General features: G+C 55.5%; 1 long non-coding RNA gene across 1 annotated transcript; it reads left to right on the forward strand.

Annotated features, from left to right (window-relative positions):
* Nucleotides 1-93997: 93997 nt before the first annotated feature.
* Nucleotides 93998-95077, forward strand: LOC147576243 (uncharacterized). Its single transcript, XR_015242034.1, has 3 exons — nucleotides 93998-94140; nucleotides 94461-94683; nucleotides 94997-95077. It is a non-coding gene; the product is annotated as an uncharacterized LOC147576243 (long non-coding RNA).
* The last annotated feature ends 48010 nt before the right edge of the window (nucleotides 95078-143087 follow it).

Consider the following 143087-nt stretch of genomic DNA (forward strand, 5'->3'; position numbering starts at 1 on the left):
GCTCCTTACGAGCATGTGGCTGTGGTGTGTTCTTGGCGCCCAGGGGAGCGAGTTCCCTCTGAAGAGCTGTCCTGATCACCAGACGTCCGCGTGGTGTTGTCCTTTTTATGTAGACAACAGAATCTTTTGCAGGAAACATCATTTCTCCAAAACATAATATTGCTACTTTCCAGTTCCAAATAAAATCAAGATTACAATAAAATATCTCAGAAAAAATACATATGATACCAGTCTTCTGTTGCTGGGTAGGCAAGTGCCACAGTTTTAGTGAATTAAAACACCACCGACCAGGACTCCCAGGACCACGGAGCAGACGTAATTTCCCTGCTCCTCTCCCAAAGCACAACTAAAACCCTGCACACCGTGCGAGAACCTGCCTGAGCAGATCCTGAAAGGTGGAGAGGACCAGCTGTGGGCCTCAGGACCCAGGGGGACACAACGGCGAGCCACTTGGGTTTTCCTTCTGCCTCGCACGTCACAGACCAGGGGCTGAGGGACCTGGCAAGCGGAAACACCAGTGGACACACACACGCAAAAGCTCCAGGAAAGCCTGGTCTCTCTTGACAAGGACCAGAAAAGCATCAACCCAGCAAGAAACAAATTTCAAACAATAACCCGTCCCTCTGCTCCAGTCAGACATCACAGAAAAATGGTGGACTCGCATCCAACCACACCAGCAGAGGCCAGTGCGGAGCCCAGACTCCTGCCCCCATGACGCTGTGCCCACCCTCCCGGGTGGTCGCAGAGAGAGACTTTGTCACCTGGGCAAACATACACTCAAAAGCACTATGAATAACTCAAAATGGAATCTGGAGGGGGGAAGAAAAAAGGTCAAGTAACCCAGAGGAAGGGAGGGAATAGAGAACACAATGAAAAACTGAAATAACAAACAGAAAGCAAATAACAAAAGGGCAGATGTAAGATACACGTAGTTACATTAACAGGAAATGGTCTAAATGCACCAATTAAAAAGCAAAGATTGGCAGAGTGGATTGAAAAAGAGGATCCAAGTAGACACTTGAATTTTTTATGAGAAACCCACACAAAATATAGAAGCGTATGCAGGTTTAAGAAAAGGGAACGAGAAAAGATATATTTGGTAAATATTAATCAAAGGGAAGGCCGTAAGAGGCAGCCTTCACAGTACCAGGTAAGGTAGACTTTGGTACCAAGAAAACCTCCGGAGGGAGACAGAGACGTTATGTAACGATGAAAGGGGAAGTCCGCCAGGAAGGCACAGCACTCCTAAACATATATGCCCCAAATTACAAGCTGCATTCCGGTAGAAGAAACACCAGGGAGACAGAAAGGAGAAACAGAAAAACCCACAAATACAGATGGAGACTTCAACACTCCTGTCTCAACAACGGAGACAACCACTGACAGAAAGTCAAGAACACAGAAAAACTCAATGGTACAATTAACCAGCAGGACTTAATGACCTTCCGGACCAGCCCAAGTGAGAACCACAGAACGTGTTCCTTCCAAGCGCCACGGAGCACACACCGAGACAGCCACGTCCTGGGCCATGAAACTGACCTCAGCACGTTCAGAAGAACTGAAATCACATAAAGTGTGTTCTCTGACCACATGGAAGAAACTAGAAATCAGCCAAAAGATAGCAGGAAAATCTCCAAACAATTAAAAAACAAACACACTTCTTGATAATCTGTGAATCCAAGAGGAAGTCTCATGGGAAATCAGAAAATATATTTAACTGAACAGAATAAAGACACACACAATGAAATTTCTGACACGTCATAGAGTAGCTGTGAGAGGAAAATTTATGGTACTGAAGGTACAGATTTAAAAAAAAAAAAAAAAAAGAGTCTCACAACGACGAGGGAAGCTCCCAGCTCAAGAACCCCAAAGATGATCACAATAAACCAAAAGCAAAGAGAAAGAATGAAAGAGTCAAGGTAGGAGCAGAAATTAATGAAATCAAAAACAGTAACAGAAAATGAAGGGAACACAGGGCAGGTTCACTGAAAAGACTGGTGAAATTGTCCAACCGTTAACCAAACTAACAAAGAAGAAACAAAATGGAAAGACCCCGATGGCCAACATCAGGAACGAAGCAGGGATCACCGCAGACCCTGGAGGCACCAAAGAGGCACTACTAATAACTTCACGGGGAAAAGCTGGACAAATTCTAGGACGTGGACCAACCCCTCAAAAACACAAACTACCACAATTCACCCGAGAAAATAATCGGTCATTTGAAGAGCCCTATGACTATTAAGGAAACGGAAATTATAACTCGGCAAACTTCTAAAGGTAAAACAAAAAACCTCCAATGTCAGACGGTGTCACTGGAGAATTCTGCCAAATGTTTAAAAAAGAATTAACACAAAGTCTACCTAATCTCTTCCAGGAAAGAGTACAGGATGGGACACTTTCCAGTCCATTCTGTGACGCTGCTACCCTGATACGAAAACCAGGTAAAGGTAATACCAAAAACACACATAAAACACAAACCAGCATCTCATCGACTTACATGTAAAAATTGTCAGGGGTGCCTGGGTGGCTCAGTCGGTTAAGCGTCCGACTTCAGCCAGGTCACGATCTCGCGGTCCGTGGGTTCGAGCCCTGTGTCAGGCTCTGTGCTGACAGCTCAGAGCCTGGAGCCTGTTTCAGATTCTGTGTCTCCCTCTCTCTCTGACCCTCCCCTGTTCATGCTCTGTGTCTCTCTGTCTCAAAAATAAATAAACGTTAAAAAAAAATTTTTTTAAAAATTGTCAAAATACGTATGAAACAAATCAATAATGTGTAAAAGGAATCACACATCATGACTAAGTGAGGTTGGTTTCCAGCCTGGAGGGCTGAGTCCACAGCAGAAATCAGTCAGCGCAAGCACCCGATCGGTAAGTCAAAGTGTCCCCGGGGGGGGGGGGCAGTGGTGTTGGAAGGGGCACGATGCATCGGCCAACGGCTCCGAATGGGAAACCCACAAACACTGCCACAAAAACCGTTCCACTGACCTTTGGCAAAAGCGCAGAAGCAACTCAACAGAGGAAAGATGGTCTTTTCCACCGATGCTGCTGGAATAATTGGACATCCATAGTCAAAAAAAAAAAAAAAAAAATGAGCTTTGACTGAAGCGGCACGCCTTATACAAAATTTAACTAAAACCGATCATGGGCTTCAATCTAAAATATAAAACCATAAAACTTTTAGAGTAAATGCAGGGGAAATCTCCAGGAACTCAGTCTAGCCAAAGAGTTCTTAGACTCAACATCAAAGGCATGGACCATGAGGGAAAAAAATGGGTAAGTCTGCATCAAAATTAGAAGTGTTTGCTCTGAGAAAGAGTCAAGATGATGAGACAAGCCCGAGACGAGGGGAAAATACTTGCAAACAGCACCCCCAATACATGAGGAGTATCTGAATGCACCGAGCTCGCAAAACTCAACCGCGGAAAAGCAGATCATCTGAGCACAGGCTGGACAATGGACACGGAGAGTTAGCTTCCGATGGGGGCGCAGCCCAGGGGACCAGGGGATCACATGAGGGACGTCCAGTGTCAGTGCGCCCCACGGGTCCGGTGCGCCGGCACCGTCGATGTGTCTAACACCATATGTCTAACACCATGTGTCAAACACGTGGAGACACCACCGCATGCTGGCAGGGGTGCAGAGAGACTGGAGCCGCGCGCGTGATGGGCAGGGGTGAGAACGGAACAGCAGTTTCTTATTCAGCTAACCTTCAACTGCAATCCTGGACATTTACCCTGGAGAAATGAAAAATGACGTTCGCGCAAAAACATGCTCAGGCTTCCAAAGTCAACATCGTTAGCATTAAGCTCACAAGACGGAAGGTGTTACAGAAGATCATCATTCTGAGCTCCAAATGCAGAGAAACTAAAAGGTCTTCGATGACTCCTCAGAATGGTTTCAACCGGGGGGCAGAGCAGGGAGTCCACCCTTGGCCCCCACGCCGTCCACACTGCCTGCTGCCGCTTCATCCTTGGGGCCGGCGTTTGTGCATCAGCAGCAACACCCACGAGCACTGCTTCCTTGGGGCGGCCGACATCACCAAGGCAGGACCCTGGAGGCGGTCTCAGGGCGGCCGATGTCAGAGAGGCAGGACCCCAGAATGGTCTACAGAGGTTCCAGAAAAGGCTGCAACAAACTGGCTGCTGACGTGCCCCTGAAGCCTTGGTGCTTCCCAGAGGGCGTGAGGCTTTGTCCCGCACAGCAGGTGCAGCCTCCCCACTGAGCGCCCTGTCCTACCCTGGGCAGTTCCAGGAGGGAGGAGTGGCATCCCCTCTCTCACCAAACCTGGCTTTCCTCTTGGCTACAATGACATATGGTACCAAGCGAGCTCTGTGGTCCCTTCCAGCCCCTGGTCCAGATCTGCTGAGTGGATCTCACGCTCTTGGCCAGAGATCTTCTCACGGTGCCAAGGAACTCGGGGGGATGGTCGCTGTTAATCACAGTGCCAAGGAACTTGGGGGGATGGTCACTGTTAGCGGCAGAGTCTCCTCGATCAAAGAGGCGTCAGAACCCAGCCCCCCTTGTTCTCATGTAGAAACCACTCCTCTATGAAGGTATTAATCAAGAAAGCGTTCATTGCATCTGAAGACGGCTACAAGTCACATGGGAGCCAAAACGAAGCCCAGGGACCTTCACAACAAGACAGGGCCACAAACACTGGGGCCGCTGAGTGCCGTGCTTTTACGTCAGCAAATTACTTTCAAGAACGCTTGCTAACGAGATAAAAGCTTGGCTTTGTCTCTTTGATGCTTTTTGAAATCTGATTTAAAACTGAGATGCATAGTCATCCTTGTCAACAAAGGCTGGCCAACCGCTATTTTTTGCTCTAGGAAATGGAAATCCTTCACGTTCTGTCCCGTTTGCTGATGGTGGTCGTCTTAGTTGACCTCGGGCTACCGCAACTAAATACCGTGGACCGCGGACTGGTGGCTTTAAACCACAGAAGTTCATGTTCTCACAGCTGCCCAGGCCGGAAGGCGTCAGCGTGGCCAGCTCCTGGTGAGGGCCCTCCCCCCGGCTTCCAGAGGCCACCCTGGCATAGTGTCCTCACACAGCACACGGAGACCACCCTTCTTGTGTCTCTCCTTCAAAGAGCACTCACCCCATGGAGAGAACCCACCCTCATGACCTCACCCAACCGTATTCACCTCCCAAGGGCCCCACCACCAACACCATCTGGCTGCAGGGTCGGGCTTCAACCCACAAATTTCAGGGGGACACGTTCAGCCCATGACGGTGGTCATGGCTGTGGTCGCCATTTTGTCTGTTTTTCCTAGAATAAGGTCAGATTCACTGGAGGCTTAGGAGAGAGAGCACGAGCCTTGTCTGCCTTACGTGTTCTCTGTTGGACACACGCCTGGTTCTGAGCAGCTCCTGGGATGCGGCAGGTGTCTAGAGGGTGATGACAGGGTAGGTGGTGGATGGATGGATGGGAGCATTCAGCCCCATTTTAATGCACAGTATGAGTCCTTTGCCCATTGGCCAGGCTGCCCTACATTCTTGCCTTTTCCTTCCCCAAAGAGCCCCGAGAGGCACTATGGATTTGATGTTTCCTAAAGGCTGTGGGCCTTGGGCGAACCGTGCTCCCTCTGTGGGCCTCAGGCTCTCTCCGCTTCCCACGGTGAGGGAGCTGGTCCCTCGGAGCCCCGTTTTCTGTGCGCCTGTCCAGGTGAGCTCTGGTAGGCTTCTCAGACCACATCAGAACACGGGGCGCAGACCCCGATCCCGCTAAGGTGTGCCCCACAACAGTGCTCCTTCATTGGCATGCTAGGGCCTGCTCCGCTCTGCCAAAAGCAGGAGGCCGCTTCTGACCCAGCATTAAGGATGCAGCCTGGAAAATGCCCTTTCCGTGGCACTGGGGATTGGCATTGGCCACCGGAGCCCCCAGCGGCCCCAGCCCTGAGCTCACACCTTGAATCAGTGAGCTCCTGCCAGCACACGACAGGGTCAGGAGCTCACCACGCACGGCGTAAGGGCCACCGAAGCCCCACGCACTGCACTGTGGTCCAAGGACACGACCAGAGGGCAAGCTCACACCCCTAATCTGCCGCCGTCAACCCAGCGTGGAGCCCTATGTAGACCACAGCGCTACCCAGTAACCTTAATTCAAAGTCTTCCTTACCAGCCCAGCCACCTCTTCCAATGAGATCCTCGTATTCCTGGGGTTGAGGTCGTCTCTCCAAGGCCTTGTCTGCAGAGAAGCGACCAAGGGGCCCAGAGCCGTCCCACGCGTGTTCAGCACACAGAGGAAGCTGGAGCAGGGCTGGCTCCCCGGGGCGAGAAGGGGCTTTGCACGGACGTGGGAGCACCTGCTCTGGTTCAGCCCCTGCCTCAGGCTGGGTGTGCTCCAACGAGCCCCCCCTTCCTCGCGGACTGCCCCTCGCACACACCTGCCGGGTACCTTGTCAGCGGACGTGGTCCAAAGACGGAGAAGTCCTGGCCCCCGTCCTCCCCCAGCTTCACCATCTGACAGAGGCAACAGAGAGGTGACTGCCAGGTGTGGTGCGGTCAGGGCTGCGAATTCAACCCAGAGCTGGTTTACTGCAGGAGGAGCGGCCCCCGTGGGACCACAGTCTCTGTTTTTTCCAGAAGAGAGAACGGACCAATAAGGCAGGCTGGCAGAAATGTTGTTTTTAAAGGTAAACGGAATAAAAACACTTCATACCCAGCAGGCTTCTTCTCACCCACAAAGCATTAACTGCCTTGAGAATTGACCTCCTTGCAAAAACAAACAGAAAACCCAACAAAATATATGAAATTCTGTTTTCAAACACTGGGCAGTAGGTAGCAGATGACTGATCCTGTGGAGAGGAGAAACCCCAGGTGAGTCCTGAAATTTTCCCAGATTGCAGCCTACAGGCAGGGACCAGGACCAGGCACCGGGAGAGGTCCTCTCTCCAGACAGCAGGCAGCAGGGGACCCTTGAGCACCGGCTGGTCAAAAAGCCACCCAAAGGCAGGAAGGGGCCACCAGAAAGCGGTGGCTCAAAGGGCTCCCAGTGGTCACGTGGGGAAGGGAAGTCTCGTGCTCCCCTCACAGAGAATGGAGACAGCTTGAGGTACACAGGACGTGGGCCCGAGTCCTAAGAAAGGCTCCTCCTTGGTGGGGCTTAGCCCCCCTGCTTAGTCCTAGTGTAAGACCCTGGTGTCCAGGGCAAAGCCTGACACTCTTTAAAAGAACGCAGCAGGGGCGCCTGGGTGGCGCAGTCGGTTAAGCGTCCGACTTCAGCCAGGTCACGATCTCGCGTTCCGTGAGTTCAAGCCCCGCGTCAGGCTCTGGGCTGCTGGCTCAGAGCCTGGAGCCTGTTTCCGATTCTGTGTCTCCCTCTCTCTCTGCCCCTCCCCCATTCATGCTCTGTCTCTCTCTGTCCCAAAAATAAATAAAAACGTTGAAAAAAAAAAAATTTTAAAAGAACACAGCAGAATCCAGCACTGAAAATGCACGTCACAGCGGTTGACTTCCAATCAAACTGACCAAGCATGTGAAATACCAAGAAAACAGGATCACAATCAGGAGAAAAACCAAGCAATAGAAACAGACCCCAAAATGACAAGAGTGATTAAAAACAGCCAGTGACCAGTGAGGACGTAAAGATGCTTATTATAAATATTACAAACACGTCTGAGGATGTAAAGAAAACCTGAGCACGATCAGGACACAAATGAAAGCTGTTAAGTGGAAACTTCAAGAAAACAAACAACACATGAAATAAAACCTACCTGGGGTGGGATTGGTAACAGATGAGATCAGTAACCGTGGAGACAGAGAGAGGAAGCCATCTGGGATTCTAGAACAAGGCACTGCCACCTGAGGCTGAGAGTCAAACACTCAGAGCTGCCCCCGATGGGGACAGGACGTCCGGCCACCGTGGGCTGGGTCTCAGACCCACCGAGCCGCAAGCTCAAACGGGCAGCAGGAATCCATCCTGAAACGGAGGCTGACCGTGCGTGTCAGCGTGGGCGGGGCCGGAGAGCATAAGCGTCAGGGCAGGAGGGGGGGCCTGACAGCAAGAAGGAAAGGCCAGTAACAGCTGCGGGGAGGGAGGCACGTTCCAGTGGCTGGTTACTCCGCGTTATGTGCTGAATGCAACTGCACTATGCCCTGGGGAGCCCTCTGGTGGCGACCGGACCAGCTCCTCCACCGCCAGCCGAGCTTTCCAGACCAGGCCTGCCTCCTACAGAGTGTAAAACAAGGTGTGAGAGAGGGGGAGGCGGAGACGGGAGACGGACAGAGCCACGGCGGTGCCAGGCGCAGCCCCTGGGCGGGCAGCAAAGGCCCAGGAGAGCCCCCCGCCCTGGGGGCCGAAACCCGCCCCCGTCCTCTCCCTCTGCAGATTTTCTACTTAAAGATGCACAGGCGGGCTCCCTCTGCCCCTCCGCATTTCATGTTTTCCCTCTTTAAAATACGTTGCAAGAGGGTCCCAACATCTATAAATACTCCAGGCTGTCCTTGTTCCTTGACATTTCAAAATGGACTGCCAAGTGAGTCTTTCACACAATGAATTCAGGTGATAGGACCGTGTCAGGAAGGACTGGCCGTCTTGTCCCTGTCCAGGCGGGTGGGACTGAGGACGGGGCACAGGCGTGGCGGGAAGACCAGGCCCCCGTGGGGCGCCTGGCGGTGGGACAAGACAGGCACGGGACTCCCCCTGTTCAGGCTTGGAAGGGGGGTGGCGAAAATAGAAACGAAACCTGTTCTCTCGTGTGCAAGGGCTTTCTTAGATACACACGTATCAGATCACACAGTCCACAAAATTTCCATGATTTCTGATGAAAGTGACTGTAGTTATTGCAGTTTTTTTTAGGTTTATTTATTTTGAGAGAGAGAGAGAGAGAGAGAGAGAGAGAGAGGGAGAAAGAATCCCAAGCAGGCTCCACGCTCAGGGCAGAGCCCGACATGGGGCTCGATCCCAGGACCATGAGATCATGACCTGGGCCAAACTCTGGAGTTGGACGCTCAGCTGACCCAGCCACCCGGGAGCCCCTGGTTATTGCAGAGTTTTCTCGTAATCCGTGGCCCGAGAAACACAGTTTCTATTACCTTTCTTCGGTTTTCCTTACAGGGAAGGAAGACAATGCCTGTGGCTACCCGTACGGACAGCGTGCCGCGACAAGGATCAGGACGCCGGGTTTTCCGAGTCCTGACGGCCGGCGCTGTGCTCCGGGAGGCCGGGCTAACCTCCCGCGAGGCGCAGGGCGCTGTCACACGGCTACAGCGGAAAAGGGATCGTGGCGCCTGAAAACTACACCAGGAAATTAAACACGGACACCTCAGCCCGTGTGTCCATTCCTCCGAGCAAGTGCTGGTTGGTGCGGGACCCACTGAGGATCTTTCAGGCAGCGGTGGCTCTGGGCTAACGGGTGGCTCCCATCCTCCGCATCAGCTGCGTCATTCTGGAGGTGAGAACGCTAAACGAGCACTTGCCTTCAAGACGGCAGGCAGGAGGCGGCTCATCTGTTGCCTATTCAGTTGGGTGACGTTTTATTCCAGTGAGAATCCGTGATTTCAGCACGTTCCCAGTGTTTTCATGTGGCAAGAAATAGACTGTCCTCGTTCACCGGCTTGGCCTCTGGCTCACCTGGGACAACTGTCACAGGCGCCCCGAAATCTGTGTGAAGACGCCCCCCCCGGGGACGACTGTCTACTCTCACCTGGAATCCGCCCAGCTCTGCCGAGGCTCCATCCCTCAGCCAGCCCAGCTCTGCACAACTCTGCCGCAAAACGAAGAAATTAATTCCGGACAATGCAGCAGCCAATTTTCAGGAATCTTTTAGCTCTTAATTCTGGGATGCACGGGCTCTCGGGTGGCAACCACCATGAGTGAGCGTGGGCCCCCTGGGGGCCACCAGGCCCCGGGGCCGCGGCCCCTCCACGCTGTGCCCACGCCGTGTCGGCTCCCCGCTGAGTCCGCTCCACGCACGGCCGGCGCACGAGCACAAGCGGAGAGGAGCAACGTGAATTACGGCGCGTGCAAATCAACGCGCCCGTTGGTGACGCAGACAGGTTTGGCAGATAGACTAGCTCCAAAGCACAAACAGCTTTGAAAGGGCAAAGCAATTAGCTGCACACATTCCTTAATTTTCTAGCGACTGTTCTGAGTGTCAGAAAGAAAGCGTCGGGGCCGTACCACGCTGACGCGGGACTATGGGCAGCAGCGGGTTCCCCCAGGGAGGTGCCTGTTTCCAAGTGTCCCCCCCATGGGAAGCCCTGCGTGGCCTGCTCATCTGAAATGTAAACGCAAAATACTTATGACTTCCCAGACACCGGCTTCGGCTTCTGGAAGGGGTCCCGTGCACAGGCCTGAGGGCTCTGCCCCAGGCGTCCGTTTGTTGATTAACCAAAGACTGGGCCTGTCCTTCCTCTGCTCTCTTCATGGAAAGGGGCTCTGGGGAGGCCGTGCAGGGGCTTTCACTGTGTTTCCACTGTCAGAAGCTATGGCCAAGTTCACTTTTCCAAGTCAGAATGTGGAAGGAGGGACCGTGTGTCCTGCACCTCTGGGCCCCAGGTCCCCTCCGTGCTCACACCAGGTTTGTCACCCTAGAGCATATGTGCGGATTCTCTGCAGGGGAGGGTCTGAGTCCAGACCTGAGCACCGAGACCGTGAAAAAGCAGAAGGAAAACACCGTGTTCTTCCAAAGCTCGCAGCACTGGAGGCAGCCCGTACCTCCCACCTGGAGTGGTTCTGGTCTCAACGTACATCCCGTCTGTGGGACCGGCTCTGTTTCGTTTTGTCTCAGAAAACCCGAGAGCCCGGAGGTGTGGCAGGTGGGGTCATCCCAGAGGCCCACCACGAGAGGAGGGAGGCGTGCCACGCAGCGTGGAAAAGCTCTGCTGGTGGACAGTCCCACCGAGTCCCCAGCCACCTCCCTCGGCGTGTCCCTCTACACGTGCTAATTGGCTGTTGCTGTTCTAGGGAAATGCTCTTTATCACAAATAATCTGAAGTTGGGGGTCCCTGGATGGCTCCGTCCACGGAGCGTCTGTCCTCAGCTCAGGTCATGATCTCACGGTTCGGTTTGTGAGTTCGAGCCCCACATCTGTCTCTCTGCTGTCAGTGCAGAGCCTGCTTGGGATTCTCTGTCCCTCTCTCTCCGCCCCTCCCCACCCAAGCTCTCCCTCTCAAAAACAAATAAAACATCTAATGAAATCATCTGAAATTAAAAACCAATGTGCTCAGCTTTGTGCGTGCATGGCCTTAATGAGTTTCACTAATTCCTCGTGAGTGTTTCTAGGAACCAATCCCACGCCTGCAAATACTTAGCTTATTTCCTGTTCAGTAGGCCTCACTTCCTATTTCCTGCCTTATCACGGCCAGAACGCGCAGCCTTAAGGCAAGTTAGTTTGATGGTTTCTGAGCCTCTCTGGACGCATGGATGGGACAGGAGAGAAGCTGCGGGGCGACTTAGCGGCCAAGAAGCGCTGCAGCGGCTTGGGAGGGTCGGGGCCCCGACAGAAGTGGCTCACCTGTGCCAGGATTCGGACGACGCGCTGGCCTGGGACAGGCAGCAAGCCGTCCCCGCGGACTGCCGGCCGGAAGCACAGAGTCTGACCGACGTTGACCGGGAGGTGGTACCATCTTCCCACTGCCGTTAGACTGTCCCCGGTCGCCCCGTGGGGACAATGTGAGAGATGAGATTAACTAGAATTCCCAATTTACAATCAGCTCCCTAAGAATATGGACTCAAATTAACAGCTGTTTTAATTTTCTCCTATACCTCCACGGTCTGACCGGTAATCAAGCTACAAGAAAACACTTAGGACGCTCGAAGGGGGTTGCTGTTGACGTGGTAACTCTTTGAACGTCGTCTCAGACTTCTCACCGAAGCCCCACGATCTGCACGGCACCCTCCAAGAGAACGTTCTCTGTGACGGAGATACCCCTGCACCGTCCGGAACGGTGACTCAAGTCAGGGATGGCTCGCAGCCAGGGCACGGAGGAACCACGTTTTTAATCTACTTAGATTTAAGTGGCTTCGGGTAGGTGGTGGCTTCCTTAGTGGACAGCACAGAGGTGGGGGCTGCCGTGAAGCTGTGGCCCGTGGGTCAGCAGCACGGGTATGACTGGTGGTTATCGCTCGGAATGCAGAATATCGAGCTCCCCCCCAGACCTAGCGAGTCAGAATCTGCATCTCAGCAAGATTCCAGGTGTGCACGTTGTTGTCTGGGAAACTCCGTTCGAGGCAACTACGGGCCCCTTGTCACAGGCCACACTTCCACCTGTCATCTGGTGTCCCACTCAGACCCTCGGTCCCAGACACCCTATGAGGGGCTGTGCACCTGCTCTGGTGTACCTCGTGTCTTCAAGTCCATGGTTCTCCCCTGCCTCACCCGCCTAGAGGACTCGTGCATGTTTCCCCTGCCTGGTGCCAGTGTAGACAGCCGGGGCTCCCCCCGGAGGTGACGGCTCAGCCAAGCGAGACCTGACAGATGCTGGGGCCCCGAGGGGCCGGCGAGTCCGGATAAACCGGGTTTGCAGCAGCTTTGGGTCTCTGGGAACCACTTAGCTGGGCTCAGAGACAAAGAAAGACCTGTACCCACAGCCCAGACGGTTCCTCCTGTGGACGCTGGGCGAGCCCACCTCCCTGACGCAGGGGGCGGGGAGCCCTCTGCACGGCCGGGGCGGGGGGTGGATGGTGGGAACGGCGTGGGGAAGCCCTGCGCTGGGCCCCTTCATCCGAGGGGAAACGGCTGCCCAGATCGGGCTGCTAAGTGGGTCCTCAAGGACCTTCCCGTAATCAGGGCTAATTCCTGGCGTGAGCCCCGAGGAGGACGCGGGATGAACTGCGTCCTGTCCGGCCCTCCGTGACTACACGGATTTCATGGGAAATATTCTGTGGAACTCGCCGTGTGTGAAAATGTCCCCCTGAAGCCAGCGTCTCATCAAAAGGCAAACTCAGATCATGAATTCACAGTTCTGGCAGAATGAGGGTTTTTATCTCCAGCCTCGGAACACTGGATTTAAGTAAGTCTTCCCGTGTTGTGATACGTCGGGGGAGGAGGCGTCTGACTCCAGGCAGGCCCCCTGCCCGCAGACTTCCACGCCTCTGCACACTCTCGCCGGGGAAGGGGGCACAGCCTTGCGCTCGGCCCGTGTTCTTTGTCTCCGGCCGGAGGGGCGCGAACAGTGCTGGGGCGGCCGTGCTCTGTGACCATGCCAGAAACACGCAGACGCGGCCAGGGCGTAGGGGGCTGGTGGTGTCACAAGGGGCACAGCTCAGGGGTCAGCGGGCCCAGGCCCCCGGCACGCCCTGCCCGGCTCCCCGGCGCACGCCCCTGGGGACCGTCCCCTGGACCCGTGGCAGCGTCAGCCCCACTGAGGACCCCCCACAGCGGCTCGCACACCCCCCCCGCCCCGTGCCGCCTTCGACAGGGCCGACTGTGACCACTAGGACTGGGGCCAGGTCACACGACGGGCTCCCCCAGCCTCCCTCAGCAGAGGCAGCAGCCCCCAGGTCACTGTACCCACACATCCCGTGGATGCACCCGGCCCACCCAGCCAGAGAGGACCCCTCGCTCACACTTTCCCCTCCCTTGGGGGACAAACTGCCCCTTTTGTTAAGCAACAGCTGCTTTAGGATAGTCAGAGCGAGCTAGGACAAGGCCCCAACAAATGGCCCCCAAGTCTCCGGGGCAGAGGCCTCACTCCCCATTGTCACCGTCTGGCTCCAGCACCAGGCACACAGGACAGCGGGCAGCCGGTCATGGGGCAGAGGAAAGAGGGGCCCAAAAGCCTGCCCCGCAAAGTTGACCCATCACGTGTGCTCACACCTAATGGCCAAAGCAGGACACAAGGCCAAGCCGGGCCTCCAGTTGGGGGGGACAGGCCTTGCTTCTGCCACAATCCCCGTCCCCAGGGTCACAAGACCCAGAAGACGTTGCTGACACAGCATAGCTAGGCAGCACGATTTTAGGAAGACGCTTTTATTATTTTTTTAAATGTTTACTTATTTTTGAAAGAGACAGCACATGAGCAGGGGAGGGGCAGAGACAGGGGGAGACATAGAATCCGAAGCAGGCTCCAGGCTCCAAGCTGTCAGCACGGAGCCTGATGCGGAGCTCGAACCCACGAACTGTGAGATCACAGTTCTGAGCCAAAGTCGGACGCCTAACCGACTGAGCCACCCAGGCGCCCCTAGGAAGAGGCTTTTAAACCCACCGTTTTTCTCTGGTTCGTCCTGGAAAAGCCCTTTGAATTCGCACTTGTCGTAGCTGACGGGCTGGCCCGAGCGCTGCCACGAGGTTCCTCCACCCAGAGGTGCTCGGGCCCTTCGGGGTGTCCACCTCGAGTGCGTCACGCCCGGCCCGGTCGGACTTTCCGGCCTGGGAAATCACATCTAGAAGGAGTGCGTGAGCCCCCGACACGCTGGCGGCAGTGGGGCCTGCTGAGGGCGCAGCACCGCTCACTGCCCCCCCCCCCCCAGGTACGACGGTCTGCAGGTGCGAGCGGGCCGTGCACAGCGGGGACGTCACCCAACAAGGACGGCACCTCCCTCTCTTGGCCTTTCAGAGACTGTCCAGCCAGGGTCCGAGGACAGAGACAGTGTGCGTGTGCCTGATGACCCCCCGGCGGTCCTGGTAGGACGTGCGTGACTCCGTCGGGCCGCAGTTTGATGGGAACCGTGCCCACTGTCAGGAAGCTAGGGATGCAAAGCTGTTCTCCCTTCCAGAATGTTTTCATGGTTTTTACGAACCCGAGCTCTTTGTCTTTCCCCATGGAGCGGAGAGGCCCCTAGCTCCATAAGCCTGCGGATCCGGCGCCCGGCCACAGCTCTCCTTCCTCCCGTAACAACCAGTCCTGCTTTCGGTGGCGCTGACCCTCCAGGTTCTGGCTCGGTCACCTCCGCGTGTTAACAACCCGAGGGCACAGCCGCTGCTACCGGGAGGTCGCCTCCTTGGGAGCAGTCCTGACACAAGGAAGGAGGAGACTCCATGTGTGGCCCCAACTCGCTCTCGCCCAGAGCAGGTTAACTCCTGGCACGCGGTCTGCTCTGTCTCCCAAAGGCCCGGGACGACGGGGTCTCAGCCAACAGGCAATTCCCTCCCGTGGTGGGTGACCCCAAGCGCTCACGGCCTCATCTCCCACCCTGTGCAGGGAAGGCCGTCCTACCACAAAGCTTGGAAGGACCTGTCCTTTGCAAGGAGCTGGGGGAAGAGAATGGGTCAGCCCGGAGACCTGTTAATGAAACGGAGACGGGAGATGCATACGTACGATTTTACACTAATGTTACACGGAAAAATTTTTTGTTAACTTGAACAAGAATCAGACAAATGAAACGTATGTACGTTATTTCAAAGCGTTGTGCTTTCTTTCTCCTGGAAGTCAAGGGTACAGATTTTTGAAAATTATTTCATAAGCATAGAAAAAAGTGAGAAAACAATGGCCCAGAAAACGCACATGCTGAAGAATGTTGGGACCCCCGCGGAAGCTCAGCAGTCCTTGTAAGTGGCCATCGTGTGGGTTCCTTCTAGAAATAAGGTGCAAAACAGATGGGAAAAAGAGTTTGGCCAGGGATCCACCTGCCTCAGCCAGACTGCAGTTCTAGAAATAATTCACTCACACGGCCGGGCTACCGGCGGTGTGCATGAGGGCCAGCCAAGACGATGCACTCACACCACAGATTCGGTACATTAGGTAAGGTAGAGGCTGCTGTTTTCTCCGTGCAGACCGAGCGCATGGGGCATCGGCACACCAGCGCCATGGACACGCGCCCTTGTGGTGCCACAGAGGAGAGCGGCCCACGGGCAGAGCTGGCCAGCAGTGCCGGGCAGGGAGTGAGCACCGGCGGGAGAGCAGTGAGCCGGGGCCGCCCTAAGGAGAGGCCCTCGGGGGCTCCAGAGACCCGATGTTAGGAAGCGCTTCCCGGAAGAGAGCACGCCCTGCAGGGGCTGCGTTAGGGGAGATCCCGTCGGCGGGTGGGGCGCATTCACGGGGGCTTCTCCGTGAGCCCGGGTCAGCACGGGTCAGGGTGGTGTGATGGCTTCTACTGGGGGCAGTGGCCTGATCGGGAGTGACCGGAGGGCGGTAGGTTAGTCCTGTGGGTGACGATTAATGGCGTCTTCCGTAGGGATTTCGGGGTTTGGATGGATGCGGACCTCGGATGTCTGCCACGCCGCTCAACAGGCACAGAGACCCCCCGCCCGCGGGCACGGGGCCCTGCAACCCCATCAGCTTTTACGAAGGTCTCCACATGACTCTCATTATTCCAAATCCACCCCAAATCCTGCTACATAACTGAATCTCACTGGAGACTGAAATTGTTCTCCGACGATTTAGAGAGATCTGCCATTAGAAACCACCCAGCCATTATCCCCACAAAAATCAGAATGACGTGAACGGGGACACGGCCGAGGACCACACTCCACAGACGGGAGCGCTTTGTGTGATCCGGGCAGGAGAGCCGTGGGGCAGCGCCTGGCCGTGGAAGGGCCCTTCACCTGTCCGAGGTGGGGGAGGGTCTTAAAACCCACGGCAGGTACAGGTGCTGCTGTCCCTATCCCGCGACTCGTTAGCTAAAGTGGCCTTGAGAAGGGACCCTCCCGGGACCTCACGAGTGCAGACGCTGCCCACAGGTTTTCTCTGCAGCTGGACATCCTGTGACCTGACCTGTCATCATCTTTCAGGCGAAACGTCTGTCCTTAGGTATGAATTTGAGGGCAAGGGATGACACTCAGAAGACAGGGATCCTCACGGGGACACGGCTCTTAGAAGGATCCCCGAGGCTGAAAATGATGGGGTACCAAATGGGGGCTGGGGGGGCAGGACACGCCCCACACGCTCCCTGTGTCGCCTCCTGGGCCAGCCCGGCATGCCCTCCCGCCCAAGGCTTGCCGACACCCGTGTGGACGGTTGACCGCCTTGCCTAGCAACAAAGGCCTCACTCCCGGGACCCCTCCCCAGGTGCCTGGGTGCCCGCGGCCTGGGCAGGGGGCCTCTGGAACGCCACCTCCAACGCCCTGGGGACGGCTGCCGTGTCCCCTCCTTCTCTTGTGCCCTGATACCCCCCGTGCATGTTCTCTGGCTGCATCGAGACCCCCAGACCTGTACCCCCGCTTTCTCCGATTTGCCAGTCCTTCCTCCTCACCTGCTAGGTAGCCGCACCGAGAAACGGGGGGCGTGAGAGGAGCCGGGTGGCTTCTCGTTAGCAAAACGCGGTCACGGTGTCGCCTGCTCTGTGGCGACCTCAAGATCGGTGAGGCCGCCTGGCAGCCGGCGCAGCACGGTGGCCGGTGCCACCCCGCCTGCGTTGCCCGGCTCGCCCGCCTCACCCTCCTCGCCCATACACGCTCAGCTGCACCACCGTCATGCCCACAAATCGGGTCCGTTTGGAAAAAAGAAAAAGAGTAGAAAAAAATCAATTTGCTTAATGAGCAATTATCTAAACTAACCCAAGCACATGCGCACACACTTCCTGTCAATATACGCTTCTCGTCGGAGCTTGAAGACACGCGGCGCTTACCGAAAACCGGCTCTCGCCGAGAGGCTTAGCCTCCGTGGACACACTCACCACCACGCTCACGAGGCACACGCGCTGGAATGTGAGGCACAGGACGAAAAAGCCGCGTGCTCCACACGACGTGCGCGGAGTCAGGGAGGTGTCCTTCAAACGGTCCTTAAACTCGAGTTTTGGTGAATTTGTAACAGTGAGCAAGCTGTTTGTGCTGCAGACTGTTTTCAGGAGCCCGTCTTCTCGGGAGCCGCTCTGCGCCCCACTGACCCTCTCGTCCCTCCCTGAGCCCGTCCGGCAGATCCAGCGTGGGGTCGGCGCCCGTCCTCCGGGCCTCACGGGGCTGCTGCCGCGGCTGGACGTCACTGCCTCTGCAGCCTCATGGGACTCAGGCTGCTGGGCCCCAGTCCCCTCATGCTCCACTCAGAGCACAGGGGCCATGGCCGGTTCTCACCTCCATCCACCACTGCCCGGCTCCAGGCACTCGCCTCTCCTCCCTCCCTGCAGACAACTCCTTGGGGCCAACCCCAACCCTCGGGCCCTCACACTCCACAGCGTCCCTGATTCCATAAACTCGGCAGCACTGGGAAAGAGGACGCTCTGTAGGCTTCAGCCCATAGGCAGTCGCCTCTTCCTGGGTGGTTTTTATCCTTCAGAAATAAAAGCAGAATCAAGGTCAAGCTTGATAACTAATGAGCATGTTTTTAAAAGATTTCGAGCTGATGATCAGGTCTCCCTCAGGACTGCTCTGATTGCTGGACGTAGTTGAAGCAGCGACATTCAGGCTGATTGTTCAGACCTCGCCTGAGGGAGGAAGCCAGGGAATGGAACCCCTGCACCCTGGCGCGCGCACACACACACACACACACACACACACGTGCACACACAGCCCGCACACTCACACCCCTCTGACACACACACGAGCAAACACACAACCAGGGCAGGGCCTCCCTGAAGACACCCGTGGGCTCCGACGCTCCAGGAGCCATCTGCCCTGTGGTTCCGACCCTCACCATCCAGCCAGACTCCCCTTGACCACCGAGGCCCCCGCCTGCCTGAGGGACGCCTGCACCTGGACAGCCCCAGGCTCGGGGCCTCCAGAGAGCCCTGAAAACCTGGAGTCACCCCTCCTGCAGCTGGCGTTCATAGACCTGCTACTTTGGAGCCTGCCCGGAGGCCTAGGTCTCTGTGACCACCCGCAAATTCAGAAGCGCCGGGAGCCGCCCGGGGAGGTCTCTCGCCGTGGGTCTCTCAGGCCACGTGACCTGCCACGTGCACCGGCGGGTCTGTGCGTGGCCGCCACGGCGTTGTGCGCATGGTCGGGCCTCTGATGCCCGATAACGGTCGCCCTGCCAGGCCCTAAAGGGATCGTCCTTTGTGATGACCTGCCTTCCCGCGAAACCGCAATGCCCCTTTCTAATCACAGCACACAGCTGGATTTATTTCCCCTGCAAAGGCGGAACAGTGTGATTACGGCCAGCCCCGCAAGCTGCTGATGGGGACGCCGGAGGAGGAGGGAGGGCCGGCTCGTTCCCACCACATCCCGCCCGCGCCGCGTCCCCAGAGCCCAGCTTTCTGGCCTCTGACCCCTTCAGCTCCTTCCCAGGAGGGCAGAAGAGATCTCAGCAGATTGGTCGGAGGGGGACTTAGACGGCACATTCGCTGCAGGTTCGCGGGCGCACGCTGAAGGGCAGGAAACTCACCAGCAGGGTGTCCGGGCCCATCAGTGACGAGGCCACGGGCGCGGGCAGGCAGCCAGCGCCCCACTCCTCCTCAGCCCCGTGTAAAGCCCTGCTCGGTCCCCACCGCCGAGCCACGTCACAGACCTCCCTTTCCTGCCAAATGCCGACCCCCCTCAGGAGGAGGCCGAGGCCTCCTCCATCCCGTCCCACCCTCCTCCGCGTGGACAACAGCATGTGACACGCTAGCCGGTGGGGCCTCTCAGTCGGGTCCCTGGAACGGCAGCGCCGGTGTCACCTGGGGACAGGGGACACAAGCAGGTGCTCGGGCCCGTCCTCGAGGCCCAAGCCACATCGGGGGGGCCTGGCTGCCTGTTGCCCAACCCCCCATCCTCAGTGCTCACCTGAGCCCACTGGAGCCCACCAGCCCCCTGGGCGGGGCTCTCAAGCCATGGCAAGCACACCGGGGAGCTCCGACAGGACCACAGGGTTCCGACGCGCCGGTCTGGAGTGGGGCCCGTGCACAACCTGTGCGGCTGTGGGTGCTGCCCGGGGGCTCGGCAGCTGCTACGGGGGGCATGGCTGGCATCCCCAGCGCTGCCCTCCTGTACCACCACACCACGATTCGACCTCCTGACCCCTCCCCACACCCTCCTCCGTCCTGCGGTGCCCAGACCCCCCTGACCCCGGCCATCCTGGGACCGCACCTGCCTGCACCAGCCCCGCATCAGTGGGGCCTGCCCCCTGGCTTCCGGGCTCTGGTGGAGAGAACCGTGCCTCCCGGCTGGAGCCACTGCAGTGGCCTGTCTGCAGACCCAGCCTGGCCCCACGCACCCCACGGAGTCCGGGGCTCCACCGGAATCGCCCCTTGTCTGCCTTCCCCCCTTTCTGGCTCCAGGAGCACTTCCCTAGGAAGTACCAGGTACCAGGATCCTGGCCTCAGGCAGCCCACCGAGAATAACCCCTTGCCCGCATCTCCACAAGTAGCTGTCACAGTTGGGCCCTCTGGGAGCAAACGTGGGGATGGGGCTCCCATGCGGGGTGTTTATCAGCGACAGACAGCTGTGGGTGGGGGGAGGGGGAACGCAGGCAAAGTCGACCCGGCACCAGAGCTCGGGTGGGTCCTCTGTGTGCCTGAGGGGCCAGGCCCGACAGCTGCCCTGTAAAAAGCCACAAGCCCTCGCCCAGAAGGAGGGCCCTGCAGCACCGGGGCGGGGACCCACGGTAAGAATCCCCGGTTCCTCCCACAACTGTGCGCCTGGGAGAGGAGAGGCCTGGACGTTTCAGGGACTCTCGGCCATGGCGTCTGAGATGCTGCCGATGCCCAAGGACGGGAAGAGTCATGGCGGCCCCCAGACGGGAGGAGGGCAGGTGGGAGTCAGGTAGTAAAGGAGGTCTAGGCCCAGGCCCGGATGACAGTATGTCCTCCGGGCCCACGGTCCTACCCCGTGGTCATGCCCCAGTTCCCAAATGAACGATGGAGACCGACTTGCAACACCCCACCCCCGCCACTGGGTCCTTGGCACAAGGGTTAAGGGTTATCACATTGAGGAAGGGCCAAGTGGGAACCTAACCTCCCCTCTGCCCCGGACAAAGCAGTAGATTCAAATCTGTATCTCACCACAGGGGACGGCGTAGACTTTACTTACTCCCCCAAAGTAAGGGGGCTTTGGTAGCCTTACTCATCTAAAGTATACACGGTGACAGTCTGAGCAAGGGACAGGTCAGCACCAATGTCGGGGAGGGTGTCCCCGGCGGGAAGATGGCATGAATAATGGCGTGGGGGTGAGGGTGCTCAGGGGGATCCGCTCAGTGAGGCCCCTGCCAGCCCTACAGTGTAACTCGCCCTCCCTCCCACTTCCCCCAGACGCCACGAGACCATGAGGCCAGTCTTGTCCTCACACCCCGGTCCCCTCAAGGGCATCCCCAGAAGACTTCCTATGCCTTCAGCTTGTCCAGAAAGGGAAGGGGGGAAGCCTGAGTGGCTGGCCAGAGCCCTGTGCTCCCCAAGACCTGTGAGAGAGGCCCCAGGGGGTCCCACCCTTGGCCCTTCTCGTCCAACCATGCGACACTACGTCCTTCTGAAGACCAGACACAGACGATGCTCCCGGGGCTCCGGCAGTGGGTCCTTCCCGCGTGGGGCGAGCTCTGTCACGGCTAGTGGGGCTGCAATCTCCCAGGGCCTTGGGGAAGGCCCTCCTCCCTCCCGTCGGAGAGTAAAGGGGCCTTGGGACACTCAGAGATCACTGTTCTGGCCACACGTTCTCCTTATGAATACGGATTAAAAATTAATGAAGACAATGGCTTTTTTTTTTTTTTTAATTTTTTTTTTTTCAACGTTTATTTATTTTTGGGACAGAGAGAGACAGAGCATGAACGGGGGAGGGGCAGAGAGAGAGAGAGACACAGAATCGGAAACAGGCTCCAGGCTCTGAGCCATCAGCCCAGAGCCTGACGCGGGGCTCGAACTCACGGACCGCGAGATCGTGACCTGGCTGAAGTCGGACGCTTAACCGACTGCGCCACCCAGGCACCCCGACAATGGCTTTTTAAAGTAAACTCATGTGTTTGAAACTCACCGCTTGCTTTGGGGATTTCTGTAAGTTTCACATCTCTTTCTCACCTCTACTGGTATTGGCTTTCTCATCAGATTCTTATTTGAACAAAACAGCAGAGACTTTTGATTAAAAGATGGGCACTGAGATACTTGTAAACGGTTATCCTAAGTCAGTCCGAAGACTCCCCTGCAGGGGTCCCAGCAGAAACTTCTTGGGGTTGAGGTTTTACGTGACGAGATGGGTCTCTCCAACATCAGCTGTGTCCTACGTCCCCGCTGGAGATGGGACCACTGGGCAGCCAGGTCTGTGTCACCCCTCTGCCTCTGTCTCTCACCCGCCCTTACCCCACCCCCTTCCTCTCTGACCTCTGTGTCCGCTATCATCACGAATTCCCTTGTGAGAACCCTCATGATTACACTGGAGCCATCTGGGTAATCAAGGATAATCTCCCACTTTTCAGATTGTGGGGGAGGGGGATCTGGTGCTTTTCCTGAGGGAATTCTTTGACGGTATTTTCCATTTCTCTCCGGTCTATTTTACGTTTTCTACTTCTCAAGCCAGTGTTGTTAATGTTTGTTTTAAAAATCATCTGTTTGGGGCGCCTGGGTGGCTCAGTCGGTTGAGCGTCCGACTTCAGCTCAGGTCACGATCTCGCTGTGTGTGAGTTCGAGCCCCGCGTCGGGCTCTGGGCTGATGGCTCAGAGCCTGGAGCCTGCTTCCGATTCTGTGTCTCCCTCTCTCTCTGCCCCTCCCCCGTTCACGCTCTGTCTCTCTCTGTCTCAAAAATAAATAAACGTTAAAAAAAATTTTTTTTAATAAAAAAAATAAATAAAAATCATCTGTTTCCTTGATAACGTTACACCTTTCACCACAACACGACGAGCAGTATTTTCCCAGCTGTACTGAGATGACGTAGAACATTGCGAAGTGTAAGGTGTGTGGTGTGATGACGCGCACACGCTGGGACGTGATCCCCACGATAAGGTTAGTTCACGCACCCGTCACCTCACGTGTGTGACACAAACGCTTAGGATCCGCCGTCTCAGCAACTGTCACCTACACTGTGGTCGCCACGCTGTACATCACGGCCCGAATCTTCCAGGCACGCCTAGAAGCTCGTGCCTCCCGACCAGCATCTCCCCACCCCCACACCCCCAGCGGAAACACCGCTCTGCTCTGTTTCTTTGTTCCTGTGAGTGCAGCCTTTTGACGGTCCCCATCTAAGTGAGACCATGCGGGACCGGCCTTCCTCTGTCTGACTTACCGCACGTAGCGAAATGCTCTAAGGTTCATCCATGTGGTCACAAATGGCAAGGTTTTCTTCTTTATGGCTGACAAATACCCATTGTGTATTTATTCTACATTTGCTTCATCCATCCACCCCTTGACTGACATAGAGGCTGTTTCCATTTCCTGGCTATTATGAGTAACGCTGTGGTGACCATGGGAGGGCAGATTCTCTCTTCAAGATTGGGACCTCGTTATCGGCTGTACACCCAGAAGCAGAATTTCTAAGAGAGTAGTTCTGTTTTTCACGTTTTGAGGAACCTTCACACTGTTCTCCAGAGCGGCTGCGCCAGTTTGCATTCCCACCAACCGTGCACGAGGGGCTCCCTTTTCTCAGCATCCTCACCGAAACTGTCGTTCCTTGTCTCTCCGATAACAGCCACTCTGACGGGTGCGAGGTGGCATCTCACTGTGGCTTTGATTTGCATTTCCCTGATGAAGAGGGATGTTGAGCCTCTTTCCATGTACCTGCTGGCCATTTATGTCTTCTTTACAAAAATATCTGTGTAAGTCATTTGCCCATTTTTTAATCAGATAGTGGGGGGAGGGTTCTATTGAGTATGAGTATGTGTAAGTCCCTCATATATTTTGATATTAAGCCTTATCAGGTGTGTGGTTTGCACATATTTTCTCCCATTCCATACTTTGCTTATTCGTTTTATTATTTCTTTTGTTGCACGGAAGCTTTTCAGTTTGACTTGGTCCTGCTTGTAGATTTTTGCTTCTGTTGCTTGTGCTTTTGTCATACCTAAAACAGTCACTGCCAAGGGTGCCTGCGGGGCTCAGCTGATTAAGCATCCGGCTCTTGATTTCACTTCAAGTCACGATCTCCTGGTTCATGACATCAAGCCCCATGTAGAATTCCACGCTGACAGCACAGAGCCTGCTTGGAATTCTCTCTCTCCCTCTCTCTCTTCCCCTCTTCTATTCTCTCTCGATCTCTCTCAAAATAAATAAACATTTTTAAAAAGTTTTTAATAAATTAAAAATCAGTGCCATGACCCATGTCAAGTAGCTTTCACCCTATATTTTCTTCCAGAAGTTTTATTGTTTGAGGTCTTACATTTAAGTCTTTAATCCATTTTGAGACCATTTGTGTGAACAGTATTCTAAAAAAGGCCCAATTTCATTCTTTTGCATGTGAATATCCAGTTTTCCCAACACCATCTATTGAAGAGATTATCTTTGTTTACCCTCGTGTGTTCTTGGTGGACTTGCCGAATCTTCATTGACCATATATGTGTGGGTTTATTTCTGGGCTCCCCCAGTCCGTGTGTCCATTAGTCTGTGTCTGTTTTTACTCTAGTGCTTTGTTGATTACTATAGCTTGGTAATACCATTTGAAATCAAGAAATGTGATGCACCCAACTTCATTCTTCTTGCTCAAGACCGTGTTGGCTATTCAGAAATTCTCGTGGCTCCATACACATTTTAGCATTGCTTTTTCCACTTCTGTGAAAAACCGACTTCGGAATTGCGATTGCATTGAATCTGTTGATTGTTTTGGGAAGTATGGGCATTTTAACAATATTAATTCTTCCAGTCCGTGGGTACAAGATACCTTTCCATTGTGTCTTGTTCAATTTCTTTCAAAGATTTACAGTTTTCAAAGTATAAATCCTTCGCCTCCTTGGTTAGATTTGTTCCTCAGCATTTTACTGTTTTTTGATATTAGAAATGAGATTGGTTTCTTTTTTTTTTTTTTTCCCAGATGTTTTGTTGCATATAGAAGTACAACTGATCTTTGTATGGCTGATTTTGTATCTTGCAATACTTTACTGAACTCATTAGTTTTAGCTTTTTTTTTTTTTTTTTTTTTTTTTTTTCTGGAGTCTTCTTTGTTTTCTATCCATAAGGTCGTGTCATCTGCAGGGAGTTCTACTTCTTCCTTTCCAGTTTAGATGCTTTTGATTTCTTTTTCTTGCCTGAATGCTCTGGCTAGAAATTCCAGTCCCACATTAAATAGCGGTGGTAAGAGTGGACACACCTGTCTTGCTCATGATGCTAGAGGGAAAGTTCCCAACCTTTCACCGTGAGTATGATGTTAGTGATGGCCTTGTCATAAATGGGTTTCTTATGTTTCGATATTTCTTCTATACTCTCTATCTGCTGAGAGCTTTTATCACGAAAAGATGCTGAATTTTCTCAAATGCTTTTTCTGCATCTATTGGGATGATCGTTTGGTTTTTGTCCTTCATTTCGTTAATGTGGTGTCTCACATTGTTTGATTTGCAGATGTTGAACCATCCTTGCATTCCGGGGTTGAATCCTGCTTGATTGTGGTGTATAATCCTTATCATGTGCCATTGAATTCAGTTTGCTAGTGTTTTGCTGCAAATTTTTTCATCTATATTCATCAGGGATATTGCCCTATAGTTTTCTTTTCTTTTAGAGTCCTTATCAGATTTGGTATCAAGATAATACTGGCCTTAGAAAATGAGTTTGGAAGTGTGCCCTCCTCTTTAATTTTGTGGAAGAGTTTGTGAACTCTCACTGTTAATTCTTCTCTAAATGTTCGGTAGAATTCGGTGATAACATCTTTTTCTGGGCTTTTCTTTATTGGACATTGTTTGATTACTGATTCAATCTCCTTAGTAATTATTGATCTGTTCAAATTTTCTATTTATTCATGATTCAGTCTTGGTATGTTATATGTTTCTAGGAATTTATTCATTTCCTCCAGGATATCCAGTTTTAGCATGTAATCACTCATAGAGTTTATAAACCTCTGTATTTCTGTGATACCAGTTTTAATGGCTCCTTTTTCATTTATAATTTTATTTATTTGCATTCTATGCCTTTTTTCTTGGGTTAGTCTGGCTAAACGTTTATTGAATTTATCTTTTTTTTTTACTCCGGACTCCTAGTTTCATTGATCTTGTCTATTGTTTTCCCATTGTCTTCTTCATTTGTTTCTGCCCTAATCACTATTATCTCCTTCCTCCTGCCAACTTTGGGTTCCATTTGTTCTTTTACTAGTTCTTTGAGGCGTAGTGTTAGGTTGTCTACTTGAGATCTTTATTTTTTTTAATGTAGGCACTTATCACTACAAACTTCCCTCCTAAAACTGCCTTTGCTGCAAGCCACAAGTTTTGGTATACGGCATTTCCATTTTCACCTGTCCCAAGATATGTTTTGTTTCTCTTTTGACTTCATTGTTGACCCACCGGTGGTTCAGGTGTACATTGTTTAATCTCCACATATTTGTGACTTTTCCAGTTTTCTTCTTATAATTGATTTCTAGTTTCCATACCGTTGCAGTTGGAAAAGACACGTGGCATGATTTCAGGCCTCTTACACTGTAGACTTGTTTTGTGGTCTAACATATGATCTAGGCCAGTGAATGTTTCACATGTGCTTGGGAAGAACTGGGTTCTGTTCTGCTGCTGTTGGATGCAATGTTCTGTACGTGTCAGGTAGGTCCATTTGGTCTATAATGTTGTTCTAATCTGCTGTTTCTTTATTGATTTTCTGTCGAGATGATTTATCCACCTTTGAGAGTGGGGCATTAAGGTCCCCTACTATTATCGTATTGCTGATTATGCCTTCTTTCAGTTCTGTTAGTATTTGCTGTGTGTATGTAGCACTACATGTTGGATGCATAACTATCCGCAATTGCGTATCTTCTTGATGAATCGATCCCTTTATCATTATGTAATGACCTTCTTTGTCTCTTGTAGGTCAGCAACATGGCTGAAAGTCTATGTGACTTAAAGTCTATAGTCTCTAAAGTATAGGGCGCTCTTCTCTCTTTGGAAACCATTTACTCGAAGTATCTTTTCCCAACCCTTCACTTTCATCCAGCGTGTGTCCTGCAAGCTAATGGGAGTCTCCTGCAGGCGGGAGATTGTTGGATCTAGAGTTTTAGCCATTCAGCCATTCTGTGTCTTTTGATTCGAGAATTTAATCCACTCACATTTAAAATAATTACTGATAGGTAAGAATTTGCCCTTGCCATTTTATTCATGGTTTTCTGACTGTTTTGAACTTCGTTTGTTCCTTCCTTCTCTCTCTCTGTCCTTGGTGATTCCTCGGTGATTCGGTGATTTTTCGTGATGATATGTTTTAATCTTTTGAGTATCCACTAAAGATTTTTCTTCATGGTTACCATGGGATTTGCATGTAATATTTTATAGTTATAAAATTGTATTTTAAACCATTAACAACTTAACTTTGATAGCATACAGACCCCTATCCATTTACTTCTCCCCCCTCACATTTTAGGTTGTCTCTGACAGAGACAGAGCATAAGTGGAGGGAGGGGCAGAGAGCGAGAGAGACACAGAATCCAAAGCAGGCTCCAGGCTCTGAGCTGTCAGCACAGAGCCTGACGCGGGGCTCGAACTCACACACAGCGAGATCATGACCTGAGCTGAAGTCGGATGCTAAACTGACTGAGCCCCCAGGTGCCCCGATGTTATAATTTATATCTTTTTTATATTGTGCACGCAATAACAAATTGTTGAGGTTATAGTTATTTTTAATACATCTGTTTTTAAATTTAAACTGGAGTTGAACGTGATTTACACAGCAGCATGAAAACATTAGAGAACCTTGACCTTGAGTGTATATTTACCTTCATCGGTGAAATTTATATATTTGTAATGCTTTATGTTGCTAATCAGCACCCTTTCCTCTCAGCTCTTTTTCTCCCAGTAGAAACTGAAGCAGCAGGAGGACCCTCTGCCAGCCTGGGGGCGGGGTGATCAGAGTCAGGGGCCTCTCTTGCCCTGCTTGTGCATTTTCTCTGTTCTTCTGGGTCAGCGGGGTTCTGTGGCCTCATCCTCAGGTTGCAGGATTTTCACGAAGGCTTCATGGATCATTGCTGGCAATTTTCTCGTGAGGGGGACTAAAGTCAGGAACAGCATTTTCTGCCCTACGGCTGCCCCTGTCTTAAGATCCTAATCACATCTACAAAGTCCCTTCTGCCACGTGAGGTGACTTATGCACACGTTCCAGAGGTTAGGATGTGGACGTCTTTGGGGAACCGTTTCCCAGCTGACCACAGGCCCCACTTCCCCTCTCCAGCTCTTCCCATCAGGCCCCACAGAGTCTACTCTCAAAATGGTCCCCAGAACCCACTACAGATCCTCTTTTTAAAGACTATTGCAACTTTACTTTTCTATATAAAACATTTCAGACACACAGTAAATTCGCCGAATAGTGTTATTAATCAGCTTTAGCAAATTTTACACTATCTTGTCAGCCTCAGACATTCCAGAGAAATCAGACATCACGGGCACCACGGACACCCCAGGTAAGCCTCTCCACGAACTCCCCTCCCCAGTGGTATGTCTCCAACGGATTTTGTGGTCAGAAGCCAAGAGCCACTGGTCGTCTTTCCCTGTCACCATCCACCTGCATGCCCACAGCTCTCATTCACTTGCCTTACTTCCTATAGCACAGCTCACGTACGAATGTCCCAGAAAGTTCTCATCCATTCTCCTCATACTGATGGCCACTGGGGTTTCCAGTTCTTCCCTGTCAGGAGCAGTGTTCCACGAAACAGCCCTGCTCGTGCCTCTGTATTCTCATGCGTAAGAGCTTCCGCGGGGTAAGCTTGCAGGGGGAGTGAGATTACAGCACGCGCACGACTCTCCATCCAGCTCTGAAATGAGAGGATCAGCGTAAGTCCTGCCTTTTGCTACTGACAGACCTTCACTCCTGCCAGTCACGTGGGCGTGAAGCGGCGTCCTGCTGCTGCTTTACTCTGCAACCCTCTGTTTCTGGGAGCGCCCTCCTCCTACCTGCAAATCAGCAACCTCGATTCCACCCGCAGCCTTCACTCCCCCTTGCCATGGAAACGAACATGTTCAGAGGCTCCGGACGGCAGGACACGGGCACCTTTGGGGGCTGGGTTAGTTCACGCCGGAAGGACATCAGAGGGACGCTCCGCTCAAGGGGACCCGGAGGCGCCGCGTGGAAAGCCACAGAACAAAGGGGGAGGCGCCACCTTCTCGAGGACCCCGGCTGGGCCGCTCACTCCTGTGCACACAGGCGATGTAGGGAGAGGTAAGCCCGCAGGTCCCAGGGGTGTGGGGTCAGGGAGGTCCTTCCCCCTCCCAGAGTCCTCAGCCTCCCCAGCAGCCCTCACACACACACCTGCTGCCGTGCAGCTGACCTTCCCTGTTCCCACACCCCCGAGGGTGTCCCCAAAGACACACATATTCCACACAGCGCCGCCCTAAACGCCACCGACGGCACTGGCCCTTGTGAATGGTGCTAGTAAATCTTCCCATCGTTTGTCCCTTTTCATGGATTCCTTCCCGCACGTTAAGTGTTCGCAGCATCTGAATACGAAACTGTCCTTGGCCGTCAGGTTGCTGAGCGTGAGGAGGAAGCTGCTAGGAGTTGGGACCTTGCCTGTCCCCACGTGGCTGTCTTCCCCAACCACCCAGGTGGCTCTGCTGAGACCTCGGGGCAAGATGGAGTCAGGCTCCTGCAGAACACAGGTCACGTTTTGCCCCCCGTCACAAAACTGAAAGCTGAAAAAGCACCATGAGCAAGTTTTTAGAACTGCTATGAACTGTCCCCACGAGGAGTCATGAGCACGCTTCACCACAGCCATTTCGGGCTCCGTGAAGCGGTCAGTGGACTGAGAGCCCCCTGGTCATAGGATTAAAGGGCAATCTCTGTGGTCCAATCGTATGGGCAGGGGTGCAGGTCGACCGTATCCTCGGACCTAAATCAGTCCAGTTAGGAAACAGGAGAGTGACATGCAAGACGGGCCTGTGGCCACCAGGGTGAGCTGCTCGTCTCCCGCCAGAGCTGAGGCTGGCGCAATCCCCGCCACTCCAACAGAAGGGACAGGTGAGGTGCGGCGGTTAGGGGACAGTTGTGGCAGTTCAGGGACAGCCGCGCCTGACGCCTGAGTCGGTGCTGCTCCAGAGCCGGTGGTCCCGCTGCCGGGCCAGGGTGGCGGCTCTGGAGTGTTTCACTCTGGCCCGGTGCGTAGACGGCCACCCACATGCTCCCCCGGGACCGTGAGGACCCTCGTGAATCTGGGCACCTGCTTCTCCATCTGCAAAACTGTGCCTTCGTGGAACTCACCGGGGCTGAGTAGCGTCCAATGAGCTGATGTCTGTAACAAGCTGAGGACAGAAGTGCTCAATAACGTAAGCAATGGCTGACATCGTCCTGTCCGGGACCTACGATCCTGGAGCTTCCACCAGCAGCCAACCCAGGCGTCGGGCCAGCTACACGCACAGGGGAGGCTGCGCAGTTGGGACGTGTTCCTTCTGCCAGGATAGAACCGTTCAGAGATCTCCAGACAACACTTCCAACCCACAACCCAAACACTTGCTTAGATGTCTCTGTGTGGTGGAGCTCACTGTCGCTGGCCTGTGTGTGTGCGTGAGGGTATGTGTGGGTGGGTGGGCGTGCATATGTGTGTGCGCGGGTGTGTACATGGTTTGGTCGAGCCACGTCGGGATCTGCCTGCAGACATGGCGACGCTCGGTCCGTAAACACTTCAGCTTGTCTCCGTGAGAACAAGAGCCTCGCGACGGTCACGGCTGCACCTGTTTAACCTTCTGCTGCACTGTCCCCACTTAAATTTCCCAAATCATTCCAGGCACGTCCTACTTGGTGCTTGAGAGCCGGCTGGCCCAGGACCGACGGCCGCATTAGTCACCACGCCGCGTTTCCAAGGAAGTTTGGCCACACGGACCTCTGCGTTCTGCGACCGTCTGCCAGGTGCCCTCTGTGAGCATCAGCCCAGAACCGACTCCAGGGCTCGGCCTCGGTGCCCAGGACAGAGCCGGCAAGAGCGGTAGACACAGGGAGAGCAGCTGGGCACCCAAGCGCACGGCAGAGGTCAGCCGGGACAGCGGACCGGGGCGAGGGGTGAGGGCAGGGCCCGACGCGGGAGGTGAGCCAGAGGCCGGATCCAGGTCGGAGCAGGGGCGAAGCCTGGACACGTGCAGCCGGTGGGAAGGCCCCCCACAGCCTCCGGCCTGTTCCCCAGATGAGTGCTGGGGTGGGTCCCTGCGGGTGACTCCGCACTAGGAGCACCTCCGGGTGCAGGGAGGGTCAGCGGAAGGTGAGAGAAGGAAGCAGATAGAAGAGGGAGTCCAGGGACTCCAGAGCAGGGGGCCTGCGGCGGGCCTGGACAGGGAGGCATCCCCCTTGCAGCCAGTTGGCTGTGTGCCTGAGACGAGGGGTCCTGCTGCCCCCCACAGCCCATCGGGGGACCTGGGTCTCTGCGGGCAGCACGGCTTACTCGGAGCTCACCGTGCCCGCCAGGCGAGAAGGTGCTCCTCCCGCATCACGAGCCTCCCGCGCAGAAGGGATGGGAGCCACGGCTATATATAGCGGTGTGGATGCAACACCAAATGCCTCCAAATCACAGCCCAAAAAATATGCAAACGAGAGTTACAAAGGCATCTTCAGGCTTTGACTTCCAAAGGCGTTTGGCAAGCGGCTCATAATTTTACCCAGCTGCTGTAATAACACGGTTAGTTGACTCTTACTGGAAGCCGGTAGGAAATCTTTCAGAGCTGCTGCTCCCCTTCTATTTCCAAACTCAATGGCACACGTGACAGGCAGCCGCCCTGTGACACAGCCCGTGATTAGAGCGTGACACCCCCACATTATCCCAGGAGCCTCATTCCGTGCGATTAGACTGCGGGGACCACACTTTACTGGAAAAGTGTGCCTGGGATTTGGCCTGTAAGGTAAGAGAATACAAATACGCCCTTAAGACACTTTGCCGCTGTTCACACGGGTCAAAATCATGGATGATAATCGTAGATAAGTGAAGTGTCAAACCGAAAGTTATTACGGGAAAAAATCTGATACCCAGCGCGAGGTGCTAAAGTGCCCCTGCCTTCCAGGCTCACGCCGCCAATTCTGGAAACATGACAGTTACACTTTTCCGAAAAGCATAATGCGTAGGAGAGGCAAACGGGCACTGCCCACAGCCACCCCGGCCCTCCCAGCCATGAAACCACACCGCGTTCCGGAGCCTTCTTCCCTGAGCAGGGGACGGGGCTGCTCCTCGCCCACGACGATGCTGCATCCCGGGGCACGCAGCTGCGGGGACCGTGTCCGCCCGCACCTCACTCGCCAGGAGCCTGCTGTCTGTCACACTCACCCCACCTGGGTAGGAGTCCATCCCAGTGCAGGCAGGTGCTCCCCCAAGCAGCGCTATCCACCCGGGGCGCGGGAGTGCACGCGCACAGCCCAGACGCACCCACGCACACGCGCGTCACTGCCTCTGCGGTCACCTCTGCATCAGCAGCTAGAGCAGATGAGCTGGACTTACCAGAGGAACTTAATTCAAACCGAAGTTCGCGTGCGCTCAAGATCCGGGCAGGCGGGCAGTGCGGCTCTGCAGGAGCTTTCTCCGGAGGCGCAGGCACGCCCGCTGGGCCGGCCAGAGACCCCGAGCGTCCCGAGAGGCTGTCAAGGTCGCCCTCGGCACCCGGCTGTGTGCCACCCGCGGATTTCGTGATGGGGTTTTGTTTCTATTCATGTCTGCTCTTCTTTGTAGTTTCCTTTGAAACGTCTTCTTTGACCTATGAATTATTTACAAGCGTGTTAATTTCCACGTGTTCAGAGGCTTTCCTGAGGTCTCTGTGCGGCTGATTTCTACTTCAGTGGTGTCAAGGCCAGAACCCCTCTTTACTGAGGCTCACGACAGACCCCGTGTGAAGGGCCAAGACTCCACCCTGCACCTGAGCACCTGGGTCCTTTGTCCTCAGAGCAGGTGCAGGGGAGGCCAAGAGTCTGGGTTTCAGCCACATGCTCAAGAGAGGCAGGAGGGCGCGGGACCACTAGCCCGCACACGCGTTGCGCCACGGCAGCCCTACCTGGCCCTTCCTCTCCGGGAACAGCCCTCCAGGGCCTGACACGGGAGGATGGCCAGACGCGTCTGCAGAGCCAAGGTCTGGGCCTCTCCCTCATTGCCCCTCGGCTTCTGTACCTGCCAGGAGCCCTAATCCAGTCCAAATCATGCGAAGCACCTACTGTGTGCAGGAAAACAGGCCAGAGCATGGGGGTCAAGACGTCATGAGGTACAGATTCTGTGAGTCCCTGAATCATGCAGATTCTGCCCCCCACCACACACACACACACACACAGAGAACGGGGACAATGGCTGCTCCCAGGACCGTTGTGGGAAGCCCTGGGGTAAACTGTTACAGACGGACATCGTGCATTTCCACACCGCCCGGTGACCGGCCCGGAGAGGGACAACGCTCCCAGGGCCGGGGGGTGAGGGGGATGCTGGGGCAGCCGCCTCGGAGAGCCTGGCGGGGCGGGGAGATCTCTGGGGCAGCGCGGCACCTGGCCCAGCAGACACGGCCAGAGCCACCCAGAGTCCAGGGCAAGGAGCAGGGAGGTGGGCAGGGGTCAGGACGGGGGCACGGGCCGATCGGCCAAGGACTCAGGCAGGGGACAGGAAAGCACACGGGCCGACGTCCCTCCCCTCCCTCCCGCCTCCCCCCGAGGCCCCCAGCCGCGGACCCAGCAGAGGCCCAGAAGCCCAGGAAGCCCGCCTGGGGGCCTACCTGCGTGGGCCCCGTGCCCCGCGGGGGCAGGAGGGCGGGAGTGGTCCCGCAGGCAAGCACCTCCTCCAGCCAGACCCCACTCTGCCACTCTTTGGAGCCTGGAGATTGCTCGTGTCCACAAATGGCATCTTTTAGCCACCAGTGGGCCGTGGGTTTGGTCGGTACCGGTGTCACGGATGTCCTCTGCGTGCTCCACCACAGGACCCGAGGCTGCGGACAGGCGGGCACGCCCCGTGTGACCTACCTGCTTGAGGGACGTTAGGACAAAGGACAGGGCTGCACACACACTTGCCCTGAACGGCGGCCCTCAGGGCCCCGAGGGTGCAGGGAGGAGGGAGCTGGAAGGACACATGCCCACACCTGCCCATGGCCGCTGGCAGCAGCTCAGGGCTGACGTGACGGCACAGAGTCGCGCGCGCGAAGTCCGGGAGGAAACGCCGGGCCGTCTGACCTCAGCTGCACGGGCACCGCCCCCCGGCCTTGCTCCCAGAGCCCCAAACCAACATGCCCCCCAACAGCCAGGCTGGCAGCCGGTGCAGAACCCAGTCTGCCCCTCACACGTCCAGGCAGGACACACACACGCATATGTGCACGCACACACACCATATACTGCACACGCTCACTCACATATCCACACACTCACGTATGCACACAGACCCATAACACACGCACACACACATGCACACACACGCGCGCACACACAGACTCACGCACGGGGACCCACAGTGACTCAGTCATTGTGCCCGTTCCAGACAAACGTGACGTGAAGCCGTGTTTCCCGCAGAAACAGAAGGGGAGCGTGTGTTGCCCCCGGGAATGCAGGTCTGTCGGGGGTCCTGCCTCAGCTACCGTGGGCACCACCGGTGGGTCCGGCACCACAAATCCGTCCTCACGGCCACAACGGGTTGTCAGGGATTCGCAAAGAGACTAGCGGATTGCCCTAATTTAATTACCCGCCATGAGATGTTTACGAGCGTCACCAGCCGTGCTGATTCTAAAATGAAATGTGCCGTTCTCTAATTGTTCACAGCTCGAAAGAAACAGCCAGAGAACATTTTCAACCATTAAGGAAATGATATTTTAAATGATGAACATACTGTATATGTTTATACTTTAAGAAAACAGACTCTGGTAATGTTTGGGGAAATTAGCGAGAATTTACTGATTCCCAGAAGAAAACAGTTGTGTCTAACGGTGCCAGGCAGTCTATGGGCACCATCCTGGTGAGACGCAGCCGAGGCTCCGCGCCGCTCCGGGCGGCCTGCTGAGGGCAAACACGGCCAGACCCGCTCCCCACCACGGACGGAGCTGGGGCACCCACCGCCTTCTGTGCCCCCGATCCCTCCGATTTTGCTAGCTCAGTCCTGAGAGCTACGTCATGGGGCTAGGGTGGCACGGCTGGTGCTCAAAAGACGACGACTGAGGGTGCCCCTCCCCACTGTCATGCCCCGCAGTGGGTCATGTGTGTGTGTGTGTGTGTGTGTGTGTGTGTGTGTGTGTGGCTTTCTGGAGCCTTCAGGAGCCTACTGACCTCCAGAAAAGGTGGGGACCTCTGTGCTGGCCTGAGAAAGAGCCAGCCCTGCCAGCCAGACCCAGCAGTGACTCCAGGCCTGCCCTGCACTGGTGGGGCCCTGGGGAGCCGCCATCCTTGCACCTGGCGTCCCTGTGTGCACACAGGGCCAGGGCGGGGGAGGGAGGGACAGCTGGTGAAGAATGTATTGCCAAAAGATACTCAGACATGATGCCCTGGCACCTCCCGGAGCCAGGCTCTGTGCTTCCCAGGGGGAAACAGGGCTGGTCAAGAACAGCGTGAAGGCCACGGAGCTGAGCCCCATCCCTGGCTGGGGTCTGCACAAGACGTCATGCAGAAGCCCCATAAAGCAGGGCCTCGGGGTCCCCGGGGCAGGGGTGGTCACCCCCTTCCCAGTGGGACTCGGGGACAGAGGCGCCAGGCGCCAGGGACAGCTGTGAAGGGAAATGAGTGGTTCTGGGGACCGTGCGGATGAGCGGGTGACAGGCAGAGCTGGGGAGGAAATTTGGGGACACTAAGCAATACTGTGATGTGACCCAGCCGGCTGTGACCCTTCTCTGGACGAGACGGGTGACCTGGCTGGGACACGATGTTGGGGAAAACCAGGCAAAGTTCATTCATCTGTTCACCCATCAGGCAAGAGGTCCTGGAGCTCTGACCTGTGACCTGCTCCTGGGCGCGTCCCCTTGTCCTGTCCTGTGGCTCAGAAGCTTGGGGACACTTAGCCCGCGCTGGCCGACTATGGTGGTGTATTTCTCTCCACACAGCGTCTTCCTCCTCACGGGTCTGAGGTCAGAGCTGAGGCTTCGGGGGCAAAAGGACGCTGTCCTCCGTTCCCACCAGGAGCTCAGACCCCTCCCGTGGTGTAAGTAGTCTCCTGGCCATGAATTTCAATGCCTGAAGGACTTCCTGGATTTTCCTTTCCCTCGTCCTGCTGGCAGGACAAGGCTGTGTCTCCCCTCCCAGGCATGGCCATCATGGGCTCTCGGTCACCTGTCAGTGACTGGACCCCACCTCGTCCTCTGGGACACGCCGTCCCCTGGCCCCCCGCGGCCGGCCGCGAGCATCACCTTGGGCCCCTGAGCTACCCCTGCCTCCCCCGCTCCATCCACTCACCCTCTGGGCTTCCCCCTCGCCCAGAGCACGTCCCTCGCAGCCTCAGCAGGAAGGCTCCAGAGAGAGATGCATTTTCCGAGGACCCATGGTGGGCTGGAGAACACCGTCACTCTAAGTGCGTGTGTGGCCCCTAACTCCAGGGCTGTTGGAGTCCGAGGTTAACCCAGTGTGGCTGAGACCTACCAAGACCCTTCCTCTGTCGTCGGGACAACCCTGACGCCAGCTCCCTCGTGGGGAGTCTCTTGGTTTCTCTGTCCCTCCCTGTCTCCGTCTGCCTGTCTCTCTCTCTCTCTCTCTCTCTCTCTCTCTGTCTCTGTCTCTCTCCCTCTCTGTCTCCATCTCTCCCTCTACAATCTGCCCGTCGGGCGTGAGTTCCTTCCCGTCAGTTCTCTGGAGCTGCACAGACCTTCCAAGCTGAGCAGCGTGTCCCCTCAGCTCTGACGGCCTCCCGTCCACGACCCCGTCCCTGCCTTGTCCGCCTTTACTCTGTGCCCCTCCCGTAACGTCCCCAGCACCTGTCTCTTCCTGAGCCCCAGACACACCTCGCTACCTTCCCGCCTGCTTGCCGAGCGGCTGAGGTGGCCACGGGGGACGAGGGGGAAGGGGGGGACGAAGGGGTCGAGGGGGGTCGAGGGAGCTGAGAGGCAGCAGGATGAGCAGGCGGGACCAGGGCAGCAAGAGGCACCTCCAGCAGCAGGCGAGGGGGGTCAGGTAGCCGTGGCAACAGAGCGGTGAGCACAGGGACACCCTCACGGAGCCGGCAGGACAGGAGGACCGGCCGGGGCATTTCTCGTGAGGAGAGAAGGTAAGAAAGAATCAAACCCCTGCCAGCTGTGGTCTCCAGACGGACAGCGCAGCCACTCCTGGCCAAGAAAGACCGGGCAGAGGGGGTTTGCGGTTCGGGGCGGGTCTGGGATGGGGACGGTGGGGACGGGAATCCAGGGGTCTGCGGGCATCCTGCTGAGTCCACGTGAGGACATCGGGTCGGCATTTGGGACACGGATGTGGTGAGGCCGGGGTCAGGATCCGGCCTGACGTGCCATGTGGGGGAAACCAGGAGGGCCTTGAACGGCCTCCCCACGGCCCTCCCACCCCCGGACACAGGCAGGTAAGGTCACCGCCCCAACAGCCTCCTTATCCATGGACGGGGCCCTCCAGTCCCCACCACCCTGTGCAATTACTCAGACAAGCTGGTCACTGCGTCCGTGGGGACCAGGTGCGCATCACAGCAAAGTCTGCGTGGCCAGGCTCCTGGCTGCCCCCTTTGCTCCTGAGCACGCCCCGTGGACCCCGCACGGTGCGGCGTCTGCCCTCGCCAGGACCTGGTCGCATGTCCCCAGTGTGCAGGTGCCCCTGTGTCCCCGGGGCCGGTGTCCTCCTGCACCAGGGGACGGTGGAGGTGCTGGGCGGGAGCCACCCCCCGGGCAGCGAGAAGGCCTGGCCCCACCCCGCTTCTCCCAAAGCTCACGGGGGTGGGGGGGGGCAGGGCCGGTGGAGGTGGGGGGGGGGCCTCTGCCTGTCCAGCCCCAGCATCACGGCCCGAGCCACAGAGAGAAGAGAGCAAGGCTCTGCTCAGACACAGGCGGCCCGGAGGGTCACCGGGGGGAGGAGAGGCGAGCAGAGGGCGTGGCTCCTGGGAGGAGGTGCAGTCAGTGGCCGCAGGGGACAGGCGGTGACACGCAGCTGGCCACGCGTCTGTCTGTCCCCGGGGCTGCGCTCACCACTCACCGAGTCTGACCCATCTCTGCCCTGCACACCCTGGAGCATGGGGGTGCGCTACGGGTGGAAAACGAGGTCCCACCTCAGCGCCCCTCCCCCCTGCCCCGGGGCTGTGCCCACCACCCAGGCTGTGAGGATGGAGGTGGCGCCTGGGCCTCACCGGCTCCCGCGCTGGGACGGAGGTCGGAGAGGCCAAGGTGGGGGTCAGCTGCTCCCGGGGCCCCGGGGCGGAGGGGCCTGTGGCCACACCGCTTCCTCTGACGGCTCCCCGGCTCCAGGCCTCCCGGCGGCCGGCCAGGCTACCCTCGGAGCAAAAACGAAGAAAGAAGAGGCTTGTGTGCACCTGCGTCCCCCGCACCACACGCCTCTCTTCTAGATCTTTCTTCCAGGTCAGGTAATGACAAACTCAGCCTCATTCACCTGCACCAAGTCGCCCTGGGGACCAGTGTCCAGAAACCACACTCCCAGCAGCACACAGAGGCCTGAAAGCCATCGAGGGTGCCGTGGGCACGTGTGAAATCACCGAATTTTCTGTGTCCTCTCACCGCTGAGTAGACGCCCACGGCTCGGCCCGGCCCCGCACTGCCAGCCGGCACCCCTGCCCTCTTATGTTTCCAGGAGGCTAGGGGCTCCGGCCGCTGCTCACCCCCAGCCCTGACCACTGCTGGACACGTCGCGCCCCCGGGGGTACAGGGGAGGGCGGCCTTACCAGTCTGTCCCTTCTTGTCCCAGAAGACGTTGCCCCCCCCCCCGCCACTACGTGTCCCCCTCAGCTCTCCCTACGCAGGTGTTCTGCCACCACAAGCCACCGGCACCTCCTGGGAAGAAGGCACCCAGCGTGTGCGGCTGGCTCGTCTCCAGAGTGGAGCCTCAGAAGCTGGGGCATAGTTTTTAAGACCAGTTCCTCTCGGGGAAATGAAGCCATATAGGACGTTTCTCCACTTCACCCCCGGGGGTCAGAATGACCTGTAAGCCACTGACACGCTGCGGGCCAGCGGTCTCTCTCCTTGTGAGCACACAGGCTCACGTGTCCGGATATAAAACGTCCCCAAGAGCCTGGTCAACCCAGCATGTGACGCAAGCCGTGACCCGGGGCCGTGTTCTCACACCCTCTGGCCTCCGCGGAGCTGGTGCGGGACAGAGCCGTCCCGCAAAGTCCGCCCGAGAAGCAGAAGGCGGCCAGGGCCCCCGTACTCCCCAGCGTCCGTGGCGAGGCCGGCCGTGCTGCACCCGGCAGGCAGAACTGCCATTTTTAAGGATGAGAGTGAACGTGGCCGAAGCCTTCCCAGCGGAGTCGGGGCACCTGTGCCCGAGATCTGGGCCCACGCAGGCGCTCGGGCCTGTGGCTCTGGGACGAGGCCAAGAAGCAGCCGAAAAGCACAACTGCCTGCTCACCAGGTGCCCGTCAGCCCGGGCGGGGTTGACTTGCTTGTTTCCCTTAAACAGAACTTTCTTCAGACCAGATTATCTCTTTTTGCACAGGACGAACGTCACCCCCCACTTGGGGAAGAGGCTGGTCGGACCACACAGCAGGGTTGCTGAGCCAGAGCCCCTTCCTTCCTGCTGGGCCCTGAGCCCCCTCCCTTCCTGCTGGCCTCACCCCTCCTCAGGCCGTTGCTCCCCGTGGAAACCTCTTTTTATCAAGTGACCGACGGCCACACCGAAATCCAGTCACTGGTTCTTCTCCCAGAGATGCCCTCCCATCCCACGGCTGACATAAATGACGCTGCCCCAGAGGCAGTCACATCGTGTCTGTGTCCCGGCACACCCGTGCTGGGAGGAAGCCGGGCAGTCCTTCTCCTGACCCTCAGCATCCTTCCTGTGGGCTTTGTCCTGCTTCCCACTCTCCCTTCCCGCCACCCCTTCTCTGCATCCCCCTCGCCCTGGGCTTACCTACCCCTGCGGCGGCGGCTCCAGGGCCCGACTCTGCGTGCGGGGTCAGCCTGCGTGCAGTGTCCGTGAGTGGCCAGGGTGGTCCCCTGACAGGCCCGGCCAGGCCCCTCTGCCCCTGCTTTGTTGCCCAGGGACAACCTCCTTCATTCTATTAAATAAATATGTTCTGCTTTCCTGGAATCCGGTGTTGTTCTCTGTACAAGCAGAGCAAAGAAATCATTTCGCTTCGTTGCCAGGTGTCTTGGCAATGTCTGATTGAACTGCCAGTTAAATTGGAGAAGTTGTTTCTTTTTATTTTTTTAAATGTTTTTGTTTATTTTTGACAGAGAGAGACAGAGAGAGCACTAGCAGGGGAGGGGCAGAGAGAGAGGGAGACACAGAATCCGAAGCAGGCTCCAGGATCTGAGCTGTTAGCACAGAGCCCAAAATGGGGCTCGAACCCACGAACTGTGAGATCGTGACCTGAGCCGAAGTCAGAGGCTCAACCGACAGAGTCACCCAGGCGCCCCCAGAGAAAATGTTTTAAACCCATCTCCCCATGGCTTGGGAAGTGGTCAATTACATAAATACGTCACGGGAATAAAATGATGAATCTGTAATTTAAACAAATCACACGACAGGCATCCCAGCCTCTCCGACAGGTAGAGTGGACCCACGGGGGGCAGAGCGGCCTCTGAGCACGGGCCGGAATCGAGGTCTAGCCTGGGCCCCAGCCTGGGTGTCACCACCAGGTCCCCTGGAGGGACCAGAGCCACAATGGAACCACCTGGGACCTTGTAGAGAAGTCAGTGCTGTGGGCCACCCGCTGATCCTGAGTCAGAATCGGGGCTCGGAAACCAGCCTCGTATTTTCATTTTTTGAATTTCACCTGTTGCTCGTGATGTCCAGCAGCTTGAGAGAAGCAGCTGGAAGGCAGGGCTCAGCAAACCCTCTAAGGGGCAGATACTAAGTACGTCAGGCTTTGCAGACGGTCCGTGCCGCTGCGGGAACCCCAAGCCGCCGCAGACAACATGCAAAGGAACGGCAGTGGCTGCATCCCGGTAAAACTCTACTGGCAGAATGGGCGGTGGCCCCACGGGCTTGGTCTGCTGACCCCGAGCCGGAGGCCCTGTCACCTGAAGGGCGGTAAAATGCAGGTGACCGCAGAGTGGAGGGAAGACAACAGAAATGGGCTCTTGATCCCCACTTTTAAACTAAAATAGTTTTGTAGAATCTTATGTTAATACATACAAACGTCCAACTAGGTATAAACCCCTCTTCCTTTTGTTCCTATATGACTTTAAAAAGAAAACACATTTATAAATTAAACACAAAATACAATAGCAACAGAATTCAAATTAAAAATATAAATTCAACATAGCAGATGATGCTGTTCTGCTGACGCTAAATCGCCCTGCAGTGACTCAGTCCGACTGTCTCCTCCACTGCCAACCGTCCCCCCGTGTGGGCGCCACACAGCTCCCCTCGGACAAGCACGTCCCCGACACATGGAGCATGTGCTGTGTTATGGGCCCTCGGGCTCACGGTCACAGGAGAACAGAGCTCACGGGCACCAAGCCCGCCTAGAGGGCGGCTCCTGAGTGATCAGAGCACATGCGCGTGTGATGTGTGTCGGTGGGGGTGCACTGTGTGCATGGGTGCACATGTGTTATGTGTGTGCACGTGTGGTGTGTGTGCACATGGTGTGTGTGTTCACATGGTGTGTGTGCATGTGGTGCGTGCGCACATGGTGCGTGTGCACACGTGTTACATGTGTGCATGTGTCATGTGGGTGTACACCTCTGTTGTGAGCACGTCATTGTATATGTATGTGTTGTGTATTGTCTGTGAACATGTGTGTGCATGTTATAATGTGTGTGGTGTGAGTATGCAGTGTGTGCACATGTGTCGTGTGTGCATGTTATAAGGTGTGTGTTACGTGTGATGTGTGCATTGTGTGGTGTATTGTGGTGTGGGTTGCAGTATATGCACATGTGTGTACATGTGCAACGTAGGTGGACACGTGGTGTGCATGTGCATGCGTGGTGTGGGTGCATGTGTGGTGTGAGTATGCAGTGTGTGCACGTGTTGTGTGTGTACATGTGTTGTGTGTGCACCTGTATTATGTGCATGTCATGGTACATGTATGTGTTCTGTGTGCATGTGAGTTGCATGCACATTGTATTGTGCACGTGTTGTGTGTACACATGTGTGTGCATGTTATGTGTGCGGTGTGAGTGTGCATGTGTGTACACGTGTGTTGTGTGTGCATATGTGGTGTGTGCATGTTATAATACGTGCACCGTGTGTGTGTAGATGTGTGGTGTGAGTGTGCAGTGTGTGCACGTGTGTGGTGTGAATATCATGGTGTGGGTTGTATACGCACACGTGTTGTGTGTGCATGTGCAGTGTGGGTGGACACGTGTGGCGTGCGTGTGCAGGTGTGCTCACATTGGCATCAGCTGGGAAGCGATAATGCCTTAATCTGCCCACACTCAGGGACGCCCCTGCCCGCGTGTCACCGGAGCCAGCATGGGGCAGACACGTGACAAACCCTGGAGAGAGGAGGAGGTGCACCCGAGAATTGTCCTTCCCCTCCTGCTTCCCCGTCCCCTTTCCTCTGGTATACCTGGGGGGGAGGGGGTAGAGCTGTGCTGGAAACAGGGGCCCACGGGGAGGGGTCTCCAACCAGACAGAAACCCTGACAGCCACCAGGGCATCGTGGGGACACAGCACTCACAGAGGGAGGGAACACAACACAAAAACCTCCTGATGGCACCGGGGGCTGAGCTGTGTCTGCTGCTCTGCTCAAGCTCGGGACACGCTCACTCACAGAGTTGTCCCCGTGCCTCGTGGAGTAGACACACACACACACGCAGACACGGACACACGCATGCACTCACACAGATGCACACGCAAACGCATGCACACACACATGCATTCACACACACAGACACACAGGCACACACACATCCACACAGAAACATGTACGTGCAGACACACACGTACACTTATACACACATGCACACACAGACACACATGCACTAACATACAGACATACATGTACATACCAACACACACCTGTACACACACAGGCACACACGGACACACATGCATGCACATGCACACGCACATGCAAACACAGACACATGCATGCGCATAGAAACATGTACATACCGACACACACATGCACTTATACACACCTGCACACACAGACACACATGCACTAACATACAGGCACACGTGTACACACCAACACATGTAAGCACTCACACACATGCTCATGCAGGCACACACATACACTCACACAGATGCAGAGAGATGCATGCTTGCACACAGACGCATATACACACAGACACATGCATGAACTCATACACACGCATACACAAACGAACTCATCCATACACATGCAGACACGTGTACACATGCATGCACTTATACACACCTGCACACAGATGCACGCGCACATGCATTAACATACACACGTGAACACACCAACACACGCATGCACCCACACACATGCACACGCAGGCACATATATACACACACGTGCCCTTTTCCCAACACCCCTCCAATGAAGTCGTGCTGCACGTCGGTACTTCTCGTGTCCCTACAACAGAGGCCACGGTCTGCCCACGTGGCCGCCAGCCGTGATGCAGCCCAACCCCCAGGGTGCCACAGGCCAGTGCGGCCGTCACAGAAGGGCCAGCGCACTCCGGAGCTGAGCGTCCCCCTGCCTGGCTCATTAGGGCTACGAGTCTTACCGAGCTCATTAGGGCAGCAGGTCTCACCGAGCTCGTGGGATGCGGGGACAGAGCCGTCCCCACAAAGAACAACTGTCACCAATCACTTTCCCTGCTCCCGCCCCCTGGGAAGGGGGCCCTCTCATAAATAAAAGAGCTGGCACTAGTCTCCAGACTGTTTTTATTATTGGCTTAATTTGTCTTCCCTGATACAGATATAAATATTTTATGTCCCGTCGCCTAGAGATTTGGTTATGACAATCGCTCCTGCTCCCTGCGCACCCACAGAAACACCTGAGCGGGGAAATCTGCCCCCCACCTAGCATGCCAGACCGCTGGCCACCTCTGCAGGACGAGGGTCTGGGTGAGGGACAGAGCCATCAGGGGGCAGCTGTGAGAAGGTGACACAACACGGGGACCCTTACTCAACAACCTGTGCCACCCCTGAGGAGCCCTAACAATCCCATCCAATACCCTGCAAGTGTGGGCTCTAATTCTCGCTCAGGAGTTAAAATCGTCCTGACCTGTCAGGGCAGTGCCTTGGCGCTGGGAAGTCTCAAGGACATATGACGAGAGCCTACGGGCATTCATAAAAGACTTCCGGGAAGGCGCTGGAAATATGACTGTGTAAATAACTCTATAGCTTTTCTGTAGAGTAGCAATAATCAGTGAGGGGAAAATCCCAATACCTTCCATTCCAGCAGCAGAAGGTATACGTTTTTACAGGACTGAGAGACTTATTTGTAAGAAAGCTGTAAAACTTTACTGAGGCACACGAGGAAAAGGAGAGATATGCACGTGTACAAAACCATGTCCTACAGCGGTGCCCAGCCTGGTCCTCAGACCCTGTGAATGTGTCCCCTTACACGGCAAAAGTGAATGATGGTGACCTGGGGGCATGGGCCTGGACTGTCTGTGGCTGACGTCATGACCAGGGTCCTCAGGACAGGGACGCAGGAGGGCCAGAGAGCAGGAGGGAGCTGGGCCCCGCCGGCTTGGCAGGGAGCGAGGGGCCACGACCCGGGGTGGGGGGTGTGGAAGGCAAGGGACCCGCTCCCTGGGGCCCCAGCAGGAACCAGCCCTGCCCACCGCTCAGGTCGACCTCCCGAACCCTAAGTTACTTCAAACCCCTACGTTTGTAGTAATTTGTTATAGCAGCGACAGGGAAAAATATACGTTTTAAAGGAAAAGAAGGAAAAAGAAAAACACGTATAACTGAGTTTGTTCCAAAGTTATGTGTAAGTTTAGCCTATTTCAGTCAAAAATCCAAGCTAGTTTTCATGGAATATGACAGCGTAACTATACCTCGTCCTAAATAAACGGGACGGTTGCGAAAACTGACCCGTGAGAAGGGCCAGAAGGTGCTGGCACCCGTGTCACCAGCTGTGTGCACAGCGTGGCCGCCGCAGGACCTGGTGGCCGCCCCGCCAAGACAAGCTTATCCGAGTGTCACGGTTGCATGAGTCACATGCTATTTGGCATAAGACAGATGCCATTTTTCCTGTGAAATCAGTGAAAATGTGAAAACACAAAACTGTGCATTTGCTGGTGCACCGAGTCCTGAGGAAGTGGGGTCTGCGGCGCCTGGGACGGGGGCACTGCTGGCTTCCTCAGGAGGCCTCTGGCCGGTGAGCAGGGGTCAGGAGGCTGGGCTCCAGGACAGGGTCAGCAGCCCTGGAAGGCCCCCGAAGGCCCCACAACCTTGGGGCGGCCGAACTGGGGTCTGACGTGAGTGGGGCAGCGAGAGGGAGCGAGAAGGTCACGGTGACACCGGCATCCTTGTTTGCAGGTCTGGGTAGACAGAACCCAGTGCAGGGGTGGCCCAGGGCAAGCAGCGGCCCCCAGGGGACACGTGTGGGAGGTGGGCTGTGTGGCAGGTGGGCCTGGGAACTCTGTGCACCTGCCCAGAGGGGCTGCGGGGGAGGGGGGTGTGCAGGGAGCGTGGGGCCAGACGAGGCCGGGCCGGCCTGTCACAGTGTCACCCTCACCCTCGGGGGGGCACAGGCCCGCCCGCCGCCTGCACCCACAGGACGTTTGAGCCTTTTCTGGGAGAAGACGGTGACCCTGCTCTTCAGCCTCAAGGCTTTAAGCAGAAATAAAAGCAGCCTAATTACTTTTTAAAAATTCCGTTGATGCTTTTGTATTCAAATGTTACCCAGAGAGAGTGAGCTGGACCACGGCTATGCAAATGAGGCTGTGCCCCGGAAGGGAGGGCGCCGTCCTGGGCACCGACACCCTCCTCCCTGCTCACCCGCCTCTGCAGTCTCCAGTGGACACTTGAGAGCAGTGGAGGCCCCGGGGCTAGTTTGGTGGCACCGTCCCCGTGGGGGTTCACGGCTTGCACGACACCGCGGTCCCCGGAGCCCGTGCAGGGCTGTGCAGGCCCTGCTCTGAGGGCTCAGTGGCCGGTGTCCCGTCACCCCCAGGCCACCGAGTCACGAACACCCGAGTGTCGGCCGCAGGTCGACCACCGCCCGCACCCGAGTGGCGGCCAGGCCAGAGCCTGGGATCTTGGCCACTATTCCACACACAAAGGACCCAACAGGGCCCTGCCCACATGAGCCTCCTGCTGGAGGCCCCGTGGCACACACACACCCCTACCTTGCTGCACCTGACAGGTGAGGGGACGGCCATTCCACAAGTACCCCGTGCAGCCTCTCAGCTGTCAGGGGTGTGGGACATCTGGCGGGACGCGTGGTGGCCTGCGGCGCTACGGGCTGGGGGTGGCGCTCCCATCTCCTGCAGTCGGGCCGGGTGCGCGGAAGCCTTTGTCTGTGTCCAGTAAGGAGCAGACACCCGGGCAACCGTACAGGCAGGGACGACACCAGAAGACATCTTGACTCACATGTGAGGTGCAGGTGCCGAGGCAGAGGGAAGACACAGGAGCCGAATGGCCCTGGGGGACGGGGGAAGTGGGGTGTGGCCACGGGAGCCGAGGAGCAAACACCCTTGGGACAAACAGAGGCAACAAAAGCTGTATCGTTCACTCTAAAAGCAGGACAGGCTCCAACCAAAATGGGCGGGGCAGGGCCAGTCTCCCCACCCCAGGCCCGGTTGGCGCAACCCCGGGTCGAGGCTGGGACGAGGCGGCCTGGGCGTCCTTGTCCAGCACACAGGGCATGTGTCCTGCCTTCGTGCTGTGAACGCGTAGCACGCCCCAACCAAGTACGAGGTTAGCTGTGGGCCTGTCACAAACGTTGTCATAAACGGCCCTTACCAGGCGAGGCACTTCCCTACCACTCCTACTTCGTGGAATAGTTTCATCATTAAAGGGTGTTGGATTTTGTCAAGTGATTTTTCTCTTCAACTGAGAGGATCGTGTGGTTTTCTCCTTTACTCCATCCCTAGATGCACTGCAGGGACTGATTCTCCGATGTTAGCCAAGCCTTGTGCCTCTGAGACAAATCTCACTCGGTCGTGGTGAACAGTCCTTTTTCTCTCTCTACTCCATTTGCTGCTGTTTTGCGGATGAGTTTCGTGTTTACGTTCGTGGTAGGCATCGGTCTGTGGTTCTCCTGTAAGGCTCTGGCTTGGCCGCGGAGGTAAGACTGACGTCAGAGTCGGGCTAAGCTCCCTCTTCGATAGCTTTGGGAGAGTTTGTGAAGGATTTGCGTTAACACTTCTCTAAGTGTTTTTGTAGAATTCACCAGCGAATCCAGCTCCCATTTGGGGACGTATGTTAACTGCCCTCCTGCTGTCTTCCCTTGTCATAGGTCTATTTTCACTTTCATTATCTTTTTGAGTCAGTTTTGGTCTAGCTCTTCCCAGGAATTTGTCCATTTCCTCTAAGTTGCGTAACTCATTGGCACACAACTGCTCAAAATATTCCCTTTTAATCCTTTTTATTTCTGTAAGGTTGGTAGCATCGCCCCCTCTTTCATTCCTGATCTTAGTAATCTCAGTCTTCAGTCTCTGTTTGGTCAGCTTTGCTGGTCTTTACAAAGAACCGATTTGGGGTTTTGTCTATTTTCCTCTACCATTTTTTCTATTCTACGTTGTATTTACTTCCGCTCTTATCAGAATTATCTCTTCCCTTCTGCTTGCTCTACACTGAGTTTGCTCTCCTTACTTTCTGAAGGTGGAAGCTGAGGTTATTAACTGGAAATCTTTTCTAACGTTTGCGTTCATGGCCACAGACTTCCCTCTGAGCACTACATAAGTTGCACCCAGTAGGTTTACGTACATTAATGTTTTCATTTCTACTCACCTCAAAGTATTTCCTAACCTCCTTGCAGTGTCTTCTTTGGCCCAGTGGCTACTTAAGACTGTGTTGTGGAATGTGCGTGTACTTGTGGCTTCCCAAATTTCCTTCCCCTGCTGATTTCTAGTTCTGTCCCAATATCATCAGAGAAGATACTCTGTATGATTGCAGATTCTTCAGCACATGCTGACTTACCCTGGCCCAAACATACGGGCCACCCAGGACAACGTCCCATGTGTCCTGCTGCCAGCTGGAGCGTCCCGAGGTGGCCTCTTGGGTCCAGCTCACAGATGGCATTGTTTGCCCCTTCTCTTTCCTTCTGTACCTTCTGTCTAGTTTTCTGTCCACTACTGGAAGTGTGGCACTCGAGTCCCCACCTGTTGTTTATTGATTGTCTCTCTCCCTTCATTTCTAAGTTCAGGATGAGCTCGTCTCAAGATCCTTAACTACGTCCGCAAATAAGGTCCTTATTCCAAATAAGGTCACATTCACAGATTCCCGGGTACCCGGTGGGCATACCTCTGCGGCGGGTAGTATTCCACCCATTCCGCAGGGACAACGAGCTAACTGCGCAAAAAGCCAGGATCTCGCCTGTCGTGCAGCTCTGGGAGACGACAGGAGCCCCTCGCGGCTCTCCTGACTGCATGTCTCGGCTCCACCCACCAGAGCCCTGGCAACAGGAGGCCCGCAAGGGATGCTTCCTTCTGTGTTTGTGTGCTGCTACACGCTCTCACCTGAGCTGTTGGTCAGGTACAAGGCCGGGCCGGGGGACATATCTGCGGCCTCAGGGCCGCCACCTTCAACACTGGAGCGATGACAGTCCCCCCTATTAGGCAACACTGACCCCCGCCCTTGCCCACCAGGTGAGAACCAGCTTTTCCAGCGGGCCAGGGGACCCGCTGGGCCCTGGCAGGCATTTCTGTGAGCACTGGGGGATCACATCCAGGGAACTTTGGGGAAGAAAGCTTCTTTGGAAGTTTCCCCTTTCCTGGTCTCACCCTCCAAAGGCTTAGCCATCAGCACTAAGGGTGGAGGAGTCCCAGAGATCGGGGGCTTGCCCCAGAGCCCCTGCCCCCATCACAGTGCAGCCGTTATCTCCCTGAGAGCACAATGGGGGTGCGGCCGCCCAGCTCACGCCGGCAATACCGGGCCGGAACCACCAGACCCTCCCGCCACGCGGCCGCCTGCCCTCCCCGTGCTCCCGCTGGCAGACATGACAGCCAGCCATGGGAAATGGCCAGATTTGACTTCCTCTATCACCGCGGTTTCCATTCCAGTTTCCATGGAAACCGCCATCTGAATGTGGGCCAGGAAGGGGGAGTGAGAAGCTTTAAAATGATGATAGTTGAAAAACTTTCATGGGCCTGTGTTTCCTGCTACTGGGGTTTCCATGGAAACCCAGACCAAAGACGGAGCCGGATGGAGAAGGCGCTGGGTGTCTTCCACCATGGTGACTGGCGGCTCCCGGGGGCAACCGTCCGCCCCTCCCAAGGGTGCGGGAGCACGCTCCCAGATCCCGACGGGCCACGTTCCTCCAGGGGGTGGGGACACCACAAGGGAGCAAGGGAAAGGGGGCGGCCGCCTGCCATCCTGAAACAGGACCCGAGACACCATTCTCCTCCACCCAGGACCATGGCCCGCACCCCGATCTACACACACCCCTGAGGGGCAAGCAAGGTGGGGGGGCAGTGGGCCTGGGAGCCCCCCCTCCCCTGATCTGCCTCTCACATGCAGCACGTACACACCCTCTCACACACAGCACATACGTGCACACACGTGTGCACACACACCTCAGCATCCACGTGCTTGCACACTTGCTCACTGCTGGGCTTGGCGTCGACCTCCTAACGGTCGTCTGTGCCCGCACCCCGTCCCCTTTGCAGTCACCGAGGGGCCGCAGGCTGGAGGCTGAGGGCCGGGGCAGGGGCAGGCCCGCCAGGCTGGGGAGGACACCGTGTCAGCAGCGCCCGACCTGTGCGTCTCACCCTGACAGGGACTCTCACTGCCCCCGAGCCCTTGTCCAGAACCATCCCCTGGGGGCCGCGGACTCGGTATCTGGGCAGCCGCAGAACACGGCCCACGACTGCAGCCCCCGGGGACACCGTGGCCTCTGCAGCCTGGGTTCCTCTGGTCGGTGGCCAGCATGTCGGCCCTGGGGCGAGACCCAAAGAGGCAGAAGGGCCCGGCGGCCCTGCCCTGGCCTGAGGGAAGCGCTCTGAGCTCTGTCCCCCAGCAGCCTGCTGAGCCCTCCTTCCTCTTCCGTTAAACAGGACTCAGGGTGCCCTCTGACTCGTCTTCCCCTTTACCAAGGTCCCCATCCTGGAGGCTCCTTCCCTTCAAAGCCCTGGGGCCCTTTGCTGCTCTCAGTGCCCCCGCCCCCGCCCAACGACCGTCCCTCGCGGAGGACGGGCTGCATTCAAGAGGCCGTGGACACACCTCACCGGCTCACGCTGGGTGGGCCTCGCCAGGTCTCAGACAACCCACAGACCCCGCGTGAGGAGACACGGGGGGGGGGTGGACCGAGGTCAGGCCCCCCGCCCGGCCACCATGCGGGACACACACCGGCCTCCATGGCCCCTGCCCCGAGAATTTTGTGTAAGGAGACGGCCGGAACCCGCCAGACACAAGTTGGGCCCGGAAAAGGCCAGTGAGAGCCAAGTTCGAGGGGCCACAGCCGGGGCTGCGACGCCTCCCCGCACCATTCCAGCTCCCCAAAGTCAGAAAGAAGACACGGAGACCACGGCTCCCAGGCACGAGGCATCAACGTGAGCCTAGGAGGAGCCCAAAAGACACACAGACGTCAGCCAGCCTGCGTGGCGGCGCCCCCGGCTCTGACCGCTCGTGTCCCATGGATGAATCACCCACACCTCGCCTGCCGCCCACACAGCTGGAGCAGGTGCCGGGCGCAGGGTGTTCACCTAGGGTGCCAGGCAGACGGCAGAGGCGGGGTCCCCGCGCCCACAATCGCAGATTGAGGGGCGGTGTGACCGCGTCCGGCGAGCGCTCAGTGGTCACTCTGCGGCCAACGATCGATGAAGCTTGGGGTTCCAAGGAGGCTTGAGGGACGGACACCTCCACAGGCCCACGTCAGAGGAGACGCCCTGGGAGAAGTTACAGCCACGGCGAGACCCGACCCACAAAAACGCTCATCCCAGACGGCCGTGGTGTCGGCCCCAGACCACCGCCTGGGCAGAGGCCTGGAGGCGGACACAGCGGTGAGGGGACAGTGAGTGCGGACGCAGCAGGCAGGTGCCCCTCAGTGTCACGAGGACAGAGGGAGAGCCTTTGGCCGGGGTGGGGACACTGCGGGATACGTGCTCTCAGATCACTGTGGCTGCAGTGCAAAGGGTCCCGGAGGACATGTGGTCGTGTGGCTGGGCCTCGAGGGGCTTTTCTCCCCCCTGCACCGGGTCTTGAACCCCGGGTACCCCCCTCAGCCATCGTGTCCCCCCGCCCAGAGCCGCAGGGGACAGCTTGGAAGTTAAGGCCCCTTTACTGCAGAGAGGTGAGGAGGGGAGGACAGAAGAGGGGGCAGCCCGGAGAGGGCACCGTGTGTGGGGGTGTCCCTGCAGCCCCACCTGTCTGACCCCAGAGCTCACGCTCTTAACCTCTGAACTTGGGCCTGGTGATATGGGGAGAGAGAAGCAAAGGAAGATACCAAACAACCGTCACTGATTTGGAAATTCTGCCAAGAGCTGGCCCTGCCCCGCACGGCCCGGCCTGGAGCTGTCCTCCGGGAAGAAGAGGCAGGCGCCTCCTACCCCTCGCTCCGAGGCTCCCCCAGCTCAGAGGGAAGGAGGGCAGCAAACATCTGTGTGGGGGGGGGGGGGGTCCACCATGGGGTGAGGAGAGAGGGACCGTGGGCCGGCATTCCACAAAAAGTAGGTCCCTGTGTCCCCTCGGCCCCCCGAGGTGGTCTGGGTGGACGTCTTACAGCTAAGGAAACAGACAGCGTCCTCAGCGTGCCCTGCACTCTGAGTGGGACGCAGCCTCGTCCTACGTCCACCTCCCTTTTGCGGGCAAGCCGCTGCTTCTGAGCGTGGGCCTTGCTCACCAGCCCCTGGCACCACCAAAGCAGGTGAACAGACCCCCCCAGAAGGCTGCCCTGGCTGAAGGAGCTCATCAGAAGAGGGGGTGTGTTTTATAGCTGGAGAACAGGGCCAAAGAAAATCGCTTCTCACCAAACATAGTTGAAACGTTCTCACGGCCAGGCTGCTAACGAGGTTTAGTCCCTCAGGGATCCAAATTGCAGACTCGGTGCCTATCGTTTCCGAGAAGCATGGCTCGGCACGTGTCTTCCTTCTGACTATGCGGGTGGCCCACAGGGCGGCCCCTTGGAAGCAAAGCACTGATGTCAGAGAGGAGGCCAGCGGAGCAGGAGCCCTGGGAGCGCTGGGGGACCCAGGGGCCGGGACCAGGGGCCCTGGAGCTGCGGTCCATCCGGAGGCCCGGCCCCCCTGGGCTGCGGAAAGCCGGGGAAGCCAACGGGGCAGGAGCTTGGGGCTCGTCCAGGCTGAGTCTGGGAGAAGGCAGGGACTGAGCCAGCCGCGATTTAGCACAAGCTGGCCGCTAGAGCCTTCCCCCCGCCCCCCCGATTTCCAGGGCTGCACAGTAAGCTCTGGGTCCACCCGGCCGCCCACCCTGTCCGTCGGGGCAGAGCTGTGATTAGCGCACTCACAGCGCCATGGGACAGAAAGTGCCCCAGAGTAGGGAGTGTCCTGAGGGCAGGTGTGGGGGCAGATTTCCTCTTTCAGGGACCTAGATATTAATGAAACCTCTCAGGAGACGGTCACAAGGACAGACTCCAGAGGACTTGTGGGGCGGGGCTGAGCGCACCTGCCCCCGAAGCCTGGCCCCCGCAGGTGCAGCCACCGCCCTCCCCCAGCACTTCCCGGGGCCCGACCCACCCCCAGCGTACATGACGCACAAACACAATGCACAAACACAGTGCATGATGCAGCAGTCAGAGCACTTAGTGAGGACTAACTCAGCCCCACGCACACGCGGGGGACGAGTCTAACCCAAACATCACTCACAGTGCGTCAGCGCCATCCACGTGCTATGACTGCCCTGTGCCCGACCGTCCTGGCCAGGGCCTGGGGATGGCCGTGGGCAGGCCCGGGGCACTTGGGAGTGTCCGCTGACCCTCTCCAGGCCGTGCAGGTGATAAGCAGGTGGTCAGTGGACGTCACACCCAGACAGCTGGGCCCCAGAGCAGGTACATGCTCACACAGACACACACATAGTCACACACACGACTCAGACACTGTCCCCCCGCTGGCTCCTAGCCCAGGGCAGCCACCCGGTGGGCAGAGTCCCCGCAGCAGGCACGGCTTCCATCAGACGCTTGGCCCCCTCCCCAGAAACCAGGGTACAGGCACCCACACGGCTCCCTGGGGTGGCAGATTTGGAGCAAGGCCCCCGGGAAGGGGCCTCCGCAGGGCCAGGCCACCTGACACCCGGAACCAGCCGCAGCACTGTGCCTCGCTGGGACTCAGGGGTGCTGACCAGCCGAGCCGGGGTCAGCAGGCTGGCGGGGAAGGAGCCGGCCCAGGCCTCAGGGTGTGTGCGTCCCGGGGATGGGGTCCAAGCAGGCCGGGGGGCCGTGAGCCGCTCACCAGCACTGCAACAGGTCTAAGGGCCAAGGACTCGGCCGGGAGGCCAGCAACGCTTCTGTGTCCCCATCAGCAGTTCCTGCCCACCAGCCTCGGGGTGGCCGGGACCTCTCACCGGCCCGCCTGGCGCTCCAGGACAGGCAGGACAGCCCCGTGATGGTCTCAGCAGGCCCCGACGGCGACCCCAAGCCGTCGCTGGGCCTCGGCCCCGGGAGAGGGAGGGGAGCAGGTGGAGACCCCCGGAGGCCGGTGCGGGGGACGGGGAGGGGCGGGGCGGGGCCCCCGGCTCTGGGAGGACGGACGGGAGGAGGACGCCCCAAAAGTTGGCGCCGCCTCCTCGGAACTCACCACGCGTGACCAGCAGGCCTGCCCCCGCCGGAAGCCAGCGTCCCAGAAGCCGCCTTCCCGGAAGCGACGTGCCAGCCGCTCTCCCTGCGCCGTCGGGGGGGCCGAGCCCCACAGCCCCTGAACCCCTGTCCCTCAGATCAGATTCCCTTCCACCCAGCACGCGGGGCCAGGGGCCAGGGAAGAAGGACGCGGCCGTTGGGGCCCCCCGGGGGCAGCAGAGGCGAACCGCTGTGCGCCGTGACCGCCAGGCCCCGGGGGTCGGGGGGGGGGGGGGGTCGGCGGGGAAGCCCGGCTCAGCTGCGAGGGAGCAGGACTCGGGCCTCTGCTCGGGCAGGCCATCTCGCTGCTCTTCCTCCTGGACAGTGACAGCAGCTCACGAGCCCGCGGGTGGGGGAGGCATCTGTCCCTGCGGAGGGCGGAGGAGCCGGCGCGGGGGCCCCTGCCGCCACCCTGACGGCTGAGCGTCCGCCGCTGAGGGCCGGCCCCTCGCCCCGTGGGACCCAGGCCGCCAGAACCAGCCCGTGCGCCCCAGCCTTGCCAGCAAGACTGTCGGTTCCAGAGCACTGGCCTGTCCGCAGCCCAGGTCACCAGCGTTCACTGAGGATGCCAGGACGGCTGGGTTCCGGGGGGGCCTTGGTATTATAACCACGCTCCATGATGGCACAAGCTTGGTCCTTTATCTCCAGAGCCCTCTGTGTCTGTGTGTCTGTCTGTTTCTGAGCCTGTCGCCAGGAAGCCTGGGCCACTCTGGCTCTGACCCCGGTGACTGCAGGAACAACACCCGGCAGGCCCCCGCTGAGGCGCCAGAGCGAGGCGGATGGGTGACAAGGCGCAGCGGGAACGTTCAGGTCCCCCGCCTACTAGTTTGGAGGCCTCCTTCATTCCTACCCCAAGCCCCGCGAGACGCCCTTCGAGTAAATGGCGTGTCCTTTCTACAAGTCCCTACCTTTGCCGTAGTTCCTTCACAGTCCTCACCGGTGTAACCGAAGAGGCCGACCAGCCCACGCCGCCAGGAGGCCACGGTGCCCGGTGCCCAGAGAGCACAGCGCCTCCCCAGACGGGCGCCCGGCCTCCTCCCCAGACACGCTGTGTGTCTGTCCGCACCGCGGAAACAATCCAGAGAAGAGGTGTGGACAGCCTGAATGTCTTTCCAGATACTTACTCCTTAAGTTATACAAAATGGGGAAAACAGCGTCTTCCAGTATTTAACAGTTTTCTGAAATAATTACCCAGTTCTGTGGAAATACCAGGGTTTCTGGCCGCCTGGGCCGCTGCGGCTGGGAGGTGGGACAAGAGGCAGATCGGCTGCCTCCATCCTCTGGCCCTGACCTCTGACCTCACACTCAAAGGCCTGGGGGTGTGGGGCCCGGGACAGGGTGACACTGGAGGTGGCAAGGTCCCCTCCCCCATGCCGTGTCTTTTCCTGCCGCATTCAACTCCACCTGGGGCCCTGAGCTGCTTAGACTCGGGAGGATGGCCCCAAACAAGCCTAAACAGGGATCAAGGCCATACAAAGGTGTCTGTCAATAGCAGATGGCTGAGCCGTGGTCACTCCCACCCTGCTCGTGGGGCTGTGGTTCCTGGCAGCAAAGCCTCCTGAACGAGCTACCAGGGATGCGCCCCCCCAAGGGACCTATGGACTTGGGTGGGGCCAGAGGCTCCACCCTGTCACTGGGAAGCACGAGAAGCAGGTGACAGAATCCGTGCTGGGGTGGAGCCGTGTCACCTGCTCCTAGGCCGCATGGCCAAGGTCTGGGTGGTAGGGGGCTCAGAACACAGGTGATGGGGACATGCTGGCCGATGGGTCCCCAGCATTCAGGGCCAGGGGACCTTCAGCACAGGGATGGGGGGCAGGACTCAGGGGGCAGGGCTGGCAGCAGAAGGGGCACGCGTGGGTGTCCTTAGATGCTCTCCTGGGCAGATTCTCTCTGATCATGGCTGACTGAGAAGGACATGAGAACCTGGTGAGGAGTTCGAAGTTTATCTTAAGGACAGGGGTCAGCAGACCATGGCCTTGGGGTCAGATCCAGAGGTCAACAGATCACAGCCTTCGGGTCAGATCCAAAGGCTAGCAGATCACGGCCTCTTTCTGGATGGCTACCAAGCTAAGAATAGTTTTTATACTTTAAGTAGTTGAAACACAACGAGGAATAATATTTCCTGATACATGAAAATTATACAGAACCCAAATTTCAGCGTGATAGATAAAGCCTCATCGGTTCAGGCCGCGCTTCTCTGGTTCCGCACTGACCGGGCTGTGTCCACGTCAGAATCAAGCAGTCGACAGCATAGATTACAGGGCCCTTGCAGCTAAACTATTTATCCTCTGGAACTTTAAAGAAAAGGCTTATCGACCTCTGCTGAAAGTGATCAGAAGCCATTAAAGATTTCTCACCTAGGGGCGCCTGGGTGGCTCAGTGGGTTGGGCGTCCGACTTCAGCTCAGGTCATGATCTCACGGTTTCTGGGTCCAAGTCCTGCGTCGGGCTCTGTGCTGACAGCTCACAGCCTGGAGCCTGCTTCAGATTCTGTGTCTCCCTCCCTCTCTGCCCCTGCCCCTGCTCATGCTCTGTCTCTCTCTGTCTCTCAAAAATAAATAAATGTTAAAAAAGACAAATTGAAAAAAAAAAAAAAGATTTGTCACCTAAGAAAGGCCCAGAATAAAACAGTGATACGGCCCGCGGGTCCACAGGCAAAGACTGTCCATCTGCCACCTCTTGAGGGGAATGATTTGTGCAAGGGCAGGACGGCACAGGGAAGCAAGTGGAACCAAACCCAGCTGAGTGTGCAAACCTTTATTTCCACGCACGCAATCACGTCTCCTGTCGTGGCTCACGGGCGGGCGACCTCACTGTCTGCAAGCACGTTGCCCCAGAATCTCACCGGGACGTAGATGCGTTGACCCCTTGCACAGGCGTCACATGAGCCCTCGGGCCAAGACTCCGCGCCCTGCCTGGAGTGAGTGGGCAGGACCAACGGACCTAGACCCCGACGGAGGCGCTGAAGGGCTCGCCCTGCTGGACTCGCTGACCTCAAGCTGCATCAGGGCTGGCAGGGTCTGAACAATCCTTAGAACCATCTGGTGATCTTGAACTCCATTCAGTTCACCAATGAAAAATAATTTCTAACATCCAATTAGACCCTCTGGTGTCGATTTTGATAATAATATCTGAAGTACTAAGTAACCACCCGCAGAATATTGCAAACGCCCACAGTCCCTAGGGGTAGAGTCAGCCTACACGTGTCACAATTTTCATGCCTCACACTGTTAAAGCAGGTCGGCACGCGGAGAGCGATGCCTCCTCATTCTCGGCGCTGGGAAGGGCTCCACGCACAGACGTACACTGGGACCCCGAGATCCTGCCACGAGCCCAGAGCACCAGCGGCAGCGGCTACATCTGGGTCCCTTTCCCTAGAGGCTGGAAGGGACTTCCTCCTCCAAAGACACTGTGACAGCAAGGACAAGACAAGCATTTGATGTATCTGATGCAAGAAAGAAAGGCAAGACGCACGAGGCGGGTGTCCCGTGAACAGGGGCTGAGCCTTCGCATGACATCACCACCGGCACCACCAGCACCTACGCTTGAGCTGGAGGAGTGATCAGCCCGTCGTTCCTCTCTCCTGCCTGTCGTGTGATCAACGCCTCCCCCCAGCCGGTGCCTCCAGAGAAGCAGGAGGACAGGATGTACAGAGATACAAAAGAGAAGGTTCCTTCTAGGAACTGGCTCACACGGTTATAGAGGCCAAGCAGCCCCAGGGTCTGCCGTCCACCAGCAGGACCCCCAGGAAAGCTGGTAGTGGGATTCCGTCCGAGTCCAAAGTCCTGAGAAGCAGAGACTCCGACGTCCAAAGGCAGGAGAAGCCGGACGTCCCAGGCGAAGAAGAGAGAGTAAAGCAGCCCTTCCTCAGCCTTTTTGTTCTATTTGGGCCTTCACCAGATTAGATGAGGCCCGCCCATTAGATGAGGCAGACCACCAACCTCCTTTATAGTTACTGAATCACGTGCGAATCTCCTCAAGAAACACCCTCACAGATACACCCGGGAGTAACATTTGATCGGCTCTCTGGGCGTCCCTGAGCCCAGTCAAGTTGACACATAAAACTCACCATCAGAATGGCAATGCTAAGTGAGGCAGTACAGGCTCTAATTACAAGCACTTGTTGAACTATTTGGATGACATTTATTTGAGGCGTGTGACAAATTACACCCCCCCACACACACACACAACATTCTCATCCAAATATGTTTAGAAGATAAAATTTTTGTATAAAGGGAAAATTATTACTGTCGTAAAATTATAAAAAAAACACATCAGAGATTTTGTTAAACTAATTAGCTACTGAAGAAACCAGGAAGACACTACAGTTGGTAAGAGGATTAACACACATACACGCTGCAATCAGGAATTCTGAAATGAGTTTGTAAGTAAGTAAACACTGGTCCGTATCCGGCCAGTTGTATTCCCCCAGACACAATTTATTTGCAATTCTATGGGCATTACTCTAAGTCTGCACAACTCAGGGTTGTAAAATAGCCCACAGACAAGGAAGGACGTCGGCCCCCGTGCAGTCAGGCCAGACAGGCGCCCCACACAGTCTTCCAATTTTCCCCCACAGTATATTAGTGTCAAAAAACAAAACGCGGCCAAGCAAATGTAAGATCTAATTGGCTTTGGGAAGCGATTCATGAGTGGGGCAGCAGCCCATCCGGGAGGCAGAGGGGTGCTCCGCTGATCTGCCCGAGAGGAAGGTTGGCAAAGGCAGAGAGAGGATGTAAACACAAGAAGAAAGGGGTTTATCAGCAGGGTTACTCTCCCAGGGGACCGGAAGGGCTCTATCAGAAAGTTTCCTGGGATTGATCTGGAAATCCCACGTCTGCTGGTGAAAGCTCACTCCCCTGCGGGGGTGGGGGGTGGAACTGCAGGCAGGTTACCTGTTGAGTCTTTCGGTTTGCTGACTTGGGGCCTTAGCCTGAGTGACACCATGTTGGGCCCATGGTTTTCCTTTTAACACTGGAAAGTTCAAAGTTCTGTGGCCTGTGAGGACTGCCTGTCCCCCCCCAACCCCACCTCTTATCCCTTCTTCAGGAAAAGGTGTTCAGCTGGTCCCCGCCCAAGCCCCTGATTCCCCAGGGCATCAAGGCCGTGGTCCATCCGGTGCTTTCAAGCGCTCAAGGTGGCGAGGACAGATCTCCTAGACCCCACGGGATATCAGGGACCAGCACAAAGACGGGCAGCGTGTCAACCCCAGAGGTCATTGGGCCCCTGGAGCAAGGGAAGAATGTGTCAGAACATCCCTCTGTAGTCACCAGAGAACAGAGACACCACGGCTGTGATTGTCAGAATCTCGAGTAAAATAATTTAGATTGCTTCCTGTTCTCTGTTTCGAAGGAAGGAAGGAAGGAAGGAAGGAAGGAAGGAAGGAAGGAAAGGAGGGAGGGAGGGAGGGAGGGAGGGAGGAAGACAGATGAAGGGAGGGAGGGAGGGAGGGAAATCACGAAGAAGAACCTCACTTCCTATCACGCTCGGCCTCTCACCTGCTGTGTGACCTTGGACAAGGTACTAATCTCTCTGCATCGCAGTGTCCTTATCTATCAAACGAGAATCTAGCCGCCGGTGACCAAAGGCCTGCGGGAGGATGAGGGCAACTAACCTACATAAAGTCCTTGCCTGGTGCCTGGGTCACACGAGAAGCGTGTTTTCCATTTGTGTGGTTTCTCTTTTCTGCGGGACCACGGAGCACTTTCCCACAACCCGTAGGCCTAGACGCGGAGCTCCCCCGCTCTTGCGCACACCCTGTCCCACCTGACCAGGCTCCCAGTGCTCTCCAGCTGACGGTTCCTGGAGTCCCAAGTACATGGGAGAATGGAGACCGCTTCCCTTCCGGCGTCCGTGTGCGCACCCTCGGCCTGGGCACCACCCGGCCTTCGCCCGGCGCTTGGCCGCTGCGTGGGGCCACACTGGCTGCCAGCCGCTCCCCATGTCACCCGAGTGCCCGCCCGGCTTGGCTCCACCGGGCCCCATCGGACCTGCTCCCCGATAACCTGTCGTCTTTCTACAAGTGCGCGCCCCAACACGGTGAAGGGCCATCTGACAACTACGCACTTGCGTCGTCCGATTCAAGTCGCCAAGTCGCGCTCACATCTTAGTCCGCAGGCTGGCCGCGGGCTCCCAGCGCTCCTGACGCAAAAAGCAGGGTCCCTCCGTAAACGTCAGACCTTCCCGAGCAGGTGTCCACCTGCCCTGCCGACCGCTTCCCCTACTCGGCCCGGGGCCGCGGCCGACGGAAAACACAGCGCAATGTGTGTTGGAGCCCCTTGACTTGCCCGGTGCTAGACGGTCTTCCACGGCCACAGAAGGGTGCCCCACAAGGGTGGGGAGGTGCTGAACTTGAGCTATGTCTATTCTAACACTAGTGCCCTTTCTGACTTTCTGGAAAATACAAGGAGCAGAGAGAAGGGTGCACTGGGTGGAAGAAGGCGATGTGTGACACTGAAACCATCCTTCTCTTGGCTCTAAACGCCTCTCTGTTCTTTAAGAAACGCTCTGCAAGGAGCCAGTGCTGCATCCCTGCTGGGGAGAAGCCCCTTCCGTCCCAGCACCGCTCTCCTCGGTCACCAGCCCGCCGCTGACCACGCACACCGCCGCGGGGTGCCCGAGGCCAGGCTGGCTCCTCCCTCCGTGGGCACCAGCGGGCCCCTCCCTGCTACCTGGCCGGGACCCCAGTCCCGTCACGGAACACACATCCTAGTCCAGTCCTGGATAAAGCTGATTTCATCTTATTCCATTTAACATACACTTATTGAGTGATTACTGAGTACCCTCCCGCACGAATCCTGTTCCAAAGGGCAGGGTCTGGTCCACCATCCTCGTTTGAGAGGGGGGCACACGGGAGCCCATGATCCAGAACGGCTTGCACAAGAATGTGCCCCTGCTGCTGAGCTCCCCATGGGGGCTGTGAGAGCCTGATGAGCTGTGCATATGTAATGACATTGCATATGTAATGGGATTGCATATGTAATGGGATGTGCATATGTAACGAGTGGTGCATATATAAACAGCCCTATGCTGCATATGTAAATGAGCCCAGTCCCCTCATCGGCACATCCACACTAGAGACCAGTATCACAGCCTCACCTGACAGCCTATTTGCATAAAAACTTATTCTGGTGATACTATTGGATTCTAGAGGTGAGCTCCGTGTTGAAAATGTGAAGCGTTTTGAAGACTGGTTTATAATGTGCTTCAAGTTGTTTGTTGCCTCCTAATACGGGGGCTTGTGAGACGCATTCCTTTCTCTAAGCTGAGTGGGTTTGGGCAGCTTCATCTCACGCCAGTAAAGATGGCCCTGCGCGCATGCAAGGCTCTCCCCCGGCTCCCACGAAGCTCTGGGCGACGCCGCATGCTCCTTTAGGCAGACCAGAGACCCCGGACATGTTCCAGAACTTGTGCAAACTGGCTCGCTGTCATGCCACAAAAGGTGTTTTAATATGAATGCACCTGTTGCCGTAACACCCGCTGTGTGCTGGGTGAGCATCAGAATCGAAAACTGACTACAGCCTAGAGCTCGCTGAAAGCCTCACTTAGTTTTTACGGGCATGTTGACCACGGCGCCCCAGGCAAGGTCTCCAAGTGAGGGTTTCTGCAGGTGGGGGGGCTGGATGAGGGGGTCTCTGCAGGTGGGGGGCAGGATGTGGGGGGGTCTCTGCAGGTGGGGGGCTGGATGTGGGGTCTCTGCAGGTGGGGGGCAGGGGGGGTCTCTGCAGGTGAGGGGCAGGCCTCCGGGGCTGTTACTGTGGACTATGTGTTCATCGTTCTACTGTTAGGTACTTTGATATACAACCTGGGCCATTGCCTTTCTGTACAGTCAGCACCTCGGGCCGTGGTCAGGAGTTCCGCTCGCCTGGGGGTGGCCGGCAAGGGTGCTGAACTCAGAATACGGCCCAGGACTCAGGTGACCCAGCGAGGGAGCAGGTCTCAGTGGGAGCACAAAACAGATCCAACGTCTGCACCACCAAGGCCCTTCCAGAGTCCAGAGACACACAAGTGGACAACAGGGCCCCCGAGCAGGCCGGACACACGGACGCCTCAGGAGAGCGTCTCTGATGTAGATCGCCCACGGAAGGCTGGTGGAGAACAAAGTCAGGTAGGGTCACAGCCAGTAGGAGGGGCGCCGGGGCCACGGCGAGGGGTCCCGGGGGGACCATGCCTGTCTCGGCCTCCGCTGTCCGCGGCCTGACCTCCAGGCCCTGCCCCTCCCCCCCGGTGGGCCGCGAACATGACCCCCTCGTCCCAGCTGGCCAGCTCCCTGACACGGGGATGTGGCAGTGGCCCGTGCAAGGGGACAGTGAGATCTTCTGGGAAGAAAGCACCCTCTGGGGCTCGCACAGCACGGCAGGGCCGGCCAGCACCTGACAGCCTCCGAAGACGCTCCAGTTCAGGCAGGAGTGGCCGCAGCCTGGTGCGTGTCCTCCGAGTCCAGGGTGAGTGCGTTCCGGATGTGGACACGTGACTGCAGGAGACACGGGAAGGGCCACCATGCAACGTGGAACAAAGATAGACAATGATGAAGGGACGTGCAGCCCCCACCCTTGTCCGGGGGACAGCGTCGTTCTCTGAGACTAGACGAACACGTGACGGAGCACGCTCTCGGTGCGGCGGGTGGATGCTGCTGCCGGGTCACCGAGAGGTGATTGTTAAAATGAGTGCAGGAAAGCGGGGTGAGCGCCATACCCCCCGGGCTGACCCCACGGAGCGGCCCTCGGTGACCGGCAACCCCCCAGCCCTGCCTGCCCCGCTCACGGCCCACAGCGCAGGTGGCCACTCGGCTTTTCTGCAGGGACCGCTAATCGCCCTGTCTGCCCTCCCTTCTCACCCCTGCCGTCGCCTCCTCCCCAAGTTCGGCAAAGGTTGGCTCCCTTCCCTTTTCCCCAAAGCTCTTGCGTCTAGAGATAAATCCTGAGCAAGAGGTGCTCCAATCACAGGGGCCTGTGGCTCGGCCGCAGCCTGAACGACAGGCCCTTCCAGTGTAATTAGGAACTGCCCGCCCCAGAGAGCTCTGTGGCCAGAAGTCGGGCCCCCTCTCCAGACCCAGGACTCCGGGTTTGTTTCGAGCACTTATTCATAAAACCTGCGCACATCGTCCGGGCAGGAACAGCAGAAGAGGGAGTGTGCTTGGCCGGGAAAGTGGGTCGGCGAGTGGCCATAAATGTGCCCTCTAAAGGCCAACGTTTAACTCCGTAAGGACAGTGCTGAAAGCACTTTTCAAAAGAATGGGATTTTTTTCAACAGACACGAGTACATCTGAGAGTCTCGGATTCTGACCCCAGTGGAACCGGCTGCCCGCAGGTGGGTTTACACCCGCCGCACACGGAGCGTGGAGGCCCACTCTGCCCGAGGTCTTGGTGGCTCTGAGATTAAGCCCTCCTCTGCTGGGAACTTTGGTCACACGGGTGCCACAGCCTCGGCACCAGGCTCTGCCTGTTCCTGGCCGTGCCCAGCTGCTCTGGGAGGTCAGTGAAACCACGGGAGCCCAGCCGGCCTGTCTCCGACCCCCGAAGGGATGTTTCTGGAGGCCTTCCGTGTGCTGGCGTTTACACACCCCCTCCTTTTCTCCAAATGTATCCATTGTTCAAAAGTCCAAATCTGCGATTAAAACGTGCTGCCACCAGGGGTCGCATGTTCCAAAAAGTAAAGTTGGCCGTGTCCTGGGGACGGACGTTGCCCTGAACACACGGTCCTCGCTTGTTTAGAGCGAAATGTGTGAATTTACTGAACATCAACTCTTCATGTAGCAGGTACGATCTAAACACAAGCCTCAAGGCAGCATTTCTTAACTTCATGTGGGTCATGGGTGGTTTCCCAAACCTGATAAAACGTGGGAGGTTCTCCCTCAGGGAAATTACCTCCGGGCACCTTCAAAAAACGTTCACATGCAGCCTGGAAGTCACATGGCACCACACGAAACCGCTATTTTAACAACAATACCTAGGAATTGCTCTCACCAGATGATTGCAAATGAAACATGAAAATGGTTGCCTGATCGCAACACAAGAACCATTACCTTCTGGGCTTCTCCAAGAAGTCACACCGACGCATCCGTGTTCCATCTGGTTGTTTAATAGGCGAAGGTGTGCACACTGCCGAGACAGGTGGATGCACCATGCGGATGAGAAGGTAGGTAGGTGGAAAGACGGATGGACAAACAGGACACAGAAACACACAGATACTTATATATCGTGCGTACTTATTCACGTAAAACCACGTGTTTCTCTATTCTGATTGAACACGGCAATTAATTTAATTCTGCACAATAGTTATTTATCACACAGCTGGTCTGGTCACTGGGCCAGGTGCTGGACGCTCAGAGAATGAAATCCAGTTTCCGCCCATGATAAACCCACCGCCTGGCAAAGAAAACACACATATGTAATAACTGTAATCTAACGTGATGAGCGTTTGTGTAAAAAAAAAAAAATATGCTATGGGAACAGAGGACAGACGGTGTTGTTTCTATCTGGCTCGGGGAGCAGAAATCAGGAAACAGTAGAGAGGAATGGGGACCGAGGATTCGGTACCCCGTCTGGGGCCATTATTCTAAGCTCGGGACCCTGCATGCCCGTCAGCCAGCACTCTGCGGTGGGGTGACCAACGGCAGGTTTTCCCCCGAGCAAAGCTCCTCCCCAGTCCCCTTCCGCAGGACCCCCTCTCAGGCTCTCCTGCTGCCCACGTCTGGGTTTGGGGTCAGGTCCGGGTGGCGCTGGACCAGGCCCCTCCTCTGGCCTGAAGCTGGACCTCTTCCTTCCCAATTTACATGCCTGCAAAGAGGACCTGGGGCAATGAATTGGAAGTCAGACCCCTCCTGCCACCCGCACTGGCATTCGGGGGCCTGGGTCTCACCCAGCCTGGCAGACGAGCCCTGCAAACCGGAGCTGAGTCCCCACCTCAGTCGAAACAGGCCGGCTCAGCCTAAGCGTCAGATGCCCTGCGACCGGGCCGCCTTTCGACCACACAGGTGTCCGTTTGACATGTGCCCCCTCCCAGTTCTTCTGCTAGAGATTGTTTTTCCGAAACCAAGGTCATGTTAATATAAACAATTTTGACTTCTGCATTTTTCACTCCAAGTTGTAGCTACACCTGTTTTAAGAACTCAGAAGACGCCACCGTAGAGCCTGAGACCACGTTGAACGTGTCATGTGGACACAGCCAGCTATCTGACCACAATCACCAGACACTTAGGACCTTTCCACGTTTTCACTGTGGAATTAATGCCATGATTAATATCGTTTTCTAAAATATTCCCAAAAAGTCTCCGTGAGAAGATTATTCCTGAGGTCTGAGCACACAAACCCTCCTTAAGAGATCCCTTGTTCTGAACCATTTATCCGACGGGCACGGCACACTGACTGGCCGCGACGTGCACAGTCCGGGTTAAAGCCCCAACGAAGAAACCCCCAGCTGCTCCGCACGACAGAAAAGACCCTGCAACTGGGCTCAAAAGCATTCAGATCAGAACGATTTTCACAATTAAATAAAATTTAATCTTGGGCTCACATGGTAAAATATTGTATCAGATTTCTCATTCCTTGGAAAATCAGAGAGAACTTAATAACAAATACCATAGTTTTCTGCAAAGACCAGACCATGATTAAATTATCAGGAGGCCTTTCCTCCCAAAACGATTTCTTTAGTTAGCTAAAGCTGGCAGTATATGTTAATATTTCCAGAGATATTTGCGTACACTCACCACAGGCTAACCAGGTATTAGCTGAAATACAATTTTTCTAGTATTATATTAGAAATACTTTTAAGAATACGTCATATTATCGTGCTTTTCTATGATTATTAGAGTAGGCACTCCTGATTTATTACCATAAAGTCCCAAATTGAGAAAGTGAAAATGCTTCTCTTTTTCCTTGATGAGATTTTCCAGTTCCACCTACAAGCCAAGGACCCGCTGGGGAGAACGGCTCCAAATAATCCACCCGCCCAAACTGCTCGGGGACAAACGGAAGGAAGCCCACCCTGACGTCCAGCTGCCGCGCTGTTTGTCACCCAGACCCGTGTGACCAGCTCCGGGAAGGCCTCCGGCAGAGAGCCTGGCAAGGGGGCGAGGGAACTTCGGGCACTGGGGTCCCACCGCCAAGGTCAAGGAGCACAGGGCCTGGCCAGGATCCCAGTCACAACTCCCAAGACTTCCCAGCACACCTGGCGGTCCCTGCATAGCAAACCGGGACAGTCCGAAGGTTCCAGGAAGGGGTCCGCTCCAGAGGTGTGGGGAGGCCAAGACCATCCCGGCAGGACTGTCGTCACCCCTGCTGGGCACAGCTGACGGTGAGACCCCGCGGGAGAGCGCTTCAGAGCCAGAAGGGGGTCAGGAGCAGGGTCAGGAAGGGCGGAGCCAGAAGGGGGATCAGGAGCAGGGCCAAGAGCAGGGCCAGGAGGGGGGCCAGAAGTGGGGCCTAAAGGGGGTCAGGAGCAGGGCCAGGAGGGGGGCCAACTCCGGAAGGCCCCAGGGAGGGGTCAGAGAATAGACTCTGCCCACTGCCCTCCTCCCCACCCTCCTGCCTGGGCCCAGCAGAAGCCAGAGGGCAAAAGGGCTGGTGGGCGTCCAGGCCTGGGAGGAGAGGCGACTGGGCATAGACGTCCGCATCCAGCGAGCTCATGTGAGGCAGCATGTGCCCGTTCTCCACTATGGTGCTTTCTTCACCACGGCCGTGACTTTAAACAACAATTATCAGCAAGAACAGCACCTACTTTGAGAACCAAACAGAAGTTTCCGAGGAGCGAGGAGCCAGGGGCCAGGAGCTGCGGCCCTGCACCCCTCCTGGAGCAGCAGAGGCGGTGCTGGGGTTGGACACTGAGCAAGGACGGGGCCCCTGTCCCAGAGGCTCCTGGCTGGCGGGGCCGAGGGCCCCATCCCACAGCTCACTTGCTTGGAGAGTGAGACACACGTGGGGATGTGAGCAAGCAGGGCGGCGTGGACAAGGACACAACTTGGTCCACTGGATGGGAGGGGCCTCCGGAGGTGACAGCAGGGAGGTGTCCTGAGAGCCACCCCCCATCCTCGGTGGCCATCACTGGGCAAGGCTGCCATCTCGAGGCCAGTCCAGCAGGACCCTGGTCTCGCTTCTGTGGGTGCAAATGGGGGAGGAACGCAGGGGAGGACAGTCATCTTGTCCCCGACGCGGAAGCGGGAACCTGTGGGCAGGCAGTCCTGACTCGGGCCCCCGCTGCCCCTGCCCCGAGCACCAGAGAGGGACGGGGACACCAGACTCTGCAGGTGTTTCCCACACAGGACGATGAGGGCTGGTCTCCAAACCTGGTCTCCTGAGGACCCTTTCTTCCCTCCTGCTCCCACCTCCTCTTCCACACAAGCTCACTGACATGCCGTGGCCTCCAGCCACGTTCCATGGTGCTCGTTGAAACGTCACAGAGCATTTGCACATCCTCGGACGCCCAGAAGCCTGGCTTGAAACTCAGGTCTGTGTCCAGGCTGAAGCTGACCACCCTGCCACATCGTTTCCACATCGTGGGAGGATGTGGCTGAGTCAGTGACCCGCAAAGAGAAGGCGCAACAGCCGGCCGGCATAGGAGCCACGGGCATGCGGGACCAGCTCCGCGTCCCCCCGTCCACACCCATCCCTGGAGTCTCTTCAAGACAGACACATCCATGGCAGAAAGTCTACTGGCTCCCAACAAGAATGTATCCCTGAAAAGATGCGTTTCCCCTCCCCAAAGATTGAAACAGTATTTTAGGAATTAAAATGCAGTAAATTCAAATTACAGTCTATCCAAATCATGATTCTAAAAAGGAAATGCAATATTCATGCTCAACTTGTCATCTTAATTAATTTGTCTAAGTTATTTCAGGAGTTCTAAAAAAACAGGGCAGTCATCAAGTGAAAACGACAGTATAAATAAAGCAATTCAATTAATTCACTATCCATCCAAGAAGATTTAGGGAGGAAAACCTTCCCACTGGGAAGAAAAGTGGGCTAGACAAAATACTCCCCAAAAAAAGATCTTTGAGAACAATCGCTTTAAAATGTGCGACTTTGTAAAGTTATTATACAACATTATCCACACTGAAATTTCAGCGCCTTTTTTTCTGGCATTTTTGACTTACTGCAAACTTTATCTCTTAAAGCGATTTTCACAGCAACGTGGAGCAGACGGTACACAGAGTTGCCAGTCACCCCGCCCCCCAACGCACAACCCCCGGACTGTCCACATCCCCACCACATGGTGCCTTTGTTATAACCGATGAACCACCCGGGCTCATCATTACCACCCAAAGTCTATAGTTATCGCAGCGCTTGTTCTCGGCGCTGTACTCTCTATGGGTTGGGACAAACGTATAATGACGTGTATCTATCATTATAGTATCCTACAGAGTAGTCTCACTGCCCTAAAAATCCTCTGGGCTCTCATTCATCCCTCCCTCCTTCAGTCCCCGGAAATCAGTGATCTTTCTACCATCTCCATAGTTTTGCCTTTTCCGTAACATCGTAAGGTTGGAATCGTATCTACGCGACCTTTTCAGACTGGCTTCTGTCACTTAGCAATACGAATTTAAGATTCTTCTGTCTTTTCGTGGCTTGACCCTCATTCTTTCAAAAAAAAATTTTTCGGGGGGTGCCTGGGTGGTTCAGTCAGTTAAGCGTCTGACTTCGGCTCAGGTCATGTTCTCACGGCTTGCGGGTTCGAGCCCTGCATCGGGCTCTGTGCTGACAGCTCGGAGCCTAGAGCCTGCTTTGGACTCTGTGTCTCCCTCTCTCTGCTCCTCCCCCACTCATGCTCTCTTTCTCTGTTGCTCTCTCAAAACTAAATAAAGCTTAAAAAATTTTTATAATTTATTATAATTTATTTATTCTTGAGAGAGACAGAGAGAGACAGAGCATGAGCAGGGGAGGGGCAGAGAAGGAGGGATTCACAGAATCTGAAGCAGCTGCCGGCTCCAAGCTGTCAGCACAGAGCCCAACGTGGGGCTCAAACCCATCCATGAATGGTAAGATCACGACCTGAGCTGAAGTCGGACACTTAACTGACGGAGCCACCCAGGCACTCCAATCCTCATTCTTTTTACTAACGAATGATATTGCACTGTCTGGACAGACCAGTCTCTTTATTCACCTACTGAAGGACATCTTGATCACTTCCAAGTTGTGACAATTATGAATAAAGTTGCTATGAACACCAGGTTTTTAAATGACGCACATTTTTAATTCATTGGGGCAAAAACCAAGGAGTGTGATTGCTGGGTCATAGTTTTATAAGAAACTGCCAAGGTCTTCCAAAGTGGCTCTACCATTTTGAATTCCCATCAGTGATGAGTTAAGAGTTCCTGTTGCCTCACACCCTCATCAGCATTTGTTGTTATCAGTGTTCTGGATTTTGCCATTCTAATTGGTGCAGTATTATCTCATCGTTGTTTTAATTTAGAATTCCTTAATCACACAGGATATGGAACATCTTTTCATATGCTTACTTGCCATCCACAGGTCTCCTTTGGTGAGGTGTCTGAGCACGTCTTTTGGCCATTGTTAAATCAGGTTGTTGGTTTTTTTATTGGTGAATTTTAAGTGTTCTTCGTATATTTTGGGTAACAGCCCTTTACTAGATGTGTATTTTGCAAATGTTTTCACCCAGTCCGTGGCTTATCTTCTCATTGTCCTGACACTGTATTTCATAGAGCAGAAGTGTCAACTTCAGTGAAGTCCAGCTTATTAATTACTTCTTTCATAGATTGTACCTTTGATGTTATATCTAAAAAGTCATCTGCATACCCAAGGTCACCCACATTTTGTATGTCATTTTCAACAAGTTTCATAGTTTCACATTTTACGTTAGTTCTGTGGCCCACTTTCCGTTAACCTTTGTGAAGGCGTAAGGTCTGGGTCTAGATTCCTTATTCTGCACATGGACAACCAGCTGTTCCAGTGCCATCTGTTGAAGACACCATCTTCGCTCCAATGTAGTGCCTTTACTCCTTTTTCAAGCATCAGTTGACCATATTTATGTGGGTCTATTTTTCTGACCCACATCGACCCATTTGTCTACTTTTCCACCAACCGTACACAATTTTGATTACCAAAGCTTTACTGTGCGTCTTCAGGTTGGGCAGTGTCAGTCCTACAATCTTGTTCTTCCCCTTCAAGGTTGTGTGGGCAATTCGGGGCCTTTGTCTCCTCTCCATATAAATGATACCATCATGTTACTGATATCCACAAAATAATTTGCTTGGATTTTGATTGGGATTGTGCTGATTCTCTAGACCATTTGGAAAGAACCACCATCTTGACAATATTGAGCCTTCCCATCCATGAACATGGGATTCCTCTCCATCCATTTAGTTCTTCTTTGATTTCACTCATCAGAATTTTGAGGTTTTTCTCATATGGATCTTGACATATTTTAAGTCTCTACCTAAGAATTTCATTTTGTAAGTTGTTAATATAAATGATAATGTGTTTTTTATTTCAGATTCCATTTGTTCATTGATAGCAGGCAGGAAAGTGATTGACTTTTGTATATTAATCTCGTATCCTGAAACTTTGCTATAATTTCCGATTAGTTCCAGGAGTTGCGTTTTGTTTTGTTTTCAGTTCTTTCAGATTTTTCATGTAAATGATCATGTCATCTATGAAGAAAGACAGTTTTATTTCTTCCTTACCAATCTGTATACTTTTATGTCCTTTTTTCTTCATACTGAATTAGCTCGGACTTCCAGCACAATGTTGAAAAGGAGTGGTGAAAGGGGCCCTGCCTTGTTGCTGAGCAAGAGTTTTTTTAATTAACTTGTTGTAATTAGTTCTTTTGAGTGATAGCACAATTTCAGAAATGGCTCTACTTATACATCACAAAATGAACAGTCAAAGATGCTTCTGTTTTGAAGAGATGGGAATATTTTGTTTCAAAGAATTTGGAGCCTCCCATAGGCTACACACCAGGCCTTGCCCAGGAGAATCTGCATAAAGTGTGGACTTGTATTAACAATCACTAATTGCTATCAGTTCGTGAATGTGACAGATGTTTGTTACTAACGTTAAGATGTCAACAGTAGAGGAAAGTGGGTGTGGAGTACACAGTCTCTCCCTGAACCATCTCTGCAATAGTTCCCCAAGGCTAAAACAAAACCATTTATTTAAAAAATACACTGGATGGGAACAACAGCAGATTCAACTCTGAAAGGAAATTTTAGTGAACTTGAACAACAGAAATACGAACTTCCCAAATGAAGTACCTAAAGGAAAAACAGAACACAAAGTGGCCATCCGGCAAGTGGTTCCAGAACAGTCGGATGTCCAACTATATCTCACCATCCCACAAAAACTAACCTAGGATAGGTCCTGGACCCAACAAAGAGAGAGAACCATCACACTACTGTGAGAAGTCTTGCAGCTCGGGCTGGGAAGAGGTCTTAGATGGGATGCAGAGAGCAGAACCATAAGAAACAACTGAATAATTGGACTCCTTCAAATTGAAAGCTTTTACTTTTTGAAAGCTGTTAAGAAAAATAAAAGACAAGCGACTAGGAGAGACCATTACGTAATATATGTCGATAAAGAACTTGTAACCAGAAAATAGAAACTCGTTGGCAACTCAGTTATAAGAAGACACCAAAAAACGAGTTTATTGTAAAACAGGCAAAACCACGGGCGCCTGGATGGCTCAGTCAGTTAAGCGTCTGACTTCAGCTCAGGTCATAATCTCGCGGTTCGTGGGTTTGAGCCCCGCGTCGGGCTCTGTGCTGACAGCGCGGAGCCTGGAGCCTGCTTCGGATTCGGTGTCTCCCCCTCTCTCCCTGCACTCTGCCCTACTTGGACATGTGTGTTCTCTTTCTCTCTCAAAAATAAAGAAACATAAAAAAATTTTTTAAATGGGCAAAACCAAAGAGTAGAACAGATCTTCACAAACATATACAAACGGCCAGCAAGCATAAGAAAAGAGGAGCCACATATTTGTCTCGAGGGAAATGCAGATTAAAACCACAGTGAAATACCGCTGCACATCCACTAAGATGGTTCACTACGGGTAACACTGCAAAATGATACAGCTACTTTGGAATATAATTTTCCAGTTCTTCACGATGCTAAATATATCCTCACCATGTAACTTGGCGATATCATTCCTAGTATTTACCCAAAAGAAATGAAACATACAAGCCTAGGAAGACATGCTTGCAAATGTTCATATCGGCTTTATTTATAATAGCCAAAGCCTGGAACCGTTACAAATTCACATCAACTGGCGAAGAGCTTAAGAAATCGTGGTCTAGCTGTGAAATGGAATAGCAGTCAACAATAAAAAAAGAATAAACTACGATGCAGGCAATAACACGGATAAATCTCAAAACCATGACACTGAGTGAAAGAACCAGACACAAAGGACTCCAAAGGCAGAATTCCCAGGACTTTCGGGGGGACCGAGGACTGACTGCCAAGAGCACAGAAACTTGGCGAAGCGCTAGAACGGGTCTACGGCTTGGCTGTCGCCGTGAACGGAAGATGGTACACGGTTGTTGAAACCCAGCGAACTGCATATTCCAACGTGGCCGATTTTATTCACGTAAATTTTACTGTAACAAGGCTGATTTAAAGATACTTATCTTGCCATCCCCAACTGAAAACTCCATCCATAACACTGTCTCTCTGGCCTCACCCCTGGATGCCATCTCCTCTCTCCTCCCCGTGAATCCCACACCCTTTACTGCGGCTGCACGGAACACGGACAAACCCTCATTCCCCACGTCTGGGTCCTCTGCACCGGTTCCTCTGCCTGGTGGGCCCGTCTCTTCATTCTCCCTCCGTACACTGGTAGAGTCTCCTCTCCTCCAAGACCAGCCAGAAGCATCTGCAAAGACCACTAAGTAGGGTCTGCCAGAGAATGAGACACAGATGCCTGATACCCCCCTTCCCAGTTAACATTGTACCAGACTTCCCGCCAAGGCAATATGTTCGTTTTTTAAAATACGGTACACAGATTGTAAAAGATTAGGTAATTATTAGCAGATCTTTAGAACCGCATACAAAAGAAAGATAAAAGGAGATGTACGATTACGAGTAATAAGGAGGTCCAGCAAGGCCACTGCTTAAAGCCCGACAAAGATGAAAGCATTGTTACACCTCAGCAGTATCTAATTAGGAAATGTGATTTATACAAGATCCCATTCACAATAGCAAAAAAAAAAAAAAAAAAAAAAAAAGAAGAAGAAGAAACTGTAAGTTCTCTAAAACAAAGTCTAGCATAAGATGTTCCAGATATTTATGGAGAAAGTTAGAATAACACATTACTCAAGGACATTAAAAAAAGACATGGATAAGTAGAGAGACGTACAATGTTGATGAATGGGAAGCCCTAATTTCGTAAAGATGCCAGTTCTCTCCAAATTAGTCTATAAACTCAAAGCAATTCCAATCAACGCTCCAAAAGATTTTTTTGTGGAACTTGTAAAATGTGTTCTAAAGTTTATATGAAAGCAAAAAAGTCCAAGAATAGCCAAGACAATTCTAAAAGGGGAAGGACTTTCACTGTGAGATTCTCCAGGCCAGTTATAAAGCTGCAGTCACTACGAAGTGTGTTGGAAAGGCCCCTGAGTGCGACCAACAGACCCCCGTGCACGCACGGACGGCACCACCACACGGTAGAGGAGGTGTGCAAACCAAAGGGGAAAATGATTACTCAGCGTTCGATAAATACCGCCTCCAAGACCCTTGACTCTCCACACTGGGAAAAATCATAGATCCCTGCTTCTCAACAAGGACAGTTATAAATTCCCAATGTATCAAAGGCCTAATGGTGAAAAAGAAATTAGGACGAAATATACAAGAATACTCTAAGAAAACACAGCGAAAGAAAAGAGAAAAGCATAAATCGTGAAGGAAACGACTCATAAATATGACATCAAAACGTAGAATTTTGGGTATAACAGGAGACATCATCAAATTAAAAACCGGGCACAGGCTAGGAGGAAAATTGCTCTCAGTGTATGCAACCTATAAATAATTCATATCTAGGAAGTATAATGATTTTCCCACAAATCACTAATAAAAAGAAAGCGCCCAGTGGACAAAAGGTGCAAGGGCTCTGACAAGGCCCTTCGCAGGGAAGGCACCTGACGGTGCTGGGGAAACTCACTCTAAAACCAGGGATGCCCCTGCACACCCATCAGCGTGGCAAACACTACAGCAAGCGTGACCCCGTGATGACCGGCACGCAGGGCCCGGCGGATTCGCACGCTGCTCTGGGGTGTGCACGGCACCCTCGCTCTGGGGGGCGTTTTGGTGGCACCTTGTAAAGCGGGGGCACAGGGCTTCCCTCCTTCCCGCCCCACAGGCCCGGCGTTTCCCTCCTCTGCCACCTTCTTCCTGCACCAGAGGCGGATGTGCGGTGAGAGGCACAACCACAAGGTGAACGTGGGGGCAGCAGATGGAAACCCGGAAGATTCCGGTCAGGGCAACACTGCTGACCCACTGAGCTGACCTCGGCGGCCTTCCCACAGGGTCTCTCCCTCCATGAGGTCCTCGCCTCCGTCCCTGGAGGGACCCGGCTTTCGGTGCCTTGTATCTGATCACACTCCCAGCCAACACCCCATCCGGCACCCACCGACAGGACAGAAAGGGAGAAAATACAACACGGATTACAGTGCATGACCCACGTGGCCCCTCGGGTGGGGCCAGTGACCCCAAGGCTTGTGGGCCACATCCTCGGAAATGTGGGGCGTCTCCCGGGGGGAATGGGGCGCTGCTGGCCCAGAGGTGCAGACCCGGCTGCTGTTGGACATCCTGGGGCGCGCAGGGCGGCCCCAAGGTCAGTGCTGCTCTGCCAAGAGACTGTGACCCCGCCTCACAGCCATGGCCAGGTCACCAGTGACAGGTCACAGGCTGGGGAACATGACCCGTGGCCCCGGGGATCATTCGTGCTCAGCAGGGGTGGTATCGCCCCCAGAGAAGAAGGGTTTGGTCTGGGGAGGGGAGAGGGAGGTGAAAATCCGGATTCCGTACGATTTCATTTCTCTCATTAGGGAGAAATTGATGAATTTCGTTAATTTAAATTTAATTAATTAAAATTTTAAATTAATTTTGTTTTGTTTTCCTCCTGAAGGTGGCAACAATAGGGAAAGCCTGAAAACACTGCCCTCCGTGCATATTTTAAACACACACGCCCCCTGGTTTCTGGACAGCTGCGCGGATCCGTTTCAGCCACGGCCTGAATGTGCCTCAGTTTCCCAGCGGAGGGCGTCGCGGGGCAGGCAGGGGAGGCGTTCACAGAGGGACTTCGGACTTGTCTAAAGTGCCTGAGTTCGCAGGGAGAAAGCCCACAGGTGAACAGCATGAGTCAACATGCGGAGTGAGAGACACACTGGTATGTGATTTCCCACAACTTCGTACTATAAAAATGCAAAAAAAAAAAAAAAAAAAAAAAAAAAAGATACTTAATTATTTCCAGACAAAACGGTGTGAGATGTAGATTGTTTTCAAATTCCCAGAAAACAAGAGTGGGGTGGGAGTCGTGGCAGCGAGACGGACGAAACAGGCCTTCTCTGCTCCCGCGGAGCCAGCTGCCCCGGGACCTGGTGGCTTCAAGCAGCACGCCCACGTCACCCCATCTCCGTGAGGCCAGAATGTGCGGCAGCCACGCCAGGGCTCTGGCCCTGACGCTGAGCTGGCTTCACCTGGAGCCCACCACCCAGGACCTGCCTTCAGCAGCCCCCGGAGAGGGTCTCAGAAGTCACTTCTCGGGCGGTTTGCAGGGAGGGCACTGAATTAGCCTTCACCTCTGAAGGGAGGAGTGTCCGTGAACTTGTGGGCATGTTTTATTTTTAAGTAATCTCTACATCCAATGTGGGACTCGAACTCACAACCCTGAGATCAAGAGTCACGTGCTCCGACGGAGCCAGCCAGGCATCCCGCGTGGGCATATTCCTAAATTGCCAGACCTTCCCTGCACTTGACCCCACAGGAAGGAAGATGTCAACCGGAGGCCTGGGGAGGAGCCCCGTGTCCCAGCCACCACCATCCCAGCTCCGGAGGCCGAAACGGTGCGTCCTATTTATGGCCTTTCCTGGCCATGCGTGAACCGGAACACCGTCCCTGAGCCACCTTCTTTATCCCTGGGTGACTTCCTTGGTTTATTTTAATCAGCTAATTTGAGAGCAAAATATCGTGTTGCAAAATAGTTATTCTTGCAACACAGGAGCTGGTCCACGTCCTACAAAGTTAGAAATTAAATGGCTGTTCTTTTTCTGAGACATATGTTGAGCTGGTAGCTCATTAATCTTTCTGCTCTAAGACTGTAACTGCTGCTAAATCTTTAAGTCCTTGAATCATTTCTCTTTTATAATCCCAACGCGGGGCTCGGAGAGGAGTTCATCTTTCTTAAAGCATTCCAGGAGAGGCCGGTTCAGACAATGGGAGACGGCATATTCCCGCTCCCAAAGTTGGAAGAGACAGTGTGATGGGGCCGTGCCGGCTCTCCCGGCAGCTGTCGGACGCATCCTGAAATCAGAACTCCCGGGTCCAACCTGGCCCTCTGCTGATGCTTGACCTCTGCTGCCTGAAGAAAGTCTCGGCATGATTCTTCCTGCCCAAATAGTCAGCTGATCTACTGATATCCCATAATATTGCTCACTGATTTCTGATTATTCAACATTGAGGGGGCAATTTAGGGGGCATCTGGGTGGCTCAGCCCGTTATGCATCCGACTTCGGCTCAGGTCACAATCTCACAGCTCGTGAGTTCGAGCTCTGCGTCGGGCTCTGGGCGGACAGCTCGGAGCCTGGAGCCTGCTTCCCATGCTGTGTCTCCCTCTCTCTGCCCCTCCCCTGCTCACACTCTGTCTCTCTCTCTCTCTCTCTCTCTCTCAAAAATAAACAAACATTAAAAAAATTTTTAAAAACATTTAAATTACTTCTAATTTTTCATTATTATTCTCTCTTAATTAGCATCCCCTGCAAAATCACACCTACTAATTTCTCCAGGACTGACTTCTTCTGGAAGGAAACCTGCAGGACCACAGGGTTTGCACCTTTGTAGAGCGCGAGGCCCCCAGAGGCTTGCACCCCACGGCATGTTCCCCGCACGTTACCGGCCCCCAAGTTCATTCTCTGTCATGTTGTCACTGCCACAGGTGAAAGTGCTGTCACTTTATTCCGATTTACTCATGCACCACGGGTGAGGTCAACGCTCTATCACGAATGCAGGATTGGAGAAGGTCCAAGAACCGCCGGAGGAAGGCGAACCCACAGCCATCCTCAGCCTCAATTTACCTGCAGCGCATCTGCCGTCTGTCAGCCACGCCCTCCCGGGACCTCAGCCCCCACCCTCTCAGACAACCAAGAACAAGGGTCACCACGGCCACCGGCTGCAGCGGGGGTTCCCCCAAACTGCCCTCACCCCTGACGCGGTCACCTCCAGCCCCCGGCACCCACACCCTGGGGGTCGAGCTGACATCTTAGATCTGTACTAGGGTCAGCACTAAGAATCCTTAGTGACCCTTCCTTCTGGGAAGCCGCCTGCCCTTTCACAGGTGGGTGCCAGGTACCCGGCAGGGGCAGCTGGATGCCAGCGGGTCCACCCCTGCGGTCCTGGTCCTGACGCGGCCTCTCTCCAGCCACACAGGAAGCCAGTCCTGGGGCAGAGACCTGAGCATCACAGACCGGAATGAAAGTCAAAACAATTGCTCTGTGATCTTTATTTATATTCTAGGAACCTGCTTCACATGGAAATGCAGATAATCAACAGTCGCTGATTAAATTGTCCATATGAATATTCATCAAATCACCTGGACTTTCATGGAAATTCTGTTCTTTCTCTCCAGCCATCTCTGAATAACAAAGCTTCCTTCCTTCTCCAAAGAGGGCATCCAGGGTGGGCGGAAGGCTTTAGTGAACAATGGCATCGGGTTTCAGGGTCTAATTTGATCTTCCGATTTAAGGTAAGTTCCACCTTCAAAGTCTAACCTAATACAGTTTCTTCGTGCAATCGAGACGAGAAGGAGCAATTATTTCATATGAAAGGACGTGTATTTAATGAGTACTGGGAGAATGTTCTATTTTAAAGGATTATTATACTGAACTACAGTGCAGGAGTTTCCTAGACTAAATGTTAAACCGATGTCCACATTTGACCAAACATCTAAAGAGGAAAAGCTCCTGAAACACCTCAAACAAATAAATAATACATAAAAGGCTTTGAACGCACCTGGGTTTTGAGGCCATATCCGTGTCCGTGCAAATGTCCGTTCAGCCCACACCTCTGGGGGTGCAGCACTCACATGGGGTGTGGCCCAGGGGACACGTATCATTAGGGTTTGCCCTGCCCTCACTTTCCTCCACTGGCTCACAGCACCGGCCTCCTCCTCCGTGCTCCCCAAACCTGCCCTCAGCTTTGCTCCAGGCCAGGGACAGGAGGAGGAGGAGGATGACTGGAGATCAGGAGGACCTTCAAAGGTCAACCCCCTAGGCCCTCCCGCACACACCCCTGTGCACCCCAGCCCCCCACCCCCACGGGCAAGAGGCTACTGGTCTGCCAGTGCTGTGAATCCTCGCACACCCACAGGGGAGGCCTGCTCGGTCCGTCTGGCCCAATGAGCCAAGGGACCAGCAGCCACGCTGTGGAGACAGCTGAGCCCTCTCAGCCCCTGGGGTCCCCGGCCAATCCCAGGGCCTCCTCTGTTGGACTGACTCAGCGTGCAGACATCTGTGTCCCCAAGGACCCCCGACCCAGGGCTGCACAGGAGTAAACCCTCCCTCGGTGGGACATCGGCGGTCACAACTCGGTGGTCTCAGGGCCCCAGCTTTCCCGCCAGCTGCGCTCCAGAACCCCAGCTTTCCCCATCCCTTGATCTCCCCCATTCCTCTCCCCCAGCTGCTCCTTCCAGAAAAATATCCCAAATTCACACTCCACTGTATATTTAGTTCTACAGAGAAAACTGGGTCACTGCATGGGGAGGTACAGGCGTGCGCCCCCTCTCTGCCTCCCTTCGGCACCTGCTCCCAGGCCCGTTCCCTCCAAGCTGGTGCCCTGACCTCACAGGGCAAGGCCTTCTGCAGGCAGAGGGCTGACCAGGAGCCCTGAGGCAGGGACCAGGATTTCCATGTCCCCCGGCAGGGACCTGGTGCAGCGTCAGGCCCAGGCCAAGTGACTCATCTTGGTGACGGCGATGCCATCACCTCAGTAGTAACTGTTCAGACCAAAGAGCCAGCGTTCGCCCCGCGCCTGGGCCGCATCAGACTGACTCTGAGTCCGCACTGGGTCACACGATGCAGCCTCTTCACTAACCCCGAGTGACAGAGCACGAGTCAGGTGCTTGGCCAGCCACGAGGCCAGAGGACAACGACGCAGTGATCTCCCGAGAGCCCAGGGCAGACAAGGACACCCTGTCACCCACCTCGGGGAGACATGGTGGGTGGGGCAGGAGGGCAGTCTGCAGGCTCAGGGCCACGCGGCTGCGCCCCGTCAGCAGCGGATGCTCACCGTGTCCTGGGCCGAGGTTAGGCCTCATCAGGATTTGTAGAGCTGCTCCCTCGAGGCCCCTACACATAAGGGCGCGTGGCTGGGCCGCGGATCCTGGCTCACAGCTGTGCTGTCGGAGCCCTGGCCTCCCGTCAGCGATAGCAACGTACGGAATTGTCTGAAAAATCAAAAATCAAAATATGATTGTGCAATCAGTGTGCAATTTCTACTGTTTGTATTCCTACTCCGTGTGCTCGGGGGAAGTACGGCAGGACACGACTGGGTCATGGGAGTGAAGACACGGAGCCACGGGCCACCCTCCCACCAGCTCGGGAAGACAGGGCACATCCAGGGGAGAAAAGGACACTGTAGGAAAAGAGGCTCCCAGAGCATTCCCCCACCTCAAGGCCATGGAGGGGCCAGGCATGTTCATGTCTCAAATCACGGAGCCCAGACGGCCAAGGATGTGGCCTGAACTCCGGGGATGGGGGCCCTGGGGCGGAGGTACTGGAAGGCGCCTGGTCAGGGAGCCACCACCCTGCCACTGAGGAGGAGGCGTTTCCAGGTCCAGCAGGGTCCTGCGTCCTGGTTACTGTCCCCCCGGGGCTGGTGCAACCCTCTACCGGCCCAGGGCCTTTCATGGACTGTCCTGTGGCCTCAGAAACCTGCACTGGGTCGGGGAGGCAGGGAGCAACGGGGGTAGGTGAGACCGTTCACCCATAGGCAAGGGCCAATGCTAGTGACTCCAGCCCCGGCAAGGACCCCGCCCCCCGCCCCACAGCAGATCCTATCGCGGTACTGATTCACTCTGTCATGCGCTCATCCACTCGCTGGGAGGCCCCCGACACGCGCCATGCCCCGGCAGCAGACTCACACGGCTGCCATGGGAGCTCCTGAGGCCGACGTGTCCTGACACCTGCAGAACCAGGGTCCCCCACCCAGGTCACCCGCCATGCCACACCTGCCCCCCATGGGCCTCCATCTGTCAAGATCGGGATTCTCCTTGGCCACGTTTTCCCGGGAAATTGGCTCTCTCCCCACTTCCTTCCCAGGGTCTGGCCCCCTACAGGGCCTCGGAGATTTCGGACGTGAAGGAGGTGACCACCAACGGCACTTCTGGCGGCTTCCCCGGGATGCGGAGGGCCCCGCGCTTGACAGGGGTCTGTCCTGTCCCCAAGCACAGTTCTTAATCTTGACATAAACCCCTGTTAAGCCCCTTTTTCTACCTAAAATAACAGCCAAACTTCAAAACTGGGTGCAGAGGGGGCACCTGTGTGGCTAAGTTGGTTAAGCGTCTGACTTTGGCTCAGGTCATGATCTCGTGGTTTATGAATTTGAGCTCCACGTCGGGCTCTGTGCTGGCAGCTCGGAGCCCAGAGCCTGCTTCGGATTCCAGGTCTCCCTCTCTCCCTGCTCCTCCCCTGCTCACGCTCTGTCTCTCTCTCTCAAAAATAAGCAAACATTAAAAAATTTAAAAAAAAAGCTGGGTGCACACACAAAACACTTTGGAAACCCGGCTCCTTAGGCCCAGAGAATCGCACTCGGGACACAGGGAAGCTGGGTCCATCAGAGATAAATAAGTCACATTCACAGGCACCAGGGCTGAGGACTTGGACACGTGTCCCCATACAGGGAGACAGCAGCATCGCCCACTCCTGAGTCCCCGACCACATGGCCAGGCAAGAAGCACCATTCCCACGAAGGGCTTCTCTTCAGAAGTTCAGACGGCCCATCAGCACACGGGCTGCTGGTGCCGGGCTGCATTTCCCAGTTCTGTGCACGGTCTTCAGCACCCTGACCGTGAATTTATGGCCTCCCCGTCCCCACTGGAACATCCTCCTTGAAGGGAGGGGCCCCCTGCCCCTCATTAACAGCAGGCGTCCTCCCCGCGGCACTCAGCTCCCTAGGGAGGAAGGTGTCCCCACAGAGGGGCAGCGCGGACATCCACGGGAAGGGCATCACTGTGCCGTGCATCAGGGACCCAGGAACCGGGTGAGTCACCAGGGCACATGGGTCCTGCTGACCAGCTTCACCCACCTGAAGCCACAGCCTCTTTCTGAGAGCCGGACGCGTTGGGCAGCGTGCTGTACCTCGTGCCCGCAGCCCTGGGCTGAGCCGGGACCTCCAGGAAAGCGCACCCTCTCCCGAGCGGTCGGTTCTGGAACCGGCTCCGGATGCCACGCTAGCCCAGCGTCCTGCCTCCTTGGCTCCCCGCCACGCGGGAGGCACGGCTCCACCCGCGGGAACAAGGCTAGGCGGTGAACGTGCTACCCCAGTCCCCAGCCCACGCTGACTGGTTCCGGCGGTCATTTCCGTGTGCACACGGACAAGATTCTCCCCGGCCAGACCCCGGCCAGACACTAGCCGGACAGGCCCAGCCCTCCCTGCATCACTGCAGCGGCGTGAACCGTTTCTAACAGCTCAAGGCCCAACCCTCGGATGACCCCGGTGCCCGCGGCGCCTGCCTGGGAAAGCTCAAGGCTGCCCGGAGGGCCCTGCGTCCCCAGCAAGCCCTGTTGGGGTCCTGGGGACAACACCCCGCCTGGGAAAGGCTGTTTCTCCCTCCCTCCGTCACCCACACCAAGCGATCCTGCAACACCAGCTGGGCATCCCACCGCTCAGTTCTGACACCGTCTCCCTGGAGGGGGCATCAGACCCCACGGCTAAGGCCTCGGTCCCACGGGGCTGCCCCTCCCCCACTGCTGATCCCAACTGCACCTGTGCTTTCCATCCACCTGCTGCAGATGGCCGGAGAGTGGCTCACGGAGCTCAGAGAAACGCCCCGTGGTGCACCCGTTCAGGGCTTCGCGGGAGGATGTGGACGAGCAGCTGATGAAGGGGCGTGTGGGGCGAGACGTGGAAGCAGCTCCCGGGCCCAGTTCCGGAACCTGGAAGAGCCCTGAGCCCCACAGCTCCAGACTCTACGGCGGCTTCGTGGGCATGTTGGGTCCTCACCAAGCTCCCCCTGACCCCGCCCGGAGGATGGGGTGCAGGTGGGGCCACAAGCTGGCAGCTCCCACCGCCTCCTCACGAGGAAGGACCGTCACAGCGCCTGGAAGTTCCGAGGGACGCGGGGCCCCCTGCCAGCACCTGGGGCAGAGCCCAACACGCGTGTCTCCTGTCACTTCACCTGCCGCTCTGCCAGACCATTCTCTGCGAGCCCAGCCCACCACACCTGCTCACCCTCCTCTACAAAGATCTTCCCCGCCACAAGCTGTCGCGGGTCACAATCTAACCAGGTCCGGCCTCGTGACCTCTGATAACATGTTCTGTAATCGCGAACCGTCTCCGAGCCTGGGGAGCCGAGCGCAGTCTCCAGCCCTCACCGAGAGCCCGCGGCCATCTCTGCCACTGGGGTGCACCGTCGGGGGCAGGCTCAGCTCCGTGTTTCACTCTCAGGCCCAGGAGGCACAAACCGGCTGGATTTTCGCTGTTCTGTAAGGAATCTGCACTAAACCGCTGAAGAAAGACGGGTTTCTGGCAGGAAGAAAGCCACGGTGGCCCGTAACGCCAGCCTCGGCTGGTTTTCTCCCGATGGTGAGGTGCTACGCAACCCGCCCCCCCCCCCACCCCTGCCCAGCATCCCCACCCCCTAGTCTGTCCTGCTTGGGAGGGAAGAGCGGCCCCCCGGGCGGTTATAAGGTTGGCGCTCCAGGGGACAGACCCCTCAGACGCCTGGAGGAAAGGGCTGAGCAGCATCCCCGCGAGGCTCCCTCACACTCATATCTGGACAGGTCTGTCTCAGTGGGGCTCCTGCCAAACCACGGTCGGGGGCAGGGCCTGGTGTGCAGACGGTTTCAAGGGGGGCACAGGCAGGCGGTGAGAGAGGCAGGACAGACAGACCCAAGCAATGGACTGCTGTCGCTTACAGAGGTGGCCACTCAGCCATTATCACGAGTGTCCAGGCGACAGTCCACACTTTGCCCTTGGAGAGCAGGAGGGAGGCCGCGAGCCTGGGACAGTGGGGACAGTGCAGCACCGCGAATCTCGTGGGCGTCCACGCAGCACAGCCAACCCGGTGAGCCTCCTGGCTACACTGTAATTGTCACACCTTTACGTCTCTTTGTTTGTTGTTTTGAAGTATAATTTCCATGAAGCAGCGGTTATTAGAGTCTTAATTATGGAGAATTATTCCCAACTTCATCAAGGCCCATAGGTGCAACATACTTAAGCTATTAAAATTTTGAAGGAAACGATTGCCCTGAGTTAAATTTCCAACGTGGAAAGGCGAGCCTGAGGTCTTGGATCTCCGCGAGACCGTGGCCTTGCGGCGGCGACCGTGAGCACCTGCCACGCAGAGGGTCCCCGCGTCTCTGCCCCGGGGACCAGACGCGCCAGAGCTGAAAACCCCAGAGCCGCCCTCAACCAACGCTGGTGGCGGCAGTCAGGTGAACAGCCCAGCCCCTCACTTGCGGGAGAGGCCGGCTCCAGACCACGTGCCTGATGGCCTCCCAATCCCGCCAGGACCACTGCCCACCCCCAGCGGCTGCTCTCCTCCGGCTCTTCCACACCCGGCTCCTTCCCTGGATCAGCCCCCGAAAAGGCCCTAGCTCTCCAATCTGTGTGGCACACCTGCTGCTGTTTCAATAAACTGTGTCCTTAAAAATTGACATAACGTAACATAACGTAACATAACGTAACACGATGACGTGACATAACATAACATAACAACATAACATAACGTAGTAACGTAACACGATGACGTGACATAATGTAACATAACAACATAACGTAACGTGATAACGTGACGTAAGCCATGTCCTGCTGAGGTGAGCCCTCGGCCCGTGTTTGGAAACAGAAAAGACTTCATTGCAGCAGCACGATTATGACTTTTAAAAAAGTGACCTGAGGCAGAGAATGATGAAAAGGACACAGATTGCTCAAAAATCGGTTCCTGGCTTCAGAAGCCTCCCACTTCCACACGGGACTGCAGCGCACAGCAGCCACACTGAGGAAGCCGGGACGTGGACAGTGGTCGGCCACAAGGCCAGGACAGGGGCACGCAGCTGGCGTCCGGGTTTTCTGCATCTGGAATCACCTCATAGAGCGGGCCAGGGAGGCGCACAAGGGGGTCGGGACGGCAGACAGGTTGGGAATGCTCAGTGCAGGGTGTCCACGGAGGTCTTGGGTGTGGGTGGGTCCCCAGGGAGAAGGGGCAAGGGTCAAGGCGGGAGGCGTGCAATCAGGGGCAGACGGGGGAGTGAAGTCGTCACAGAGAGGCAAGGGGAGGGCCCGCTGACCGGTGCCTGAGGGCAAGGTCCCCCCTGCGCCCTATGGCCCTCCGTGTGGCCTGTGCCAGCTCCTGAACTCCAGCTTCTCATCATAAAACAAGGACAGTAATATTTCCTCAGGTTGGTGCAATCGAGGGGACGATGTGCAAAATGGCAGGTGGCAGGGGCGGAGGGAGGTTCAAGTTCCCAGCACCGCGGCCGCCCAGGGACACTTGTTACCTGCTGTAGGCCGGGCTCCCCGGGAAGCAGGCTGGGACGGCGTCTGGGGGCAGGACGGTGTTGGGAGCTTCTGGGGAGGGAGGGAACAACTTTGGGCACTGGAGCCGACACAGTGACCCAAACAGTGGCCACGGCCAGGCCCCCAGGAGCCGATGTGGCGGGCAGTCATCCGGATCCAGGCCACACTGGCCAGCTCACCCAGAAAGCACATGGCCTAGGCAGGTCCCAGAGCAGAGGGCCCGTCCACGTCCACACTCCCATATCTGGAAACAGGACCTTCCTCGAAAGGCCCCGGGTCTTCACGCCGCCGTCTGTCACGGTCCCCCAGCCCCGTGGAGCCAGTGAAGAGCTCTAGACATAAACAGAAGGACCAGTCTCCCGGGTGTCTTCCGTCCCTGACGATGGCAGAGAAGAGGAGGAGTCACCTGGGCTCCCAGGTAAGAGGCCCCAGGGCCTGAAAGGAACTTTGCTTGATGGGAAACAGTCTGGAAACAGAACCAAGCGAACGGGCGCATCAGCGAAGTTCTCTGGGCTACAGACTGGCAAGACAAGTACCGATCCCCGTAGCTCGACTGATGGTCACGGACGTAAGACAGACAGCGGCCGGACGCCCGTGGCTGGACAGCATCACTCTGCGCTCACAGGCGCAGGACTGCTGGGGCCCTGGCTCCCAAACAGCAGCTCCCGAACGCTGCCCAGACGTCTCGAACCCAAACCCGCTCTGCTCTGTCAAGACGCGACACCCTCGGCGCAAGACCAGGAGCCTCGCGCCAACTTGCCACGTGTGGACGGAGCGCATCGGGCACCCAGCACAGGGGACACGGCCCCATCCTTCAGGACGGCGTCTCCCAGGAGCCACGGCAGCACCAGAGCAAGGCCGGCCAATGCCTCTGTCAGGCAGCCTTCTGGAAGCTTCTTCCTGGAGAGTACACCACCAGGCACCAGAGCAGGGGGCCCTGGGGTTCCTCTGCACCAGGATCACACGTGCACGTGGCTTGTAAAGTGCCCACTCTCTGTGCGTGGTGTTTCCCGGGACTAGCTCTCTCCTTGAAGGCCGGGTGCTGCCACGCAGCCCACGGCGTGAAGCGGCCATGGCTGCAAGTTCCCCTCGTGGACATGGAGACAAAGGGACAGAGCGACCGTCACAGAGGCCTGCTGGCGCTTCTGCAGAGATGACCCTCGCGAAGGAACCCGGCTGTGTGGGCATCAGCCCAGGGGCACCTGAGCCGGCTTGCTCACTGCGCTCCGTCCTGCTGACCTCGGTTCCCACTCCAGGAAAGGCTTCTCCGTGGTCCGCCTCAGTTCCCCGCTGGTCCCGGGGGGTCTGGAGCCTGTGTCTGTGGTCTGTAGGATGTCGGCCTCCCAAAGGCATCCAGTCCCGAGCCCAGAACCTGTGAACATGTCCTTGCACGTCAAAAGGGACCTTTCGGATGCGATTAAACTGGGGATCTGGAGACGGGAGGTGACCTCGGGCCGTCTGGGTAGGTGTGACGCAGGACGAGTGTAGTAGCCGGGGGTCCCCACAGACACAGAGCCAGTGGGACATACGTGGATATACAGAAAGACGGTTCTCGTGAGGATTGCCTTGTGGACTTCGAGGCTGAGAAGTCCCGCCGTGTGCCATCTGTAAGCTGGAGGCCCCGGAGCGCTGGGGGCTGGTCCCGGTCCAAACCCAAAGGCCTGAGGCCCAGGGGACCGATGGCCGTGGGCAGGACAAACCAGGCATCCTGCGGGAAAGAGCCAACAGCGGCCCCTCCGCCGGGTGGATGGGGCCCACGTACACCAGGGAGGGGGCTGGTCTTTGCTCAGTGACGGAATCCAACACTAATCTCTTTCGGGAAGACGCTCACAGACGTACCCCGTCACGCCGCCCAGCTGTCTGGGCTTGTCTGTGCTCGTCTGTGCTCACACAGGTGGACACAAGAGTAACCTCGTGGCAGGTCAGGGGGCCTCCCAGGGCGGCCGGAGGCCAGAGCCCCGTGGGAGGAGGTCACAGCCCCGTGGGAGGAGGCCACAGCCCTGTGGGAGGAGGTCAGAGCCCCGTGGGAGGAGGCTGGAAGCTGTCCACAACTGGCTTGGAAGGCGGAGGACAGGCGGGGGGCTGAGGGGGTGGAGCCAAGGAGGTAGATCTCCCCGAGAGCTCCAGGAGGAAGGACAGAGGACGCAGCACGGTCGGCACCTCGACCTTAGCCCTGCTCCCAGGGCTCAGACTTCCCGCCCGCGGGATGGTCCGCTGATGCGTCTGTATCTTTAAGCCGCTGAGTCTGTGGTAATTCTGTAGCAGCAGAAGCCGCTCACAGGCTGCCTGTAATCCTTTATTTAAAAGTTCCCTTTTTTCTAGCACTTTTTAAGTGGCCGCCAGAAGCCGGGAATTCTCGGAAACCATCTTACACGCAGTTCACTCTTTTTTTTTTTTTTTCTGGCTAAAATTAGGTCCCTGCTTAGTCTAAAGGAACATTCTACTGTGCTCCATGCTGATCTAAATTCTAAGGAGGTAGACGAATCTTTGTAAACTGCACAGTAACAGGCAGGTCTTGACGATGAAAGTCATTTAAATTATTTATGCAGAGACGTGAAGCCAAGAGGAATTTCACGGCAGCAATACTAGCAGCTGAAGATGCGGGCTCGCCGGGCAGCAGGTCAGGGGACGGCCGCACGAAGCCCCAGACCCTCAGCGCCTCAGCGGCCAGGCTGACGGGTCTCCCGCCGGTGGGGCGTGCAAGGGTCTCAGGTGCTTCCAAATTCAAACAAGAATCGACACTTCCGCCCTCTGGCCGTTTGGTGCGTGGCGGGCTGGCGGTAATTACTTAGATGGTCACGCTCTTCCCTCTGGAAGTCGTGACGCTCCGGCCACACCCCCCCCAAAACGTCTACCGGACTTTAAGGGCCGGGTGGGCCCACGTGCCACGTCAGACACTTCCCGTGTTGGGATGGGGACAGACGGGACGACAGCGACACGCACAGGAGCGCGCACATCCTGCCACGATCAGGCCTCAGCGAGGCTTCCGTCAGCCCCCTCGAGGGTGAAGACACAACCCGCAGACCCGCTCCGATGCCGGCCAGGGACAGGCCCCGCTCCCCAAAGCAAGGGAAGCCTGGCCCGTCTTGAAAGGCCAGCAGGTCTCCCCCCGGGGAAGAGGAGGACGGGGAGGGTCGGGGGGCCCTGCTGGTGCATCTGCCCAGAGGACAGGAAACTTCAAAGGTGCGTCAGGGCCGCGGGAAGCAGACTGCCCGAGCCGCCCGCCAGGCACACCGCCAGGTGTTCCGGAAGTGGAGTCCGCCCCACGCGGAGCAGTGAGTCCGCAGTCACGGCAGATCAGACCTTCTCCACCTCTGCTTCCAGGTTTGCTTGAAACGTGACCTCCACCTCCCGGAGGGGAGAAGGCGGCTCAGACCTCCTTAAAACCAGTAGGGAAGCGAAAACCAGGTCAGACTGACTCAAAGCGAACAGTCAACAGACGTTGACGGAGCAGCGTGCAGGGGCCCAGCGGGCAGGTGTGGTGCCCAGCAGGCCGGCCGAAGAGCGCGGTCAGCCAGCCGGAGGAAGGTGCTCGGGGAGAGGGCCCCCGACGGGGCTGCGACTCCAGACCAGCAAGCCGCCGAGCAGCGAGGGAGGGGACCCCGTGACCCTCCCCGTCCTCCTTCTGACGCCTGCCGGTGGCCAGCGGCAGACAGCTCAGCCTCTCTGGGCTGGGAGGGGTGCAGTGGGTGGGGGGCTGCTACAGACTGAAGTTGGTGCCCCCCCAGATTCACCAAGGATGAACGGTGCCTAACCCCCAAGGATGGCCTCGGGAGGTGACTAGGTCCCGAGGGTGGAGCCTCTATGACGGGGATCAGTAAGTACCCTGATAAGAGAGACCCCACAGGGCCCCCTTGCCCCTTCTGCCTCGTGAGGGCAGAGAGGGCTGGTGGCATCCGTGAACCGGGACGTGCTCTCTCCAGGCACCTGTCTGCTGGCACCCAGGCGCGAGGACACCGGTCTGCTAGCACCAGGTCTTGGACTTCCAGCTTCCAGAATTATGGCTCTCCACCCCCCCCCCCCCCCCCGCCAGGAGGCTGTGGTGGGCTTATTCGAATAATCCCACAGCCACGTAAGGACCTGAAACCCGCAGGACAGGGATAAGCACAGGCACATGATACTGGGCTATTTGGGTAGCAGCCTCACCTGGGGGCACGGTCGGCCATCGGAGGCTCCCGACTGTGCCGGAACTCGGAGCCTTTACCGTGGGCCTTTACCACGTGTCCCTCCTTGTTCTCTCCCTCTCTTCCTCGATGCCTCCACCATCAGACGCCCCCAAGATCAAATTCCAGGTGGTCCTTTCCTGTCTTGACCAGCTTACGAGACAATGTATTTGGCTGATGGAGAGCAAACCTAACACGTAACACTTCCCTTGACGTCTTAAACTGTTCCCGAACACCTTCTGGGGGGAAGGGAACAAGGAGTGGTTGACGAGAATGAGAAAAATCTGGCATTCGGATTTTTGTCAAATATTAGAAAACGCTTACGTTCTCCACCTCGCACTAGACGTACTATTTTGGTCAGGTGGGTGCTGTGCAGCCCACTGGGGCAGAACACTCAGGTGGAAAATTCTGACGGCCATTTCCGGGCAAACAGTCGCCTCTGGTCCGGCGACAAGATGGCCCCGAGGCCCACGGAGCGCACGGCCACATACCGCTACGTTGGCTGGAGGGGTGAGGGGACGTTGTCTCGAATTCGCCAGTGTTGAGTGCGCACACCTCTCCCGAGACAGAGTCCTGGCGTCCTCAGAGCTGGAGGCAATTTTCACGGTTTCATTGACCCACAAATCCCCTCGGCTTGTCCATCATTTGAAGCTCATGGTTTTTTCCCAAATGGTTGAAGGTATACGTGTATTTCCTGAAAGAAGTTCTCTTGTCCAAATAGTAGAAAATAGTCACAAAAATTGTTTAAGATAAATTACCAAACGATGCATTCCATAACGAAGTGATCAAGTTTAATGACCTTCCGGCTCCGTCTGTAAAAGCAGCAAGGCAGGGAATTTTCGTCAATTGTCAGGAGCACGTGAACCATGCCGCTGAGCCGCCGAGCTCTCTGGACAATTTTGGAAGCCACGTCGGCTCAACGTGCCGATCCTGGATCCAGTGACCAGCCCCCGAAGTGAATGAAAACAGGCCCGGTCCTAAGCTGACAGAAACCACCTGAGCTGGCACAACGGTCTTCCTAGAGACGTTTCTTTGCATGTCCGCCAACGGCCAGTGCGTGCGCCAGGCTGCCCCCAAGTGAATACGTCCACTGACTGGGAGTGACCTCGGGCTGGAGGCTGCACCCCCCCCCCGGGGGGGGCCGGAAGACATGAGCTGCGGCCCCCTCCCCGGAGGCCCGGCAAACCCATTTCCAGCCAGCGGCCCTGAGCGCACCTCGGTGCTGACTCCCGTCTGGTCTTCCCAGTCATGCTGACCAAACGTGAACGGGCACAGGGCCGCGGCCGTGTCCACCATCGGCTGTGTCTGCTGAGCTGGCCCTGCCCCACCCCTTCAGCTCCGTCACTACAAGGGAAGGGCGTCCTCTCACTCGGTCCACGAGCGAGACGGATGAGCCCTCAGGCCACGGCCATCCCTCGGCTGCAGCAGGCAGAGGAAGGTGCCTCCAGACAGGGGCGTCCCCCCAAGTCCTCGCCTCTGCAGACGCACATCACCCCTCCAACGGGTAAAATTTCCTTTGGTGTCACGTCTGCACGACTTACAAAACCCTCCCCCACACCTGCAACTGAGCTCTGCAGACCACGGGAGCACCTGCTTGTGTTTGGGCCTCAGTCAGGGCCAGAGCGGGGAGCGCACGTGGAAAAGCCAAGGCCGAGTCAGCCTGAGGTCACTACAGCCTCACTGCCTCCCATCGAGTCCTGCTGGGGACATGGCGGGACGGTGACGACATCGGATCCCCCGCACAGTGAATGCAGCTGGGGCTCTGAGCCACGAATGGTGGTGGGGGGTGGGGGGGGGGGGGCCCTGAACATCACACTACTTGATTTCCACTACTTTAAATCAGACGTCACTCCCAACCCATCCCCCCGGCAGGCTGGGGGAGGCCAATGTGACTCCTTATCGGGGTCCCCCATGGGTCATCCTACAGACAGAAGCACAGGAGACCCCATCCAGCTTTCCCCTGAAGCGGGACACCGAAGGCACCCACTGCGGAGCGAGAACCGCTGCACAACCAGGGTCCTGGGCATGTCAGGAGAACGGGGACCCAGCCTCCGGGGCCACACCCCTAGCTCGGCCGCACACACATCTGCGTTCTCCGGGTGCTGAGTGCAGGTGTCTGGGAGCAGGTGAGTGGCTTCCGCCCGTGGGTGACTGGACCCGGGTGACAGCTGATCGTGCTGCAGCCCCTGGAGAAGGGTTTGGGGTTTCCTGCAAAGTTAAATAGACACCACACGACCCCACAACCCACTCCCGGGTGTTTGCCCTGAAAATGTGAAGACCCGCGTTCACACAAACCTGCCCGAGACTGTTCACTGTATTCCTACCGGCCAAACCAGAAACAACCACAGTTCCTCAGCAAGCAAGTGGGTGGGCAGAGCAGACCATCCGTCCACACCGCAGCAGGGGCAGAGTGGTTCGGCCGTCCACACCGAGGAGAAGGAACTACTCAGAACAGTAGGAACAAACCGCCAACTGGCGTCCGGGGGGACGACTCGCCAAGAGAAGGAGCTGAGCCAGCCTCAAACCCTCCTCCCTGGAACAAACATCCTCAGAAAGACAAAACCTCAGCATTGGGAAGGTGTCCGTGGTGGCCCCCGGGTCAGGCCTGAGGACACAGGCTGAATCCTCGCCCGTGTCACAAATCACAGACCTGTCACCTAAAGAAGACACGTAATTTTACTATACGTTACTTTTTTTTAACGTTTTGTTTATCGTTGAAGGGGAGCGAGGCCATGACCAGGGGAGGGGCAGAGGATCCGAAGTGAGTCCTGCACTGTCACGCTGGAGCCTGATGCGGGGCTCGAACCCAGGAACCAAGAGACCATGACCTGAGCCAAAATCGAAGTCTGGCGCTCAACCCACTGAGCACCCCCCCCCCCCCGTGCCCCCATACGTTACTTTTAACTCTGAAGCCATATTTAGAAAGAACAACCCAGAATAAAGGGTGAGTGAGGAGAAGATTAATCGCCCAAGACGGCAGCGCCCTCCCAGGCAGGGGACGGCCCCCAGGGATGCGGTTCTGATCCCCGCCCCATTCCCTCTGACCCGGAGACGCTTCCACGGCTCCCCGCATCCACGGCCACACCTCTGGCCCCTGGAGGGACCAGCCCTCCCGCCTCACCCCTCTTTCAGCAGAGTCCCTCCGCCCAGGGCCACCAAGGCCCTCTGTGTCCCCACCTGCACGAGGTCGGCGTCCCCACTGATCCGATTTCCAGGCACCTATGGGGGTGGTGCTGCTCCTCTCACCATCATGGCGCCGCAGCGTACGTCCCGGCTTCGTGGACCCGCAGGGCACGCCCCCTCCCCAGGTGTCGTGGGCCGCAGGGCACGCCCCCCGGCATCATGGGGCCGCAGGGCACGCCCCCTGGCGTCGTGGGGCCCCAGCGCACGTCAGGCGCGTGGGGCCGCAGGGCACGCCCCCCCCCCCCCCCCCCCCCCCGGCGTCGTGGGGCAGCAGCGCACGCCCCCTGGCCTCGGGACGCCGCAGGGCACGCGCCCGGCACTTCCACGCCAGCCCTCAGCCGCTGCTGCTTCTCGCTGCGGATCGGGTCCCCGGTCTGTGTCGTCCTTACCAACAGCGACGGCCAGTCCGCAAAGGTGGGACGGGTGTCTGCAGAGCCCCGTCCGTGGGAGACGTGGTGGCCTCTGGCGACCCTGGAGTGGCTCCCGGAAACCGAATCCTGACCGTCCCGAACCCCCAGCGGTGGAATCCGTGGCGCCGACCCCAGTGACAACGGCAGGAGAGCGGGGACAGGCAGGCACGCCGCGCACCGCGCGGGACAGATGGGCCGGAGCCGCAGCCCCGGGCGCGAGTCTCGGCAACGGGAGACGAGCGCGAGCGGAAGAAGGTGGAAGGCGATGTCGCCGGCACACAGACGGCAGGAACACACAGATGTAAGTGGGACTTACGAACGCTTACGTGTCATTAAGAGCTGTGCCCAGGGAGGATCACCAAGTTCAGAACAGCGGGTCCCTGCGGCGGGAGCGAGGTGGGGGTGGGGGGCTTCACGGGGAACCTCAGTCGTGTTGCTCATGTGTGAGTTCTGGAGATGAGTCACGGGACGTGGGTATTTGGGATGTTTTCTGTGTTTTCTATGTGCTTTAAATATTTTACGAGCAAGAAGAGCAAACAACAGAACAATAAGTAACATACTAATAAATAGCAATAAATAACAGAGGAGGTATCTGCATACCTGCGCGTGTCCGGGGGGGGCTCCAGGAAGGACAGGTCGGGGCCTGCGGGTTGGGGGACGGTTTCGTCCTCTGCCGCGCCTTTGATTTGTTGAGTTCGGGTACCATGTGCACGTACCGTACCTCCGATTCATAAAAAATGACTTCGGTGTTGAACAAGGGACGGTGAAGGAGGGATGCCCTCGCCCTCCCCTCGCTCCTGCTCACGCAGCTTCACAAGCCAACCTGTCCAGCCGCGTCCTGCGGGCCACGCTCTGCCCTCAGCCTCACCTGCGCCACCGCGGCCCCTCCCACCCTTGCCTCCCCGGGGCCCCTCCCCTCCCGAACCTACAGCCGCTGGCCTGCCGCGCCTCCCCCGCCCCCCCCGGGACCCCACGGCCGGCTCGCACACATCAGCGGCTCCCGGTCTCCTTGGGGAGCCTCTTCCGGGTTTTCGCCAGGACTCTGCCCGTGCGCCCGCCACCTGCCGTAAGAAACCGCCCCGTCGGGGTGGCTGCACGAAGGGATCTGCCGGAGGCTGGACGCCAGCCATTGGAGTGTCACGGGGCTGGCTTCCCCGAGGCCTCCCTCCCGTGGCATGCCGAGGGCCACCTTCCCCCGTGTCCTCGTGGCCTCCCCCACATGTCCCTGGTGTCTCCTCCTCTTCTTGTAAGAACACAGTCAGGTCGGATCTGAGCTCACGTAACCACAGTGTTTCCAGGTGCCCCCGCGCAGCCACAGCTTCGGTACCGGGCTTCAGACGCCATCCGTGAATTTGGTGACACAATTCAGTCATAAAGTCACGAAGGTTTCCATTCACAGCCTTATCTTTTCTTACCCAAGGCGGGAGGGGGGGAGGGGGGCCCTCAGGACCCAGAAACTCAGAGGAGGGATCCCGAGGGGCTGGGATCCGGCAGCCTGGCAGGGTCCCGGCAGGACTGCTTGGGGGGAAGGGGCCCTCCAGGGCTGGACTGTGTGGGTGAGGGTGAGGGGACAAGAAGCAGAGGGAAGGAGTGAACCCCTCCCACCCCCAGCCACTGCACTGGCAGAGGGAAATGTGGCATCTGTGTCCTGGCCCCGGGATCAGGGAGCCCAGCTGTGGGAACCAGGCCGATCGGCCGTCACTCATGACCTGTAGTCATTTGTGTTCACGCAGGCTCTCAGTAAAGCCCGAGTCGGAGAAGGAAGGTGGGCGCACAGGGCCCCTTCCCCTGAGCCGCTCCTGCCCCCCAGGCAGCAGGCTGTCCAGAGCGGAGCCCTGCAGGTGACTCCCAGACAGGGGGTTCACGTGAAAGGACACTCCCTTCCTCGGCCCAGCAGTCCCCTCGGACCTGCCCTCTGCAGCCATTCGTGCTCCAGGAGAGAGTGATTCTCGGCCCTGCTGGCCCCCGCCCCTGACCCACCGCCACCTGCATCCTGACCCCCCCCCCCCCCCACGAATTTCACCAGGAAGAAGTAAGTAACAGCCATCTGGAAGATTTAAGAGCTTGCCTTTGGGAAACTTTGAATTATGTATGATTTAAGAATGGCCGTCTTTCCTAAATAAAATATTAATTTGATTCTTCTAAAACAAATAAAATGTAGGCAAGTGATAGCCGGGAAAGGTCAGCCATGGTGCAGACAGAAGCATCCAGGACACGACTCTGTCGCTGCTGCACAGCCAGAAGTTAAAACAGCGGGGATTGCATGGACAGAAACTACTTTATTTACTCACCTCGGCTCTGTGCCATCGAACACGGAAGAAACCACCCGTCCCCTCCTTTCTGAGATTGTTCCTGTGGCCCGAAAACCAACCATCAAAATTGCGGTGAGCATGACGTGAGTCCTTGCCTGGGGGATGGACCCTGGGTGAGAACGGGACCTCGTGCTGGCCCCCTACACCCCCATGACTGGGAATGGGCCCCCCATGAGAGCAGGACCCCCATCCGCCCCCCTGCACCCCCAGTGCCCCTCACTGTTCCTCTGCTCCAACCAGGCACATTCTCAATCTCTCACCTGCTGGTCCTTCTGCCTAGACCCCCTCCCCTAAGATTATAGGGCTTCTCCCTCACTATCCTTGGATGCTTCCTACACACCCCCCCGTCACTGTGTCTCCCTCCTGTCCTCTGCATTCATCACAGGCCCTACTCAGATGTCTATAGACATGTCCGCTGCCCATCACCCTGCAGATGACACCAACCAGGATTATCAGAGGACACGACTGTGGGGAAACAGGAGGGGGAGGCCCAGGGGACTGGCGGGCAGACAGTGGGCAGGGCTGGACCTTGAGAGAGAGGACTAGGGGCAGGGATCTGACACCTGGGGTGTGTGGAGCCCCGTGCCCACAGCTGCCCCCTCCAGAAGCACCCCGTTTCGCTCCCCTCCTGCACTGACCGCTCAGCCCCAGCCGAGAGGAGGATGGGGCCGAAACGGCAGACAGTTCCTTCACGCAAGCCTGGCCGACACAGGCCGTGTCTCGTCCGCCTGAGTGCCTCGTTTCCACGGCTCATTCTTCAAAGCCCACCATGGTGGGAGAAAGCACCTGTGAGGAAGGAGCTCGAACCATCGGGTCTCAGGGGCCCTGAGGGCTGCAACACAGCAGGGTGGACGCCAGCGAGGACAGGTGAACCATCGGGTCTCAGGGGCCCTGCGGGCTGCAGCAGGGGGTTGCTGGCAAGGACAGGTTGCACAGGGGCCACGGGAGGGTCCCGCCAAGGCCGGCCAGGTGCCCTGGTGAAGGCGGCGGGCTCCCCTCCTGCCCACGTGGGCCTCCCGGGAAACGCTGTCTTGTATAACGTACGCCCCACCTTTTCCTAATTGGAATGCACACGTCTGACGGCAAAGTTCCCACACAGTAAGACCATGAGTATGGAAATGGAGCCCATCGGCCTCATAGGGAAGGAGGGACTTTGTCTGCGTGACTCCGTTCCTGGCTCCCCCGGCACCCGGACCAGGCCATCAGGAATGAACCGGGCCTTTCAATTAAACGTGTTCATGAAGTTGGGGCGCCTGGGTGGCGCAGTCGGTTAAGCGTCCGACTTCAGCCAGGTCACGATCTCGTGGTCCGTGAGTTCGAGCCCCGCGTCAGGCTCTGGGCTGATGGCTCAGAGCCTGGAGCCTGTTTCCGATTCTGAGTCTCCCTCTCTCTCTGCCCCTCTCCCGTTCATGCTCTGTCTCTCTCTGTCCCAAAAATAAATAAACGTTGAAAAAAAAAAAAAAACTTTAAACGTGTTCATGAAGCATTTCCGGGGACCTCCAGGACCTCTGGGACAGTGACCACCTCCTCCAGACATGCTTCTATTTCCCCAGAAACCGCCGAGGCACTTCTGCACAGGGACACGAGAGCAGCAACTACGATTTCCCAGAGGCGGGCCTCTCGCCAACACGCTGATGTCTCCCTGCTCAGAGGAAGTCATTCCCAGGCAGCAACGACCAGAAGATATTCAAATAACCCCACCAGTGCCACGGAGGAGGGGACCGATGTGCCACATCACCTCCCGCGAGGGGCCCGGGCACGGGGGGGGGGGGGGGATCTGGCCTCACTCCCAGACGCCGCCCCATCGTTCCCACAGCTGAGTCCCAGCCCCGTGGCCCCCAGCCCTCCTGGGCCTCCTCGGCCTCCCTGGGCTCTTCTGACGTGAGGACTGGGCCAGGGGCCTAGGGGCCAGGGCGGCTCATCAGAGCCAGGACCCAGGACCGAGTGGACTCTCTGCCGGGGTCCTCGCCCCTCGCACCTGCAGTGCCAACCTCATCAGCCTTAGACCCCTGAAATGGTGTCGAAACAGGGGCAGCCGTGACCTTGGGCACCGACCCCGAATGCCGCGTCTTCGCCCTACAAGCCTGTCGCTCACATCATAACCTACGAACCATCCGACGTTCAGGGGGCAGAACCCTGTGAATCGGGGCCACAGAGTCACCACAAAACACTGAAGAAAGGGGTGCCCAGGTGGCTCAGTAGGTTGAGCATCCAACTCTTGATCTCTGCTCAGGTCGTGATCCCAGGCAGGGTCAGGGGATCTCTCTCATCTCTCTCTCTCTCTCTCTCTCTCTCTCTCTCTCTCTCTCTCCCCCCACTCCCCTGCTCACACACGCTCTCTCTCTCTCTCTTAAATAAACATTTTAAAACATTTTTCTTTCTCTTAGCAATCTGTCTGGAAGAGCAAAATTTTTAATTGTTTTTCATCCAAATGACTTTTAATGCACGTTGTCAAATATTACAGTAACACAAAAAATAAAAAAGACAAATGTACTTTCCAAGAGTCACCGGTAATAATGCAATCATTATTCATTAGAGGCCATAATCAGGATGGGGTGGGGTGAGGTGGCTTATCAACGGTTTGTTTCCTGCTTTTTTTCCTTCTGCTTCTCTCTCCTCTTTCAATTCTCTCCTTTCCTTGTTCTGTACCTGCTCGGCGTGCTTTTCCAGACCCTTTCTGTCCTGGAGGAGTTCCTCTAATTCACCCCATGACGGTGGTTCTCAACACTGGCTCAAACGACTGTCATGAGGGTGGGCTTGGTGGGGAGGACGCGACCAGAGACTCTGACTTCATTTTCCCGGGGCGGAGTCCGGGTATTTACGGCTTTGATGCAGGCAGATGGGAGAGCCAAGTGGTCTCCAAACTTTCTCCCTTATATGCTTGAACATAATTTTGAAAACTTCTGTTTCACGTGGCACGCTTTAAAGTTGATATCTAAAGTGTCTTGACATAAGTTTAAATAATAGCTTCAAATACTCTAATTTTCTACATATTACAAATATTGATTTTTTTTACATAAAGCAAATAAATTATGACATGATTCCAATGAAACAAAGACTGTGGGCTTTGATTCCTATCTACCATTATCCATTTAAGAAACAGATGAATGAGCCCTCTTTTAACAGTTGGAAATTTCCAATTTTTCTTTGGCTTCCTTGAACTCTGACTTCCATTCTGTTTCTCTCACAGAAATTTAGGTTTATTGATTATTTCATCATATTTCTCTGCAACAAGAAAATAGCTGTGAATGGAAATGTAACATTTTAAAATGTTTCCAAAGGCTCCAAATTAAAATCCTACCCCCCCCCATTGAATTACTGTTAAAAGTCCTATTAGTGTGGAGTTGACATAAATATATTACAAATTTTGATAATTCGTGAATCTTAAAATATTATTTTACTGGGGGGCGCCTGGGTGGCGCAGTCGGTTGAGCGTCCGACTTCAGCCAGGTCATGATCTCGCGGTCCGTGAGTTCGAGCCCCGCGTCAGGCTCTGGGCTGATGGCTCAGAGCCTGGAGCCTGTTTCCGATTCTGTGTCTCCCTCTCTCTCTGCCCTTCCCCCGTTCATGCTCTGTTTCTCTCTGTCCCAAAAATAAATAAACGTTGAAAAAAAAAATATTATTTTACTGGAAATGAATTTTCTAATGAGATGTATGGAGCTTTAAAAAGGCCAGTTAGCTTAGTATCCTTTAACGTGTGATACTTAACGATAAAATGGAATGGGGTCCAACATCAGTAATGCCCCATTGTCAGTTTTATAGATGTAAATGCTAATCGTGTTCGTGTAAATAACAAGATTGCTATTATAAAGAATATTGTGGGGCACCTGGGTGGCTCAGTCGGTTAAGCGTCCGACTTCAGCTCAGGTCACCATCTCATGGTCTGTGGGTTCGAGCTCTGTCAGCACAGAGCCTGGAGCCTGTTTCAGATTCTGGGTCTCCCTCTCTCTCTGCCCGTCCCCCACTCACGCTCTGTCTCCCTCTGTCTCAAAAATAAACATTAAGAAAATAAAATTTAAGGGGCGCCTGGGTGGCACAGTCGGTTAAGCGTCCAACTTCAGCCAGGTCACGATCTCGCGGTCCGTGAGTTCGAGCCCCGCGTCAGGCTCTGGGCGGATGGCTCAGAGCCTGGAGCCTGTTTCCGATTCTGTGTCTCCCTCTCTCTCTGCCCCTCCCCCGTTCATGTTCTGTCTCTCTCTGTCCCAAAAATAAACAAACGTTGAAAAAAAAAATTTAAAAAAAAAAAAATAATAAAATTTAAGAATATTGTTAGTGGGCCTGGACGGCCCAGTTGGTTAAGTATCCGAGTCTTGATTTTGGCTCAGGTCATGATCTCAAGATTCGTGAGTTCAAGCCCTGCTGACTTTGTGGAGCCTGCTTGGGATTCTCTCCCTCCCCTCTCGCTCTGCCCCTCCCCACTCATGCTCTCTCTCAAAATAAATAAACTTTTTAAAGAAAGAATAGTGTTATGACAATGTCACTTAATTTTTTTAACTCCTTCTGAATTGTATGCAAAAAATAAAGTACTCGGCGATTTCTTCTTAAAAACATTAAAAAAATCAGCGGAAAACTGGATTCGATTCTTCCTTCAATTTTGTTGGAAGTAAAAAAAACTACCTGAGTAACGTGGAAAATAATTTATTTTTTATTTGTTTACTTTTTTGATTTAAATCCAAGTTTGTTAACCTATAGTATAACAATGATTTCAGAGATAGAATTTAGTGATTCATCACTTACATATGACACCCAGTGCTCACCCCACAAATGTCCTCCTTCACACCATCACCCATTTAGCCCATCCCCCATCGACCTCCCCTCCAGCAACCCCCAGTTTCTTTTTTATATTTAAGAGTCTCGTATGGTTTGTCTCCCTCTCTGCTTTTATATTATTTTTGCTTCCCTTCCCCTATGTTCATCTGTTTTGTATCTTAAAGTCCACACATAAGAGAAGTCATAGGATATTTGTCTTTCTCTGACTGACTTATTTCACTTAGTGTAATATCCTCTAGTTCCATCCACATTATTGCACATGATTTCATTCTTTCTGATTGCCGAGTAATACTCCATTGTATGTATATACATATTCTTTATCCATTCATCCATCAATGGACATCTGGGCTCTTTCCATACTTTGGCTATTGTGGATGGTGCTGCTATAAACATTGGGGCGCACGTGTCTCTTCGAAACAGCACACCTGTATCCCTTGGATAAATACCTAGTAGTGCAATTGCTGGGTCAAAGGGTAGTTCTATTTTCAATTTTTTGAGGAACCTCCATACTGTTTTCCAGAGCAGCTGCACCAGCTTGCGTTGCCACCAACAGTGTAAAAAGAGATCCTCTTTCTCCGCATCCTCGCCAACATCTGTTGTTGCCTGAGTTGTTAGTGTTAGCCATTCTGACAGGTGTGAGGTGGTATCTCATTGTGGTTTTGATTTGTATTTTCCTGATGATGAGTGATGTTGAGCATCTTTTCATGTGTCGGTTGGCCATCTGGATGTCTTCTTTGGAGAAGTGTCTATTCATGTCTTTTGCCCATTTCTTCACTGGATTATTTGGTTTGGGGGTGTTGAGTTTGAGAAGTTCTTTATAGATTTTGGATACTAACCCTTTATCTGCTATGCCGTTTGCACATGTCTTCTCCCATTCCGTCAGTTGCCTTTTAGTTTTGCTGATTGTTTCCTTCGATCTGCAGAAGCTTTTTATTTTGATGAGGTCCCAGGAGTTCATTTTTGCTTTTGTTTCCCTTTCCTCTGGAGACGTGTTGAGTAAGAAGTTGTTGCGGCCAAGATCAAAGAGGTTTTTGCCTGCTTTCTTCTCAAGGATTTTGATGGCTTCCTGTCTTACATTTAGGTCTTTCCTCCATTTTGAGTTTATTTTTGTGTCTGCTGTGAGAAAGCGGTCCAGGTTCATTCTTCTGCATGTCGCTGTCCAGTTTTCCCAACACCATTTGCTGAAGAGACTGTTTTGTTTTTTTTTTCCCCATCGGATATTCTTTCCTGCTTTGTCACAGATTAGTTGGCCGTACGTCTGTGGGTCCATTTCTGGGTTCTCTATTCTATTCCACTGATCTAAGTGTCTGTTCTTGTGCCAGTACCGTACTGCCTTGATGATCACGGCTTTGTAATTACAGCCCGAAGCCCGGGATTGTGAGGCCTCCAGCTTTGGATTTTTCAGGATTGCTTTGGCCATTCGGGGTGTTTTCTGGTTCCATACAAATCTTAGGATTGTTTGTTCTAGCTTTGGGAAGAATGCTGGTGTTATTTTGATAGCAATTGCATTGAGTATGTAGATTGCTTTGGGTAGTATCGATGCAAAATTTTTAATTTTGATGAAACTTCCTTTATTAATCTTTATGGCTCTTGCTTTTATCTAAGAACTCTTGCCTGACCCAAGTTCATGGAAATTCCCTCCCGCATTCCTCTGGAAGCTCTCTTGCTTTGGCTTCACCCTAGGTCTGTGGTGTATTCGAGTTAATGCTCACCGGTGTGTACAGATTGAGTTGAGTCTTTTGTTCTTCTGTGCATCCGGGGTATGCAGTTGTCCAGCATCGTTCATCAAAACTCTCCTCCCTCCACGAAACAGCCTTTGCTCTTAGAGGGGCCACTGTGCCCGAATGATACATGATGTGCAAACGCTTAGCACCCGGGAGTACTCAAAGCGAGTGCTCAGTAAACAATAGCTTTGAAAACTCCACACTCTCCACGTCCCAGAAGTTATCGTGACAGGTAAATACATCCCATCTCAGAAAGCTCTGGAAGGGTCTCGTGCTCCATGGGGTAGGAAGGAAGACCTCTCGCACCTGGTCCTGACGGCCGCCAGAGGGGATCACGCATGGACAGACGCGAGGCCCGGTCCCAGAGGCATGGGGCAGCTCCGAAAGCCTGCCCGCAGAGTGAGGAGAGTTATGGTCAGGGCTTGTCCCCTCCTCCCCCATACCAAATGCACCCACACACGGACACGTACCGTGCTTTATAAACCTGAGACCTCATCGTTAGTACCGAACAGCCACACTTAGAGAAACTTTACTCGGAAAATTGTTAATAATTGATTGGGTGATTACTTTTCACTTTGCCCACTCAGGACATTATTTGCTTTGTGTAGAGTACAATTGGTTTTATAAACAGAGCATATTTAAATATAATTTGACAACAGTGATGGTTTATTTGATGCTATCCTTTAAATTCACATTTATCAAGCCTGTACCTTTGGCGTTTCTAACAGCCACAGCCACAGCCACACAAAGTCACCACAGGCCAGGGCCAACCTGCCACCAGGTGTCGTCTGGCCTCCCACGGGAGGAAGGATTAATACAGGGGACCGTGGGCCAGACGCCTCACCATGAACCACGCTATCCCGCCTGGGGGCCCGGGGTGACCCCTGGACGCCCCTCTCAGGCCCACCCAGCCAGCACATGGAGGCGCAGGAGTCAGGAGCCCCAGCGTCCGAGAGGGCAATCAGCACGCCTAAGGTCCGGACGGAAGAATCCAAACCAGTCCGCGCGCCCCCGTCCTCAGCAACTCCGGGAACGGGGCTCCAGCCCTCTCCCTGACTGCCCCGGGGTGCCTGGCACCTTGTGCTCCCTAAACCCCTGCCACAAGTGTGGGAGGTCTCCCCGGTCCCATCTGTGCTGCAGGCACCCCCCAAACTCCACACAGAACTCCCTCACCTCCCTCCACTCCCCCGGGGGCCCCAACACCTCGCGGCTGGGCACAGGCCAGCCTCTCCCACCTCGCAGTCCCCTCCCCACAGGGCAGCACAAGCGATTGTCCAGAAACATAATTCGGATCTAGTCTTAAACCCGCTTCCCGTGCAAACAGTCGCTTCCTGACCTCCAACTGCTGTTTCACTCAGGCCTTTGCAAGCACCCGCCTCTGCTGCCTCGGGGCCTTTGCACAAGCAATCCCCTCTGCCTGAGGACACTTCCTGCCACCACTATGTCCCTGGCCCCCGCCCGTGGCCTCTCACCCTTCAGGTCCTGGCTTAAACCTCCCCTCCTGGAAAATTCTTCCCACCTCTTTCCCTTGTAGAGTAAGACATCCTCTTTGCCTCTCTGGCACTTGTCACATTCTGAAATAATTTGATGTATCTGTTTGCTTGTCTACTGTAGGCTCCATAAGGCCAAGAGCCTGGTGGTGCCAGGCACAAGCTCATCACGCGGTGGGCTCTCACAAATGTGCGTTAAATGAATGAATGCAGACGGCCACCTCCCCGGGAGCCAGAGCAATTCACTCAGATCTGTGTTTGCTTCTAATTTATAAAGCAAATTTCCCTTCCTCTCACTACCTGCTTTCTGTGGCGAGGGACCTTCTCTCCCCCAAAGGGCAGCGGTACCCGCGTAAGGCTCCGTCCGGCAGGAGGCGCATTTCTGCCCTCCTGGGGCTCTGCGTGTGATGTCCTGTCACGAGCAGCCTTTCTCGGGGTGGCGTCCTGGGACCCGTGTCTCTGCAGGTGCCACCCTCTACGCTCAGGTGACGTGACGAAGTGATTCGCGATCCCTCAGGGCCTTCGCTGGACATTGTGATCTCCCAGAGGGGAACTGGGTCCAGTTCCTGGGTTCTGGGGACTCCGTGTGTTGTGAAATACCCCACTGATCACGTAACGGCTTGTTGGAAGGGAAACAGAAAAAGGCACTGACCGGGGCTGTAGGCTGTCGGGGGGACCCACGGCCCTGGGTGGCCTGAGGCTGAGGAGCTTCCAGGGAGGCGGGATCCTCGCACTAAGCCCAGAATGGTCGGGGACTCCAGCTGCAGCCCCCATGAGGATGTTCAAGTGCGGGGCGGGGGGGGGGGGGGGGGGGGCATGTGAGGGGATTTGCGCATTTCCCAGTTATGCGCTGAGTCATCTGCAGGGGCAGCTCACAGGTTCGCACAGAAGGCCCTCCGGGAAATGGCGAGCCGAGCCCGCGCTCAGAAAATTCGCATCTGCCGGGACCCCGAGGCCACTGACAAGCTTTGCCGCGAGCTCATCCCGACCAGAGGCCACCTGGGTCCAGACGGAGCCTGTCACATGCTGGATAAAGACCTTTCTGGTGTGTCGAACAGAGGAGCGCGGGCCGTGGGGGCGGCAGGCAGGATTAACGAGTCGTGCGGGTCAGCCGCACACGGTCCGCAGGCAGGAGCGAGAGGGGCTTCGCGCCCTCTGGACATTTTTGTCGTCATTAACCTGCCTGGCGGCCCAGATCAACCCTAGCGGTCAAGATTTAATGATCTACAATTTTAGCAGAAACACGAATCTCAGGGAAAACGGTGTGATGGCTCCGTTCAGCCCTCATAAGAAAACCAAAATTGGACTTAGGAGAAAACAATCACATGCATAATATTATGACCCAAGCATGAGGGAAAACGAAAACATTTTGCCCATTTTAATAACCAGAATATTTTAGCAACTGAATAATCCTAGAGCATCCATGGGAAAAGAACCCATCTTGTAAGGGGATTGATCTGGAAGGCAGCAGGCGCTGGGGACACGGACCTGATGGGGGAGGTCAGGCCACTGCAGTGGTCCGCGTTAAAGATGCCGAGGGCCCAGAGAGCAGGCTGACTCTAAAATCTACGGGAGGGCATAGGGCACCTGGGTGGTTCAGTCAGTTGAGCGTCCGACTTCGGCTCAGATCATGATCTCACAGTTCATGAGTTCGAGCCCCGCGTCGGGGCTGACAGCTGACAGCTCGGAACCTGGAGCTGCTTCGGATTCTGTGTCTCCCTCTCTCTCTGCCCCTCCCCCATTCATGCTCTCTCTCTGCTCAAAAATAAATAAAAACATTTAAAAAAATGATAATAAAATTAAAAAACTAAAATAAAATCTACGGCAGGGCAAAGGACCTACTGGCCAAAACAATTCTGAAAATTGGATGTAAAGTTGGAGGCGTCCACTTTCCCCAGTCAGGATGCACCCCAGCACACGATCTAGGTGGAGCGATGCTGGCATAAGGGTGGGCACGCACATCAACGGAGCAGAACAGATTCCAGAAACAGACCCACCCACATACGCGCAATTCAGTGTCAACAAAAAACCAGAGTCACTCAGGGAGGGAAATACGCTTACAACAAATGGCACTGGAGCCATTAGACAGCCATACACAGAAAATACGGTCCTTGCCCCTATCACACGCCATCTCCAAACTCACCTCTCAGCACGTAAACCATAAAACATAAAGCTTCTCGAAAAAAAAACACAGGAAGACATTCTCGTGATCTTGGACTAACCAACAATTTCCGAGAAAAGATGTAAAAAGTAGAAACCATTTAAAAACTGATAAAGTGTACCTCATCAAACAAAAAAACTTTTGCTCTTTGAAAGACACTCCTAAGAAAACAAACAGTGGGGTGCCTGGGTGGTTCCGTCGGTTGAGTGAAAGACTCTTGATTTTGGCTCAGGTCGTGATCCCAGGGTCGTGGGTTTGAGCCCCGAGTTGGGCTCTGCTTGGGATTCTCTCTTTCCCTCCCTCTCTGCCCCTCTCTCCCCCATGGGTGTTCTCTCTCTCTCTTTCTCTCTCTCTCAAAATAAACAAATAAACACTTAGTCTAAAAAGGAAAACAAACAATTAAAAGAGACCTAGGTAAATATTTTTGAGACATACATTAATAAAGGACTTGTATCCAAAATACTTAAAGAACGCTTACAGCTCAATATGAAGAAGACAAACGGTTGGGGTTTTTTAAAGGGCAAAAAACCCGAACAGATAATTCACGAAAGGAATATACTGGCTGCAAATAAGCACATGAAAGATGCGGACGTGAATCATGAGGAAAGAAACTGAAGCCACAACAAGGTACCGACCAGTCTGCGTCGGAACAACCGGAACAAGGACGACTAACCGTAGCAAATCCGTGAGGCTGCACAGCAGCCAGAAGCCTCACGTCCTGCCGGTGGGAACGCGGCCACCGCGGGACAGACTCAGAATGAAGCTCGGGAAGGAGGGGAGCCAGGGAACGGGGCAGCGGTGACACTCGACGGTTAAGGGATGCCAATTCCAGAAGCAACGTGGGACTGATCCACCAGCTCAGAGCCAGACCAACTCCAAGCAAGAGAAACACGACAAAGTTCACGACTGCACACATCGCAGGGACCTGGAGAAGGTCCCTAAGTGTCGACAGAGGAGACAGCACCTGTCCAAACACGTCCACGGGAGAAACAAAGCCAACGTGCCCGTTGGCGTCACGGCCAAGCCGTTCTGACACTGAAGATCTTCCGAGGGTCCTCGTCCCGACGGGCCGTGTCCCCTCTACTCCCGCAATGGGCACCCACCCGTATACACCCTGGCCTCCCGTGTCTCCCTGCCAAGTGCCTGCATGTGTTCAAGGGCCACCCCCATGTCTATCGACCAGACTCCTCGCCCATCCTCGAAGCCTTCTAGGCCACACCCACCCCGTGGAGCGTCCTCACGAGCTCCCCTTGAGGACCCACTGCCCTTGTACGGTCTGTTCTAGCGGCCGAGCCCTTCGCCTCCTGTGCTCTGGGCCTGCCCCACCAGCTTAGGCTCCACAGCGCCCGCCACTCTTGGCGGAGGCGCATCTCTCCTCCAGACTACAGGCTCCTTGAGAACAAGAGTCACGTCGCGGCAGGTGTTTTCAAATCCGTAGCAGGTCACGCGTGTGAATCCACAGCCCTGGCTGGCGGAGCACCACTAGGAAGAACGGTTCAAGTACGCCCCCTTCCGGCCAGACTCAGGGCCTCTCGGACGCCCCCTTCCGGCCAGCGCCCTCCCTCTTGAAAAGGTGGGCACATTTAGCTCCGGAGTGGAGTCGGGGGCCACGCCCTGCAGCCCTCAGGACCCCACAGCAGGGAACGTGGCCATCCAGGCGAGCCCCGCATGCGTGTGCCCGGGAAGCCAACTGGCCCGGCGCTTGGGAGCCCCAGCTTCGGGCCACCCGTGCGATGCCTCCTAGTCGCTCCCGGCTGGTGGGGGCTACTGGTCCCCGGCAAGATCCAAGCTCACTCCGCACACACGCCGAGCCCCAGCGCCAGGGGGACCGCAGTGTGAACAGCGGGGATGAGACTGACAGGCTGTCGGCCTCTGGTGTGGCTTAAACTGCGGCGTCTCGGGGGAAGAGACCTGTGGCCGTCGCTTGGGATTGAGTCAGCAGCCTTCCACGTCACCGGGAAAATCGGGTCCGGGAGACTCCGGGGATTCCACCAATCCCGCTGCTGCACGTCCGTCCCACGGGGCCGCACAGAGCCCCCTCTGCCTCCGGGCTTCGCTTCACGGGTGGGTGGATCGATTCCACTCTGCAGCACACATAGATCATTCAGCTGTTTGCAGACTACGGTGCGCTATTTACACGTGTCCATCAAACAAAAAATAAAGCTCTAAAGCAGGCAGATGACGGCTGCGGGAAATCAATTTCAACATTAGCCAAAGAAATCCATCTAATAGTGAATGTTATGACGAACTTACAGGGAGAGCTTCCTTATTATTCAGTGGGTTCACAGTAGCAAGAAATAACAGTCCTCTGCTTTCAGAGCTACTAACTCACAGCGAGAAAATGTAGACATGTTTTATTTATTCGTGCTTCCGTGGTTTAGTTGCTAACCAGCCCTCGCTGCCTAAACTGGGCATCAGTCAAAATTCGGGCTTCAGCGGAAGCTGTGTGTATCAATTGCCCCCCAGTACAAAAGCATGTGGCCCCAGATGGAGACCACTTCAAGGAAAGCTTCGCCTGCGGTAAGGCCGGGCAGGACGGGCAGCTGACAGCTGCCCACCAGAGCCACACCCCGAGGCTGACCACTGACTGGCGGTCCACGGCTGGTACCTTTGCTTCTGGGAGCAAAGAGCAGGAGAGAAGTTTGCTCCAGTGGGTGCGAAATCTGCAGTCAACGCTACGGTGCACAGGAGCGCTCGCCCGCTCCCTCTGCGGCATCAGGGAGCCACGGCCACGATCACTCGTCCCGCAGGGGGCCTCCCCTCTGTCTGCCTCGCGGGGCTCAAACTTGACAGCAAAGGGGTGAAAAACTATGGGGGACGCAACGGAGCTTTTGTACCGCAGTATGGATTAACGCAGAAGAAATTGTAAATATTTACCGATGGATTCACGTAAAAACAGCAATCATAAACCCATTATATGTTAACATAAATAGCATTTTAATGAAAAAAACTAGACTTTCCAAATTGAAAAAAATAGTGAGATCAATGTTTTCATATATATGTGTGTGTGTCCGCTATCTGGCTAATCGAAGACAGAGTCTCATATCTGCTGTGCATTCAATCTTACACCGTATCTTGTTTATAATTTTTAAGAAAATGGGGCCAGAGGACACTGGGTGGCTCAGTGGGTTGAGCGTCCGACTTCAGCTCAGGTCACGATCTTGCAGTTGGTGGTTTCAAGCCCCACATTGGGCTCTACTGTTAGCACAGAGCCTGCTTCGGATCCTCTGTCCCCTTCACTCTCTGCCCCTCCTCTGATCGTTCTCTCTCTCTCTCTCTCTCTCTCAAATAAATAAATAAAAACGTTAAAATTTTTTTAAAGAAAGAAAAGAAAATGCAACCTCACTACCAATATGTGGACAGAAAAGCGGGGTTTGTCAAAGGTCAAGTTGCAGCATCTGAGCCCAAACCGGCGACCTCCATCCTCTGCGCATTAAGGCCCACCGAACCGTCCGGCACATCGATGGATCTTTTGCTTGTGTGTATGAATTTACAATAACCTGCCCGGGCCATTTGGAAACACTGGTTCAACAAGTCACATGGACACATTTCATAGCCCGATACCAAAAAGTCACGTTTGTTCAAATCACGGCTAGTCCCACTGGAAAAGTTGTTAAATATTGGGAAGCTGTCAGGGTCACAGTAACAGACAACAGTTATCCGAAATCCTAGTTTTGCCCAAACTTCGTTAGCAACAAATACCCTCCATTTTCCCCAAAGCGGCAAGTTCACTGTGCTCTTTGGTGAAAATGCCTGTCAGATAGTAGAGCCTGGAAAGCTATCGTTTGTCGGTATAAAAGGCGATTCATTGAAATAAAATAAATTTTAAAAAGCAGGGCGTTCGAGTTGCATCTCAAACCACTGCACAGGCTGGTCCTTGGGCCCTGGTGCCTCGTGTCCCCCAGACGCCCCCTCGCTGTTCCTGTTTGCCGCACCGAAGAGAAGCCGACTCTGGGTCCGTCCTGTGACGTTGAGGAGCACCACATCCCCAGCACCGTGGGCCGCTGCCTGATTCCCGCTGAGACACCGCACTTCTGTCCAACCTCAACACCATGACCACGGCACAGGGAGTCTTGGGGTGATTATGAGTATGGCTTTTACCTTCCAGAGCCACCCGGAAGGATCTCGGGGACCCCCGGGGTCTGTGACTACCCCTTGAGCCATGCTGGCCACCCCCTTCTCCTCCAGGTGCTGCCCCGGAGCTGGCCAGTCGAGGAGGGCGAGTGTCCGAGGTGGGGGACTCAGGACAGACTGGCTGCTCCAGGGAAACAAACCCCCAGCTTCAGAACTGCCGTCAGGGTGCCCGGCCCCACCAAGCTCTGCAAACACGCCATGGGGACACGTGGTGGCTGCAGCGAGCCAGGGGCCGCCACCCACAGCCGTGTCTGGAGGGATCGATGTTGGCTCCTCAGGGGCGCCCAGCCTGCCTCCAGCCTGAAGGTCCGGGCTTCTCTTCTAGACAACGCTGGAAACCCAGACAGCCCATCCTGCTGGCACAGACTTTTTTATCTTGCTCCAAAACACAGCCTTCAGGCCGACTGCACAGCACATCTTCCACTGCTGCCCAGGCGTCGCTGGGCTCCCCCCGCGGAATTTTCCCGACGGTCTAGCGTCACACCGACGCCCACGCAGCATCTGAAAGCTCTCCGGGCTCCCAACTTCTCCTCGAGGCGCTCTTGCCCAGCACCCCACAGACAGATAAGAAAGCAGAAACGCGTGTGCCCTTGCCCCAGGTCGGCACTCGGGGCTCATCAGGGACCGTGAACCAAACACAAATATTCAGAAAGAGAATAGCTCGCAAGTCGCAACTGCCTGAGGGGAGAAAGGCATCCAACGGTTACAAAGCGCTGCACCCAAATCCATTCAGGCTGACATTGGAGATTCGAAAACGGTAAAGGTCCTGTAAGTCACTCTAAGGAAACATTTCTTCTGTTTAAATGTATGAGCACGCCAAGCCCGTTCTCCCCGCAGGGTGAGGGGCTGGGACTGTGTGACCCCACCCAGCGGGAACACGGGGTCTTGGGTGACCTCAGTGCCTCCATCTTTGTCCCTCCAGTCTCCTGCCGCTTGCTGTCTTTCCCACACTCAACCCCTTCCAAAATCTTGTGAATCCAAAGCCCCGGTGAGAGAGCAGCCCCGTGCTGAGCTCAGATAAAAAGTGGGGGAAGTGGTAGGAACGTGATCTCTAACTGCTTCCGAGGTCACCCCGATGGAGACTTCTCTTCCTGCCCCCCCCCCTCCTCTCAGCAGCACCCGCCCCAGGGGTGCTCTGCAAGGACTCAGCCTCCTGCAGTAAGTGGTCACAAGAGCTTCTTTCCTGAGCAGATGGCGTTTGAGTGACAGGAAAGGCTGATTGAGCAGGACCAGGAAGCCCCTCTCCTCTCCATTTGCACAAGGTGAGCGACAGAGGCCAGCTGACAAGTGTGTGCGCCCAGCAGGAGCCTCGCGGCTGGGACAGCGGGGGGCCTCCGATGGGCCGGACGCCAGCACCGCCCCGGACAGCCACCTCCGCCTGCCCGTCCTCCCCCACAGCCCCAGCCCACGAAGAGTGCACAGCCACGGGGGTGACCAGGTGGGGCGGGCCCAGGACCAGAGTAGATGGGAAACTCAGCCAGGTAACGCTGTCCCTGGACTTGTGCAAACACCAGTGTGGCTGCAGGGCCGCTCCTCTGACCAGCTCAGCAGGGATGAGTGTCAGTATTGTCACCATCAGCAAGCCCACCATTGCTACCAGAGGCGTGTCTGGGAAGACTCGGTCCCCGGACCACCCATGTAGCCCTCCGCTTTCCCACACTGGGCGTCCTCCCTAAAGAGGGAGGAGCCCATGAGGCAGCTGGTGTGGTGGAGGGAGCATCCTTCCGAAACACGGATGGAGTAGGATCCAGTTCTGCCACCTGCTAGTTCCGGGTCCCCCTGAACCTCCCTCACCTCTTCCATAAAAAAGAGACGATGGCTACCTCATCATGGACATTTATAAAGGGCTCACAGGAAGCACTATGTATCTGTCCCTAAGAGGGACGGAAGTGATCATCTGTGCCTAAGAGGGACGGAGGTGATCCCGGCCTGGCCACGGGGCGGCTGAGTGCCAGTCTCCAGCCTGAGTCTGCTCCTGCATTCGTCCTGACACCACAGCAGAGGACTTAATCCACTTCTACAGACAGAGGGAGCCTGGATCTACTGCTTGGGGGTCAAATCGGGCTGGGCTTGTTCTGAAAAGACTTGTTCTCATCCCACGACGGTGGCACAAGCCAGGGCCAAAGCAACAGGTGTTTTCTCCGTAGCTGTGGTAGGTAAACAAGGGGAAGCCAGAGGTCCCCGCCTTGGAAGTTATTTCTACTTTGTAAGCACAGAAATAAGCAAGAGGGAAAAGTCTGCAGCTAAGGAAGTACATAAGCCAGCTGAGATTACGAACCAGGAAGCAGAGCTGCCCACATTACTCTGCTAGATGCAGATCAGATGCCCGACAAAGCTCGGTGGTAGACACAGATTGCCCACGTCCACCCCGAAATCTACGGATGCTTCTGCTGCCTTATGAATTTTGATGCAAAATCACCTTCAAGTAAACAGATCTGTAGATGCAAACCGGACATCTGGCTGTCCCGTTACAAGTCTCCAGATGGATGAGGAAAACAATGAATTTGTCATCTCCCACCCAAGGCCAGGTCCCACTCGACCAGTTCTGAGAACAGTGGGCAAGTCACAAGAATTAATGCGTGAGAACTGCCTTGCCTCGAGCTCTGGGGTCTACTCTCTGCACCCGAGCCCCTACCCCGCTGTCATATACGGTGACCAAGCCTGGTCCTTAGATCTGTGAGGGGACATCCTCCGCAGATGGACCCGGCAGAGGACTGGCTTTCGACCAGGAAGCCTTATTCTTTGCTTGTGTTTGTGCCGATCACACCATGTCTTCTCTGCTTCCGGATCCTCTGAGAAGCAGACCCCCAAGACAGAGCTCCCTAAGCAAGGAATGTCTTAGGAAAAACGCCATGAAGGTGGGGAGGTAAACTGTCAGACTGTGTGGGATCTGACCCTCAAAAAGGGAGGGGGGGGGGAGAAGGAAGACCACTGCAGATCTAGGGAAGTGTGGACAAAGTCACCATGAGAGGCATCCACATCTCCAGAATACTCCACCTGCCTCAGTATCATGGGAAATGAGACCTCCAGCAGAGATACAATGTAAAAATAAATAAGTAAATTAAAATATAATTATAAATGAATGTTCAAATAACACAAAAGAAGGCAAAAAATGGAAACAGACAAAATAAAAGCAGTGAAAAGAAACAGAGCACAAATAATAAAGTAGTAGAGCTAAATCCAACTATACTAATAATTACATTAAACACAAATGGTCAAAAAATACAAATTAAAAGGCAGAGATTGTCAGAGTGGATTTAAAAAAAGATCTGAGGGGCGCCTGGGTGGCGCAGTCGGTTAAGTGTCCGACTTCAGCCAGGTCACAATCTTGCGGTCCGTGAGTTTGAGCCCTGCGTCAGGCTCTGGGCTGATGGCTCAGAGCCTGGAGCCTGTTTCCGATTCTGTGTCTCCCTCTCTCTCTGCCCCTCCCCCGTTCATGCTCTGTCTCTCTCTGTCCCAAAAATAAATAAACGTTGAAAAAAAAAATTTTTTTTAAATAAAAATAAAAATTAAAAAATTAAAAAATAAAAAAAGATCTGAGTACACACTGTCTGAAAGGCCACTTTAAATATAATGATACATATGAATTAAAATAAAAGGATGGACTGTATATGTATATACGTATATGACTGAAACTAATCAAACAAAGGCTGGAGTGGCTACATTCGTATCAGGCAAAAAATAATTCAGAACAAAAAAAATTACCAGGTGAACAGGGAATCTCACCTGATCATAAAAGATTCGACTCACCAAGAACACATAACACCATAAATGTATATGTGCCTAATAACAGAGCCATAAAAGATATGAGGGAAAACTGATTGAACTGAAAAGAGAAATAGATGATTCCAGCTGGAGATTTCAACATTTATCTCTCAGCAACCAATAAAAAAACAAGTATAGAGAAAATCAGCAAAGATATAGAAAGCCTAAGCTCATCAAACAACTGGACTGGAATGACATTTACAGAGCGCGTTATTCCAAAGCAGCAGAAGACACATTCTGTTAAAGTGCACATGGGACATTTGCCAAGGCAACCAGATCCATATCCTGGGTCATAAAATAAGCTGGTATATATTTTAAAATAATACAAATCATAAAATGAATGTTCCTTGAAAGAAATGGAATTAAGCTAGAAATTAGTATTTGGAAAAGCTCCATATAATTGGAAGTTACACAAAATAATTCTAAGTAGCCCATGGGTCAAAGAGGAAGTCTCAGAGACACATTAGAAAACATTATAATTAGGGGCCCCTGGGCAGCTCAGTCAGTTAAGTGTCTGACTCTTGATTTGAGCTCAGGTCATGATCTCACAGTTCGTGGGATCAGGCTCCGTGCTCTGCATAAGATTCTCTCTCCTTCTGCCCCTCTCCCTCACTCCTCTCTCTCCCTGCCCCTTTCCCCAACTCATGCTCTCTCTCTCTCTCTCTCTCAAAAAATTAAAATAAAATTTTTAAAAAGATAAAAGAAAGCATTATAGTTAAATGAAAATTAAAATACATTAAAATTTATGGGATGGAGCTGAAGCAAAGCTTAAAGGAGACCTGTGCCACTAGATGCATATATTAGAAAAGAAGAAAGCATTCAAATCAATTATCTGAGTTTCCACCTTTAGAAACCAGAGAAATAAAGAACAAAATAAACACAAAACAAGCAGACATAAGGAAAAAATACAGATAAGAGCAGAAATCAGTTATCTTGAAAACGGAAAAACAATACTAAAAATCAGTGAAACCAAAAGCTGCTTGTGTGGAAAGAGTTCAGTAAAATCGATCAACTTCTAGCCAGTCTGACCAAGAGAAAAAAGAACCCAGATACAATTTACCATTATTAAGAATGATGAGGGAATATTGCTGTGGACCAGACAGGCATTAAATTATAGAATCATAAGGTAACACTTAACACAACTTCATGCACACAAATTCAACAACTTACAAGACATGGACCAATTCCTTCAAAAACACAAATTACCAAATCTGACTCAAGGAGAAATAGATCATCTGAATCATCCCATTAAAGGAATTTGCTTATAAGAGAGAAAGAAATGGGGAAGGGGGTCCAAAAAGTAAATTCCAGGACCATATGACTTCAGTGATGAATTCTACCAAACACTTAAGGAAGAAGTAATACTACAATCCACAATCTTTCTAGAAAACAGAAACATAGTTAGCCCTTCCCAACCTATTTTGCGAGGCCAGCATTACCTTGATATCAGAACCAAACAAAACAGTACAAGAAAACTACATACCAATATTACTCACAAACACAAACACAAAACGTTCAACATAATATTGGCAAACTGGATCCGGTAATATATCAAAAGAATATATATCATGGGGCGCCTGGGTGGCTCAGCTTGTGGAGCATCTGATTTCATCTCAGGTCATGATCTCATGATTTGTGGGTTCGAGCCCTATGTCGGGCTCTGTGCTGACAGCTCAGAGCCTGGAGCCTGCTTCGGATTCTGTGTCTCACTCTCTGTCTCTGCCCCTCCCCCGCTCAGGCTCCATCTCTCTCACTCTCAAAAATGAATAAATGTTAAAAAAAAAATTAAACGGGGGCGCCTGGGTGGCTCAGTCGGTTGAGCGTCCGACTTCGGCTCAGGTCATGATCTCACAGTCTGTGGGTTCAAGCCCCACATCGGGCTCTGTGCTGACAGTTCGGAGCCTGGAGCCTGCTTCCAATTCTGTGTCTCCCTCTCTCTCTGCCCCTTCCCCGCTCATGCTCTGTGTCTCTCTGTCTCAAAAATAAATAAACGTTAAAAAAAAAAAAAATTTAAACCCTGTTACTAAAAAAAAAAAAAAAAAAAAAAAAGAATAAACATCACAATCAACTGGAGATTGTACCGGGAATGGAAAGTTGATGCAACACTAAATTAATTCCTGGAATACACCAACATTAACAGACTAAAAAATAAAAATCACATAATCCCATAGATTAAAACAGAAAAAAATTTTTGACAAAATTCAACACCCTTTCATTCTCAGAAAGGACAGAAAAGACCTTACTTATCTTAATAAAACACATTGATCCAAAAAAAATCTATGAATAGCATGTTATTGAATGATGAAAGACCAAATGCTATTGCCATAACATTGGTAAAGAGCAAGGATATCTTCCCTTTCTTTTGCCATCCCTATTCAACATTGTACTAGTCATAGCCAATGCAATAAGACAAGTAAATGAAATAAAAGGACATACAGATGAGAGAGGAAGAAACAAAAGTATCCCTATACTTAAATGATATGATTTAAGAAATCCCAAGGAATCTACCAAAAAGAAAAGGCCCTAGAACCAATACATGAATTACAAATGTCCTCACAAAACATATGGTTAAGATACAAAAATCAAATGTTTTTCTATATATTAGCAATGAAGGATTAGAAAAGAAAAATTTAAAAATAATTCCATTTACTTTAGCTCCAAAAATTGAAATATGTAGCCATAAATCTAACAAAATAAGTGAAAGAGCTATAGATTGAAAACTACCAAATGTTGGAAAGAATCAAAGAAGGGATGAACAAATGCAAAGACAAACCATGTTCATGGATTACAACATTCAATTTAGTTAGAGTGTCAATTTTCCCCGAAATGATCTATCCATTTGCCACAATCCCAGATAAATTCACAGCAGGATTTTTTTATAGACATGCAGATGCTTATTCTAAAATTTATATGGAAAGACAAAGGAACCATAATAATATTTTTATTTTGAAGACAGCGTATGCAAGTGGGGGAGAGGGGCAGAGGGAGGGAGAGAGAGAGAGGGAGAGAGAGATAGAGAGAGAAAGAAGAGAAAGAGATCTTAAGCAGGGTCCATGCACAGGCTCCATGGAGCCTGAAGTGGGACTCAATCCCATGACCCTGGGATCATGACCTGAGTCAAAATCAAGAGTCAGATGCTCAACTGACTGAGCCATCCAGGTGCCCTGACAAATATTTTTTTTAAAGAACAAAGTTGGAAGACTCATGTTGCCAGATTTTGACTTACGCTGAAGCTACAGCAATGAAGATAGTGTCATGTTGGTGACAGAATAGACACATCTATCCATGGGACACAATCGAGAGTCCAGAAAAGACCCACACAAATATGGCCAATTGATCTTTGACAAAAGTACAAAGGCAATTCAATGGGGGAAGGGTTATCTTTTCAACAAATATTTCTGGAGCAATTGGACATCCATCTGCAAAAAAAAAAAAAATTAAGCTCAACCTATACTTTATACATTATGCAAAAATTAACTCAAAATAGAGCATAGGCTCAAATGTAACATGAAAAATTATAATACTCCTAAAAGAAAACACAGGAGAGAATATAACTCTCTGGATCAGGCAAAGAATTCTTGAATGGAACACCAAAAGCACGATCCATAAGAAACAGTTGGTAAACTGGACTTCATCAAAATTAAGAGCATCTACTCTTTGAAAGACACTGTTAAGGGGGCCTGGGTGGCTCGGTAGGGTGAACATCTGACTTTGTCTCAGGTCATGATATGGTTCATGAGTTCGAGCCCTGCATTGGGCTCTGTGCTGACAATTCAGAGCCTGGAACCTGCTTCAGATTCTGGGTCTCCCTCTCTCTCTGCCCCTCCCCCATATCTCTCTCTCTCTCTCTCTCTCTCTCTCTCTCTCTCTCTCAAAAATAAATAAACATTAGGGGCACCTGGGTGGCGCAGTCGGTTAAGCGTCCGACTTCAGCCAGGTCACGATCTCGCGGTCTGTGAGTTCGAGCCCCGCGTCAGGCTCTGGGCTGATGGCTCAGAGCCTGGAGCCTGTTTCCGATTCTGTGTCTCCCTCTCTCTCTGCCCCTCCCCCGTTCATGCTTTGTCTCTCTCTGTCCGAAAAATAAATAAACGTTGGAAAAAAAATTAATAAAAATAAATAAATAAATAAATAAATAAATAAATAAATAAATAAACATTAAAAAAGATACTGTTAAGGAGCTCCTGGGTGGCTCAGTTGGTTGGGCATCCCACTTTGGCTCAGATCATGATCTCGCAGTTTGTGGGTTCGAGCCCTGAGTTGGGCTCTGTGCTGACAGCTCGGAGCCTGGAACCTGCTTCGGACTCTGTGTCTCCCCCCTCTCTCTGCCCCTCCCCAGCTTGCACTCTGGTTCGCTCTCTCTCTGTTAAAAATAAATAAACATTAAAAAAAAAATTTTTTTAAGATACTGTTAAGACGAGTTGCAGGCTGGGAGGAAAGATTTCAAATCATAGAGCTGATCGAGGACTTGTGTCAAGCATGCGTAAATGTCTAAGTCAACCCCAAGAAAGCTACAAATCCAGGTTTTTAAATGCCAAAAGATTGGAACAGATACTTTGCCGAAGAAGATATAAAGGACGAGCAGATGGGCAGTGATGGTTTTTCTTGCTCTCTCCCTGGACACTGCCATCTGGAGGCCTCACGGGCAGCCGTGCGGTCTGTGGGTGCCCACACCAGTGCCCCGCCACCCCAGCATCCATCTCAGCACGTCGGTGCTGGTCACAAAGCCCCCGGCAGCTCTCATTAAGGGGAAGATCTACGGCCGGTCACGCGAGCCAAGCAGACTCACTTAAATGACTGAAATGGCATTTTCTTCCTTGGCCTTTTCTCAGACAACCCGGATTTATGAGCTTTGGTAAAGTGTGTCTGTGGGAAGGCCAGGTTTGTAAAACACGGTTCCCTCGTTGAAGGACACTGGCTGTCCGAACTCCTAACTCTCCCGACTTCACGCGAGGGCTTTTTTGCCTGCACTCACAGCTGAGGTAAGAGGCACCGCCGGGGGAGCCCATACCCCACACTCCCGTCCAGATGCAGCACCCCCCCCCACTCCCCCAGGATGCCCAGGCCCCCAGCCCACTGTGGCCCCATGGCCTGCAGACAATTTGCAGCAGACAGGAGACCTAAATCGTACATGTGCCCAACACGGCATGGCCCTCAGAAAATGTCTACATTAGCAAGACAGAACCTGAGAACAGAAACACCCCTGCCCCACCCCAAGGGGGTTGGAACTGCATTTCCCAGAAGCCCCCTCCCTGTATGGCTCCAGATCAGATCTGGCCACAGGACAAATGTGTGCAAGTCATGGAAGGCTGAAGTGACACAGGTGACTTCTGAAGCTGGGTCACAAAAGATATGTCGTTCTGTCTTGCTCACTGGAACGCTCACGCTTAGCTTGGAGCCACCTCAGGCCGCCGTGCTGAGCAGAAGCCAGGCCAGAGTGGCCCCGGTTCCTAGTCCTCCCAGGCCAGGCTCCGAGAGTGGGTGACCACACCTCTGGGTGATTCCAGCGCCCCGCTGTCAGACCACCCCCAGCCTCCCAGTCTTCCCAGCTGAGGTCTCGGACATCGTGGGGCAGAGACCAGCCAACCCCAGTGCTCGCTGTCCAACCCCTGACCTTCTGCGTCACTGAGCGTAACAAGATGACCTCCAGGCTCCGGGGCAATTTGTACCCCCACCGCAGCGCCTGAGATGCTGCCCGGTGACAGCTCCTTCTACCTCTCCACTCTACACAAGAGATCCAAAACCCTGGGCAAGACTGAGAAGTCCGGAAAAGTGATCCTGAAAAAAAAAAAAAAATTCTTTGTCTTCTTGTGCTAATGAGGAAATACTTTCTCAGTCCAAGCCCAGTGGTCCATGGCTTTCTTCTTCCCAATTCCAAGGGAAACGCGATGGCATCTTCCAGGCTCAGGTACTTACTCTCCCCTTGCCCACCCCGCTAGACGGGCAGGGGAGTGGCCCGGGTTAACCATCTCAGGTGAAGGCTGTTCTGGACGCGGATTAGTCACAGGCGGCTGGGCAACCACAAAGACCCTTCTGTAGGCTTCTTCGCCCTCCTGCCTGTTTCCATCTTTCTGTTCTGCGGGAGCCTCGGCCGGTTCTCTAACGACAAGCCCAGGCCTGCTCCTGAACGTTGCACCTTAATTCAGCGCGTGAAGGAGGAGGGTGCCAGCAGCGTTTAACCGAGCTTCAGCTGGCGTTCAATTTAGAGAATGTTTGTTGCAATAAACACGAGATACGTTTCTTCAAGGGTGTTTGGCAGACGATCTCTGGAGGCCATCTTCCCACATCATTTTTCCAGCAAAAACACGGTATTTATGTCTTTATTCTGGAAGGAGATTTACTTCCTTAATAATGGGAATCTTGATATTGGCGGGTTTTGTTGCGCGCTGCGGTTAATGTTCGCTTTTGAAGCCCCATTCCGTTGTGAGAGAGGTTTAATTGACAACTTGAGATTCACCACAGCAAGGCGACAGAACATCTGGGGAACTTGAGAAGCGTGTGTTTTTATAGCCTTAAGGCTACCAGCAATTTGATAAGCATAAGATATGGATAATTTAAATGTTTAAGCATTTAATTACTAGCAAATGGGAGATGTTTTGTTTTATGTTGTGTGGCTTATGATTTCATAATTTTCATTTAAGCATCTGGGAGCGGGAGCCAACTTTCTGTCTGAGCCTCTCTGCTCCGAGCCACTGTTGGCCAAGATCGGTGCACGACGCGGCCCCGGGAGACCTGGCCAGGCCTACAGAGTCCTACCCACCACCACCGGCGTCTCACCCCAGATGTGACTCCTTTGGCCGCGTCTGAGTGCCCACGACCACGACCCGATGGACGGTCTCCAGGGCCCCAGGGAGACCCAAGGACGAACGTTTCCTCAGCGGGTCAGGACATGAAAATCTAACGGAACATGGTTTTCTGCGCACTTTATACACGTGTGCGCGGACACACAGCCTAACAAAGTTGCACGTGCATTTGCTCCGTGCGGACTGTGTGTAGAGCCCGGGCTGTTCCCTTCCCGCTTTTCTGTTTGCTCTTGCCTGTGACTGCTTCTTCCTCCGCCCACCTCGCTCTGCTCTCCACCTGCTTCCGGGAACTGAGTTATAAGAGTGTATACGAACGCATTAGTATTTTTCTCTCCACTCATACAGACATAAATGTACAGCCATTCAGGTAAAGATGCATTTACAGGGGCTTCTGCTTTGTTTTTTCTACAGAATCAAGAAAATGACGCATACGTTGCCCTCTTGGTATCCGTTGGCTCCCCCTCCGCATCCGCGGCGTCCTCGGCCCTGGACACGCAAGGTGCTCCCGGGGCTTTGCCTCCGTGAACGAGGCTCCAATCTGTGTTCTGGAACACGAGCGCTGCTGGACTCGTGGGTTTTCCTTGCATGAGGCAGACTCTCGGTGAAATTATCGGTTCACCCGGGACACGTGTCCCAGGCCTGAATGCAACTCGATCAACACGAATTCTCCGTGCCGGGAGGAGTGACAAAGTCAACCGTACTGACAGGTAACCGTCCCCTCCGTGATACAGAACCTGAGTACGTGTGTGAGCACCAGCCGAGCTGCCGGACAGCTTCCCCTTCCGGCTCCTGCCACGTGTCATTCCCTCCGCAGGGGGAGCCAGCCGTGCGGGTTCGACACCAGACTGGCTCTCCCAGCCTTGAGGGACAAACAGCCCCTGCTGGGAAGGCTCCATCCGGCCGTCGTGAACCTGACCTCACCCACGATTACCACCTGATGGCTTCCAGAGTGGTGCCTGCGGCTGGGCTGGCCACCTTCCCCCAGGGGGACCCCGCACGGCACCACCTACTTGCATGACAGACACTCTGAGCCAGACCCTGGCCCTCAGGGGGGTCAGACACAGACACATCTGTCATGGACTTGGAGCTGGGAGGGGACAATGATGACCCCTGAAGGGAGGAGGAGGAACAGGCCGCCCTGGCTGGAGGCAGGCATCCCGAGAGGGCACAAAGGAAGGGACAGACCATTCCTACAAAGTCTCCAGCTGGGAAAAACCAGCACATGGGGGGACTGAACCGAGGCAGCCCGGGGTAGCTGGGGCTCAGAAAGGAGAGGCCAGCGCCGAGAAGGGCCGGGCCAGACCCCAGCAGGACATGGGTATTCATCCAGAAGTGACAGGTTCCCCAAGGATGCCGGAATATTCCCAGCATAGCCAGTTGCCATCATGGAGCGCCCTGGCAGCGGGGGAAGGCCGAGGTTCCTCCCAGTGCAGCTGGCCGCCCAGGCCGGTGACCACAGCGCCTCCTCGGTCCCACCTCCCCGCAGACTCATTCCGATCAAGACCTCACGTGCCCACATCTAAGTGCTGCACTGACTTTTAAATCTGGCCACATCAGCAGAGAGACGGTACGTTGGGACAGCGCAGAGGCTGAGAACAAAGGTCACAGCAGACACGGTGCCGGGGGCAACGTCGCCCCACCTCTGAGTCCTGCCCCTGATTCCTTATGGCTTCAAGTCCGAGAGCGGTTTTGGGTTATTTACAGCCACACGTAATCCTCCAAAACCCCCGGAGAAGCAGCTAAGCAACAAATGATAGAGAAATCTTCATGATTTAGGCCACTAAGGGAAAGCCTGGTCTTAATGCAGACCCCAGGTAATTGGGGCAGGACACTAACCAGCAGCCAATTCACAGCACTTATTAACAGGGCAGGCTAAGCTGCTCATTAGGAGCATGAATAGGAAATGCGAAATCCCACAGTCATGCATAAATTATTTTAAACCCTGCGCAATTTTGGTGGTGTCTAAACCGCAGAAGGGCCAGGCGAAGGCAGCGTCCGGAAGCCTCCTCCCAATCTGGCCGGGGGCCCGGGGCCTCCCCACTGCCTGTGCCCTGGTAAACAGCCCAGGGTGGCCGAGGGGAGCGGCCACATCACGGCCCGCACGGCAGGCGTGTGCCCCCGCCCCGTGACCCGCCCCGGGCTCCCCTCTGCCCACCTTTCGGCGGACACCCAGCCACTAAAACAAGTCCCGCTAATCCCTTTCCCAAGAGTAACACGCGTGTTGCCTGGTTTTTTAAGGGTTTGCCTTCCGTGGAGTGTAAGGCATTACCTAATCCTGTCCGAAGAGGAGTTTCATTCACGTCTTCCAGGAGTTCTCTGGATGTTCGGGATCATCATGAAAATACAGTGATTCCAAACTGAAATCGAGAGTGTGAAGGCGGGGAAGCCGGTGCGAAATATTTATTCCCTCCAGGCCACCGGTTCCCCCGACGCAGGAAAACGCCAAAGGTGGCATTTAGTTTGAATTTGAGATCACGAGACAAAATAAATGGCTTTCCCTTATTTTGTAACTCATTTTATTCCCGCCGCAACAAAGCCTACGTGAGGTAACACGGTGGGACTAAATAATTCATGCCCACACGCGATGCCAAAGCCGCCCGAGAAGATGCTGCGTCTTGAGATGGTGGGTGTGAGCATCAACCCAAATACATTTCAGCAGATCCGGGGACGGCCGGGCGACGGGGCCGGGAAAGCCCAGCTTCTATCTACCCCACCTCCCAGGCTCTCCCAGGGCAGCACCAACCTCTCCCCGAGATGTGCACGGAAGCAGGTGGAGAAAGCGGGACGGGGAAGCCGGGAGAGGGCGGGGGCCCCCGACCCGAGAATCAGCTCTGCCCCAGCAGGACGTGATCCGGCCACCGCCCCCTCTGCCCCTCTGTCGTCCAGGGCGGGGTCCGGGGACACTCCCGCGAGGCTTCCATAGGCCCCACAGCAGAAGTAGGGAGCCGAGCCCCCAAGCCCGCCTGACCCCATTAGGCCCCTCTCTCCTCCCTAAAACATTCCTAACACCAGCACCCCAAAACTGCCCGTGGACCTATGCTGAGCCCCACCCTAGTCCAAGGCCTCTCTCTCCCCAACTACCTGCTCCCTGAGATTTTCCAGGACGGAGCCCTTGAGCCTCATCACTTAGAAGCCGGTGATCCCTTAGGTACAAAAGGACGTAAGTCATTTGCTTCCAAAGCACATTCTCAGAGGCCCCAGGGGCCAGTGAATTGTTCCTGCCACCCCTTCCCCCGCTTTGAGGAGTGGGGTGCACGCTGGCAACCGGGCTGTGGAGCTGACATCCGGCATCGGGCGCTGGGTGCTAACCGTGGGCAGAGGAAGTCTGTCTTGCTTCACGGAGACAGTGGGGCCCAGGCGGCGGGAGACAGGCCACCTTCCCTCAGCACTGAGGTTGGCACGGAGTCTCTGTGGCTGTCTCCAGCCGGCCTGTCTCTGGCAGGAGCACGTGGGCCCCCATCTAGGGCAGCCGGCACCTTCCTTCCCCATCTGGTGCCCGAGAAGTGGCAGGTTCCCGAGGACGCTTTGGAAGGCAGGCCTATTTAAAGCAGGAGACACAAGCCCCAGCCTCAGAGGCATGTGCTACCCCCAAACGCACAAACCCACAGGGGAGGATGCTTGGCAACATGTGTGGCCCTGAGAAAACGGGGGGGGGGGGGGGGCAAGTGTGGCTCTCGTTCCAGGGTGAGTGATGCAGGGACCGGGAGGAGGCAGGACGCCGAGCCCAGCCGTCGCCCTGCCCGGGCCTGGAGGTGCTGTGGCTCCCCGTGGGGTCAGGCTGCACGGTGCGGGGGGGGGGGGTAGGGCCCCAGAATTGGGCCTGCAGGCGGGTCTGAGGGAGCATGCAGAGCCAGGGGCTATTCCTGCCGTTTGCCTGACTCTCCCACAGTGACAGGAGAGGCCAGCTCAGACCAGCTCGAGTGCAAGGCCAAGGTCCGCTGGTCCGCTGGTGGGGACCACAGATCCAGAGCGGGGCGGTTCTGGAGGCAGGCGGCCTCGGGGACCCCACGGCAGGGGCCCAGGCGCCCCGCTCCTCCCGAGAGCTGCCCACACGCCTCACGGTCCCCGCCCCGCCTGCTCCAAGCTCTCGGTCTCATTTCCATCCAGAAATGGAAATTTCCTCCCAGAGCCCCCGGCTGAGTGACTGGTACTTCTATTTGTCTCCAACGGAAGCCACGAGATCTGGACGGTCTGGGTGACCAGCTGGTCTTCGGACACTGAGCCGGAGGCCTCTGGCCAGCCTGAGACTGACCCGCGTCTGTGCCCGCGGGCCCGCGTGGCGGCCGTGCCCAGCAGAAGCTGGGGGGAGACGTCTTCCTTGGAAGTGAAACGGGCCCACGGTTCCGTGAGCTCCCCAGTGAAAATGAACAGAGAGGAAATGGGGTTTTCAGCCTCATCAGACACTCGCGGTGCCTGGCGGTGCCTCGACCCTGGTGCTGCCCCAACGCAGGTGCTCATGGGAGCCATCCAGGGAGGCCTCGGGGAGCCCACTTGCCAGAGAACCACCCACTGAAGCCCCACGAGCAGCCCCGGCCAGCTCCCGAGAGCCCAGCTGCTGCCCCCAGACGCCCCTGAGGCCCCACGGAGTCTGGAGCAGGATTTCGGGCCCTCCAGGCAGCTGGAGAGCAGGTCCCCAGTTAGTGGTCCGAGCAGGTTGTGGGTCTGAGACAGCCCGGAAAGGCCAGGCCGCAGGGGAAAATAAACACTCGTCGACACTCCACTTCTGTGAAAGAGCGGCTACCTTCCAAGAAAGCGTGAGCTCGGTCTTACCCCACGAAACAGAAGCAAACAGACCTCCGGAAAACGCTGCAGGCCAAACGCCCCGCGACAAGACCTTTATTCCGCCCACTGAGATGCTCTTGTGACACGGAGCACGTGGCCAGGATGCACCCCGCACGCGTGTGCTGGGGAGGCAGTGGCTGGCGGTCACGGAGCGGCCCCTGTCTGCTGACACTGTCCCGAGACGCCGAGTCCCGTGAGCGAGCCCAGCGCTGACCGGGCCTCCAGGCCTGGCCCACCGTGGGCCCCGCCCCCCAGCCCCCCAGAGCCACCTTCTCTAAGGGACGTTCCCACACAGGCAGGGGCTGGGCCTCAGGTCCTCGGGCCCCACAGACACCTCGTGAAGTCCTGGCCACTCACCCCCGTGAATATGGCCCATCTGGCTTTGCTTAGCTCAACCCACCTGCCCACAGAACGAAGGGCTCCACGGGGTCCCACCGGGGTTTCCTAACCTCCTGCCACGACCCTCAACTAGTGTGCCCCCCAGAACGCAGGAACCCTACACCCACCACAGCGAAACAAGCTACTTCCCAGAAGCCTGTGGAGAAAACGGGCCAGCCCCTGATAACAGCCTAACCCAAGGCAGGGGGACAGGAGGCCGTCCCCAGGGCAGGGGGACAGGAGGCCGTCCCCAGGGCAGGGGGACAGGAGGCCATCCCCAGGGCAAGGGGACAGGAGGCCGTCCCCGGGGCAGGGGGACAGGAGGCCGTCCCCAGGGCAGGGGGCAGGGAGACAGGAGGCTGTCCCCAGGGCAGGGGGATAGGAGGTGATCCCCAGGGCAGGGGGCAGGGGGACAGGAGGCCATCCCCAGAAAGCGTTCGTGCATCTACCAGGACCATCCAACTTCTGACACTTCATCTTGAAGCACTAAGGGGGTACTGAGACGCATCCGGTAAACAAAGGCACGACGGCCACCCTGTCCCAGAACCCACTGAAACCCAGAGAGGTTGAGGAAAGCTGGACCCCATGTAAGGACAGAGGCCCATGAGGGGCCACCATGGGGAGACCCCCAGACGTCAGAATCGGAGCCCCAGTCCCCCGCAAGTGGAGGCTCAGGTGACACTAGGGTGGTTTGGGCAGCCGCAGACCCCACAGACCCGCACAGCTGGAACCGCGGAGGACGGGGCGCCCCAGGGACACGGACAGACCCCGCACCCCGCACCCTGGAGGGGCTCAGTGGGCCTCGCACCCCGGGCAGGAGACCCCCGCAAGGGGCCAGCCACCCGCCTGCACCCCCTCAGGGATCCCACCCGCCGGGCACCCGCCTGCACCCCCCCGGGGAGCCCACCACCAGCCATACCGTTTCTGCCCTCTTGTCACTTCTGCCTCGGAAAATGCGGGACACCAGGAGACACTTTTTAAAAACTATAATTTTTAATCACCTGATTTTGACAAGAAAAGATGTGGCATCTATGGAAAAGAACCAGGATGCTATTTTTCCCATTTAGAGACCAAGAAAAGTCTTGAACATGTAAACGTGAGAGCCAGGGTGGTGGGGAAAGAGTCACCAGAGCCCTCCTGGAGGGCAGGACGAAAAGACGAGACTACAGAAGACAGAACAGAAATGATACATGAATTAGATCTGTTCAGGAAATCAAATTTCTGGTTTCCAGGAATTGGAAACAGAAAAAAAAAAAAAAAAAAAAAAAAAGAGAGCTCCTGGGTGGCTCAGTCGGTTAAGCGTCCGACTTCCGCTCAGGTCATGATCTCACAGTTTGTGAGTTCGAGCCCCGTGTTGGGCTCTGTGCTGACAGCTCGGAGCCTGGAGCCTGCTTCGGATTCTGCGTCTCCCCATCTCTCAGCCCCTCCCCTGTTCATGCACTGTCTCTCTCTCTCTCAACAATAAACAAATATTAAAAAGAATTTTTTTTAAGAAAATCTGGAAGGACATAGGTTGGAGTAGGGTAAGAGGTGATCTCTGGGCTCAAACTCCAGGTGAATTTACCTCTTCCTTGATACTTTCCTACGTTCTCAGGTTTATTACAATTAAAATATAGGAATTGTACAACCAACAGCTATTTTGGAGACTGTGTTCCATGAACCTACTAGAGAAGGGTCCCCGAGGAAGGCCCCCCACAGGCTCCCTATGGCAGCTAACCCCCCGCACGGCCGGCGGGGGAGTTGGTCTGGTCCCCGGGCAGGTGACCAACAATAGCTCAGAGCCTCGAGTTGCAAGCCTCTTCCCCGCTGAGGGCAGGTCAGAACCTGTCGCTCACAAGTGTCCCCTCAGTCTTCCCCGAAGGTGGCCGGCAGCACGTTGCTCCCAAAGTGGCCCAGGACCCCACGGACCTCTCCCAAGAATGTTCTAGAAAAGAGTCCCACGCTGCCCAGGAGAGTCATCTTCCCAGGAGGGCCCTGGTATCTCGGATCCTCGGTGCTCCTGGGCACTGGCTTTTTGGGAGCGGCAAGAGGGAGCAATGAAATTCTGGGGCACCAGAAATTCCCTCCCGACCCCTCCCCACCGTCAGCCACTGGCCAGTGTGGTCAGAGCCGGGCAGCCCGGCTCTTCTAACCCCGGCCTTTCTGGGGCATCACGACAGCACCGGGCATTCTCAGGGGTTCTCTCCCGAGGCACGAGGCGCCTGCGAACCTGCACGGCAGGTGCCACCAGCTCACTCCTTCCTGCCGCCGGGGGGTCCCCAGCGAGGACGGGCAGGTGGCCGGCTCACCCCTCCCAGCCGAAGGCGTCTAGGCTGTTTCCTGGTCTGGACGAGGGCAAATAAAGCCTCTACCATCGCGCGTGGGCCGGTTCCTAGGTGAACTACCTTCCTGTTTCCCAAGGGTGCCTCTCTAGGACGGGGTCACTGGGCTCTGTTGTACACAAATGGCACGTAATAGCATGTTTTCTCATTACAGGCTTGGATTTGTTTATATATCCCAAAGATAGGTCTTCACGGGAATGTGATTTGCCAAGACTCCCCCCACCCCCTTTGTGGCTTGGCCTTTCCTCTCCTCAACAACGCCTTTCACAGAGGAGTGTTTCCTTTTGGTGCAATTCACTTCTTTTATGGTTTGTGATTTTGGTATCATACCTAAGAAACCTTCACCAAACTCAGCGTCACAAAGATTTCCTCCTGCTTTTGACCGGAAATTTTTTTAATTATATTTTTTAAGTTTTTTTAATATTTATTTCTTTTTTAGAAAGAGAAATAGACAACATGAGCAGGGGAGGGGCAGAGAGAGAGGGAGACACAGAATCCGAAGCAGGTTCCAGGCTCTGAGCTGTCCGCACACAGCCCCATGAGGGGCTCAAACCCACAAACCATGAGATCATGACCTGAGGCAAAATCAGACGCTCAACCGACTGAGCCACCCAGGAACCCCTTTTAATTTTTCTTATGGGTATTTAAAATTAAATTGGAGGGACGCCAGGATGGCTCAGTCGGTTGAGCGTCCAACTCTTGATTTGGGCTCAGGTCATGATCCCAGGGTTGTGGAATCAAGCCCCACATTGAGCTCTGTGCTGACAGTGCAGAGCCTATTTGGGATTCTCTCTCTCCCTCTCTGTCTCTGTCCCCCTCCCCACTTGTGCTCTCTCTCTCTCTCTCTCTCTCTCTCTAAAAAATAGAAAAATACAATAAAATAAAATAATAAAGCTAAATTGGAGAGCTTGTTGGGATGGAGGAAGATATGAAGGCAATAACCAGGGGAAAACCTGTATTAATTTCAGACACGAAACCATTGTTTCCATGGCACATCAGCCTTTTGACTTAGGTAACGGATGTTCAGGGAGAACACCAGAGGACCCCCGCCCAGCTCTGATCCCCAGCTGCTGACAACTTAAAGCCACCGCCTGATCTGCGGGAACTCCTATCATCCACGTTGGGACACTGCCCTCTGCTGCCCACGGAGTGAATGGCGCTGCTGTCCCCACAACCCGCCCGCCTGCACAGCGGGCCCTCGGGAGCCCACTCCCACGTGAGGCAGGCCCGTGACCTTGGCGCCTTTTCCCAGACAGGCCCCGCCTCCCCCTCATCTCCTGGCTCAGCTCCCACGCTGGCCTCCCCCAAAGGCAGGGGCCCATGGATGGTTCCCCGCAGGCCGCCGTGAGCGCAGAATGCACGAGTGAGTGAGTGCATGGGCCAGCTGAGGGTGTGAAGCAAAGCCCCCCGTGCTGACGGCTCAGAGCCCAGACCCCGCTTCGGATTCTGTGTCTCCCTCTCTCTCTGCCCCTCCCCTGCTCGTTCTCTCTCTCTCTCTCTCAAAGAATAAACACTTAAAAAGTAAAAAGAAAATGATGATACAAAAGATTTTTAACTTCGGGGTAAGCAGGATACCAAGCTGTATTTACAATTTAATCAAAATATATAAAAACTACATGTGAAAACGAGCTGACCTGATTATTTCAGGGAGGTGGGACGGTGGAGCTTCCCTCGGGTCTCCCAGCCACCGTAGTAAGCTGTGAGCACAGACACGTAACGGGGCGAGAAATCGATACTCAAGACATGTGGCCCCAGGAAGGTCACAGCCTGGACCGAGCCTCTCGCTACAAGCCCGAACCTCACTCATTCCAGGGAGGGCGGAGGGACAGTCCTCAGTGTCCCCGAGAGACTGAGCTGCCCTGAGTCGTTGAAGGTGGCTGTCACCCAACACAACACACAGGACAGCCACGGTGACTCTTGTGTCCCGCGGCTGAAAAGGACCAGGGGGTCACGCCCCAGCCCTGTGGATGGGGGTCAGGAAGGCACACGTAGTCAGATCTGGGTCACTGGCAGGACACCGGGGGAGCTCGAAGCTCGGGCACGCTGCCTGGGACCCCGGGCGGGCAGGGAGGGGGTCGTGCCCCTCCAGCCCCTGTGCCCCAGGTCACCTGCCAGGTGCAACGACCCAGAGCAGGGGGAAGCCCTGGGCGGCAGGAGCCCCAGCCACGTCTGGAGGGACCCGCCTGCAAACGGGACCCACGCGGGAGGATATGAGAAGGACGAGAGTCAGCGTCGTCATCGGTCTCTCTGCATCCACTAAAAATGTTGATGTGTCTTCTTCCTTGCTTAAGAGTTACCAGAAGTGGCTGACGGGATCCAGTCTTCTCAAAAAATAAACGGCCTGCTGGAAGCCGCTGAGAAAAGCGTTCTGAAGTCCGGGCAGCTAATGCACCCCTTTCGCGGGGGCCGCCCTGGGCGGCGGCTCCAACGGCCACTCGAGGGGGCTCCCTTCACCCTCACTGTCCGGGAGGAAAAGGCTCTGGTTTTAATCCAGGTAGAAATAATTCCGCAGGCTTCTGGGCAGGGAGCCCCCAGCTGTGTTGTCATGCGTCAGGCCCTCGGTCAGAGGTGTCCGTGACGTTGGGGGGACCCCCACGTGGACGGCCAGGAGCAGTGTCCTGCGTTCAGGTCAGTTGCTCAGCAACGTAAATCCCCCCCCCCCCCCCCCCGCCGCCGCCGGCCGAGGAAACTAACAGTCCCAGGCCCCGGGAGTCGGGGTGGGGACCCTCTTTCCACTGCTCCCGGCGCCAGTCTCCAGCCTGGTTTGGGGGGGCAGGAACGGATGTGAGGCGCCCCCTGGGCGGGGCAGGATGTGGACCCAGAGAGGAGAGGAGTCAGAGGCCCCGAGGGGTCAGCGTCGGATCTCTTCTGGGGGATCCACACCCAGAACGCCCACCCGGTGTAAACAGGACGCCCACCCGGTGGGCACGCCTGGCCCCCGGCCGGCACCGTTAGTGTTGGAAATGGTTCAGAGCGTACTGTGCATGAGGGAGGCAGCAGGCGCGGACAATCCCGGGCCCCGGGACCGGGGCAAGGGCCAGCCTGGCGTCCTGACGTGGTCGGCTCAGTGGCAGCACCCAGGGGAGGGGCTGCGGGTGCCGGCGGCCCCGTCCGGGTCTCGGACAAGGGCAGCCACTGTGCCCTGTGACTCATGCCTCAGTTAGCCACCGCCGCTCCGGGGACACGCGCCACAATCCATGCCGCGGCGAGGAAGGGCAGCCGGCCGTGCCCACCGCCTTGGCACCCGCAAACGGGAACGAGGACGGATGTTCCAAGCCTTCGATCATCCCCGGACGACGGACAGCCCAAGCGCAGGGAGGAGACGGCCATCTCTACTGACAAGACAACGTCCGTCGTGACGTAGGTCAACGGCGTGACAGGAGAAGTTGCTGAGCCCAGCTCCCCTCCCCCGAGACCGCCCAACTCCAAAGAATCAAGCAGAGGGCAGCTACAAAGCTCAGAGGGCTTTACTGTGGCCGTGCGAGTCCCAGGAATAAGGACCAGTCTCTACATGTGCGAATTTCTTACGAGGACGCTTCTGAAGTGGGTCCACGCCGTGCAACAACCAGCGAGTGACCAGGGGAGGCCGCGGCTCTAACGGTGCGTCTAGTGCGTGCAGAACCGCCAGCGTCTCCGCAGGACCCCCGTGCTGCTCCAGGAGGGACGGGTGAGGGAGAAATCCCGGCTGCAGACGGAAAACACCGTGTGCTGGCTGACTGCGGGGCGGGGCGGGCCGGCAGCCGGGCGGGAGAGCGGAGCGGTGGGCACTAAACCGCCAGCTTCCTTCCGGCATCGAGACCCTGGCTGTGCTCCTCAGGACTCTCCAGAGAAACAGAACCGGAAGCAGGGCCACGGGGACGTGTATGGGAGTGTGCACGGATACCTGCAGAGGGAGAGAGATTTTAAGGGATCGACTCCTCAAGTACCGGAGGCCGCCACGTCCAGACTCCACGCAGCAGACGGCCGGGAAGGGTTGCTGTTGTGGCTTGAGCTCCAAGGCCCCCCGCTGGCAGAACTCCCCCTTCCAAAGAGGAGACCAGACTTTTTCTTCAGGCCTTCAACTGATGGGATGAGGCCCACCACATGGTGGAGGGGAATCTGCTTTACCCAAAGTCTACTCACGTAGATGTTCATCTCTTCCAAGAAACACCTCCACGGAGACATCTAGAATAACATCTGACCAGATGTGTGGGTGCCGTGGCCCAGACAAATTGACACATGACAATAACCATGGCACAGGCCTTGAGAGACAGTGCCCCAGAGCAAAGAGCCACGTGAATGCCCAGGAGAGCAAACGTTTCCCCAGAACCTGAGAGGGACTGCTGAGTACGTTCAGCCACCCCCACCCCCACCCCGGAAGGAGGACGAGACAGGGAGACTCGTCTCTGGGTGGAAAAGAACCTTCTGCAGACAGTGCGCACACAGAGCGGGACCTGAGTTGACAGAAGGAGGCACCGTGATCCTCGGGGAACCAGCTCACGTTGCAAAACACATCAACGCTTTCCACAAGAAGGTGTGAGCCTGGAGCCACGGGGGCCGGAATCCCAAAGAGATCTTGTGTCTTCTTTTCTGAAATAAGCAAAATGGTGTTTGAATTCGTACGGAGGATTCCGAACGTCGGTAAGTAGCCAAGAAGGTTTTTTAAGTGGTGAGACGGGGATCACGCCTAATGGATGGGAGAAGCCCCACGTCGCCGGGGGATCCTGACCGCGTAGCCCAGTCCTGGGAGGAAGGTCAAGGACCCCGCGAGATGCCTGAAGCTGGTCAAGTCATCACGGCCGTGTAGACAGACCGACCGACAGCGGCAGTGACTTGGTTAGCGTGAGGCGTGGGCATTTTTGGCTCTGAAGGAAGAAATCCAGAATCCTGTGTCGTGCCGTGCGTGAAAATAAACCCCGTGTGGAATGTAGAGCCTGGGAATATTACCAGGTAAGCAGACTTTCACACCCTTGGGGGGAGAACTTCACCCGTAAGGTGAGGTGTCCAGAAGCCACAAAGCAATTGGGTCCGTCTCGCGAACCACAAGACCTTTCTTGTCTATCATTTGTTCCTGGTACTCTTGCCAGACTTTAAATGAAAAGTGAACGTCCCTTAAATCAGGAGGTTCCTACACACTGACGAAAACACACACCCACTCGGGGGTGTGAAGAGGCGTCCCCGGGAGAGACGTGAGCAGCCAGCGAAGGGAGACGGTCCTCGGCCCCCCGCAGGCCGGCGGCACCCGGGCGTGGAGGTGACCCAGCCAGCCAGCCCAGGTGACAGGGCGTTTTGGGGGCGGGGGTGCTGAGCAGAGAGGAGACCAGCCATCAGAGTCGGGGGCCGCCGGACCAAAGGGATCCAGAAGCCGCAGACGCAGCCTTGGCCGTCACACCCCAGCACAGCAGACAGTGACGTTACCATCCCTGGGCTTTACCCACTTTAGGGAACAGTCTGGTGACAAAGGAAAAATGTCCTGGCCCACGAGGTCGTCACTGAAAGGGTTCTGGGGCCAGGAAGGGGGCCGTGCCTGGAACCCATTTCCCCCACCAAGAAAAAAGAGAAATTTCCTCGAAACTCTGGGAACGTGCCAGAGTGTTTGACAAGGAGCCCGAGCACGGACGGGGCTCGTCTGCAGGGATTCTGGACGGCAGACCGGGTCTGCCAGAGAAGTGTCAGCACGGCCGTCCTGAAGCTCCCTCCTTATGGTCCTCTCGGCCATCGAAGGGGAAAGCAGTTCTGACAGGAAGTTCCATCCCGTGAACCTGGCATTCTCCCGGTGCAAGGGGATTTTTTTTTTTTTTTTTTTTTTAAGCTAAACCAGAGGAGGGAGCCGGTCTCTGCACATTGGGCCCAACAGCTCCCTCGGATGATCTGACAGAGTCCTCTTTCCATCAGCTGATTTCTCTTGGTTCCGAATTCTCCAGGAAACTCCGGGCAGCACATGCTGCCCCTTCCTTCAAAGCGAAGCCGCCTGGGGGTAATTATCAAGCGGGCGTTGTTGTCAGAACCTTGACAAATGACACTTTACGTCATAACGCACTCGCGACTGCCCTAAAGAACAAAATACCGTGGGGCTGAAGACGGTAAGACAAACACCGTGTTTGCACAGAGCAGTTCCTGAAGTGGCTTCCCTGCCAGTGCACCCCGGCCTCCGGGGCTCACCTCCCACCAGCCACTCGTGGGCAGTTCTGGGGAAACAAAATGCAGCTGTCCGCAGGTGACCCCAACTTGGATCGGGTCGGCGTGTCCGGAATTCACCCCCACAAACAACACGAGCCCTGAGCATGCTTGAGTCTCTAAGACATCTTCTTCCCTGATTTAAGTCCCTTTCTTTTCTTTGGAGAGAGACTTTTTTTTTCCTCTTGATGTTTATTTCTTTATTTTGAGGGAGGGAAGGGGCAGAGAGAGAGGAAGAGAGAGAATCCCAAGCAGGCTCTGAGCTGCCAGCGCAAAGCCCGACTCGGGGCTTGAACCCACCAACCGTGAGATCACGACCCGTGCTGAAATCAAGAGTCGGACATGTAACCGGCTGAGCCTCCCAGGCGCCCCTGATTTAAGTCCTTCTGTTGCCAAATTGAAAAGCATTCACGAGATCCTATTTGTTTAATGTTCAATCAACATATTTTCAAAAAAGCAACCTGTGAAAATATGATTTCAAGTCTTTCTTGTCCCAAAGTGTCACCCTGGTTTCATTCTGAGCAGCCGTGTGAGGCACCATCTCAATCTGGTCTCATTTCCCCTGAATCTGAAATAGGGCGACCCTCCTCCACACCATGACGCTCTGCAGGGAAGGAGTCACAGGGGAGGCGAGTCAGAGCCTGGGCGGGGCACTGGCCAGAAGCAAGGTCCTTCCAGAAACGCTGTCACCGGCCAGCAGTAGGCCCTTCCAGCCTGGGCGCACCGGGCGGTGCCTCCCGAGGGAGGGTGGTGGAGTGGGAAGGACGCCCGGTACACAAGGGAGGCCGCCTGGAGCCGTGTCCCTGTGGAGAGTCTGTTTGCTCCCACCCCCGGGACCTGCGTCTCCTCCTGGCCCGGCACCGCCCCCACCCGGCCCTGCAAGGTCTCGAGGAAAGGGCCCCTCGTGCCCCGTCTGGAACCTTCCAAGCCTGCTTGTCCTCCGAGGGTATCGCTGTGCCTCTGACATTTGCTGGCCTGGGAGGGGACGGCACCCTTCTGCCTGGTCCCTGCTGAGCGGAGTGGCTTTTGCGGTTCTTCGAGTGTCATCACAACCTCTGGGACCTGGGGACCCCCAGGTCTGCCCCCGCACTGTCTGTGAGCTCCGCCTGGCCTCCTCCCACACCCAGCCGCCCACGCCAGGCTTTACCGGCCGGCACGCGGGCTGTCTCAGATGTGGGGTCCGCATCTGGAAGCGTGTGTCCTTCTGTAAAAGCAGCTGGAGTCTTACGCTGAAGATGTTCTAGACGCTATTTCTAAGTTGCTTTGACTGGGGGCGGACTCCAGGGCGCTGGCCCCGGGCCATCTCTGCGTGACCACGCGTCCCAACAACACGTGTTTGACCAACTCGGGGAGACCTCCACCGGTTCCAGCTGGGGAGAGGGCAGACCCTAAACTGGAGGTCGAGTTTGTGGATCGATGTCAACTGTTCCCCAAGAGCGGAGAGAGACAAGCCTGTGCAGGGGAGTTAAGATGGAAAATTAAGGAATCAGTCTGGCCTCTTCTTGGGCCGTGTGGAGCTGTCCCAACGGTTGGAACGAAGGCAACAGGATGGCCAAGGCCACCTCGAGGCACTCCACACCCCGGCCGAGCTAGGGTGGGGGGTGTTCTAGGCAAGGGGCTGGAGCCCCACGGCTGGCCCAGCATCAGAACCCCCGGACCCAGGCAGCCGGAGAGGGGGATGCTGTGTGTAGGGGTCACCTCCAGCTTCCTGAGCTCCTGGCCCTCCACCTGCCTTTCCGGGACCTTCCCGGCTGGTGTCTGCCCCCAGCTAAGAGCATGGACCTCCTTTGTGAACAGCTCGCGTCAGCAGATGCTTCCTGGCTGAGGTGACACGAGCACCCAGCCCTGGGCTGTGGTCATAGCTGGGAGCTCACACTGGACCTCAGGCCCGCCTACTGGGCTGTCACCTGAGGCTGAGGCTCTGACGAACAGACAACGTTGCTGTCCCCAGACCCCGAGTGGGGGACCCACGGCCAGCCCTGGCCTGAACATGAAAACACAGCCCAGTGAACCCGACCGGTCCCCAGCAGGTGGCCCAGGGACACAGGTGCTGGGGGGAGCCCTGAGAAGAACCCACAGCTCTGCCCCCTCGCTCCAGGGGTGGCCACGCTGGACCCGGCCGCCGGCACGTCACGCTGGGGAGGGGCACCAGGGAGAGAGTGAGGACGCAGCGCTGAGGCCGGACCCCCACCCCAGGCCCCAGTCCTGGGCACCTGCCCTGGGCGTCGGGAAGGATCCACCAGAACACGTGGACAAGGACTTTGTAACCTGCCAAGAAGTAAATAAACGGGGTTATTAGGACGATGATTATCCCTCATCACATCACCCGTGTTCGTGACTGCAAAGCGCTTCTGAGCAGAGCACGTCAGGACCCCAGCGCTCCTTAAACACGCCAAGTCTGGGGCGCCTGGGTGGCTCAGTCGGTTGAGTGGCCGACTTCGGCCTAGGTCATGATCTCGCGGTCCGTGAGTTCGAGCCCCGCGTCGGGCTCTGTGCTGACAGCTCGGAGCCTGGAGCCTGTTTCAGATTCTGTGTCTCCCTCTCTCTGACCCTCCCCCATTCATGCTTTGTCTCTCTCTGTCTCAAAAATAAATAAACGCTAAAAAAAAAATTAAAAAAAAAAAAAAAAAACACGCCAAGTGATTCCACACCATTTTGCTGACCTTCCCATCAATTCTTGCCTTTTCTCTCCTCATTAAATCCTATTCCTGGAGCTGTTATTAGCTCCCCGGCCTCTCCCCTGATTAAATAATGACCCAGGATCACTCCCGTCAGTGTTTCCCATTTTCATTACACCAGCGGCCCGAGGCACCCCCACTTTGGAGGCGTCTGCGTTTGGTGCCGCTGCTGCTGATGAGCCAGGCCTCGCTCAGTCACCCCCATCAGTGCGCACGGAGTGTGCCTCTCACACCAATTAATGAAAGCTTGGGCTTTTCGGGGGAGGGGGGAAATTCACTTTTACAAATAATTACGCGGGGATTTGATCTTCCCTGCAGTGAAAGGACGGTAATGATTCCCATTCTGTCTGCCAAATTCCTGTCTTGAAGTTTGAGGGAGGAGAAGGAGCCATTCTTTCTGACAGCAGACAGGAGGCCCCCCTCCCGGTGCCTTCTTTTGATCTGGGTGGAGGCCACCTCGTCGGCCTGTGGGTGAGCATCCCAAGGAGCCTCTGACACCAGCATCGGCCCCCACACAGCCCCCCGCCCACAGCGCCCCTCAAGTACTTACTGGCTCGTGCTGGGAACGCGGGACTTGATTCCTTGAGGGGCGAGTACTGCCTTGCAGGGCTTGGAAGTGGCTTTGGAGTTCCAGGTGGGTCAAGAGCAAAAAAATCAGCAAACCACCTCAAACAAAGGACTCAGACAGACGTCTCTCCCACGTTGACAGGCAAATGACCAATCAGCACATGAAAAGATGCCCAGTGTCACTGACCCTCAGGGAACCAGCAGATCAAAGCCACGCTGAGACCCAGTACGTTCCTTAGGTGGCCTATTATCTTTTTAAGTTTTGTTTATTTAAGTCATCTCTACGCCCCAAACAGGGCTGGAACTCACAACCCAGGGATGAAGCGTCACCAGTTCCTCCGACTGAGCCGGGCGGGCGCCCCTAAGTTGACGATTATTAAAACAATGACAACCAGAAAACATGTGTTGGTGAGGATGTGGAGAGATTGGAACCTTGTCCACTGACGTGGGAACGTCAAACGGTGTAGCCGTGTGGACAGCGGTGTGGCGGGTCCTCAAGATTAAACACAGAATCACCGCACCATCAGGCGATCCCACTTCCGGGCGCCCCCCCCCCCGCCGAACTGAAAGCGGGGCCTCAGACAGACACCCCCGTGTGCACGGCAGCAAATTCACAGGAGCCCGCAGGTGGAAGGGACCCGAGTGTCCACCGTGGACGAGCGGGTAAACGCAGCGGTCCGTCCACACGGCACGACGTCCCCCGGCCTCGCGGGAGGGAGACGCCTGCCACGCGCGGAGGAGCCCCGAGGTCGCGATGCCCGGTGACAGAAGCCGGATGCAAAAGGACAGGCCCGGTGTGACCCCCACCCTCTCGAGGTCCCCGGAGCCGTCATGTTCACAGAGGGCAGACAGACAGAGGGAGCAGGGGAGGGGACGGGGACCTGGTGTCTGATGGGGACAGACCTTCCAGGATGGGAGAGTTCTGGGGATGGAGGGTGGGGGTGGCTGCCCGCGGGGCGATAACATGCAGATTTCACATTATGTATATTTTAAATAAAAATACGTATAATAAGCAAAAAGCAAAGTAAAAATAAAATGTACCAAAAAAAAAAAAAGGTCAAGGCAGGTCCCTTGGTCACCCCTGGACAGAGCACAGCAGGACTAGTCAGATGAGGTAAATGTATGAGCTCGGGAAGCATGGGGGGCACCCGCCCCCACCGCCCCCACCACAGCCCACACAGTCGAGGGAGAGGCAGCCTGGGAGCACCCGTCATGGCCATCTCTGCCCAAACCCTCTAAGCCCTGAAAGTACTTTATAAGCTGACTAGAGGCAAGAATGAATATTGCTTTACGTTCGAACAATAATAAACTAAAATTTTAAGTTGATTATATTGAACCTGCCCCATGTTTACGATCCCAAGACATTTGGAGATCGCAGCCAAATGGACTGACAGATTTTGGGTCCCTTCATGCTGCAGAGCAGACCTGGAGCCCCGAACCCCAGGCTGGGCCTGCTCTGCCCTTTTACACAAGAGGGGGTGCATGTTTCGTGGTCCCCTTCCTTCCGGGGAGGAGCTTCTGCACCCAGCCTGGGAACTAAGGGGGACCCCACTTGGACTCCTGAACTAAGAACGTTTATCACAAACAATGTAACGAATAGACTGAGGGCCGCCTGGGGGACTCAGTGGGTTAGGCCTCCGACTTCGGTTCAGGTCACGATCTCACAGTTCACGAGTTCGAGCCCCACGTCAGGCTCTGTGTTGATAGCTCGGAGCCCGGAGCCTGCTTCGGATTCAGCATGTGTGTGTCTCTCTCTCTGACCCTTCCCCACTTACACTCTGTCTCTCTCAAAAATAAATAAACATTAAACTTTTTCAAAAAAAAAGAATAGACTGATACCAGCAAGTAGCCTTCTGGGCGGCCTTTGGGTTCTGAGTCCTGGCAGGCGGGTCGACTTCCCGGTACTTGGCCGAGGAGCAAAGCCACCGCCACAGTGAGGCGAGGGGGAGAAATGACTCAAGGTTTCTTGGGAAGCTGAGGACAAACGGGGATATCAGTGACACACATCCATATGATAATTGCACTGAGTTTTGTCCTAAACCTACATTCGTGGACATGAAAAGACTTAAGGGGAGCAGGGGAGGACATTGGAGAAAGGATGAACTTGCCAACAGGAAGGCAGTGGTCATGCTGTGGCCATCTGACCTCTGGCTGGCCCTTCAAGGTAGCCCAGCTCTCCCAGCATGCACAGCGATGGCCTACCCCCACATCCTGGGACTCTCCCAGCATGCACAGCGGTGGCCTGCCCCATCTCTTGGGATTCTCCCAGCATGCACAGCAGAGGCCTGTCCCCCCCATACTGGGATTCTCCCAGCATGCACAGCGGTGGCCTGCCCCCTCTCCTGGGACTCTCCCAGCATGCACAGCAGTGGCCTGTCCTCTCCATCCTGAGATTCTCCCAGCATGCACAGCGGTGGCCTGCCCCCTCTCTTGGGACTCTCCCACCATGCACAGCAGAGGCCTGTCCTCTCCATCCTGGGATTCTTCCAGCATGCACAGCGGTGGCCTGCCCCCTCTCTTGGGACTCTCCCAGCATGCACAGCAGAGGCCTGTCCTCTCCATCCTGGGATTCTCCCAGCATGCACAGCAGTGACCTGTGCCCCACATCCTGGGACTCTCCCAGCATGCACAGCGATGGCCTGCCCCCACATCCTGGGACTCTCCCAGCAGGCACAGCGATGGCTGTACCCTCCCTGGAGGTGGATATACAGGCCAATTGCCACAAAGGCTCCTTACTTTTCTGCAAAGACGGGGCGAGCCCTAGGCCTGCTGACAGAGCGTGCCACACAAAACTATAGCCACGTGCAGATATTACATCGAAATTCAAATTGGTTCAGGTCAGATAAAACTTTAAATTCGGTTCTTCGGCCACACCAGCCACATTTCAAAGGTTTCATAGCACCATGTGGCTAATGGCCACCATATTGGAGAAACCTAGAACATTCCATCTTGGCGGGACGTTCTGTTCACAGAGTCCCCTTAGGAGTAAAACTCCGATTCTGACCTCAGGGCTGCGCTCCCCCAGTCTGGGTGGTGAGGCCACCCAGAGGATCAACTGTTTCACACCCAGGCAGTGGCCCTGAAGCAGCGAGCAAGTCCTGAAGCAGGAGGAGGAACTCAAGAGGACTCCCCTTCCTGCCACATGCCCAGTGGGTGTTTCTGGAATATCTGCCAAGGCCTAAGCAGCCGATGGAGGCACAGCCACGCTGGTGTCCCCGGAAAATGGAGGGCAGGTGGCTCAGGAGAGTAGCGTTGTGGCCCTGCCGGGGAGCACCTCAGAGCCACAAGTCCACGTTTACTAATTAAAGGCACAGCATCACCCATTTAGGGCGTGGGGTCGACTTTACACCTCCTAAAGCCTCCTCACAGCTTTTGTTACTGTGCCAGAATGTGATCTCCGTTGAAATTTTTCTTTTTGCATTCTATTAAAAGTGTTAATAAGCTATATTTAAGACCCAACCGTGCAATTATGTCGAGCAGACTAAATAAATCAACACTGGCTCTGACTCTGTTCAAGGGAAGAAATTGAACTGCTACCAATTTAACAAATATTTTAAAAGTCAAAGCTGATGAACATTTGCCTACTGTCCAAAATAAGCATATTTGATTTATGATGATAAACACATGAGGCCACTACCTGCAAAGCCCTGTGCTGGGGGGGTGAGGAAGGCAAGTAGGGGGTGCCATGCTAGACCTGGGGTGGACGTGGGGGCGCAGGAGGGTGAAGCAGGGCAAGAGAAAAGCATTTGAGGGGACCAGGTTTCTCTGACACACGCAAGAGCTCACCTGAGAGTAGCATTTAAAACACGGCCCCCTGGGCGCCTGGGTGGTTCAGTCGGTTAAGCGTCCGACTTCGGCTCAGGTCATGATCTCACGGTCTGTGAGTTCGAGCCCCGCGTCGGGCTCTGTGCTGACAGCTCAGAGCCTGGAGGCTGCTTCGGATTCTGGGTCTCCCTCTCTCTCTGCCTCTCCCATGCTAATGCACGTGTGCTCGCTCCCTCTCTCAAAAACAAACAGTAAAAAAATAAATTAATAAAGTTCAGAAATTCAAAGAAAGTTTTAAAAAATGTTGAGCACGAAACGAGCCCCAAATTCAAGAGAAATGAATCTTCAGGCCTAACGGTAGAATTTTCTGGGAAACCTATTTGAAATCCATGTATTTAGCGTATCAGATAATTGGGAGATGTCAGAGAAAGGTAGTGAAAATGAACGAATCATCACTTCGTGGTCTCCCCAGGAGCCCCGCCGACGGCACGGAGTGCTCTCGAGCCTCGCATGTCCGTGGCACCAGAGGTTCAGTCCTGCAGCCACAGGCTCACCACTCCTCACCTGCCACATGCAAACTAGGGAGCCAGGTGGGCTGGCCGGAGAGCAGCTCGCAGGGAGCAGGGTGCACACAGGGACTGTTCCCGCCAGGCACAGCGTCCCGACACCTCCTGTGCGCCCTGCACCGGGGACACTTGGGGGCCCCAGGGTTCGCAGGCAGGGGCTTACTTAGGGGGTCTCCCACACTGACCACAGCGGAAGGGGGAAGCACGGACCCAGCCCGGCCCTCAGGTTGTTCACGGTCTGGAGGAAAACAAGACCGTGTGCCTCGTGTTGGGGTACAATGCTTTTAGTTGTCCAAACGTCTTCCCCGAAGCCCAGCGTCTCCACCTGGGGCCCCTGACCCCCACCCTCAAGCTGACCCCTGGGGAGCCTCAGAGGCCATGTCCCTCGTCTGTGGACGTGAGCCCCCCGGTCTTCTCCAGCCCTTCGTGCAGACTGCCGTGGCCCTGGCCGTGAGAAGCCCGGGGCCCGGTGGGTTTGGGGGAGCCCTGGCCCTGGCTTTCCCAGCCCACCGACCCTCAGCCGTTCGGTCAGGACACCCGGTGCCCTGATCAGCAGGTCCCCCAGCCAGACACCAGGCTCCCCGTGCCTCCGCTACCCGATGCCCTCAGTCCTTCCTGCCTGGCCATGTAAATGGGGACCCCCCAGTCCATCAGAGAGGCTCCCCGGTGCTTGGCCTCACGCGGGAAGGGGTCCAGAGCCCGACCCCTGTCCTCCCAAAAGGCTCCCAACCTTCATGCTCGGGTGGCTTTGCTGCCACGGGATCCGGGGAGGTGGCCTGCCCAGCCTGGCAGGGGTGTAGGGAGTGGGGGGGGGGAGGGACCTCCCACCTTGCTCCATTTATGTGACTTCAAGGGCGGGTTATGGGGCCCTTCCCAGAGTGTGGCACCAAATCTCATCAACCAGGAAGGAGGTGAAGAGTCCAGTCCCTCATGCAGCTCACCGACAAGAAGCCCGCCAGCCCACACAGAGGATTACACGGGTCCAGTCCCAGGAGCTTAGGTGGTGGGCCATCCCTGCGGGGGACCTTTATCCTGAGCAAAGGATGGCCCAGGCGCGGCGGGACATGGTGACAGACAGCCCTAGAAACTGGTTGGAAAGCAGGGCTTGGCCCCTAGTGGTTCCAGTGATGCCCTCGGGCCTGGGCCCCTGGCTGCTCTGAGAAGAGGTCCTGAGGGCCTGTCCCAACCATAACCCCCTGCCCCTTCCTGCCCCCTGCCCACCTCCCATCCCCCACTTCACCCCGGACCCTCTCCCCTCCTGCTCCCTGACCCCCTCCCCCTCCTGCTACCTGGACCACTCCCCCCCCCATCACTGACCATCCCTTCCAACTGCTCCCTGACCCCGTATCTGTCCAGGAAGACCTGGGCCGAGGGTAAGAACAAGGAGCCCAAGGCTGGGCCCAGTTTGGCGGCAGGGAGGCTCTGACCCCCCCTCCAGTTGAAAGCAGAGCAGCACGAGGCCCGACCCCCCAACCACCTGCCTCCCCAGAAGGACATTCCTCAACCGCTACCCCTGTCTGTTCCTTCAGGGTCTCCTCTGTCCTGGAAAGGGGCTTCGTTCCCTCCAGGGCTGCAAATCTAACTGAAACTCCAACCGAATGCAATTTTTCCTAGAAAATGGTGTTTGGACGGTCCCCAGGACCACCCCGCCCAGAGCTCCTCGTTCACAGGGATGTGGCCGGGCCCCTGCAGCAATGCTGCAAACCTGGGGGTACAGCATGTTTTCTCTCTCTGGGGGACAGCCCCAGCCTCGATGACAGATGTGAGGCTTTGTCTCTCATCCTGGGCTGTTGGCTTGACCCCGACCCCAGTCCTCCAGACCTGCACGGCCGCCTCCCACATCCGGCAGCTGCTTCGTCCTGCAGCACTGGGCCGTCTGGCCGTCTGCAGAGGTTCTGTGGCTGGTTCCACCTGGGCCCTTGGTTCATGGCACTGTCCCCTCCCCACCCAGCCCTAGGCTCAGTGACAGGTGATTCTCCCCCCCCCCCCCCCCCCGGGGTGACTTTGCAGACTCAGGAAAGGAGGTGGCAAAACCTTCAGGGAGGGGTTGCTGTCCAGGAGCAGGGGTGCGGGGAGGGTGGCGCTGAGGGAGCTAGAAGTGGGTCCCCTGCCTGTGGCGGGGAGGACTGGTGCTCCCTGCTCCCTTCTTTCTTCTTTGTGGTCCCTGAGGCTGGAGAAGGAGGGGCCTGCAGACCCCGCCACATCCTGCCTCCCCACTGACCCGCCCTCCCCTGGAGGGGGGCGGGGTTCAGCCTGGAGTGGGGGAGGGGGCCGGCAGATCTCATCAGCATCCCGTTTTCCCTGTGATGATGTTGGGAAAGACACTTCCTACCCCGCCTGGTGCCATTACTTCACCTATGAGGGGATCACAGGAATCCTCCTAAAAAAGTTTGTTTGAAAGGAAATGAGATACACATGT

This window comes from Puma concolor, chromosome D2, assembly GCF_028749965.1.
Source record: "Puma concolor isolate L17-30 chromosome D2, mPumCon1.1.hap2, whole genome shotgun sequence".
NCBI classification, from domain to species: Eukaryota; Metazoa; Chordata; class Mammalia; order Carnivora; family Felidae; genus Puma; species Puma concolor.